The 121,896-nt window shown below is 41.2% G+C and overlaps 1 protein-coding gene across 1 annotated transcript; it reads right to left on the reverse strand.

Moving 5' to 3' along the window:
- Window positions 1-52,345: 52,345 nt before the first annotated feature.
- On the reverse strand, window positions 52,346-121,196 carry LOC126426931 (uncharacterized). The gene is made up of 2 exons (XM_050089039.1): window positions 120,927-121,196; window positions 52,346-52,599 (listed from the first exon to the last, which is right to left on the reverse strand). The coding sequence occupies exons 1-2, from the start codon at window positions 121,194-121,196 to the stop codon at window positions 52,471-52,473; spliced, it is 399 nt and encodes a 132-aa protein (XP_049944996.1). The 3' UTR covers window positions 52,346-52,470.
- Between the last annotated feature and the right edge of the window lie 700 nt (window positions 121,197-121,896).

A 121,896-nucleotide genomic window follows, 5' to 3' on the forward strand; every position in this document is an offset into this window, starting at 1 on the left:
CTTTTACCAGCATCATTCAGAGATGGACTTTTGATTTTTATCCAAATCTCTTCACATGTACTGCTGATATACACCTGTGGTCCCCCAGATTTTAAATTAAAATGGAAAGTTTTCAAATAAAATTGATAATCAACTTGAATATCCATTTTAATAGTTTTGAACATGTGCCACATAATCTGCACATGTTTGGGATCAAGATAATTAGATTCTTCATTGGCATAATGTGCTTCCCGGATGGGAAATGAGTCGATGTGCTTTTTATTTCCACTTCTTAAGCCACTGGTTCTGCACAGCCAGGGTTACATTTTCCCCTCTTACAACACACCAGTGCCTGTGTTATTCTGAATTACAATGCAATGTCCCATGGGACAAGGAACCTCTTGATAAGTGGGTTATCTGGATTCGAGTGCCACTCTGGCAAAAATTTTCATTGTCATCACTCCATTATACAGCTGTTGGTTGTCCATTTTCGCAACTGTGAATTCATTCCAGGTTTCCTCCTTTATCTCTTGGAGATTTACCTTCTTTTAACATATTGCTATATTCGCCCATTGCTGACATCACCAACACCTTGGAAGGCAGTTTTACAAACTTGAATCTTTCCTTCAGACCTTGATAGCCAACAAATGCATGACTACAATTTTGGTTTCTTCCCACTAAATTCCTTATCACTTCTAGGCTTCTTTCTTGCCACTTGTTTTACTTCTATGAGGTTTTAATCGATTCCATCCTGATCATTTTTTGTTCTATCTTGCTGCCCTCTGTCATCTCAGTTGTCATGCTTTTCATCTGACAACTGGAAACAGAATGACATATTCAGTTGAACTTAACGTTCTACATTATTATGTTCACTGTGGTAGTTAAACGTTGATTTTGAAGTAATACTAAATTTCAGGTTAAGACACGCATGCTGATATAACCATTACGTTTTGTTTGGTATCTATTCCCTCTCCAATTTATATATGCTTCATTTTCACTCTGCTCGCTATATGGCTATATGTTTTGGAACCTCCACTGCATTCTTTCTTTTTCCATTACTCCCTGATATTTGTCACTAATGTCACGACTGTCTGACATCTTACCACCAACAACAAAATAGATTAATAAAAGAGTAAGAGGAATATTGATTATTCTCCTTGCCTTAAACTGAGATGATAGTATAAAATTTTTAGCGAGCCAAAATCTTTTGTACCTGTGGGCTTTCACTTCGAGAGAATGTGATAACAATGGCTGCATAACAATACAAAATGTTCCAGGACATATGGGATTTCGTTACATCTTGATTGGGCTACATCCTTAAAGCGCAAACACATATGTAACTCATGCTGTCAAAAATGGATGTGTTTGTTTTCGTAATATTCCCATTCATTTACAAAATAAATCAGTATTGTTTCTTCTGTTCTTACCTTACTCCTAAATCTGATCTGATAATTCTTGAGGTCACGTATTACTAATATTTACAATCAAAAACACTCTTGATCACAAATTATTTATTCTGGTGACCGGTTTCGGCCACAACTTTGGTCATTTTCAGACCAATGATTAAGAACCTCCTTCTGGTGGTAAATCACAGTAGTGATTACACTGGCACTGTAGTGATTTACCAGCAGGAGGAGGTTCTTACTCATTGATATTAAGATGAGCACAGTTGTGGTCGAACCCGGTCTCTGGAATAACTAATTTGTGATTAAGACTGTTTTTGATATTAAATATTTGTAATAGCATTGATCACTGCATAATCCCACAATGTATTCAAAAGTAATTTCATGTATTACTGCCTATTCACTCATCTTGTAGATATTTCCTGGTAGTTTTTTACAGCCATACATATGCTGTATTTCATAAGTTATTGGGCAATAAATGGACAGATGGATCATAATCTACAACAGCAGTTGTGAAAAGCAAAGGGCGTGAAAGTAGAGCAGTGGTTGAGAAGGGACTGAGGCAGGGTTGTAGTCTATTCACCGTGTCATTCAGTCTGTGCACTGAACAAGCTGTCAAGGACACTGATAAAAATTTGGACATGTTTTTATAGTTCATGAAGAAGAAATTATAGTTTTAAGGTTTGCCAATGACAGTACAGTTCTGTCACTGTTGGCAAAGGTCTTGCAGGGTAAGTTGAATGGAAGAAATAGTGTCTCGAAAAAAGATTATAAGATGAACATCAAGAAGAGTGGTTCCTTGCACCTATTGTCATAGGCGAGTTGATCGTCATTTGTTTTACATGTCATTTGTTTCATGGATAACATTGCTCCACATTTGGTAACTGAGGGATCAAGTGTTTTAATCCATAATTAATTTTTTTATGTTTGGATGAGAAAGTCAAGATAATTACAATATTGTCCATGGGCGATTTTAAAGTCCTGATTACAGCTAGTTCTCTGCATTAAACACAGCTCTCTCTTCCTGGTATGACATAGATTGAACCAGAGAAAGGAAAGACTTCCTCTTTCTCATCCACTGGGTAAATCTCCGCAGACCCAGTGTTCTGGGTGGCTTTCTCACACACTACACATTTCCCAAACCTCACCAGCCTTATCCTTGACCCCACTTGTTTCCCCTTCAATGCTTCTACAAGAAGAAGGAGCCACTGGCTCCTAAACTGGAGTATTTCTACAATATTTGTATATGTTTTCTCCTACCACCACTTATTGAGTAGTCCTGTATCTAGAAAATTACACTACGACTTCAATGAGAGGAGAACACACGGGCTCAGACCACTATATAGTTGAAATTCACATCAACTTCACACCTTTCAAGAAAATGAGTTACAACCCACCTCAACTGTTAAAAATGACAAGTAGCACCAAATAAAACAAAACATTAAATTAAGAAATGACCTAGGTGAACTGATATCTAGTACAAAAATCAACAAAAAACTATCAGCCTCAAAACAAGAAAACAACTTCCAGGAGTTACTGCAAAATCATTTGGAAACAACTGCAGTAGTACTAACTATTTACGGTAATATTTGAGAATAAAGATAGAAGACACACAGTAACAAAGAAAGTGCTGAAACCATGACAGAAGCATTTAATAAACGTTTGGGCTGTGAAAAAGGCAAATATATCTTACAGACCGGTGTAAATAACACAACAAAAACCAAACCTAACAAATCAGGTTCTTAAAATTTCCTAGATGTTGAAGGAGAACTCACAGATCAAAAACTGGTAAGGTTGTTGCTGAAATGTGAATATATTTAAGTCACACTGTCAATATCTCCTTACACATAACTCTAACACAAAGATGGACGACATAGCCATTCCCTGAACATTATACCACAACCGTCATCCAGATGGGGGATAACAGCAGTCTGAATATCTACAGAGCAATCTCTCTCCTAGACTCCACATGCAAGACTTAGTCCTAGATTCTATGTGGAACAATCAAGGGACAACTAAAACAGGAGTTACGAGGAAATCTGGAAGGATTCAGACCATGGAGAATTTGTGCAGAGGAGATCATTAGACTTTATCCAAAATTAATTAAACTGGTAGAACTTACTCTAAACAACGCTAATTGAAAGTAAGGTTTAGGGAAAAAAATTCTGAAACATTCCTCATAAAAACAGGTGTAAGACAAGGTGAATGCCTATTATCATTACTGTTCGACTGAGCACTGGAATATGTAATGAGAGAATGGTAGAAGGATAATGCAAAGAACATAAGAATTGGAAGTGTGAAAACTGATAAAAATTTAAACTGCTTGGGATTTGTTGCTGATAATATGCTCCTAGCCAAGAACGTTCAAGAAACTACTAAAGTAGTTAAATCATTAAAAAATAGCACAGAAACTCAGCCTCAGAATATCATTTGCAAAAACAAATTATGCCAGCTGGTCCACAAAAATACAGCGGAAGAACAGGAAATAAAAATCGATGATCAATTTAAATATTTAGGTGACATCATAATGGGAAATCTAAATGAGGAACATGGCAAGATAGAATGAAAACCTCACTAAGGAAAATTAAATCAGCAAAAAAAACATACAACAAAAAACGGCTGTCTGCAGTTGCAAATTTAAAACATTATAAAACAATCAAATGACCAGAAATAACATATGCAGCAGCAACCATCCTCAGGACAAGGGTTGTTGTCCGCGTCTTCAGCCCAGGTACTGGCTCGATGCAGCTCTCCATGCATGGTGGCTGGGGAGAAATGGGGAGCTCTCTAGTGCATTCAGCAAATTAAAATAAAACCGTGTACTTACAGACACGTAATTTTGACTCTCATCCCTCGCCACTTTACGCCTAATACCGTGTACTTACAGACACATTTACCGGTTCGCACCCTCCAACCTTCGCCACTACACTCCGTATAATAACATCAATCTATTTGCCGGTTCGCACCTAACAGCACGAACCCTCCAAAAATTAAACATTGGTAAAGAACAAGAGTTTTCCCTTATTTTTTTTTTTTTTTTTTTCCTTTATTGAATTTCAATTCCCCCCGAAGGGGGCGGGCTGGCAGCAGCTTAGGACGCCGCTCTGCAGCCTACAGGTTTTCTGACAAAGAGCAGGAGAATAAATAATAATAAAAAACAGGCGATAAAATCGGGGACTCATTGAGTAACAAGGTGAAAAGAAAATGGGGAAATGAAAACAAACAACAGAGGGATGATGAAGCGAATAAAAATACATACGGAGCAGACAGGGGAAACAAGAGACAATTAAAAAAACACGGCGACAGTCTGGATTCTGTTCGCAAAGTATATAAAACGCACACCAAGCGACAGCATGGTTTCTGTTCGCAACACAACACTGAATAGTCACTAGAACACAGCACGAAAAAGTCGGCAAAGGTGACACCACAGTCGAGAGCAGGTGGGGGGAAACTGAACAGGAGATGGGAAAACAAAAAGGGGGGGAAAGGAGAGTAAAAGCGAAGGGGGGGGGGGGGGGGAACCGGGAAAGGAGCTGATGGAGGTTGAGGACCCATAAGAGGGGTGGGGGGCAGACGCGACAGGGAGGGGGGTAGGCAGAGGTTATTTTTTTTTTTTTTTTTTTACTTTATTGTTATTTTAAAACCTGTACAATTCAGGTAGGCTGGCAGCGGCACACTACGCCGCTCTTCAGCCATAGCATTTTACAAGAGTATAAAACATGGTGAATAACAATGAACAAAGTGACGGGCAAAAGAGAGAGGTCACAGAGACATAAAAAAAACACGGAGTCGTTCACATGTGACGATAACAACACGGAAAACACGTCGGCACGGCGCACAAAACACTGGTGAGTCCGACGGCACAAGTGAACGTAGGAGTGGGATGGCGGACACCAAAAACACTATATGACGTCACACACACGAAGCACAAAAGGCGACGATCTCCGGCGCGCGAATGTTCACTATACGTGTGCGAGTCCGGGGACCTGCCAAGAGAGGAGGAGGAGGAAGGGGAGTGGGAGAGCGAGAGGGGAGAGCAGAGATGCCACGGGCAGGGGAGATAGGGGGGAGGGAGGAAGGGGGAGAGGAAGCCCGGGGGAAGAGGGGGAAGGGAGGGGACAGGGAGATGGAAAAAGAAGGGAAGAGAAGAGAAGGGAGGGAGGGTGCCGAAAGGAAAGGACACGGGAAGTGGGGGGTGGGGCAGGGTCAAAGTTGATAGGAGGGGTAGATGGAGGGGACGAGGACATCATCAGGGAGAGGGAGCTGGCGGAAGCCACCTTGGGAGAGGGTATGGAGGGTGGAGAGATGGAGACCGGGTGGGACGTGCGAATACAGGCGCGGCAGCGGGCGGGGGTGGGAGAGGAGCGAGGAAACGAGCGGGTGAGGAGGATCAAGTTTACGTGAGGTGTACAGGATACGTATCCTTTCAAGGAAAAGGAGGAGGTGGGGGAAGGGGATGAGATCATACAGGATCCGTGTGGGGGAGGGGAGACGGATGCGATAGGCAAGGCGGAGAGCATGGCGTTCAAGGATTTGGAGGGATTTATAGAAGGTAGGGGGGGCGGAGATCCAGGCTGGATGGGCGTAACAAAGGATAGGGCGGATGATGGATTTATAGGTGTGGAGGATTGTGGAGGGGTCCAGACCCCACGTGCGGCCGGAAAGGAGCTTGAGGAGACGGAGTCGGGAACGTGCCTTGGCTTGGATTGTCTGGAGATGGGGAGTCCAGGAGAGGCGACGGTCGAGGGTGACGCCAAGGTACTTAAGGGTGGGAGTGAGGGCGATAGGACGGCCATAGACGGTGAGATAGAAATCAAGGAGGCGGAAGGAAGGGGTGGTTTTGCCTACAATGATCGCCTGGGTTTTGGAGGGATTGACCTTGAGCAACCACTGGTTGCACCAAGCGGTGAACCGGTCAAGATGGGATTGGAGAAGGCGTTGGGAGCGTTGCAGGGTGGGGGCAAGGGCGAGGAAGGCGGTGTCATCGGCAAACTGGAGAAGGTGGACGGGGGGCGACGGCGGCGGCATGTCCGCCGTGTACAAAAGGTACAGAAGGGGGGAGAGGACGGAGCCTTGGGGCACACCGGCGGAGGGGAAAAAGGTGTAGGAATCAGTGTTATGGATGGTGACATAGGAAGGACGGCGGGAGAGAAAGGAACCGATCAGACGGACGTAGTTAATGGGAAGGGCAAAGGTTTGGAGCTTGAAGAGGAGACCGGAATGCCAGACGCGGTCATAAGCGCGTTCGAGGTCAAGTGAGAGGAAGATGGCGGAGCGACGGGAATTAAGCTGTTCGGAAAGGAGATGAGTGAGGTGAAGGAGAAGATCGTCGGAAGAGAAGGATGGCCGAAAGCCACACTGGGTGACGGGAAGGAGGCGGTGCTGGCGGAGATGCTGGTGGATGCGGCGGGTGAGGATAGATTCTAGGACCTTGCTGAAGACCGAGGTAAGGCTGATGGGACGGTAGGAGGAGACGGCGGACGGCGGTTTGCCAGGTTTAAGGAACATGAGGATACGGGAGGTTTTCCACAGGTCGGGGTAGGCAGAGGTTATCTGACCTCTCAGTTTTAAGCAACATGTCATCACAAATACGGCTGAGTATGAAAAATTGTCTTTGCAAATAAAAAACAGACACGGATGAGCTTTCCACCTTTGTTAAAAAACTAAACATATTCAATTGCAGTAGATAAGGAGGTTTTTGTTATTTCCAACCATTTCCTGTTAAGCTTCTTATTTCGACATCGGAATATCGGCCGTCGGTTGAAGGCCCTGTTGCTTGGCGTCGCCGACAGATGTCAGAGCGGTACGCTGCCGGGAAAAACATGGCGAGCCTTTCACCTCCATCTCCTGTCGCTAACCGCTCTGCAGTGGCTGTATAGCGGAGCAAACACAGACTAATTGCAGTGAACACTAGCATTATTCTATGGAGGGGTGAATGCAAATGCTCTGCTGGTAAACGTAATATATTTTCTTGACATTCTGTTAAAATTTATTGAGTGAACATATGGCCTTCTTGAATACAGTGCAATAAAAGTACATAAATCAATACGTAACTAAGTTTATTGTAATATTGGCAAAAATCAAGTAAATTATGGCTAATTCCCATTGTCCTTCGGATTATACTCCACTTTTGGTTCATTTTTTGACATATGACCAATTGTATATGTTAGAATAGAAGTTCTTTATGATGTCTTGTTTTGGGAGGAATGGAAGAAATCGCCTTAGATGGTGCATGTTCCTCTCATTTATCGTTGCATGAGCCCAACTGAGCCTGATTTACAGGGCTTGGTGGAACTACAGTTTGATCAGAAAGTTGGAATGGGTGCTATTCTGCCACATCAATGAATGGCTTAACTTTAACAACACCACGAGGTTCTTGTGAACAACAGAATTGCAAAAATTGTGTTACATAAAAGAGCTGATAGTTTCTGTGTGAAGCCCTTCCTTTCCTTTCAACAGAAATATTAGTATTTCTATGGAATTTTGGCCACCACTCCTTAAAATTTGGAACCTCTTCTGTTTTTGATATTTTCACTACAAAATTCCTCTTTGTGCGGGATTCAGTTATTAATTCTGCATATTCTTTCAGAAATTATATCCTATCAACCTTTCTAATTTTCCTTTTTGTCTGTTGATATTCCTATCATGTGCAAGGTAGGACTACCCTCCAGTTGGAAAGTAATGGGTGATGAACTGAAACCTTCCCTGTGCCACAAGCATTAAACAAACCTCACCATTGAATGGTTTTTATTTTGCCCTCCACAACAGTCAGAGAATGAGTGAAAGTCTTTAACACATTGTCCAACATTTTCATTTATATAATTAAAAAGAAATGAACAAGCTTCATCAGAGCTTTTTCGTGCTATTCCTTCATGATAGAGACAAAAACCTGGCTGTTCAACTCTGTAATTCTGCGCATTTAAGAAATTAATGAAAGCTGCCACAAGTGACATGTAAGTTGTCTTTGTATCTGAGGTAATTGCAAATTCTGCATTATATCAAACGAGAGGCCTGCAATGGTAGAATCAGTGTCAGTTTTTGCTGTAACTGAGTGTAATTTCTTGTGCACTATTAACTCAGCTTTGCTGGCCTTTTAGCAGCAACATTCAGAGAGGGATTTATCATATTTATCTGAGGCTCTCCACATGTACTGCTCGCATACACCTTGTTGTTGTTGTTGTAGTCTTCAGTCCTGAGACTGGTTTGATGCAGCTCTCCATGCTACTCTATCCTGTGCAAGCTTCTTCATCTCCCAGTACCTACTGCAACCTACATCCTTCTGAATCTGCTTAGTGTATTGATCTCTTGGTCTCCCTCTACAATTTTTACCCTCCACGCTGCCCTCCAATGCTAAATTTTTGATCCCTTGATTCCTCAAAACATGTCCTACCAACCGATCCCTTCTTCTAGTTAAGTTGTGCCACAAACTTCTCTTCTCCCCAATCCTATTCAGTACCTCCTCATTATTTATGTGATCTACCTATCTAATCTTCAGCATTCTTCTGTAGCACCCCATTTCGAAAGCTTCTATTCTCTTCTTGTCCAAACTGGTTATCGTGCATGTTTCACTTCCATACATAGCTACACTCCATAGAAATACTTTCAGAAATGACTTCCTGACACTTAAATCTATACTCGATGTTAACAAATTTCTCTTCTTCAGAAACGATTTCCTTGCCATTGCCAGTCTGCATTTTATATCCTCTCTACTTCGACCATCATCAGTTATTTTACTCTTTAAATAGCAAAACTCCTTTACTACTTTAAGTGTCTCATTTCCTAATCTAATCCCCTGAGCATCACCCGATTTAATTTGACTACTTTCCATTATCCTCGTTTTGCTTTTGTTGATGTTCATCTTATATCCTCCTTTCAAGACACTGTCCATTCCGTTCAACTGCTCTTCCAAGTCCTTTGCTGTCTCTGACAGAATTACAATGTCATTGGCGAGCCTCAAAGTTTTTATTTCTTCTCCATGGATTTTAATACCTACTCCGAATTTTTCTTTTGTTTCCTTTACTGCTTGCTCAATATACAGATTGAATAACATCAGGGAGAGGCTACAACACTGTCTCACTCCTTTCCCAACCACTGCTTCCCTTTCATGCACCTCGACTCTTATAACTGCCATCTGGTTTCTGTACTAATTGTAAATAGCCTTTCGCTCCATGTATTTTACCCCTGCCACCTTCAGAATTTGAAAGAGAGTATTCCAGTTAACGATGTCAAAAGCTTTCTCTAAGTCTACAAATGCTAGAAACGTAGGTTTGCCTTTTCTTAATCTTTCTTCTAAGATAAGTCGTAGGGTTAGTATTGCCTCACGTCTTCCAACATTTCTACGGAATCCAAACTGATCTTCCCCGAGGTCCGCTTCTACCAGTTTTTCCATTCGTCTGTAAAGAATTTGCGTTAGTATTTTGCAGCTGTGACTTATTAAACTGACAGTTCGGTAATTTTCACATCTGTCAACACCTGCTTTCTTTGGGATTGGAATTATTATATTCTTCTTGAAGTCTGTGGGTATTTCGCCTGTCTCATACATCTCGCTCACCAGATGGTAGAGTTTTGTCATGACTGGCTCTCCCAAGGCCATCAGTAGTTCTAATGGAATGTTGTCTACTCCCGGGGCCTTGTTTCGACTCAGGTCTTTCAGTGCTCTGTCAAACTCTTCACGCAGTATCTTATCTCCCATTTCATCTTCATCTACATCCTCTTCTATTTCCATAATATTATCCTCAAGTACATCGCCCTTGTATAAACCCTCTATATACTCCTTCCACCTTTCTGCCTTCCCTTCTTTGCTTAGAACTGGGTTGCCATCTGAGCTCTTGATATTCACACAAGTGGTTCTCTTCTCTCCAAAGGTCTCTTTAATTTTCCTGTAGGCAGTATCTATCTTACCCCTAGTGAGACACGCCTCTACATCCTTACATTTGTCCTCTAGCCATCCCTGCTTAGCCATTTTGCACTTCCTGTCGATATCATTTTTGAGACGTTTGTATTCCTTTTTGCCTGCTTCATTTACTGCATTTTTATATTTTCTCCTTTCATCAATTAAATTCGATATTTCTTCTGTTACCCAAGGATTTCTATTAGCCCTCGTCTTTTTACCTACTTGATCCTCTGCTGCCATCACTACTTCATCCCTCAGAGCTACCCATTCTTCTTCTACTGTATTTCTTTCCCCCATTCCTGTCAATTGTTCCCTTATGCTCTCCCTGAAACTCTGTACAACCTCTGGTTCTTTCAGTTTATCCAGGTCCCATCTCCTTAAATTCCCGCATTTTTGCAGTTTCTTCAGTTTCAATCTGCAGTTCATAACCAATAGATTGTGGTCAGAATCCACATCTGCCCCTGGAAATGTCTTACAATTTAAAACCTGGTTCCTAAATCTCTGTCTTACCATTATGTAATCTATCTGATACCTTTTAGTATCTCCAGGATTCTTCCAGGTATACAACCTTCTTTCACGATTCTTGAACCAAGTGTTAGCTATGATTAAGTTATGCTCTGTGCAAAATTCTACAAGGCGGCTTCCTCTTTCATTTCTTCCCCCCAATCCATATTCACCTACTATGTTTCCTTCTCTCCCTTTTCCTACTGACGAATTCCAGTCACCCATGACTATTAAATTTTCGTCTCCCTTCACGACCTGAATAATTTCTTTTATCTCGTCATACATTTCATCAATTTCTTCATCATCTACAGAGCTAGTTGGCATATAAACTTGTACTACTGTAGTAGGCATGGGCTTTGTGTCTATCTTGGCCACAATAATGCGTTCACTATGCTGTTTGTAGTAGCTAACCCGCACACCTATTTTTTATTCATTATTAAACCTACTCCTGCATTACCCCTATTTGATTTTGTATTTATGACCCTGTAATCACCTGACCAAAAGTCTTGTTTCTCCTGCCACCGAACTTCACTAATTCCCACTACATCTAACTTTAACCTATCCATTTCCCTTTTTAAATTTTCTAACCTACGTGCCCGATTAAGGGATCTGACATTCCACGCTCCGATCCGTAGAATGCCAGTTTTCTTTCTCCTGATAACGATGTCCTCTTGAGTAGTCCCCGCCCGGAGATCCGAATGGGGGACTATTTTACCTCCGGAATATTTTACCCAAGAGGACGCCATCATCATTTAATCATACAGTAAAGCTGCATGTCCTCGGGAAAAATTACGGCTGTAGTTTCCCCTTGCTTTCAGCCGTTTGCAGTACCAGCACAGCAAGGCCGTTTTGGTTATTGTTACAAGGCCAGATCAGTCAATCATTCAGACTGTTGCCCCTGCAACTACTAAAAAGGCTACTGCCCCTCTTCAGGAACCACATGTTTTTCTGGCCTCTCAACAGATACCCCTCCGTTGTGGTTGCACCTACGGTATGGCCATCTGTATCGCTGGGGCACGCAAGCCTCCCCACCAACGGCAAGGTCCATGGTTCATGGGGGGCGCATACACCTGTGGTTGCCCAAATTTTAAATTAAAATGTCCATGCTTAATTGTCAAAAAAAACTTATAATCAACTTGAATATGGGGTTCAAAAGTTTTGAACATCTGCCACATAATCTTCACATGTTTATGGTCCAGATAATTCTGTTCTTCATTGGCATAATGTGCTTTCTGGACTGGAGATGAGTTGATGTGATTTTTCATTTCCACTTCCTAAGCCACTAGTTTTGCACCGCCAGGATGACATTTTCCCCTCTTACAATACTCCAGCGCCTGTGTTACTCCGAATTACGATGCAATTAATGAATCTAGTAGAACTTACTCCAAACAACGTCAATTTCAAAGTAAAGCTTAGAGAAAAAATTTCTCAACCATTCTTCATAAAAAGAGGCTTAAGACAAGGTGAATGCCTATCACCATTAGTGTTCGACTGTGCACTGGAATATGTAATGACCGAATGGTACAAGGTAACGCAAAGAATATAAGAACTGGAAGTGTGACAAATGGTAAAAGTTGAAACTGCTTGGGATTTGCTGCTGATCTTACTCTCCTAGCCACGAATGTTCAAGAAACCACTAAACTATTTACATCTCTAAGAAATATCACAGAAAGTCACCCTCAGAATATCATTTGAAAAAACATATTATGCCAGCTGGTCTACAAAATTTCAGTGGAAGAACAGGAAATCAAAAACGTTGATCAATTTAAATATTTAGGTGACATCATAACTGGAAATCTAAATGAGAAACGAACATGACAAAGTAGAATAAAAACCCCATCAAGGAAAATTACATTAGCAAAAACGCATACAACAAAAAAGCCTGTCTATAGTTGCAAATTTAAAACATTGTAGAACAGTTACACAACCAGAAATAACATATGCATCTGCAACCGTCTTCAAAACGACCGTTGTTGTTGTTATCGTCTTCAGTCCATGTACTGGCGTGATGCAGGTCTCCATGCATGGCAGCTGGAGGGAAAGGATGAGTTTTGTAGTGTATTCGAAAATTAAACAAGAATGGGTAATTGCAAACGTGTTACTGTAAATGGCACCCCAACTGTGGGAACGGCGTTGCCGCAGTGGATACACAGGTTCCCGTGAGATCACAGGAGTTAAGCGCTGTCGGACGTGGCTGGCAGTTGGATGGGTGACCATCCAGCCGCTATGCGCTATGCGCTGTTGCCATTTTTCGGGGTGCACTCAGCCTCATGATGCCAACTGAGGAGCTACTCGACTGAATAGTAGCGGTTCCGGTCAAAGAAAACCATCATAACTGGGAGAGCAGTGTGCTGACCGCATGCCCCTCCTATCCCCTATGATACTGCGGTCCGATGGGCCACCTGCGGCCTGAAGACAGAGTGCTTTCTTTATTGTGATTTCATTCCAATGCCCCATATGGGCAGGGAAGGCCTGTCAGCGGCACAATCCATTGCTCTTCTGCCGAGTAACATGACAACTATGACAAGAATAAAATGTTACATACATAAGGCGATAAAAATGGGGAACTTAAAACAGAGCAAGGGGAGATAATGGAGGTAAAAAGACACTGACATGGAGATGTTCATGGGGTGACAATTAAAAAAGTCGACATAAGGTTAAAAAACACAAAGAAGACACTGCAGGCACACGCAAAGATTAAAAGTCGGCCACAGTATTAAAAACCCTCCAGAATAACGCACTTAAAACCCACTTGGAGCACACACCATGAAGAATAAAACTACCACGTGGGACCTGCTGAGGGAGAGGCCAGAGAGGATGGAGAAGGAGGGGAGAGCAAGGGGCAGCAAGGGAGATGGTGGGATGAAGAGAGTAGGGGCGTCAGCAGGTAGGAGACTGGTGGGGCAGGAGATGAAGAGGGAAGACAAGGCAGCAGGGAGCGCAGAGACACTGAAGGGGAGCACAAGAGAGGGAGGGGGAGTGGGATGGGGAAGCCGCTCAGGAGAAGGGAGGGGTAGGAGAGGGAGCCCTGAAGAAAAGGCAGGAAGGTGGGGTTAGAGTTGGTAGGAAGGGTAGATGTGAGGGGAAAGGCCATCATATGGCAGGTGTAGATGGTGGAAGTTGCGTTGGGCAAGGAGGCAGAGGGTGTGGAGATGGAGAGAGGGAGGGACACAACGGTAAAGGTGCGGCAACGGATTGGGGGTGGAGAGCAAGGGAGACACGAGGGGATGAGGGGGATCAACGCGGCGGACAATATACAGTCTACAGATGTGTTCAAGAAAAGGAGGAGGTGGGGGAAGGGGGTGAGGGATGCACGTGGGGGACGGAAAGCGGATGCGGAAGGTGAGGCGGAGCACATGGTGTTCGAGGATTTGGAGGGATTTATAGGGCCTGGAACGAATTTGCTTTTTTCCCCTTTATTGTTAATATCGCACTTTATACAGGTAGGCCAGCAACAGCATTCTACGCCGCTCTTCAGACACAAATAAAACTAATGATAGAAAAGAAGACAATCACAGAACAGAGATGGTGGATATACAAACGTAGACATACAAAATTAAAACGCACGGGGCCGTTCACAAGCGCAGAGTCCAAATTAAAAATGTTCAGACACGTCGACAGGCGCAGGGATGACAGGTGACACATGCAAACTTTGGAGCACAAACGATTAAACACTGGAACACTTGAGTACAAACACGACGGCACACACAAACACTAGGCGGTGATCTCAGGCGCACAAATGTTCACTATACGTGTGCGGGTCCGGGAACCTGCCAAAAGGGGGAAAAGGGGGGAGGAGGGAGAGGGAAGTGTGTAGATGTCAGTGGCAGAGGAGATGGGAGGGGCAGGAAAGAAGGTAAGGGGGGTAGAGGAAGCCTGGGGGAGGAGGGAGGAAGGAAAGGAGGTAGGAGAGAAGGAAGAGAGAGTGCCCTCGGGAAAAAACACACGGTGTTGTCGAGGAGGATCAAAGTTGGCAGGAGGGTAGATGGAGGGGATGAGGGCAACATCATGGAGGGGAAGTTGGTGGAATCCACGTTGGGAGAGGGTATGGTGTGTGGAAAGATGGAGTGCAGGTGGGATGTGGGAATGAAGGTGTGACACAGGACGTGGTTGGGAGAGGATGGGAGAGACAAGCGGGTGAGGGGGATCAAGTTTGCAGGAGATGTAGAGGATCCGTATCCATTCGAGGAAGAGAAGAAGGTGCGGGATCAGAATAAGGTAATATAGGATCCGCGTGGGGGATGGGAGACGGATGCGATAGGCGAGGTGGAGCTCATGGTGTTCTAGAATTTGAAGGGATTTGTAAAAGGTAGGAGGGACAGAGATCCAAATGGGATGAGCGTAGCAGCGGATAGGGCGGATAAGGGATTCATAGGTGTGGAGGATGGTGGAGGGGTCCTGACCCCATGTGCAGCCAGAAAGGAGCTCGAGGAGATGGAGTCGAGAGCGTTCCTTGGCATGGATTGTCCAGAGATGGGGGTCCAGGTGAGGCGATGGTCAAGGGTCATGCGAAGGTACTTCATGGTGGGGGTGAGGACGATAGGACGGCCATAAATGGTGAGTTAGAAGTCGAGGAGACAGAAGGAAGGGGTGGTTTTGCCTACAATAAACGCCTGGGTCAACCAGTCAAGATGGGATTGGAGAAAGTGTTGGTAGCGTTGCAGTGTGGGGGTGAGGGAAAGAGAGGCTATTTCATCGAAGTACTGGAGAAGGTGGATGGGGGGTGAAGGTGGCGGCATATCCGCCGTATACAAAAGGTATAGAAGAGGGGAGAGGATGGAACCTTGGGCACACCGGCGGAGGGGTAGAAGGTGTAGGAATCCGTGTTATGGATGGTGACATAGGAAGGACGTTGGGAAAGAAAGGATCCGATCAGACAGACGTAGTCGATAGGAAGTGCAAAGATTTGGAACATGAAGAGGCGACCAGAATGCTACACACCGTCGTAGGCGCGTTCCAGGTCGAGGGAGAGGAAGATGGCGGAGTGACAGAAAAAGCTGTTCGGAGAGGAGATGAGTGAGGTGAAGGAGAAGGTCATCAGTAGTGAAGGATGGTCGAAAGCCACACTTGGGTAACAGAAAGGAGGCGGCGATGGCGGAGATGCTGGTGGATTCGTCAGGTAAGGATGGATTCCAGGACCTTGCTAAAGACCGAGGTAAGGCTGATGGGATGGTAGGAGGTGACAGCGGATGGCGGTTTGTCGGGTTTGAGGAACATCAGGATAAGAGGAAGTCTGGCTAGGGTGGAGAGAAAGGACGTGGGAGCTTCACGGAGGTGGCGATAGATAACACTATCGTGACCTGGAGTGGTGTTGTGTTTCGTGCAGAGTGTAGTGATGAAATCCTGAGTAGTGATGTGGGCATTGAGTTCGTTGGGTGTAATGTTGTCCAAGTACTGGAAGCGAATGGAGGACATAGGTGTTCTCTGGGAAGAGGGAGTAACAGAACTGGGGATCGTGAGGGAGGGTAAAGATATTGGACAGGTAGGAGGCAAAGTGATTGGCCTTACTAAGATTGTCAGGGAAATGTTGGTCATGATGATGGAGAGGATGGTACGGGGGGGGGGGGGGGGGAGGCAGACCAGTACTTGGACGAGTTGACAGGAAGTGTAACATTACGACAGGCACATGTCTGTCACCAGTCGCGGCGATTCTTAGCAGTGAGCCAGTTTTGGACGTGTCTTTGTAGTTGCCGGTGGCGTCGCAGTGTGTCCGGGTCACACTTGTGAGTGAAGGCATGGTAGAGACGCCGAGATTCATGGAGGGGAAAGACGGCCTATGGGGGTAAAGGGGAATGGGAATAAACATGGACGTACTTTGGGGGAGGGTCATTACGAGGGTTGGGGTGGGGGCGACGACAGTCTGAAACGGTGAGGAGGACAGGGAGATGGTCGCTACCAATGGGTCCCAAGACATCCAACGCTATGCGGCCAAGGAGGTTAGGGGAGGAGAGGGTGACATTGGGAGTGGAGTTGGATTCAGGGCGGTTGTGCTGGGGAATGGGAATGAGGTCACCTTGGAGGGAGGAGAGGAACATATGCGACCGCTGTTACTGGGTAGGGAGTGCGCCTGTTTGCAGTGTGGGCAGATAGGGTCCTTGCAGCACTCTGATGTTAAGTTTGCGTTGTAGTGCAGGCACCTCTGGCAGCAGATGGACTGAGGAGGGGAATAGGAGGGGTCGACTTCGTACCAACGATGGAACAGAAGGGCACTCTCCTTCAGGAGAAGGAGAAGAGAGGGTGAGAAGCTTGGGGGATGGAATGAGGGGGGGCCGATTGGGCACACCACGTAACTGTGGTGGTGGCAGCAAAGGGAGAGCTATATACAATGGCGGTGGTGGTGGTGGTGCTTACAACGAGAAACGAAGGAAAAGAACAGGACAGGACTGGACCCTTTATAAGGCCCGCCGCACACTGCACACAGCAGAGGCAGAGCAGGGGCGTAGCAGAGCAACATAGGTTTTGCCGGTCAGCGCACACTACACGCAGCAGAGGCACGGCAGAGCTCAGTGGTAACCCAGCGCTCGCGAAACACAGAACGTCCAGCAATGTCCACCGCGGGTCTGTGTATGCGGTTAGACTTAGATTCCGATTCTGATTCGGAACTCAGGAGTGTTATTTTATTGTACAGTGCATACAAGAACAGAGAAAGATCTCTACGGAAAAGCAAGTACGTGCAAAAGCGAAGAACACATGGTGAATACGCGTTGTCTACGGAAGTTTCTGATCACGTATTCAGGGAAAGCTTCCGACTGAACAGACGGCAGTTTGAAGAGGTTCATACACTGATAGAGCAAGATATAAGAGGAAAACCAAGTGACATGCGGGAGCCCATACCTACAGAAGAAAAATTAGCTGTATGTTTAAAATATGCAATTGAAATAAAATATTTTTTCTCTCAATATTTATTAAAGTTCAGGGAAACAATTTCCATCTGTAAATTTGTTAAAATAATGAACATGATAACACTGTTTATAGTAAATGTGGTGCTGAAGGTTCAAACTCCATACCAGGAGAGTCAGATGTTGACGTGGTAGACGAACTACTTTCTGTGCTGCATGATGGTATTGATGAATGATGTCGAGCCACTGATCTAGTCAAAATTTCCTCCTCCGTTTCAGATACTAACTGAAACACTTTTTTCTTTACCAACACTTGGTACGCCTTTGGCATATCTTTTGTCGATAGGTACATCGACACGAAAAATCGGTGTAAGGCGCCATTTTCTTGATGCAGTGATCTTTCGCGAAAAATGTCTCTTTTCTTAGCTCTCTCTTCGTAGCTGTTAATACTTTCAAGAATGATTTTAATGACATCTGCTTTCATATTCTTCTTTGACAATGGCGTCCCCAAGTCATCTTGTGTTTCGTTCCTCTGCGTGTCTGTTACGTCATCTCCTCCACCATCATTTGCAACGCTCGTTGTAGCATTTACCTCTTCCATCATATTTGTTACGGTACCTCTGTTGGCCATATATGGAACTAAAAATTCCATATGATTTTGATACAGCCATGGGCGGACTGAGGTCGCTGCCTGCCCACTCTTCTTTTTCTGTCTACAGAGGCCATCTCGATGACAATCCCTAAGTTCTCTCCAATTTTCTTTCGCTGTTTCCCCTGCAACAAGGAATTCCTGAATTTAGTTTTTCATGTATTTCCGTATAAAGTGACGTAAGAAAGGTGAACAGCTACATTTTCGAACAGTTTTGCCCCATTCCCTAGTAGTGACAGAAACAATCTGTGATTTCGTGTACACGTACCACAAATGTCGAGACACTTAGTAACTTTCTGTCCACTCTGCTTATGCGACATAAACGGATTCTTGTCTTTTTTCATTTTAGGTATTTAACGACGGGGAAAATGTTTAAAACCATCGCTCTAAGCTACGGCATGGGTCAAAGGACAGTGTCGAAGATAGTTTATGATGTGTGTGGAGCGATATGGAAGCATCTACAACCCATTTATCTACCTGAGCCAACAACAGTTATGTGGGAAAATATTGCTTCTGACTTTGAGAGGAAATGCCAGTTTTACAATTGTCTTGGAGCTGTTGATGGGAAACTTATCATTCTGCGAAAACCTCAATTATCTGGTTCCTCATTTTTCAATTATAAACAGCATTGCTCTGTAGTATTTATGGCTACTGTCGATGCTCATTACAGATTTACCTCTATAGGCGTCGGTTCAATGGGCAGATTTAGTGATGGAAACATTTTTTCTAATTCAGTATTAGGAAGAAAACTGACTGACAGAACTTTAAAAATCCCAGGAGATAAATCGCTTCCTGGACAACAAAATAGAGCCCCTTACGTTTTCGTAGGTGATGAGGCATTTCCATTATTAAAAAACTTAATGCGACCGTACCCTAAATGCAGAGTTACTGGCAATGACAAAAATAAAGTTTATAATTACAGAGTGTCTCGTGCTCGTCAAACTGTAGAGTGTGCATTTGGTATCTTGAGTTCCTGATTTCGTGTGTTTAAACGGCCTTTTGACTGTAAACTAGAGACTGTAGATAGAATTGTGACAGATAGATGTGTACTTCATAATTACTTGAGGACTGATAACATTACGTCAAATGATCTCGCCGAGGAGGACGACATGGGACCACTGAGTACCAACCAGCTTCTGTCGCCTGCTCCAAGTAGGTGCAGAAACACGAGTGAAGCGTTTCTTACGAGAGAAAAATTTAATGAGTGTTTTAATTCACCAGAAGGTTCTGTTCAATGGCAGTATGCAGCTATCAAAAGAGGCCAATACTAAAGAGAACGACTTATGTCATTAATATTACATGTATATTGTGAAAATGCATATAAAATAAATAAATCAATTAGTAAATAATACTTACAATTGCTGTAATGTAATTCCTCTGCAACCTTCTTCCATATTTCGTCCTTCAATTTACTCCGCATGTAGTCCAGATGACTGGTGTCGTACAGCACTGGATTGTCCTGAACTAACTGAATGAGGTGTTCCATAACTAAAAGACTTTGTACAAGAACGAAAGTGAGGTACTGTCGCAGACGCACACACTGCTGCTGGAAAGTCACTACTGGCCGAGCGCAACGCGGTGCCACAGACCACCTCTGTGGTGGTGCGAACCGCTGACAGAGATGGGATCGGAGATAACAGGCCCCTCGGGCCGCAGGCAGAGGAAAACTGTGCAGCTCGGACAGAGGGACAGAGGGCTGACCCAGCTAATCCTGCCCTGCGCCTCGGCTGCATGCAGTATGCGGTGCCCCATTGGAAAGCGTGCTCTACAAAAGCGGCTCTGCCTCTGCTGCGTGTAATGTGCGCTGGGCCTAAGGAGGGTGGGGCCGGCAGAATTGAAAATCCGGTGCACTGCACGGACGTCTAGGTAGGGATGTGCCTTAAGCTCCAACAGCACCTCCTCCTCCGTAATCGTCAGACTAAGCTAAGTGGTCATGGCGGTAAGGGTTGGTGGGCAATGCAGGCCTTGGGTTTGGTGGGAGTGGGAAGGGAAGGAGCAGGGGAGAGAGAGGCATTGGGGACAAAGCAGATTCGGGAAAGGATGTCTGAGTGAAGGGTGGGGCAAGGGGAGGTAATGAGAACGGAGTCCCAACAGGGAGTGAGGAGGGAGATGGGAGCTCCGGGATAGAGTTGGAGCTCCGGGATAGAGTTGGCAGAGGAGCTTCATGAGGTTGTGGGCCTCGAGGTGTGAGGGATCAGGATGGGATAGGAGGTATTTGTAGGAGGAGCAAAAGGAGGGGGAGGAGGAGGCAGTGGTGGTGGCAGAGGGGACAGGTGAGGAGACATCCATGCCATCCTGAGGGAGGTAAGAGGAGGGGACTGGGACTTTATGGGAGCAGAGGAGACAGGGATGCCACTGGGGCACTTAACAGCGATTGAAGCGTCAGAGGAGGTGTGGGACAGGAGCAACTGGGAGATGGTGGAGGTGGCAGGTCCTGGCATGGCTGCTGGTGCTGCGCCAAAGATGGGGATGGTGACGGGCCTCCACCCTGGCAGGGGCTGCAGAGACGGAGGGAACGGGGTGAGGGAGTGGAGGGAAGGGATCAGAGGAAGAGGTGAGGGAGGAAGGAGCAGGGGATGAGGCTACGAAGAGCGAAGGAGAAGGAGAAGGGAGGGTAAGAAGCTTGGGGGCACACCACGTAATTGTGGTGGTGGCGGCAGAGAGAGAGGTATATACAATGGCGGTGGTGGTGGTAGTGGTGGTTGTCATGATTACAACAAGAAAAGAAGGAAAAGAACAGGATAGGACTGGACAAAACTAAAGAAGAAAACGAGCTCACAAAGACGGACAAAACGCTGACTGGGGCCGAAGCCCCACTCCACTGCTGCTGGAGGGAGGTGACCACAGAGGCTGCTGGGATGGCAGGCTGGCAGGTCCTGGAACACCTAACACTTCGATAAGTGGCTATGCCGTGACTGGTTGTTTTTTTTCTACAGACTTCGTTTTAGAAATATGAAGATAATAAATAATTAAAAAAGGCGATAAAACCAGAGATTTAAATAGTAACATGACGAAAAAATCGTGGAACATAAAACATAGAACGAAGGGATGACGACGCAAATAAAATACATACGAAGCAGACGGGTAAAAAAATACAGACAATTAACAACACATGGCGACAGTCTGGTTTCTGTTCACAAAAGACTTAAAATTCTCACCCAGCGATAGCATGGTTTCTCTTCGCAACACTAGAAAGGCGAACAACACTGAACATTCACTGGAACACTGCACTATAAAGTTGGCAACTGTGACATACCACAGTCGATACAGATGATAGACAGATGATGGGAAAATAAAAAAGGGGGATGGAGAGGAAAAGCGAAGGGGGTGGAGGGGGGAAAGGAGCCAATGGAGGGGCGGGGGGTGCTGGGCAGATGCGACAGGCAGTGGGGAAGGCAGAGGAGGGGAATACAAAAGTACTCGGCAGGGGGGGGGAGAAGTGAGGTAGGGAGAGGTTTGGCTGGGAGAAAACAGGATGGAAGGGGGGAGAGGGAGCCCAGGGAATGGGCTGAGGAAAGGAGGGGGGATGAGGATCAGAGTTGATAAGAGGGATAGATGGAGGGTAAGAAGGATAGATGGAGGGAAAGAGGGTATCATCCAGGAGGGGGAGGTGATGGAAGCCACCTTGGGAAAGGAGATGAAGGGTGTAGAGATGGAGGGTAGGGGGGACACAACAGTGAAGTTGTGGCAGGAGGTGGGGACAGGACAGGAGAGAAGCCACCAGGGGGTGAGGGGAATCAAGGTGGTGGGAGGTGTAGAGTAGGCGGATATGTTCGGGAATAGGAGCAGATGGGGGAAAGGAATGAGGTCATAGAGCATCCACATGGGGGACAGAAGGCGCCACTGGATACACTACGCAGCAAAATGGTCAAGTGGATTCTGGAGAAGGTGTTGGGACCGTTGGAGGGTAGGAGCGAGGGCGAGGAACGAGAATGCAGTGTCATCAGCATATTGCAAGAGGTGTACTGGAGGGGGTGTTGGGGCACATCTGCCATGTACAGGAGGTAGAGGAGAGGGGAGAGGACAGAGCCGTGGGGCACCCCTGTAGAGGGGTAGAAGGTGTGGGAATTGGCATTATGGATGGTAACATACGAGGGGCGATGGGAGAGGAAGGAGGCCATCAGAAGGAGGTAGTTGACAGGAAGTGCGTTGGTTTGGAGTTTAAACAGGAGACCAGGATGTCAGGCATGGTCGTAGGCCTTTTCGAGGTCGAGGGAGACGAAAATGGTGGAGCGACGGGAGTTAAGCTGGAGGAAGAGGAGATGAGTGAGGCGGAGGAGTTGGTCATCGGAAGAGAAGGAAGGTCGAAAGCCACATTGGGTGTCGGGGAGGAGGTGGTTTTGGCGGAGGTGGTGATGGATGAGCCGGGAAAGGATGGATTCCAAGAGCTTGCTTAACACCCATGTGATACAGATAGGACGATAGGAAGAGGCATCAGATGGAGGCTTGTTGGGTATGGAGAACATCAGGATACGGGAGGTTTTCCACTGGTCGGGGTAGAAACCAGTCGCAAGGATGATATTGTAGAGGGTGGCAAGGACTGAAAGGAAGGAGGGAGGGCAGTGTTTAAGGTGGCGGTAGGTAATGCAGTCGTAGCCGGGAGCAGTGTTGCGTTTAGTGTGGAGTGTGAGGCTGAGGTACTGTGTACTGATGGGAGTGTCAAGTTCATATGATGGTGTGTGGCCCAAGTACTGGAATCTAGGGGTAAGGGGAGGAACAGAGGTATTTGTACGGTCCATGAGGTCAGGGAAGAGGGAATAATCAAATTGGGGATCATCTGGTACTGAAAAAACATCGGAGAGTTGAGAGGCAAAGTGTTTGGCCGTACTGAGGTTGTCAAGAAAGGCATGGTCATGAAGGAGGAGAGGGTACTGTGGGGGGGGGGGGCGGTTTCCAGTAAGGCCATGGAAAGCAAATCAGTACTTGGAATAGTTTATTGGGAGCATGGTGTTGAGTTGTGTACATGTCTGGCGGCAGGCACGGAGTTTCTTCGCAGTAAGCAGGTTGCAGATGTGTCGTCATAGTTGCCGGTAGCGGGTAAGTGTGTCCCGGCCATGAGTGCGGAGAAAAGAGCGGTAGAGGTGGCGGGACTCTGGAAGGTGGATGGCCTGTAGAGGCAGGGTGGGTCGGTGAGGGTGGATGGCTTAGATGGAGATATGGGTGGCGATGGCACCAGACAAGGTCTGGTGCAGTAAGTCGGCAATGTGAGAGATGTCATCAGGAGATTGGAGGGCAAGGTCGTGGCCATCACCTTGGGTGGAATGGAGTCCCGGTAGGCATCCCAGTTGGCACAGGAGTAATCATGGACAAGTTTAGGAGGGACGTCATGGTGAGGAGTGGGGCGGGGATTGTGACCACTAGAGATAGTGAGGAGAACAGGAGCATGGTCACTGCCAATGAGATGAAGGACATCTGCGGTGATGCGCCCAAGGAGGTTGGGAGAGGCAAGGACCACATCGGGAGTGGTGTTGGGTTCGGGTCGTGTGTGCTTGGGGAGGGGACCAGGTCTCCCTGGAGGGTGGTGATAAACTGATCCCACCACTGGAGATTGGCAGGATCACGGCTGTGGATAAAGAGGTCAGTGGAAATCATGTAGGTGGAGAAGGTGCGGTCAATGTGGGCCAGGAAATCGTATGGGATGGGGGTGCGAGGGCAGACATAAATGGTGGCACAGGTGACGGTAAGGGTGGGGAAGAAGAGGCTGAGGGTGAGATGCTTGGCAGGAATGTTAAGGAGAGGTTGGTGCTGGACAGGGAGGTGCTTGAGGTGGCCTATAGCAACTATGCCATGCGCCAGAGGGTATGGGTTATCGGTGCGGTGAAGGGTGTAAGGAGGTGTGGAGATGGAGATACAGGGTTGAAGGAAGGTTTCATTTAGGATGAAGGCATCCATGTGGTGCTGATGGATGGTGTGGAGGAAGAGGAGTTTGTGGGTGGGCAGGGGGCAAATATTGTGGTACAGGATATGTTAGGGTTGTTGTACCATGGGAGGGGAGAGCAAGACGAGGGCGGTGAGGGGGGTGAAGGTGAAGTGGGCCTGGTTATGAGAGTAGGTGGCATAGGTGGTAAGATGGAAGATGGAACAGGCATCGAAGGCGATCTGGGGAAGGGTGTGGGGACACTGAGGGGTGGATGTTTTGGAGCACAATGGTGATGAGATGGATTATGTCCTCTGCAGTAGGCAGAGGGCGGAGCGAGTTTTTGGGGTGGATGGGATCATCAACAGGACGGGCATTGACAGTGAGCTCAGGGGTCACTGGAGGATTTTTCGCTTTACACTTCAAGGAGAAGGTAGGATGAGGTTTGTTACAGGTGTTGCAGGAGGGGGGAGAGGTGAGGTTGGGGCAGTTCTTGAGGAAGTGGGAAGCTTAGCAGTGGGGACAAGTAGGGGGGTTCTTGCAGGTAGAGGTAACATGGTCATTGTATGTGAGGCAGCTTTGGCAGTGGTAAGGTTGGACTGGGGAACAGGAGGGGTCCACCTCATGACGGCGATCGTAGATGAGGGCTCCCTCGGTGAGGAGGCGGTCAGTTGAGGAGGAGGATTCAGTGAATATCCGCATTAGATAAGTTGGCCCGCCATCATTAAAGATGCGATGGGCCAAGCAGATTATGATGTTGGGCCGGGAATTGAGTTCCGCCCACACCTCAACCTCCGTGACCACAGGGCTAAGCTTCGTGATCACAGCGGTGAAGGTTGACAGACGTCGGGGAGGTTGAGGCTGACGGGGAGAGGACAGGGTGTGGTAGGGGTGAGAGATGCACGTTAGCCAAATTGGATGCATGGGATGTGGGAGAGGAGATCGATGTGTAAGGAAGCAATGGGGAATTTAATGAAGACCGAGTCCTTGTGAGGACTCAGAAGGGAGATGGGGGCATTGGGGTAGTATTTCCGGATGGCGAGGGTGAGGGTGCAGGTATCAAGGAATTGAGGGTCACGATTGGAGAGGACAAAGGTGCAGGTGGCAGGCGTGGTGGGGGCGGGAGTTGGGGCCGTATCCATGGGGGTGGGTGGGTCACGGGGATTGGGGGTTTTTTTGGAGAAGACTTCGGGGGAAGGGTCAACATTCGGGCGCTTTGAAGGTTTCGTGGTCATGACAGGGTGGAGACGGGGCTGGGGGATGGGTTGCAGGGTGAGATGGTGGGGGGCAGTACCGCCCTGAGGAGCGGATGACGCAGAGGGAGGGGGCGTGGGTGTCACAGAGACTGTGTAATGGCGAGCCGAAAACCAACCGAAATCCGTGCCGCCTTACAGCCTGTCGGAGGTGGTGCAGGGAGCGGCAGAAAGTCTGCAGATGTCGATGGGGTGACAGTGACAAAGGAGGGAGAGTTGGGGGGAGTTACAGCCGAAAATGGCGCAGGAGTGGGGTGGACAGGGAGGGAAGGAAGGACCGGAATAGAGGTGGATGATGAGCACCATATGATGGTGGTAGGAGCAGCAGAGGGAGAGGGGAAAATGATAGTGGTGGTGGGTTGGGACATGGTGATGGCACGTGAAGGGGGGGCGAAGGCGGCGGCGAGGAGGCCCGGACGGCGAGCAGTAGTGACAGCATGCAGAAAACACGACAGGTAAAGTGTGGGATCTTCCAAGTCGAAGGTACACCCTGAGTTTAACCCAGGCAGACTGAGTCCTCATTAAGGAAGTGAGGAATCCAACCGTCGAATGATGGAATTTGTTGCATATCTTTCACTTTTTTAACGAATGCATCATCACTAGTGTTGCTGAGTATGAAGAACTGTCTTTGAAAATAAACAAGAGACATGAACGGGGTTACCCCTTTGTTAACAGACAATCGATACTCAATAGACGCAGATAAGGTGACTTTTCTTACTTCCAACTGTTTCCTGTTAAGCTTATTATTGCGACATCGAATAAACGGCCGTCCGTTGAATGCACTGTTGCCTGGCGTCGCCGACGGATGTCAGCTCGTTACGCTGCCGGGAAAAACCTCCGTCTCCTGGGTCCGATTGCTCTGCAATGCCTGTGCGCTGGAGCGAACAACAGGCGAACGACCAGTCCTCTGAATAATGATAGTGTTCACTACAGTTGGCCTGAACTTACGAACTAGATTTTACGCAGTACGAATGAAAGGCAGTACTGTCGGACGAATAATGAGCGAAAGGAACACAAGTGATTCGGTTTCTTTGGCGCTAACCTCACACAGCTACACACACACACACACACACACACACACACACACACACACAGATATCCAATAGAACGCTACTGTTGCGAAATACTTGCAATGAAAAGCAGTGATATCCCCACAGGATTGTTGTGTATGTCACCTGCGCTGTTGGTGATGCAAAAGGCAAAGCAGCGAAGAAAAGGAAAAATATTTGCGTCTGAATTTTTACAGAAGCTGACAAATACGTGGCGGCAGTTCACGAGTCATTGAATTACAGCTACAGACTTTATGAGGCGTGTGTCAAAATTTTACGTGTATGTCTGTGGACAATTACTGAATTCGATTTGTTCAGTATTCCGTTTGAAACGGATATACATACTATAAGGGGTCGGCCGTGACGTTCAAAGGAACCATTCTGGCATTTGCCTGAAGCGATTTAGGGTAGGAAACATGGAAATCCTAAATCAGGTTGGCGGACACAAGTTTGAACCGCCGTCCTCCCGAATGCGAGTCCAGCGCTCTAACCACTGCGCAACCTCGCTCGGTGTAGTGGGTGTGATGTGGGTGACTGCATGCTCATGAGTTGTGAGATGTGTGATGCTGGTAATTCCCAAACGCAACTCCACATTCCTCTCAAACCAACCCTCAGTTTTCAACAGTTCTCGCAATAAAACGTGAGAGTCGCGAACTGTAGTATTTCCAAACTTTACCCTTCGGAAAGATGTGACGCTTGTGCTTTGTTTACAAGGACTATCGAGTTTACAGAACTGCAGCGCAATAATTTTTTACTCTGCTGTTTATTTATATCCCTACCCATCCAATCATCAACTTCAGTGACCACAAATTTCAAAACTAAGGAGCTTCTATGACTTTCGCGTTATGATGTCAAGTGCTGGATAAATGCTGTGAAATTGCATTTTTCTTCCAATTGGTTTGGGGTCAGTCCTCGATTGCTTCACTATTCAGATGACGATAGAAGGAAGAAATTAATTTTTTTCGTCTATGGAAAGCCGTCCGTGTTGACTTGTGACGGACCAGTGGTGCAGAAGATTGTGGGACGTGCGATAAGGCTGCGCTCACATTGCCACCGACAACGGTCCCCAGACTCCGTCGATAAAGGTTGCCCTCCAACATCGTCTGACAGCTTGGTCACTGTGTGTCCCACCTGATTCGTTAGTTTTTGACGAGATCGAGGAGGTTCGGTTAGGTCAGAACCTATTTTATGTATGAAGTAGGCTAAGTTGTAACCTACAATGATGGGATAGATACCACAGCACCTCTGTGCTTGAAGACGAGTGCTGCAGCTCGGCTTTTGCTGTTATAAGGTGCACGTAAATCAGCTGCATCTGTCTCGAAACGAACGTGGCGAGTACTGCACACTCTGTCCTCAGTTACTGTAATCACCAGACAAGTTTCACAAACATAATGGAAGAAAGATAAACACCGTGCCACAAATATTAAAATCGCTATTATTTTGTGAATCCACTTTCCTACTCTCACCAGCATTTAGAGTCAGAAGGGACCACCACCTTAGAAACGAACAGGCCGTAATTGATTTTTTTCATATTTATACACGCGTCTTACGAAAATATGTAGTTTCAGTGATGCACAGCACCCATGATCTCTCCAAAACACAGGCGCATAATGGGGCCCCTTAGGGATATGGCAGCAAGAGAGGGGAAGAAAACCAATGTACACTCCGTGTGCATACCAGGGGGAGTCATTCCAGATGTGGAAAGGGTCCTTCCGGATGCCATGAAGGGTACAGGGTGCACCCATCTGCAGGTGGTCGCTCATGTCGGCACCAATGATGTGTGTCGCTATGGATCGGAGGAAATCCTACTGGCTTCCGGCGGCTATCTGATTTGGTGAAGACTGCCAGTCTCACTAGCGGGATGAAAGCAGAGCTCACCATCTGCAGCATCGTCGACAGGACTGACTGCAGACCTTTGGTACAGAGCCGAGTGGAGGGTCTGAATCAGAGGCTGAGACTGTTCTGCGACAGTGTGGGCTGCAGATTCCTCGACTTGCGCCATAGGGTGGTGGGGTTTCGGGTTCCGCTGGATAGGTCAGGAGTCCACTACACGCAGCAAGCGGCTGCACGGGTAGCAGGGATTGTGTGGCGTGGACTGGGCGGTTTTTTAGGTTAGATGGCCTCGGGCAAGTACAGAAAGGGCAACAGCCTCAAAGGGTGCGGGGCAAAGTCAGGACATGAGGGGACCAAGCAGCAATCGGTATTGTAATTGTCAACTGTCGAAGCTGCATTGATAAAGTACCGGAACTTCAAGCGCTGATAGAAAGCACCGAAGCTGAAATCGTTATAGGTACAGAAATCTGGCTGAAGCCAGAGATAAATTCAGTCGAAATTTTTACAAAGGTACAGACGGTGTTTAGAAAGGATAGATTGCATGCAAACGGTGGTGGCGTGTTTATCGCTGTTAGTAGTAGTTTATCCTGTAGTGAAGTAGAAGTGGATAGTTCCTGTGAATTAATATGGGTAGAGGTTACACTCAACAACCGAGCTAGGTTAATAATTGGCTCCTTTTACCGACCTCCCGACTCAGCAGCATTAGTGGCAGAACAACTGAGAGAAAATTTGGAATACATTTCACATACATTTTCTCAGCATGTTATAGTCTTAGGTGGAGATTTCAATTTACCAGATATAGAATGAGACACTCAGATGTTTAGGACGGCTGGTAGGGACAGAGCATTGAGTGACATTATACTGAGTGCACTATCCGAAAATTACCTCGAGCAATTAAACAGAAAACCGATTCGTGGAGATAACATCTTGGACCTACTGATAACAAACAGACCCGAACTTTTCGACTCTGTAAGTGCAGATCAGGGAATCAGTGATCATAAGGCCGTTGCAGCATCCCTGAGTATGGAAATTAATACGAATAGAAAAAAATGGAGGAAGGTTTACCTGTTTAGCAAGAGTAATAGATGGCAGATTTCAGTCTACCGAACAGATCAAAACGAAAATTTCAGTTCCGACACTGACAATGTTGAGTGTTTATGGAAAAAGTTTAAGGCAATCGTAATATGCGTTTTAGACAGGTACGTGCCGAGTAAAACTGTGAGGGACGGGAAAAAACCACCGTGGTTCAACAACAAAGTTAGGAAACTACTGCGAAAGCATAGAGAGCTTCACTCCAAGTTTAATCGCTTGACAGAAAATCCTAGGAAGTTGTGGTCTTACGTTAAATTAGTAAGTGGCTCGAAACAGCATATCCAGACACTCCGGGATGATGATGGCATTGAAACAGAGGATGACACGCGTAAAGCTGTAATACTAAACACCTTTTTCCAAAGCTGTTTCACAGAGGAAGGCCTCACTGCAGTTCCTTCTCTAAATCCTCGCACAAACGAAAAAAAATGGCTGGCATCGAAATAAGTGTCCAAGGAATAGAAAAGCAACTGGAATCACTCAACAGAGGAAACTCCACTGGACCTGACGGGATACCAATTCGATTCTACACAGAGTACGCAAAAGAACTTTCCCCCCCTTCTAACAGACGTGTACCGCAAGTCTCTAGAGGAACGGAAGGTTCCAAATGGTTGGAAAAGAGCGCAGGTAGTCCCAGTCATCAAGAAGGGTCGTCGAGCAGATGCGCAAAACTACAGACCTATATCTTTGACGTCGATCTGTTGTAGAATTTTAGAACATGTTTTATGCTCGAGTATCACGTCGTTTTTGGAAACCCAAAATCTACTATGTAGGAATCAACATGGATTCCGGAAACAGCGATCGTGTGAGACCCAACTCGCTTTATTTGTTCATGAGACCCAGAAAATATTAGATACAGGCTCCCAGTAAACGCTATTTTCCTTTACTTCCGGAAGGCGTTCGATATAGTTCCGCACTGTCGCCTGATAAACAAAGTGAGAGCCTACGGAATATCAGACCAGCTGTGTGGCTGTATTGAAGAGTTTTCAGCAAACAGAACACAGCATGTTGTTATCAATGGAGAAACGTCTACAGACGTTAAAGTAACCTCTGGCGTGCCACAGGGGAGTGTTATGGGACCATTGCTTTTCACAATATATATAAATGACCTAGTAGATAGTGTCGGAAGTTCCATGCGGCTTTTCGCGGATGATGCTGTAGTATACAGAGAAGTTGCAGCATTAGAAAATTGTAGCGAAATGCAGGGAGATCTGCAGCGGATAGGCACTTGGTGCAGGGAGTGTCAACTGACCTTTAACGTAGAAAAATGTAATGTATTGCGAATACATAGAAAAAAGGATCCTTTATTGTATGAATATATGATAGCGGAACAAACACTGGTAGCAGTTACTTCAGTAAAATATCTGGGAGTATGCGTGCGGAACGATTTGAAGTGGAATGATCATATAAAATTAATTGTTGGTAAGGCGGGTACCAGGTTGAGATTCATTGGGAGGTCCTTAGAAAATGTAGTCCATCAACAAAGGAAGTGGCTTACAAAACACTCGTTCGACCTATACTTGAGTATTGCTCATCAGTGTGGGATCCGTACCACATCGGGTTGACGGAGGAGTTAGAGAAGATCCAAAGAAGAGCGGCGCGTTTCGTCACAGGGTTATTTGGTAATCGTGATAGCGTTACGGAGATGTTTAGCAAACTCAAGTGGCAGACTCTGCAAGAGAGGCGCTGTGCTTCGCGGTGTAGCTTGCTCGCCAGATTTCGAGAGGGTGCGTTTCTGGATGAGGTATCGAATATATTGCTTCCCCCTACTTATACCTCCCGAGGAGATCACGAATATAAAATTAGAGAGAGTCGAGCGCGCACGGAGGTTTTCAGACAGTCGTTCTTCCCGCAAACCGTACGCATCTGGAACAGAAACGGGAGGTAATGACGGTGGCACGTAAAGTGCCCTCCGCCACACACCGTTGGGTGGCTTGCATAGTATAAATGTAGATGTAGATGTTCAGATTGTGGTTAATTATGCTACAGTGGCAGGATGTCCGACTTCGTTGGACATTTTTTCTATGTGATAATGAGCACAAAGTAGTTAATTTACGTTATGGAAGTATATGTTTCTGTTATAAACTGAAGGGGCAAAGAAACTGGTGTACCTGCCTACTATGGTGCGGGGTCCCTGAGAGCACGTAGAGGTGGCATAACACGATGTGGCATGGACTCAACTAACGTCTGAAGTAGTTCTAATAGGAATTGACACCGTGAACCCTGCCGTGCTGCCCATAAATCCGTAAGAGTACAAGGGCTTTCAGTGAGGTAACCCGAATAATCAGACAGCTCAACAATGAAGGCGCACTATCTGGTATGCAGAAGTTCACAAAACATTGGGAAGCTGTCACTAGCAGATAAGCTTTGGACAAACGAACAACTACAGTGAAATAGTGAGACTGACAGGAAACACATTGCAAATTAATAACGCCACGTGCGTAGTGCACAAGATTGCGAGTGACACGATCCGCAGGAAGGAGAAAGTGAAGTAAAATATGCAAGTGTTACCACCTAAACTTGAATTACAATGACAAAAACCCTGTTTGGCAGTTAAAATTTAAAATGTAAATTTGTAGCTTTAGAAAAATACAAAGATTGCATGTATATATCTACAGGATAAAAAATATAAAGGAATTAACATTTAGAGAAAAGGGGTATCTGAGGGGAGTTCAATTTGAGGGCTCAAATAAACTGATCAAACACATAATATAAACAAAGCGAACTGAAGCATAAAAACTGGCTGGAAATGCATCATGTAAAAATACATAAATTAATACACAGTACAAAAAAGCAATTTGAATGCAGAATAACTAAAGTAAAAAAGCTGGCTAAGCAAATATTTCAAAAATTAACATCGTGGTGTCAAGGTAGTTCTGATCCTTACTAATCAGCTGATCACTAAGCAGGTGATCATTAACTCCATATCCATGTTTGATAATTTACAATTCTTCTAGAAGTCCACAACAAAACCCAGCACAATCGTGTACCTAATGAATAGCCTCATAAACACAGAAGTGCTAACTTCTCCCCCCCCCCTCCCACTATATAAACTGGAGTGTAATGTCTGCCAAAACTTTTATGGCTGGTGGGAGGCTTAAGACTTTGGCCAGATGAAGCAGCATTCTGCCTCTGTTGAGAATTTTAAGTCAACAGGGCATCGACCACCCATGCTGGATGATCTCCAGATTCTGAATTATGCCAGAAAGTGGCAAAAAAAGTGATCTTCTTGTTAAATTGGAAGAATCAGAATTACTTTGACATCCTGATGTGAGTTTTTAAAAAAATTTTGTTTGGGTTATTCTTCTTTTTAGTTGCTTTTTCCTATATATTGTTCAGTGTATTTTTATATTATGCATTACGTGCAATTTTGGTTCCATGGAACCCTTTTCTTATATAAACCATTTATTATTGCATTTTTTTAACTTGTTCTCCCCTTGGGTGTGTCACTCTTCTGATGATGTCTATTATTTCATATGTTCCAATGCACAACGCTTTTTCTTGCTAAGGTCGCAGAACAATATATTTATTGATGGAAGACAAAGCATAGTCTACTGGAACATAGTGCAGGAGCTGACGACATGCTGTTGATGAATACATAAATGTAACTGGAAACGTCAGCCACGTGAAGATGGGCACAGATTCCCAAGGCCACTTATGGCATTGAAATAAGGCACTTCGAAATTATTTGTACAGTACCTGTGTCTTCACAATACTATGCCCTTCAGAACGGCATGCAAATCTGAAGGAACAGGCACTGTCATTGACAATTATAGCAGTAGTGAACATTGGGGGTTTAAGTCCCAGACAGGAACAAATTTTCACGTGTCACAAACATCTGACATCAATGTATAGCCGCAGTATGCAAAGCTATTTTGTAATGTTTACCACTGCTGCAATGGCCAGTGAGATTTCTGCTCTGTCGGATGTGTATGGATGTTTGAAGGAATATACTGTAAAGATACGGTCACTGTATAAACACAATATAGGAACAATCAATGATGTATCTATTCCTCTACCACAAAAAAATCACGATATAACACACACAAAATAATACTTTGCATGAAATGGCGAAATGAGACGGAAATCAATAGATGAAAATCCTGAGCGGGTTTGATGGCTCTACCCTGGCCATAATGCTCCAAACATTCTCAGTTGTGGAGAGAACAAGTGGCTATGGTGTCCAAGATAGGGTTTGACAACCACAAAGACAAGCACTTGAAACACTCACAGTGTACAGGCATATAATGTTGCTGAAATGTAAGCCCAGGGTGGCTTGTTATGAAGGGAAACAAAATGGTGCATAGAATCTCCTCGACTTATCTCTGTACTGTATGGGTGCCACAGATGGCAACCAGTGGGGCTCTGCTATGAAAAGACATGGCACTCCAGACCATATGGTTGTCAGGCCACATGGTGGGCAACATTCAGGTTGGTATACCAGTGCTGACCAGGGCGTCTTGAAACACATATTCGACCTGGAATTTCGTTGGCTGGAGTAGAATTGTCTTCAGTGACGAATCCCACTTGTAACTGAGCCTGGATGAGGATCAAAGTAGTGTCGGGAGACGCTACACACAGCCATGGGATACCAATATGACTGTCGCCCACCACACTGACCGTCAATGTGGAGCCGTGATCCAGGGTGCCCTTTCATTTTGTAGTAGGACCCCTTTAGTTGTCATCCACAGTACTGTTAGAGCACAGTCTTATGTCGGTGATATTCTATGCACCCATTTGTAGCACTCTACGGAAAGGCATCCTTGGCTTACATTTCAGCAAGATAATGCACATCTGCACATAGCGATAGTTTCTACTGCTTGTCTTCATGCTTGAAAACCCTTCCTTGGCCAGTGAGGTCGCAGGTTCGCTCCCATCTGAAAACGTATGTAACATTGTTGGTGAGCTCATCTGACCAGCTCAGGATTTTGATGAGCTAAAGCGCCAACTGGACAGTATATGGCTCGACATCCCTCAAGAGGACATCCAACAAATCTATCAATCAATGCCAAGCCAAATAACTGCTAATATAAGGACCAGTAGTAGACCAACACTTTACTGACTTGCTCAATTTGTGGAGCTCTTTCTCTTGAATAAGTCGACCAATTTTTCTGCAGTTGTGACCATTTGGAAGGCTGTACATGTACATAATGTCTACGAATTTCAGTCGCAAGTGGACAATTTCTTCGAGGTCAGTATAAGGGCTGTGAATATGTGACACGTGTAAGTTTCGATTGATACTGGAAGTGTGCACCGGTAGTTGTAGTTCTTAAGGCGAGCACTTGTGGTAAGCGACAAATCTGTGTTCGAATCCTGGTCTGGCACAAATTTTCTTCTGGTCCAAATGGCTGATGTCAATATAGTGTCTCAGTACGTGAAGTTATTTTGTAACATTTCGGAAGTATTCGTAGCTAGCTGCATTATTCAGCAACAAGAAATGCTTTTATTTTATTTTTATTTTATTTTATTTTTTTGCCATAATACTGCTCATTCCATTCAACTGTTCTTCATAGACTTTTGCTGTCTCTGAGAGAAGTACAATATCATTAGAAAACCTCAAAGCCTTTGTTGTTTGTCCCAGAACTTTAATTTCGCTCACAAATTACTCCTTGATTTCCTTTTCTCCTTACTCAGTGTACAGACTGAATAACACCAGTCGTACACGACAACCCACTTTTCCCCCTTAGCCACCGCTTTCCTCTCACATTCTATGACTTTTGCAACTGCAGTCTGGTTTCTGTACATGTCTGGAATAATCGTTCACTCCATTTTCTAAAAATCTGTGATACCTTCAAACTTCAAAGTTTGGTATATAAGTAAAAATTGTTACAATCTCTTTCTAAATCGGCCAATGTTACGAGAAGAAGAGTATAATATATTATTTCTCAAGACAACAAATATTTTGTGAACATGTACTAGTTGTAAACAGCCGAATGTTTTATCACTAGAAATAGTTTTATTTGGCACTGCATACCAATTTAGTGCTATGACTTACTATTTTTTTAAAATTTTAATGCAAAAGATAATTTTAGCTATTGTAGGCAAAAGGGCATCATGGATGCCCAGGTTCATACCTCTATTTTACGAAGCTAACTCATTAATCACGAATTAGAGACGGTTTTTCTATACAATCTTATCACAAATGCCTTTTCATTTGTGTTAAAGTGCTTATTAACTGGATAATTTGTACACAGCATTGTCATAAACAATAACCATGACCACTAAGGTAGTTCAATATCACTGGCCATCGTGCAAGTTGACGTTTCAAAACGAATATACTGTCCGAATTGCTAAATATATTTGTCATTGTTGCCTTGAATTGTAATTTACGTATTGCTCCTACGGCCTAATGTGCTTATTGTAGCTGAAAATGTTTGTCGACTTAAAGTTTTAGGCACAACTAAAACAGGAGTTACGAGGAAATCTAGAAGGTTTCAGACCATGGAGAATTTGTGAAGAGTAGATCATTAGTTCAAAGTTGATTATGGTGTGCTGTAGGAGACAGAACAAATCTATGGCAATAACGTTTGTAAACTTTAAGAAGCCATCCAATGTCTCCATGGAACTCCAGTTTTAAACAATCTAAGAAATCTAAGACTTTATCCAAAATTAATTAAAGTAATAGAACTTACTCTAAACAACGCTAAATTGAAAATAAGGCTTAGAGAAAAAAATTCTGAAACAATCCTCATAAAAACAGGCCTATTACCATTACTGTTCGACTGAGCACTGGAATATGTAATGAGAGAATGGTACAAGGATAACGCAAAGAACATAAGAACTGGAAGTGTGAAAACTGATAAAAGCTTAAACTGCTTGGGATTTGTTGCTGATATTATGCTCCTAGTCAAGAATGTTCAAGAAACTACTAAAGTAGTTAAATCATTAAAATATAGCACAGAAACTCAGCCTCAGAATATCATTTGCAAAAACAAATTATGCCAGCGTGTCCACAAAAATACAGCGGAAGAACAGGAAATCAAAACCGATAAATCAATCTAAATATTTAGGCGTCTTCAGTCCAGCTACAGGCTCGATGCAGCTCACCATACATGGTGACTAGCAACTTAGCAAGCCCCACCACTTCACGCTTTATAATATCTTCAATCTAATTGCCGGTTCGCACCTAACGGCACAAACCCTCCAAAAATTGAGTAACATCTCCTAAATATCATCGACTACGACACCACGGAACCATTGTCTTTCTCTTTTTTAACCAACATGTCACCACAAATATTGCTGAGCATGAAAAATTGTCTTTGTAAATAAAAAAGAGACACGGATGAGTTTACCATCTTTGTTAAGAAACTAAACATATTCAATTGCAGTAGATAAGGAGGTTTTTGTTATTTCCAAACATTTCCTGGTGAGCTTCTTATTTCGACATCGAATAATCGGCCGTAGGTTGAAAGCCCTGTTGCTTGGCGTTACCGACAGATGTCAGCGCGGCGGGCTGCCGGGGAAAACATGGCGAGCCTTTCACCTCCATCTCCTGTCGCCGTTTGCTCTGCAGTGCCTGTATAGCGGAGCAAACACAGACTAACTGCAGTGAACACTAGCATTATGCTATGGAGGGATGAATGCAAATGCTCTGCTGGTAAACCTAATATATTTTCTTGACGTTCTGTTAAAATTTACTAAGTGAACATATGGCCTTCTTGAATACAGTGCAATAATGCACATAAATCAATACGTAACTCAGTTTATTGTAATATGGGCAAAAATCAAGTAAATTATGGCTAATTCCCATTGTCTTTCGCATTATGCTGTACTCGTGGTTCATTCTTTGACATATGGCAAATTGTATATGTTAGAATAGAAGTTCTTTATGATGTCTTCTTTTGGGAGGAATGATGGAAATCGCCTTAGATGGTGCATATTCCTCTCATTTATGGTTACATGAGCCCAATTAAGCCTGATTTACAGGGATTGGTGGAACTGCAGTTTGATCAGAAAGTTGGAATGTGTGCTCTTCTGCCACATCAATGAATGGCTTTACTTTAACAACACCACGAGTGTCTTGTGAACAACAGAACTGCACAAATTGTGTTACATAAAAGAGCTGTTAGTTTCTGTGTGAAGCCCTTCCTTTCCTTTGAACAGAAATATTAGTATTTCTATGGAATTTTGGCCACCACTCCTTAAAATTTGGAACCTCTTCTGTTTTTGATATTTTCACTACAAAATTCCTCTTTGTGCAGGATTCAGTTATTAATTCTGCATATTCTTTCAGAACATATATCCTATCCATCTTGCTAATTTTCCTTTTTGTCTGTTGATATGCCTATCATGTGCAAGGTAGGACTACCCTCCAGTTGGAAAGTAATGGGTGATGAACTGAAACCTTCCCTGTGCCACAAGCATTAAACAAACCTCAGCATTGAATGGTTTTAATTTTGGCCTCCACAACAGTCAAAGAATGAGTGAAAGTCTTTAACACGTTGTCCACCATTTTCATTTATATAATTAAAAAGAAATGAACAGGCTTCATCAGGACTTTTTCGTGCTGTTCCTTCATGATAGAGACAAAAACCTGGCTGTTCCACTGGTAATTTATGCGCATTAAAAGAATTAATGAAAGCTGCCACAAGTGAAATGTAAGTCGTCTTTGTATCTGAGGAATTGCAAATTCTGCATTATATCAAACGAGAGGCCTGCAATGGTAGAATCAGTGTCAGTTTTTGCTGTAACTGGGTGTAATTTCTTGTGCACTATTAACTCAGCTATGCTGGCCTTTTAGCATCATCATTCAGAGATGGACTTTTCACATGTACCCAAGGCTTTTCACATGTACTGCTCGCAGACACTTGTGGTTGCCCAAATTGTAAATTAAAATGTCCATGCTTAATTTTCAGATAAAGTTTATAATCAACTTGAATATCCTGTTTAAAAGTTTTGAACATCTGCCGCATAATCTTCACATTGGCAATAATGTGCTTTCTGGACTGGAAATGATTTGATGTGATTTTTCATTTCCACTTATTAAGCCACTGGTTTTGCACTGCCAGTATGTCATTTTCCCCTCTTGCAATACTCCAGCACCTGTGTTATTCTGAATTACGATACCATGTCCCTTCGGATATGCCTCCTCTTAATAAGTGGGTTATCTGGATTCGAGTCCGAGTATGGCACAAATTGTCATTGTCGTCATTCCATCATACAGCTGACGGTTGTCCATATTCACAACTGTGAATACATTTCATGTTTTCCCCTCTTATCTCTTGGAGATTTACCTTCTTTCAACATATTGCCCTACTCAGCCATTGCTGACACCAGCAACAATTTGGAAGGCTGTTTTCCAAAACTGAATCTTTTTTTCAGACCTTGATAACCGATAAATGTATGACTGCAATTTTGGTTTCTTCCACCTAAATTCCTTATCACTTCTAGGCTTCTTCTTTGCCACTTGTTTTACTTCTCTGAGGCTTTGAATGATTCCATCCTGTTCATTTTTTGTTCTATTGTGCTCCCCTCTGTTATCTTGTCATGCCTTTCATCTGACACGTGGAAACATAATGACATATTCAGCTGAACTTCATGTTCTACATTATAATGTTCACTGTGGTAGTTAAACTTTAATTCTGAAGTAATACTACATTTCAGGTTAGAACTCACATGCTGTTAGAACCATGACGTTTTGGTTGAACTCGGTTCCCTCTCCAATTCATACAAGCTTCATTTATCACTCTGCTCGCTCTATGGCTACATGTTTTGGGAGCTCCACTACATTCTTTCTTTCTTCATCACTCCCTGACATTTGTCACTAACTTTATGACTGTCTGACATTTTATCACCAATGACAATAGAGATTAATCAATGAGAATGAGTCAATAATGATTATTTGCCCTTCTTAAAATTGTGTTGACAATATAAAATTTTGTGTGAACCCCAATCTTTTGTACCTGTGGGCATTCTCTTCAGTGAAAGTGATAATAATGACTGCATAACAATACAAAAAGTACCAGAACAAATTGGATTTTTATACATCTTTATCAGGCTACATCATTATAGCACAAAACCATACCTAACTCAATGTTGTCAAAAAATGGATGTGTGTATTTTCTTAATATTCCCATTCATTTACAAAATAATTCAGTATTGCTTCTTGTGTTCTTACCTTATTCCTAAATCTTATCTGATCTTTCTTGAGGTCATGTTTTACTATCTATTCACTACTTCTGTATACAATTCCTGATAGTATTTTTCAGTCATAAATACTCAGGATTTAGTACGTTGTTATACATAAAATGGACAGATGGATCATAACCTACAACTGCAAGTGTAAGAGGCAAAGGGCATGAAAGTAGAACAGTGGCTGAGAAGGGACTGAGACAGGGTTGTAGCCTATTCACCGTGTCATTCAATCTGTGCACTGAACAATCTGTCAAGGACACCAAGAAAAGTTTAGACATGATTTTACAGTTCATGAATAAGAAATTACAGCTTTAAGGGTTGCCAATGACAGTGTAGTTCTGTCACAGTCGGCAAAGGACTTGGAGGGTAAGTTGAATGGAAGGAATAGTGTCTCTAAAAGAGTGTATAAGATGAACAACAAGAAAAGTGGTATCCTTCAGCTACTGTCATTAGGGAGTTGATCGTCATTTGTTTGACATGTCATTTGTTTCGTGGGTAACAGTGCTCCACATTTCGTAATTGAAGGATCAAGTGCTTTAATCCATTATTAAAAGTTGTTATCTTTTGATAACTGGGTCAAGTTATTTACAATATTGTCCATGGGCAATTTTAAAGTCTTCATTACAGCTAGTTCTCTGCATTAAACACAGCTCTCTCTTCCCAGTACAACATACATTGATCCAGATGAAGGAAAGACTTCTTGCTTTTCATCCATGTGGTAGGTCTCCCCAGACACAGTTTTTGGGTGCCTTTCCCAAAACCTACCCATCTCCTAAACCTAACCAGTCCTTTTCCTTCGCCCCTCTTCTTTCCTCTTCAATCCTTCTACAAGAAGATGGAGCCACTGCCTCCAAAATCTTGCACATTTCTATAATCTTTGTATATCTTTTCTCCTGCCACCAGTTATTGAGTAGATCAGCATCTACAAAATTACATTACGTCCTCAGTGAGAGGAGGAGGCACTGGCTCAGACCACTACATAGCTGAAATTAATATCAAATTTACACCTTTAAAGAAAATTAGATACAACCTACATCAGCTGATTAAAAATGAGAAGTACCACCAAATAAAACAAATCATTAAATTAAAAAGAACCATAAACTTCAAAATCACAAAAATTCCAGGAGATTCTACAAAATCCTTGGGAATTAATTGCAATAGTATGAACTACCTATGGTAATATTTAAGGATAAAGCTAGAAGACACTCACACACTAATAAAGAAAATGCTGAAACCATGACAGAAGTATTTAATAAAGTTTTGGACTATGAAGAAGGCAAAGATCTCTTACTGACCAATGTAAGCAACCCAACAAAAACCAAACCTAACAAATCAGTCCCTTCAGATTTCCCAGATGTAGAAAAAGAAATCAGAGGTCAAAAAACTGTAAGGTGGTTATTAAAATGTGACACAGCCAAGATCTCCTTACACATACACAGCCCTCTCTTCCCAGTATAACGTAGATTGAACCAGAAGAAGGGAAGACTTCTTACTTTTCATCCATCTGATAAGTGTCCCCAGACCCAGTGTTCTGGGTGGCTTTCCCAAACCCTACCCATGTCCTAAGCCTGGTTCACGACATTCTTCCATTTTTCTGGCGTTATTCATATGACATTCTCGTTTACCAGCCTCTCTGTGTCACCCAATGTAAAGGTTTTTTTTTTTTCCGCTCCGCAACATCTACTTTTATTTGAGCCGAGATGAGTTCAGTTGTGTTGTAATGGCAGTGGTACGGTGGAAGACAAATAACTTTGTAGCCGTGGTTATCTGCTAACGTATCAATCATATAATGCGTCTTCTGTGGCTTGTATCATTTGACTACTTCCGGAAGTTCCGCTTTCCACATATTCTGTTCGAAGCCTGTTTATTATCTTTCAACCAGCTGACTACTCCGCCTCTCCTTGCAGCAGCTATTGGTGCCTTATCTAATTGTACAAATGGTATGGCACGTTGTCCATTACAAAAACACTAGCACAACTGACGTTTGGTAGCAAACGAGTAACAAACCAGTCTTTGAATGTATCTGAATTCATCTCCTCATGGTAGATGAGAGATTTTATTGACTGAAACATCATCATAGCACTGGGCACAAAACCGTTCATAGAGCCAGCATGGCATATAATTAGTCGCCCTCCCTTACCAGTTGGTTCACACATAGATCCGTGGCACGTGTCGTCTGTCCTTGTGACAGAATGTGCGTGACGCACATTGACCCGCGTTTCGTCCATCCGTATTACATTTTCCAGATTGACTGCTAGCAACTTGCGCAGGAAACAACATCTCCGTGCTACAGTGTTTCCGCATTCCGTTAATACCTTTCGTACTGAGAACTTTTTCCAATGGAAGCCAATTTTCTTCTTTTTTTTTTCAAAACAATGGAGAGACTTGTCCTTCTGCCTGCAAACAAACCACTGTCCGATAGTGATGCCATCAACTTTTTAAGTTTTGAATTCTCCTTCCTGCTGTAGTACGCGTATATGTGTTGCCTGATAGCAGTTTCGATAAAGTTGTCTGTTTCAGTCACACAACACGATCTCTTCCTGGAGTTTCCAGGCATCACAATAACAGGGCTCGCAGCTGAATTGGCAGGTTCTTCAGCATTTGTAACTCTCTTCACTGTCGCTGCAGAGATGTGCAATGCTTCTGCCTTTCAGTCAACCAATTTTCTCACTGATAACAAAAGGCACACCAATGACCTTTTCCCTTTCAAACTAAACACGCAATCTGTATATAAATTCGTGTGCTTAGGATTTCATCGTAGCTCCTTTCCCAAAAGCCATTTTCCTCTTATACGCACTTTTGAACTTATACGGCAAGACTCACAGATGTAGCAGCACGCACACGTGTACACACAAACCTGTACGTAGCATGAGGCACAACTGAATGAAAGCAGTGGTCCGGTCAGCAGTACGACAACACTGGGGTGTTGCCACGGTGACGTAAACAAAAGCTCACGATCTGATCGGCCGTCGTGGATGCGCGAAGCAAGTGTGCCGAGGCCACGTCAACTGTCGGAGCTCTTCTCTCGCCATATGGAGTATAGCTGTGCACGCTGTGAACACTAAACATTGTTTATCAAATTTGTATCTATTTGGCCCATAAGGCAATTTCATCATGCCAGTTGTGCATGCGCAGAAGCTCCTTAAAATTGCACAAGTGAAGGTGAACTCGTGATCCTGGTGCCAGTTTCCACTGAATCTAGAGGAGTAATCCAGCACAGCGCGGTAGACTTAGTGGCGTGTATTTCAGATTACCGCATATACATTACATTTTAACAGCATTCAGAAATAAAAGAAAACAATAAAACCAGAAGGTGTCAAAAGTTAGGGTGCTCACAGGCTCTTGTGCTCTGACACAGCAGCTTCCACTGGTAACATTGTAATGGCTACTGCAGTGATCTACAAGTTATTATTATTTCTCTCCCCTCTCAGACGCATGGGTCTGGTCAAAGGCGGAAAGTGATGCGAACCTTGATCGAGCGTGACTTCCTTTTAACTGTACAGTATATGTTATATTGCATTTAGGAACTTTCGGGTAATTGAACATGTATCAATAATTACAGATTTCTGTAGTTGTATATATAAGTTTTGATGTAGCTGTATTGCATTGATGTACTGGTGGATATTGTGTGGTAGGACTCCTGTAGTTGATAGTATAATTGGTATAATGTCAACTTTATCCTGATGCCACATGCCCTTGACTTCCTCAGCCAGTTCGATGAATTTTTCAATTTTTTCTCCTGTTTTCTTTTGTATATTTGTTGTATTGGGTATGGATATTTCGATTAGTTGTGTTAATTTCTTCTTTTTATTGGTGAGTATGATGTCAGGTTAGTTATGTGGTGTTGTTTTATCTGTTATAATGGTTCTGTTCTAGTATAATTTGTATTCATCATTCTCCAGTACATTTTGTGGTGCATACTTGTATGTGGGAACGTGTTGTTTTATTAGTTTATGTTTTATGGCAAGTTGTTGATGTATTATTTTTGCTGCATTGTCATGTCTTCTGGGGTATTCTGTATTTGCTAGTATTGTACATCCGCTTGTGATGTGATCTACTGTTTCTATTTGTTGTTTGCAAAGTCTGCATTTATCTGTTTTGGTATTGGGATCTTTAATAATATGCTTGCTGTAATATCTGGTGTTTATTGTTTGATCCTGTATTGCAATCATGAAACCTTCCATCTCACTGTATATATTGCCTTTTCTTACCCACGTGTTGGATGCGTCTTGATCGATGTGTGGCTGTGTTAGATGATACGGGTGCTTGCCATGTAGTGTTTTGTTTTTCCAATTTACTTTCTTCGTATCTGTTGATGTTATGTGATCTTAAGGGTTCTAGAAGTGGTTATGAAATTGCAGTGGTGTAGCCGATGTATTTATATGAGTGATTACTTTGTTTATTTTGCTAGTTTCTGCTCGTTCTATAAAGAATTTTCTTAAATTGTCTACCTGTCCATAAGGTAGGTTTTTTATGTTGATAAATCCCCTTCCTCCTTCCTTTCTGCTTAATGTGAATCTTTCTGTTGCTGAATGTATGTGATGTATTCTTCATTTGTGGCATTGTGATCGTGTAAGTGTATTGAGTGTTTCTAGGTCCATTTCACTACTCCAAATGAGTAGGTCAATACTGGTATAGCATTGTTTCTTGCTGTCAATTCTGTTTTCAGGATTTTTGTTAGTCTTTGTCTATATTTTTCTTTTAGTTCTTCTTTAATATTTGTATTATCTATTCCTATTTTTTGTCTGTATCCTAGATATTTATAGGCATCTGTTTTTTCCATCGCTTCTATGCAGTCGATGTGGTTATCCAACATGTAATCTTCTTGTTTAGTGTGTTTTCCCTTGACTATGCTATTTCTCTTACATTTGTCTGTTCCAAAAGCCATATTTATATCATTGCTGAATACTTCTGTTATCATTAGTAATTGGTTGAGTTGCTGATTTGTTGCTGCCAGTAGTTTTAGATCATCCATGTATAGCAGATGTGTGATTTTATGTGGGTATGTTCCAGTAATATTGTATCCATAATTTGTATTATTTAGCATGTTGGATAGTGGGTTCCGACAAGGCAGAACCAGAAAGGACTTAATGAGTCTCCTTGATATATTCCATGCTTAATCTGTATTGGCTGTGATGTGATATTATTTGAATTTGTTTGGATATTAAGTATGGTTTTCCAATTTTTCATTACTATGTTTAGGAACTGTATCAATTTAGGATCTACTTTGTATATTTCCAATATTTGTAGTAAACATGAGTGGGGTACACTATCAAAAGCTTTTTGGTAATCAATGTATGCATAGTGTAGCAACCTTTGTTTAGTTTTAGCTTGATATGTCACCTCTGCATCTACACTCCTGGAAACTGAAATAAGAACACCGTGAATTCATTGTCCCAGGAAGGGGAAACTTTATTGACACATTCCTGGGGTCAGATACATCACATGATCACACTGACAGAACCACAGGCACATAGACACAGGCAACAGAGCATGCACAATTTCGGCACTAGTACAGTGTATATCCACCTTTCGCAGCAATGCAGGCTGCTATTCTCCCATGGAGACGATCGTAGAGATGCTGGATGTAGTCCTGTGGAACGGCTTGCCATGCCATTTCCACCTGGCGCCTCAGTTGGACCAGCGTTCGTGCTGGACGTGCAGACCGCGTGAGACGACGCTTCATCCAGTCCCAAACATGCTCAATGGGGGACAGATCCGGAGATCTTGCTGGCCAGGGTAGTTGACTTACACCTCCTAGAGCACATTGGGTGGCACGGGATACATGCGGACGTGCATTGTCCTGTTGGAACAGCAAGTTCCCTTGCCGGTCTAGGAATGGTGGAACGATGGGTTCGATGACGGTTTGGATGTACCGTGCACTATTCAGTGTCCCCTCGACGATCACCAGTGGTGTACGGCCAGTGTAGGAGATCGCTCCCCACACCATGATGCCGGGTGTTGGCCCTGTGTGCCTCGGTCGTATGCAGTCCTGATTGTGGCGCTCACCTGGATGGCGCCAAACACGCATACGACCATCATTGGCACCAAGGCAGAAGCGACTCTCATCGCTGAAGACGACACGTCTCCATACGTCCTTCCATTCACGCCTGTCGCGACACCACTGGAGGCGGGCTGCACGATGTTGGGGCGTGAGCGGAAGACGGCCTAACGGTGTGCGGGACCGTAGCCCAGCTTCATGGAGACGATTGCGAATGGTCCTCGCCGATACCCCAGGAGCAACAGTGTCCCTAATTTGCTGGGAAGTGGCAGTGCAGTCCCCTACGGCACTGCGTAGGATCCTACGGTCTTGGCGTGCATCCGTGCATCGCTGCAGTCCGGTCCCAGGTCGACGGGCATGTGCACCTTGCGCCGACCACCGGCGACAACATCGATGTACTGTGGAGACCTCACGCCCCGCGTGTTGAGCAATTCGGCGGTACGTCCACCCGGCCTCCCGCATGTCCACTATACACCCTCGCTCAAAGTCCGTCAACTGCACATACGGTTCACGTCCACGCTGTCGCGGCATGCTACCAGTGTTAAAGACTGCGATGGAGCTCCGTATCCCACGGCAAACTGGCTGACACTGACGGCGGCGGTGCACAAATGCTGCGCAGCTAGCGCGATGCGACGGCCAACACCGCGGTTCCTGGTGTGTCCGCTGTGCCGTGCGTATGATCATTGCTTGTGCAGCCCTCTCGCAGTGTCCGGAGCAAGTATGGTGGGTCTGACACACCGGTGTCAATGTGTTCTTTTTTCCATTTCCAGGAGTGTATTATCAGTTGCTCTTTACATCCTCGTGCTCTTTGCAACAGCCTTTTTGTTCTTCATTTATAATTTTGTTCTGTGTTGTATGTGTCATTAATTTCTGTGTAATGACTGAAGTTAATATTTTGTATATTGTTGGTAGGCATGTTATGGGGCGATATTTAGCTGGGTTTGCTGTGTCTGCTTGATCTTTAGGTTTCAGATAAGTTATTCCAAGTGTAAGTGTATCAGGGAATGTGTATGGGTCTGCAATGTAACTGTTAAATAATTTAGTTAGATGTGAATGTCTTGAGGTGAATTTCTTTAGGCAGAAACTTGCTATTTTATCTTTTCCAGGGGCTTTCCAATTGTGAGTAGAATTAATTTCTTGGGTGACTTCATGTTGCAAAATTATCACTTCAGGCATTTGTGGTATCATCTTGTATGTATCTGTTTCTGCTTGTATCCACCGTGCATGCCTGTTATGTTGTACGGGGTGTGACCACATGTTGCTCCAGAAGTGTTCCATGTCTTCTATGTTTGGTGGATTGTCTATTTTAATGTGTGTGTTATCTATTGTCTGGTAAAATTTCTTTTGGTTTGTGTTGAATGTTTGGTTTTGTTTCCTTCTATTTTCACTTTTTTTGCATCTTCTAAATCGTTTGGCCAATGCTTGTAATTTCTGCTTCTTTTCATCTAATTGCTCTATCACTTCTTGTTGTGAGATTTTACCTAACCTTTTTCGTTTTTTTTCTGACATTTCATTTCTTATAAATTGTGTTAGCTGTCCGATGTCTTTTCTCAGTCTTTCTATTCTGATCTGTAGCCTGTGTTGCCATGCTGGTTTTGTGGGTTTCTTCTGTGTGTTGGTTGGTTCTGATCTCTGCCCAGTGTGTGTATTTAGTGTAGTGAGTGCTCCTATATAAACCAGTAATTGTAACTCTTCCATAGTTGTGTTTTCATTTATTTTGTTGTGTATGATTGTGTTGATAGTTGTTATTGTTGTTTCGAATTGTGGGTTATTTGGCGGTCTATGCAAGAATGGTCTAATGTCTGTATTTGTGTCTTTGTATTCCATATATGTCAGCTGAAATTTTTCTTCTATATCTAACATGTGTGTCACTTCGTGTTCTATTTGTGCTTGTTCTGGTCGCTGTCTTAAGATTTCGTTTTCCTCTGACTGTTTAATTGATGTGTGTTGTTCTTTGTTTGTTTGCTCTGGGATGTTTGAGTTCATTACTGTATTTTCTTCTTCTTCTGATTGCACATTATTTTGTTCCAGTATTTGTTGTACTTGTTGTTTGATGTTTTCTAATTCTGACTGGGGTACCCTGTTATTTTTGATTATTACACGGATCTGATCAGCTAGTCGTTGTTCTGTTAAAAATTTCTGGTAATAAATGTTGTGTATACTTGTGATCTGTATCCACTTGTGTTGGTTCCTAGGTTTGTTGCTTGGTAATAACAGAACATGAGGTGTCAATTAACTTCATCTGACCATCTCATCCTCTGTCTTTGTTTTCCTTCTAGGGTGGTTGCAGGAAGCATATCCTGCAAAACACCTCTATTTGGATTTGAATCATTTTCCAGTTGGCTAGCAGTGTCGTTACCATTGTGGGCGGGCATAGGGATCAAGCGTCGTCCCCGACCATGACGGCCCTTGTCCGAGGCTTCTTTAGTTCTGTCCTGAACCAACTAATCACACTAAAACGGGGGCTAGCCCTATTAGTGGTTTGTTCTTTTCGTCACCTTTTATGACTGGCAGAACATACCAGAGGCCTATTCTTTTCCTGGGCCTTTATTATTATTATTATTATTATTATTATTATTCAGTGGGAGTGCTCGGACATGAAGCATTGGCATGCTGAAGCCTTCTAATTTCTGCTTGTATGAAAGGTTGTCCAGCAATCAAATAATTTCCAAACAGGAAGAACCACAATTTAAGTGTGTTGATTTTATCTGTGGGAAAAGTGTGTGGAAGAAGTAAATGCCAGTAGGTAGGACAGTGCACATTTCTTTTCTGAGGTGGAGTTGTTGATGGCACTTGTGATGCACTGGGAATTACTTTACCGTTCATTTTAGCTCACAGACTGCTGCAACACACACACACTGAAAGAAACACTGCACTGCAGTCACGGACTGCGCGGCTGGTGAAGGCGAAGATTAGAGTCCTCCCTCGGGCATGGGTGTGTGCGTTTGTCCTTAGGATAATTTAGGTTAAGTAGTGTGTAAGCTTAGGGACTGATGACCTTAGCAGTTAAGTCCCATAAGATTTCACACACAATTGAACATTTTTGAGAAACACTGCATTCAAGATATACTGATATGAAAGTAGAATTTTGATTATGATATCAATGAAACAAAAAAAACCTGAATAGACTTTGTGCATGACTTACAATGTGTAGTGCCTGAGAAGAAACCAGATGTAAAAAAAAAAATGAATAAAAATAAGCAGCACCCATATCTCACAGACTCACTAGTATAATAGAAACAAGAACCAAATACTATTTATCTTTAATCATTTTAAAATAAAACTAATAGAATTTTTTTCTAAAATTAAGTTTTGCAATAATGTTTGTCATATAGGGGTAGGGACAATGACCTTATAATTGTTGCCACCACAGGCAAGAAGTAACATATACTTTATCGACCATAGCAGGTCATTTCTATATTTTGAATTTACATTGTTCATATTTACTGAAATTATTTTCCCGACATTTATATAATCCTCGAGTGCTTCACATATGTGCCACTGCAGATTTCAGGAACTCTGTGTGATGCAGCTGTTGTTGAAATTCGAAATAAATGTTTTAGACTTGTGTAAATGTTTCCAGTTGTTGGCACAGAGCGTAAGTGCGAGTCTCTCTTCAGCCGAGGTCTCTAGTCTATAGCCACGGTCTTGATTTTAGTTTTCCTTTCAATACGTGTTACCAACCAGCGAAAGTCATCCACCAACATACATATCGAAGCAGGCCTTATGAAGTTAGTGACTAGTGAACTGCCACCACATATCTGAAGCTTCCACAAAAATTCAGACCGAAATTTTTCTCTTCCTTCGCTGCTTTGTTTCCTGGATCAGCAACAGCGCAGTTGACATACATGACAATCCTGTCTAGATATCACTGTTTTCATCGCAACTATTTGACTGTGGTGTGGTTCTATCGGGTATCTGTGTAAGTAAGTTTAGTGCCAAAGAAACAAAATCGCAGACTTCAGTTTTGTTCACTCTCTCAATACTCGTTTGGCAGTGCTTTCTTTCGCTCGTCTAGTGTAAACGCTTGTTCGTAAGTACCAGCGAATTGTAGTGAACTGTTGTCTGGATTGCTCGTTCGCATGTGTTTGCTGAGGTGCACAGTCACTACACAGCAGATGGCGACAGGAGAGACAAGACTACACCGACAGAGTAAGGGACATAGTTCACATAAGTTACGACATCCAGTTGAAGAGTTAATTGCAGTGTCTGATTCCAACTGTCGGCTTTGAACAGTGATGTCATATCTAAGGCAAAGATGCTACATTGACGTAATCTTTGAAAGTAACTGATCAAAAAAATAACTGATAAAAGAAAAACGAATATAGCATACTATAAAATTATGTACAATCACAGGTCATTAATTACTTAGCCAAGATTTATATCGGGAAGAACTGAAGGTAATGAAAATAAATAACAGAAAAAGAGTAATATCCATGTCTGAAATAAATCAGTGTGCGATTTGCAGTGGGGATGCGGGGGATTCCCCCCCCTCCCCCCCCTCTGCATCAGACCATCCCCTCCTCTGGTTTTAGTTTATGCATCCCAAGCTGGGATGTTTATTTCCCACGCACTGGAGTAAAACTTGACATATAATGTAAATTTGTGGAGCCGAACACCCAGACTGCTTGTGAGATGTCTGCTTGTGTCTGTATATGTGTGGATCGATATGTGTGTGTGTGCTAGTGTATACCCATCCTTTTTTCCCCCTAAGGTAAGTCTTTCCACTCCCGGGATTGGAATGACTCCTTACCCTCTCCCTTAAAACCCACATCCTTTCGTCTTTCCCTCTCCTTCCCTCTTTCCTGATGAGGCAACAGTTATTTGCGAAAGCTTGAATTTTGTGTGTGTGTTTGTGTTTGTTTGTGTGTGTATCGACCTGCCAGCACTCTTGTTTGGTAAGTCACATCATCTCTCTCTCTCTCTCTCTCTCTCTCTCTCTCTCTCTCTCTATATATATATATATATATATATATATATATATATATATATATATATATATAGTGTTGTGTAAAATCTGAATATTTGTAATAGGTACGATGTAACACCCAATATTGTGCCTTATTAGGTCCAATGGTACATTTGTATCATGTATGTGTAATCACATATGTATATATGACTGTACATAACTTGTAAAAAAATGCTATGACGTTTGCAATAGACACCAGTTGGTGTCTACACGCAAAAAAAAAGAAAAAAAATACAATACAATACAATAAAAATACTTTGTGCATTAACAGCCTTTACACAGGAACAGAATTCCTTTGGTTTTTGTGAAATGTCATTTTCACAATATTCTGCTATGGTAGTCATTGAAGGCATCACTAATTGATATCTTGACAGCCAAATGCATTTCATTCAGCATCTATCTATAGCCTACTATTTGTTTTACACCTATTATGCAGTAATCTTTGTTTGTTTAGAAGTTTCTTTGCAGTGACTATATATCATGGAGTTTCCCTAATGGCAGTAAACAGACAACCTTGACATAATTTACTTTTAGATATACACTGTGAAGTGTTGGATGAAAGTTCAGCCTATTCCCCTGGCATGTTTCACTCAGACTTGCATTTCTTCTTAAAATTCAAAGTTGCACTTGTTCATCAGCATTTTTCACCTAACACAGAAGCAACTCCAGCTGTGGAAGAGAATCCTTCCAATTGTACACTACAAAGATAAAATTTCACTGGATGAAATATGTTATTGTTAAAGAAGATTATTTTGAAAAATATTCTGGAAACATAAATGCACGTTTTTCAGTATGAGGCAGAAAACTTTCGAAACCTCCCTCCTATCTTCACTGATTTCATCTCTACTGATTACACTTATTACACATTTCAGTTAATTCTGATGTTCATTATGAAGTGCACAGCAGAAGACACAGCCCACTGTACCACATATTTACATTTCATCCTGCTCCATTACCTCATACAATTCTGTCTGTATTATGTCTGAAACGCAAAGTCATTTTTGTCAGGTAAGGGAGATTGTTACAAACAGAGAAATAATACATTTTAAAAATGACATTCCTACAGCGTGATTATATCAAACCTATGGAAATGCTGGAAAGGCGTTATTTCAGTGGATAAAAAGTGATATTATTGGTTTGTCCAATGCATGATATCTTTATGTAATTACTGACGCAAGGGGATGGGAGATTGTCATCCCCAAGGAAGTTGCATCACAGGAACGCCATTTTTGAAAATGCAGTGAATGGAAAGAGTAATGACTCGAGAAATAAACTCTGGAATTTTGGTGTATGGAGTTATTACTCCTTCTATGAAAGCAGGCAACAAATGTTCATAATATTGAGGTATTAAGTGGTGTGACTGACCGATTACTATTTGGAAAGCAAGTATTCATTTATCTGCATACCATTTATATATATATTTCTTTTCACACATTTTGAATTCTTCCATGAGGTCTTCCATGAGATCCTATAGCTCTGATATTTTGCTTTCATGGACTTTTACATGGTTGTAGTATTGTGATTCTTCTCAGAATAGCTGTCTATTAAAGTTGGAAATCTGCTGCTTGCTTTAGAAAATATGTTGCTCTGACATCCACAAATCCACAAAAATAATTATATAATTTGGCACCAGGTGGTGGTGATGAAAGGACTAATGCACATATAGCTGAGCACGAGCTCACAAATTACGTTCTGGCACAGGTAAACAAGAAAAATTATCAAGTCAGTATACTCTGTGACCTTGCTACAGTCTGTGACATCATGCCTTCTACAAATGGCATCTAACCTCCAGAATAGAAAGTAGAGGGTCACACTGGTCCACTTAGACACAAGAACGAAACAAACTTGACAATTGTATAACATCAAATGTGGGTCCCATAAGTGTCAGTACCAGGTCTGTTGTTTATCTTAGGTCAAATTATGATGATCACTCAAGTACAGGGAACAAAAATTCATGGTCACATGCCATGTGGATTCACCTTTCAGCTCACAGCAGTCCCCACTGTACTCTGTCGACATCACATTGGGGTGACGTGGTGGCCACCTATGCCATTGAGCGGCTCCTCCTGGCTCTTGGTGTCTGCAGCTGGTCCCACACCATTGGACAGGTCACCGGCCACACGTGTCAGCTGCAGCGAGTTGGAGCCCTGCACACAGATGTATACTGGCTGTACCCACTGACTGTACTAGAGCCAAATATGAAAAACTTTAAACTGTCAATATTTTATGGAACTTTTCCAAGGCCTTCAGATGCACAGATCATTTAATTCTACAAGAGAAACTATAAAATGTTGCATTGTGAATAGAGTCTTGTTTCAGTGACAGAAAACAGATCACATTAACAAATTGTAATACAGGAATAAAACCTAATTCACAGTGAGAAAAACACTAAGTATGGGGATCCACAAGGTTCAGTATTTGGCCCACTACTGTTTTGACCTAAATAAAATGTGATATAGAGATTGTTCAGCAATATTTCTGAGCGTTTTGGTATGAGAAATCCATGCTATCCAGTGGCTTGTTACAGAATAACTGCATCTAGTTTGACACTTTACACAAACTTTTTTTATATCTGGATTGGGCTGTGAACTAAGCTTTTATTTGATTCAGCTGCTATATTCCGGACCTAATTGTTAAATACTGTATATTGTATTGTCATGGTAAGCTATTTGGACGTCACTTATAACTCCCTGCAACTGACTTTACAAGAATATAAAGATTTCAAAGCAATCTAATTAACAGGACATTGAACTTACAGAGACACAGAACTACACTGTCCACTGGTTGTAGCTTTTCTGATCTGGTATGAAGATACTATGATATGGTTTGCCATCCATGTGAGAATATTTCATTATAGCATGACTGTATTGATCCTTCCACTGCATTCAGTGAACCTTCACACTAGATGTATTGGCCAACTCGATCCATACTACTCTGCACCACTGTTAACATACAGCTAACACTGCCAGAAAAGAAACCTGAGAAAGTACTGAGCTGTTTGAAAATCCAGCTTGAGGGCAAAGACTAAAATGGACATTATTGACGTTGGCAGCAAGAATTGTGAGCAAATTGAACAAATTTGTTTCCAAACAAGACGCACAGTGCATACTGTAAATGTTGGGTTGCAAATGTCTATGATATGCAGACATTTGCAGCACAACCACATCACAATACCTTCCCAGCAGGCCAGAAAAGCTACACCCAGGCCTATCACTGAAGCCTGTTTGTGTACAGTGTAGTTTTGCCTGTCTTTAAGTTTACAGTCCTGTTACTTTGGTTACTCAGATAACTGCTTCTTCTTCTACTACTACTACATAAGTCAGTTGCTGGAAGTTATAAGTGAACTTTAAGTAACTTTCGACAATAAGTACAATGTAGAGTAGTTAACAGTAACTTTCTGAATATAGTGGGTAAGTTAAATAAAATCTTAGTTTCTCCAGGGAATTATCTAATTCTCTTAGGAAACGGCTTTCAAAGACTGCTATCTGAAATACACCTCTATGGTACTGGAAAGGCGGAGATTCAGTCACTGAGTAAATAAGTGAAGACTAAGAACTCTCAGGTGCACGATGGATTATCTAGCTGAATACTAAAGCACTGTGGTGCCTATGTTGGTCCAGTACTTGGCCAAATTTGTAATTCTTCTTTTAGGAATATTTAGTTTCCTGAATGATTAAAGAACTCAACAGTGAAATCACTTTATAAAAAAATAAATAAAAAAGAAATGGATAATGGAGACAAATTCACATTTCAGTGCCAATGGCTTTTCAGAAGGAGTTTAAAAAATTAATAAGTAGCAATAATATTTTGTCTATTGTAAGTAATTGTGCAACTGGGAATTTGCAGAAGTGACTTTATACTGACTGACCAGCCGGATGACGGTACATGGTTGTGCACAAACTGCCCTCTGCTCTGTAGCAGCAGCTGTTTATAGATGCATATAAATCTGTCTTTACAGAACAATAAATTATGTATAAGATTTTTGAAAACATAGTCAGTGATCTTAAAAGTAGTTAAAATCAAGACTGTTTTAAATTTTAATTTTAATAAATTATGCAGTTGTTGAATTTCAACAGTAACATAAAAGACAGGAAAGTAGAGAAAACATACATACATTAAGCAATTAAGTTATTTTGATTAACAACTATATGAATGCACAAAAAACAGCACATGTAGCTGGTTCTAGTTTTATGAGCAAAATTTTAAGCGTGTACTAGAATTGTGTAGAAGAACACATTGAAATTTGAGGGGATTCACTAAAATCCATCATCCTGGTGCTGTAGGGAACAGAACACCATGTTATAGTAAAAGTAGCTTTTTTTCCACATTTTCAAAGGTCTAAACAAAAAAATTTTACTGTGCAATCAAGTTTTGAAAACAAGCACAACTGTTCAGAAGAGGAAAGTTTACACTTTTATCACAAATGCAATGTAGAATGAAATGAGTCAGTTCTTAATTGCAAAAGCCAGAGAATCTGAAATCTGTTCAATACTGCCCCACCTACCACAAATGCAAAGAAAGTTTCAGGTAAACCCTAGGTATTTTTTGGCATAGACTCCAAATCTGCGATGAAATGAAGATTTCCATTTGAAAATAAAAAATTGACCACTGCGTTGTGGGAATGGAAGTTAGTGGGTAGCACATATATATGTCCCCTTTGAAAACATTAACTTTTTATCTGGAACATTTTTTTCATACAATTCACATTTTTTGGAGCTATTTAGTTGTTCTATGCCAAAACAAACACCCTACCCATTATATACAGGGTGTTTAAACATACTGTCATATATTCCTACATGAGTTAGTATTGGTGAATAATATAAGGAAAGTACTTATTTTAATATGTCCAAAAATCAATACCTGTTATGACATGAGCTGTTGAAAATCCACAGTTCACAGACTGTATTTTATTTACAGATGAAGCAGAATTCACAAGAGATGCCATAGTAAATTATTACACTATGCATGTATGGACCAATGCAATACTTGAGCAATCACAGTGATAAGGCATCAGGATCACTTCAGAATGAATGTACGGATGGGAATTGTCAGTGAAAGGCTCTTAGGACGTTAGACTTTACCAAACAGTTAAACAGGTGCCACGTATCAGAATTTTCTGTACAATAAATTATTAGCGCTAATGGAGAACATTACCATTACAGAATGATGACTGTTTTATGCATGACAGGTCACCACCCAATTTTCTACAGATTGTGTAACAGTATCTCACTGCAATGTTCATGGGTAATGGATTGACTGGGGAGGTTCAGTACCATGGTCCCCGCATTGAACAAATCTGAATCCATTGGATTTCTGGCTCTGGGGATATTTAACAACATTGATGTATGCCCGACCCATCAACAATCTCCAGATGTTGCAGTAGCACGTGACCAATGCACAAAACACAATCCAAATGGTGCTCCGTATATCTGAAAAAATGCCTATTCACTGTGAAGTAGCACTGAAGGATGCATCAGAATGCATGGTAAGTGCTGTAGCATATACTTCTATGTAACACACAGATAGGAATGAGAGGACACATTGAGGCATATCTCAACAGATACTGGTTTCCGAACACATCTTTTATTCCATTTTTGACCAATATTAGCTCCTATAGGTATATGTAACAATTTACTATAATACCCTGTATATGTAACGGGTGACATCACAGTAAGTGGAGGAACTGTACCTCACTACATTCTGCCATGTCTAAATATAATATGTCAGGTTCTTACTTTCTCCCCATTTTATTATCAGTTTCTTGGCCGTTCTCCCTTTACCTTAAGTTGCCTCGTTTGCAGGAATATTGAGCTTTTTGGTCACCCTGACACCGCTATATGCAATCCAACATGACACACGGAATTTCCTGTAAGCTCAATCTCTCTGGTGAGCAAGACGACCATTGACAAATGATCGGCATATATAGTGGAGCCATTCTTCTGACTCTCAGTGTCCATTTAGTCACAGAGCATGTTGTGTAGCTACATCATAGAAGCTGAGTTGTCAGATCGGCCCCAGTGGGGTCACAGCAGAATGGCTCATGTAACGTTTTTTAAAACTAAGTGCCAAGATTATTCTCTTGAGAGCCATTGAAGCCGCTAGACTAAATAGATTCTGCAGTCAAGAAAGACACTTTATAATTTAATAATAAAATTAAATAAATAAAGTTAAGGCCAATAGAGATAAAGCTAGTGTTCTTTATCCCACAGAATCTTGGTCAAACACATGTAAATAAAGAGTATGTGGCCTGTGAAAAGTACGACACTGCTGGTATATATCACATCAGTTGTGACAATTATCCTCCCAGGTATGTGAGGTGAGGCAGACTGGCAGAGGGTCTGCTATTATGTTTCGAGAACACGATAGTCTGAGAAATTCGAGGTCTACTCTAAGTAGCCACTTATGTGATTCTGGCCACTCCATAACAGGTGTAGTCAATAATTTAAAGGTCTTACACAGAGAAGTCAAGGACTAGATCTTTAAAGGAAGAGATTGAAATTATGTGGAGTCTAAAGCTATACCCCAAACACACCCTTAACAATCAGCTGGAGTTAAGACGTTACAATATACTGTCTAACTTTGATTACCTTTCAAAGACGTAGTGTCGTATTTGCTTGGTTATTGATCCTGGGCTTGTTGTTACATGTTCCTACATCTGGTCTATTTGGTTTTACAATTTTTTTGCTGACATATTTTATAATTTATATGATTATGCTGTGTAACAGAGGCCTCAAACATTCCCAGGATATTTGGATTGAATAAAAATATTTGTAGCTTTCCCTGCTATGTGCATGGTGATGGTAGTGCCCTCCATGATACACATGAACACACTGGCACACTGAGCAGGCTGAAGCATTGCTGTCTGCAGCTTCCCAGTATGAAGTGAGGATTCATAACCAGGGGCGTTCAATGTATCTAGCTGGGGCTTTTACTTTTCTTGTTTTGTTATTTTGCTCTTTTCACTGTAGGTAGGTGCACATTTAATATTTCAGTTTTCAACCTGTCAATTTGAATTACGACATCCCGCTTGTTGTGGGTAACAGTACTTTACTTTGAGATGTCGTCCCCCACTCCTTTTTGTATCAGGGGTTAAACATTTCACTGATGTGTATTTCATATTGGTTGTCATCACCATAGGTTATTAGGATAGCTATCTGTTTATCATAATGTTCATTGTACATTTCCTATCTTGTACACCTGAAGATGTGATTTTAAATCACGAAAGTTTTTGTGTTCCCATAATAGTTCATATACAAGTGAAAGAGGTTTATTTCAGAAACACTTCATAATTAACTCCACCACTAAAACAGCTTTTAATTCAACAGTAAATGTGTCTCCAAACAGATTATATCTCAAATTGACTGCCTAATCACTTGTCAGGGCATCGCTCAGCTGGAGACAGTGCTGCCACTGTTACCACTGCCACTCACCCTGCCCCTCTCCTCACGAGCAGCGCCCTCCGGACTGGCGGCACGAAGAGGTCGGGGTCTGGCGGCGGCACGCTGCGGTCCCCCTCGCAGGTGACGCCCGCCACCCACGACGCGATGGTGCCCACGACGAGTGTCAGCAGGAATCCCAGCACGATGACCCACAGGTACGACACGCGGTACAGATAGAAGTACTCGCTGCAATGTGGGGAATAATACACATAATACATACATGTAACATGTGGTTCCCAGGAGTGGGGTGCATGTGACATCATGATATAACTGCCGATGTTGTTGTTGTGGTCTTCAGTCCAGAGACTGGTTTGATGCAGCTCTGCGTGCTATCTATCCCGTGCAAGCTTCTTCATCTTCCGGTACCTACTGCAGACTACATCCTTCTGAATCCGTTAGTGTATTCATCTCTTGGTCTCCCTCTACGATTTTTGCCCTGCACGCTGCCCTCCAATACTAAATTGGTGATCCCTTGATGCCTCAGAACATGTCCTACCAACCGATCCCTTCTTGTAGTCAAGTTGTGCCACAAACTCCTCTTCTCCCCAATTCTGTTCAATACCTCCTCATTAGTTATGTGATCCACCTATTTAATCTTGAACATTCTTCTGTAGCACCACATTTTGAAAACTTCTATTCTCTTCTTGTCTAAACTACTTATCATCCACATTTCACTTCCATACATTTCTACACTCCATACAAATACTTCCAGAAACGACTTCGTGACATTTAAATCTATACTCAATGTTAACAAATTTATCTCCTTCAGAAATGCTTTTTTTGCCATTGCCAGTCTACATTTTATATCCTCTCTACTTTGACCATTGTGAGTTATTTTGCTCCCCAAATAGCAAAACTCATTTACTACTTTAAGCGTCTCATTTCTTAATATAATTCCCTTAGCATCACCCAATTTAATTCGACTACATTCCATTATCCTCGTTTTGCTTTTTTTGATGTTCATCTTATATCATCCTTTCAAGACACTGTCCATTCCATTCAGCTGCTCTTCAAGGTCCTTTGCTGTCTCTGACAGAATTACAATGTCATCAGCAAACATCAAAGTTTTTATTTATCCTCCATGGATTTTAATTCATACTCCAAATTTTGCTCTTGCTTCCTTTACTGCTTGCTCAATATACAGATTGAATAACATTGGGGATAGGCTACAACCCTGTCACAGTCCCTTCCCAACCACTGCTTCCCTTTCATGCCCCTTGAGTCTTATAATTTCAATCTGGTTTCTGTACAAATTGTAAATAGTCTTTCTCTCCCTGTATTTTACTCCTGCCACCTTCAGAATTTGAAAGAGAATATTCCAATCAACTTTGTCAAACACAGGCTTGCCTTTCCTTAATCTATTCTCTAAGATAAGTCATAGGGTCAGTATAGCCTCACGTGTTACAACATTTCTACTGTCAACACGGAATTTTAATTGAACGCTACTCTTTCCGTTTACTAAACTACCCCATACACTGTGCATTTTTTCATACTTCCATCCTTTTATTCTCAGGTGATGCTTCATTCCACTATTATGAGCCATATTTGATTGTTTTCTGTATATTCATTGCTGATTTTATGTTAATCTCATTTTATGAGACATTGCATTTCATTAATAGTTGCTTGTAAGTGGAAGATGCATAGTGTTTCAATAGCTTTTCAATAAATTATTAGGAACAGTAAAAATGTATTGAAGTACTCATATATGCAGAAATGTTAAGACTAATCAAGAAGTTAGTATTGATTAGAATGAAAGCAGTTGCTGACGTGTGTGAATATTACCAGACTATCGGTTTAGTAAGTCATGGTTGTAAAACACTAAAACAAATTCTTTACAGAAGAATGGAAGAACTGGTATAAGCTGACCTGGTGGAAAGTTTGTATAGATTCTGGAGAAACGCAGCAAAATATGAGGCAATAGTGATCCTACAACTTATCTTAGAAGTTAAATTAAGGAAAGGCAACCCTACATTTACAGTATTTGTAGACTTAAGAAAGCTTTTGACAGCCTTGCCTGGAATGCTCTCTTTTAAATCCTGAAGGTAGTAGGGGTAAAATACAGGGAGCTAGAGCCTATTTACACCATATGGAAGTTATAACAGTTGAGGGAACAGAGGAAAGCAGTCGTTGAGTTAGTGAGGCAGGGTTGTAGGCCTATTACTAATGTTATTCAATCTGTACATCGAGCAAGAAGAAAGGAAACCTAAGACATATTAGGAGTAGGCATTAAAGTTCAAGGAGAAGAAATAAAACTTCTGAGGTTTGTCAATGACAGTGTAATTCCCTCAGAGGCAGCAAAGGCCTTGAAAGCACAGTTGAAAATTATGGATAGTGTCTTGAGAGGAGGATATAAGAGAAACATCAACTAAAGCAAAACAAGGGTAATTGGATATAGTTTAATTAAACCAAGTTATGCTATGGGAATTAAATTAGGAAATGACACACTTGAAACAGTAGACGAGTTTTGTTATTTGGGCAGCAAAATAACTTAGGATGACTGAAGTAGAGAGGACATAAAATTTAGACTGGCAATGGCAAGTGAAGTGTTTCTGAAGAAGAGAAATTATGTTAAAATTGAGTATCAATTTAAGCTTTAGGAAGTCATTTCTGAAGCTATTTTTATCAGTGTATATAGCCATGTTCTGAAGATAGAGTTCACACATGAAGAGACTAGAAGCCTCTGAAATGGGGTGCTATGGAAGAATGTTGAAAATTTAATGCCTAGATTGTATAACTAATGAGGAGGTACAAAATACAGTTGGAGGAAGTTGACTAGAAGAAGGAATTGGTTGATAGGAGACATTCTGAGATACCAGGTGATCACCAATTCAGTACTGGAGGGAAGTGGGGGTGGGAGGGAAGGGGGCTGTAAAAATCATAGAAGGAGACCAAGACAAGAACAGAGTAAGCAGATTCAGTAGGATGTACGTTGCAGTAGTTACTCAGAGATGGAGAGTCTTGCACAGGCTAGAGTAGCATGGAGAGCTGCATCAAACCAGTCTCTGGACTGATGGCCACAACAACAGCAATAACAAATAATAATTAACGAAATATATGTTCACATTTTGTGCATGTCCAGGTGTGCAATGGGGACATGTGGTGATAAACACTGGAACCAATCCTTATATCATTCAGTGTAATAGCATTGGTGCTGTTTTTACACACTCGTGATCTACAGCCTTAACTAAGAGAGGTAGTGCAAAGCTGATCTTCACTAATTTTCTCTTTTACTTCCAGGTGAGAACATAGGAAGGCAGGTTGTGGTGTTGACACTGCATTATCTGTAGCTAACATTATCCCAGACTGAAGTTATCGCTGAATTGTTACTCGATACCTTATTAAAAAGATTTATGAATATAGGGTAGTAGGGGGGTGTTTAGATCTGGTAAGGTGGCGGAAGGCAGACCTGTACTTGGACAATTTGATAGGAAGTGTAACATTAAGACGGGTGCATGTCTATCACCAGTCATGGCGGTTCTTTTGGTGTGCAAGGTTTGAACGTGTCTTTGTAGTTGCCAATAGTGTCATAGTGTGTCCAGGCATGTTAGAGACGCTGGGATTCATGGAGGAGAATGACGGTCTGTGGGGGTAAAGTGGGACTTCCGGCATATGAAGTCAGCCTCATTCTGCCAACGGCCTTGTCAAAGAGGGTGGAGGAGCGGATAGAGGTTCAGGGCACTCTCTTGTCCTAGGGGTGGGAAATTGCCCCTAAGGGCGGAAGAATCAGCAATGATCAACGACATGAGGATGCAGAAGGCAATTGAAACCACTGCATTAAAGACACGTAATGTGTATCCACAGGACATGTGGCCTGTAATTGAAGAAGTGTCATGATGATCTCTCCATTGGCAAAAGATTCCGGAATAGTCCCCCATTCGGATCTCCGGGAGGGGACTGCCAAGGGGGAGGTTACCATGGGAAAAAGATTGAATAATCAACGAAAGGATAATGTTCTATGAGGCGGGGCGTGGAATGTCAGAAGCTTGAACGTGGTAGGGAAACTAGAAAATCTGAAAAGGGAAATGCAAAGGCTCAATCTAGATATAGTGGGGGTCAGTGAAGTAAAGTGGAAGGAAGACAAGGACTTCTGGTCAGATGAGTATTGGGTAATATCAACAGCAGCAGAAAATGGTATAACAGGTGTAGGATTCGTTATGAATAGGAAGGTAGGGCAGAGGGTGTGTTACTATGAACAGTTCAGTGACCGGGTTGTTCTAATCAGAATCGACAGCAGACCAAAACCAACAACGATAGTTCAGGTATACATGCTGACATCGCATGCTGAAGATGAACAGATAGAGAAAGTGTATGAGGATATTGAAAGGGTAATGCAATATGTAAAGGGGGACGAAAATCTAATAGTCATGGGCGACTGGAATGCAGTTGTAGGGGAAGGAGTAGAAGAAAAGGTTACAGGAGAATATGGGCTTGGGATAAGGAATGAAAGAGGAAGAATCAATACGCAAAGAAGTGGGATACGGAAGTACTAAGGAATGACGAGATACGTTTGAAGTTCTCTAACGCTACAGATACAGCAATAAGGAATAGCGCAGTAGGCAGTACAGTTGAAGAGGAATGGACATCTCTAAAAAGGGCCATCACAGAAGTTGGGAAGGAAAGCATAGGTACAAAGAAGGTAGCTGCGAAGAAACCATGGGTAACAGAAGAAATACTTCAGTTGATTGATGAAAGGAGGAAGTACAAACATGTTCCGGGAAAATCAGGAATACAGAAATACAAGTCGCTGAGGAATGAAATAAATAGGAAGTGCAGGGAAGCTAAGACGAAATGGCTGCAGGAAAAATGTGAAGACATCGAAAAAGATATGATTGTCGGAAGGACAGACTCAGCATACAGGAAAGTCAAAACAACCTTTGGTGACATTAAAAGCAATGGTGGGAACATTAAGCATGCAACAGGAATTCCACTGTCAAATGCAGAGGAGAGAGCAGATAGGTGGAAAGAATACATTCAAAGCCTCTATGAGGGTGAAGATTTGTCTGATGTGATAGAAGAAGAAACAGGAGTTGATTTAGAAGAGATAGAGGATCCAGTATTAGAATCGGAATTTAAAAGAGCTTTGGAGGACTTATGGTCAAATAAGGCAGAAGGGATAGATAACATTCCATCAGAATTTCTAAAATCATTGGGGGAAGTGGCAACAAAACGACTATTCACATTGGTGTGTAGAATATATGAGTCTGGCGATATACAATCTGACTTTCGGAAAAGCATCATCCACACATTCCGAAGACGGCAAGAGCTGACAAGTGCGAGAATTATCGCACAATCAGCTTAACAGCTCATGCATCGAAGTTGATTACAAGAATAATATACAGAAGAATGGAAAAGAAAATTGAGAATGCGCTAGGTGACGATCAGTTTGGCTTTAGGAAAAGTAAAGGGACGTGAGAGGCAATTCTGATGTTATGGCTAACAATGGAAGCAAGGCTAAAGAAAAATCAAGACACTTTCGTAGGATTTGTCAACCTGGAAAAAGCGTTCGACAATATAAGATGGTGCAAGCTGTTCGAGATTCTGAAAAAAGTAGGGGTAAGCTATAGGGAGAGACGGGTCATATACAATATGTACAACAACCGAGAGGGAATAGTAAGAGTGGACGATCAAGAACGAAGTGCTTGTATTAAGAAGGGTGTAAGACAAGGCTGTAGCCTTTCGCCCCTATTCTTCAATCTGTACATCGAGGAAGCAATGATGGAAATAAAAGAAAGGTTCAGGAGTGGAATTAAAATACAAGGTGAAAGGATATAAATGATATGATTCGCTGATGACATTGCTATCCTGAGTGAAAGTGAAGAAGAATTAAATGATGTGCTGAACGGAATGAACAGTCTAATGAGTACACAGTATGGTTTGAGAGTAAATCGGAGAAAGACGAAGGTAATGAGAAGTAGTAGAAATGAGAACAGTGAGAAACTTAACATCAGGATTGATGGTCACGAAGTCAATGAAGTTGAGGAATTCTGCTACCTAGGCAGTAAAATAACCAATGACGGACAGAGCAAGGAGGACATCAAAAGCAAACTCGCTATGGCAAAAAAGGCATTTCTGGCCAAGAGAAGTCTACTAATATCAAACACCGGCCTTAATTTGAGGAAGAAATTTCTGAGGATGTACGTCTGGAGTACAGCATTGTATGGTAGTGAAACATGGACTGTGGGAAAACCGGAACAGAAGGAATCGAAGCCTTTGAGATGTGGTGCTACAGATGAATGTTGAAAATTAGGTGGACTGATAAGGTAAGGAATGAGGAGGTTCTACGCAGAATCGGAGATGAAAGGAATATGTGGAAAACACTGATAACGAGAAGGGACAGTATGATAGGACATCTGCTAAGACATGAGGGAACGACTTCCATGGTACTAGAGGGAGCTGTAGAGGCCAAAAACTGTAGAGGAAGACAGAGAATGGAATACGTCAAGCAAATAATTGAGGACGTAGGTTGCAAGTGCTACTCTGAGATGAAGAGGTTAGCACAGGAAAGGAATTTGTGGTGGGCCGCATCAAACCAGTCAATAGACTGATGACCAAAAAAAAAGGTGAGGGAGTGGCTATCGACCTGGGTAGAGAGGGTACCCCAGTAGGAATCCCAGTCGACACGGGATTATTCATGGATGTCTTTCAGAGGAGGGGTGATGTGAGGATTGGTATGGGGGCGACTCCACCATGCACGATCGGGAGGGGATTATCGGAGTGGTAGAGGAGGTAGGGAGAAGTGTGGACATTACGCTGGGGCTGTAGAAAGGTTTTGTTTAAGAGGAAGGCATCCACACCATGGGTCGTAAGGGTGTGCATGAAGAGGTTCTTGTTGGTGGGTAGGGAGCGGATGTTGTTAAACAAAATACAGTGCTGTCGCATCATGACAGGAGTTTAGACAAGGGTGCCGAGACGGGTGAAGGTGAAGTGGGCTTGGTTGTGGGAATAGGTGGCATAAGCGTTAAGGCGGAAGGCGGATTGGGTGGCAAGGGATATCTGCTGGTGGGTGAGGGGGCACTGTAACGGGTGGACATTCTGGAGGACGATGGTGACAAACCAGATGATGTCCTCAGAAGTGGGGAGGGGGGGGGGGTACGGACGGAGTTGCCAGGAGGAGTGGGGCATCCAGAGGGCGGGTGGGGACGGTTAGTTCAGGAGTTGTGGGGAGGGGGGGGGGGCCTTGCATTTCTGGGAGTAGGTGGGATGCGGGAGGTTGCAGGTATTGCAGGACACAGCCTGAGGAAGTGCACCTGTTTGCAGTGCAGGCAGATGGGGGCCTCGCAGCACTCTGATGTTGGGTGTGCGTTGTAGCACCGGCACCTCTGGCAGCGGATGGATTGAGGAGGGGAATGGGAGGGGTTGACCTTGTACCAGCGATGGAACAGAAGGGCACCCTCCTTCAGGAGTAGGAGAAGAGAGGGTGAGAAGCTTGGGGGATGAATGAGTGGGGGGCGGCGATTGGGCACACCACATAATTCTGGTGGTGACGGCAGAGGGAGAGCTATGTACAATGGCGGCGGTGGTGGTGGTTGTCATGATTACAACAAGAAAAGAACGTAAAGAACAGGACAGGACTGGACACCCACATAAGGTGGGTGGGGCCGGCAGAATTGGAATTCTGGTGCTCCGCACGGACGTCTAGGTAGGGATGCGCCTGAAGCTCCAACAGTACCTCCTCTTCCGTGATCGTCAGACTAAGCTAAGTGATCATGCCGGTAAGGGTTGGCGGGCAACGTGGGGCTTGAGGTTGGCGGGAGGCGGAAGGGGAAGGAGCAGGGGAGAGAGAGGCACTGGGGGGAAAGAGGGTGATGGGGATTCGGGAGAGGATGTCTGAGTGAAGGGTGGAGCAAGGGGAGGTGATGAGAACAGAGTCCCGATGGGGAGTGAGGAGGCAGATGGGAACTCCGGGGTAGTGTTGGCAGAGGAGCTTCATGAGGTTCTGGGCCTCGAGGAGTGAGGGGTCAGGACAGGATAGGAGGTATTTGTAAGAGGAAGGGAGGAGGAGGAGGAGGAGGATGAGGAGGAGGAGGAGGAAGAAGTGGAGGAGGAGGTAGCAGTGGTGGCAGAAGGGACAGGGGGGGGGGGTAGGAGGAGGAGATTGGGACGTTTTGGGAGTGGAGGAGGCAGGGGTGCCACTGGGGCACTTAACAGCGACTGAAGGGTGAGAGGAGGTGTGTGGGAAAGGAGCCACTGGGAGATGGTGGGGGGTGGCAGGTCCCAGCATGGATGCTGGTGCTGGCTCCGAATACGGGGATGGTGATGGGCCTCCACCATCGCAGGGGTTCCAGAGACAGAAGGAACAGGGTGAGGGAATGGAAGGAAGGGATCAGAGGAGGAGGCGAGGGAGGAAGGACCAGGGGACAGGGTTACGAAGAGTGAAGGAGAAGGAGAAGGAGAAGGGAGGGTGAGAAGCTTGGGGGATGGAATGAGGGGGGGGGGGAGGTGATTACACCCCGTAATTGTGGTAGTGGTGGCAGAGGGAGAGCTATATACAATAGTGGTGGTGGTGGTGGTAGTGGTGGTGGTGCTTGTCATGATTACAACGAGAAAAGAAGGAAAAGAACAGGACAGGACTGGGCAAAACTAAAGAAGAAAACAAGGAGCTCACAAAGACGGACAAAAAGAAGACTGAGGCCGAAGTCCCACTCCACTGCCGCTGGCAGGAGGTGACTGCAGAGGCTGCCGGGCTGGCAGGCTGGCAGGCTGGCAGGTCCTGGAACACCTAACACTTCGATAACTGGCTATGCCGTGACCGCACGGCGGTAGTCTTTCGAAGTATGGGGCATGATGACACGAATAAAATACATACAAAGCAGACAGTTAAAAAAATAGACAGACAATTAAAAACACACGGTGACAGACTGGTTTCTGCTCGCAAAAGACATAAAATTCACACCCAGCAACAGCATGGTTTCTGTTCACAACACTAGAAAGACGAACAGTGCTGAACATTCACTGGAATGCTGCACTAAAAAGTTGGCAAATCTGACATACCACAGGTGGGAGCAGGTGGGGGAAACTGGACAGATGATGCGAAAATAAAAAAGGGGGGGAAGGAGAGGAAAAGCGAATGGGGGAGAAGGGAAAGGAGCCAATGGAGGATGAGGAACTGTAAGAGGGGAGGGGAGTGCTGGGCAGATGCGACAGGGAGTGGGGAAGGCAGAGGAGGGGAATACAAAAGGACTCAGGGGAGAAGGGAGGTATGGAGAGATTTGGTGGGGAGAAAGAGGGCATCATCCAGGAGGGGGAGTTGATGAAAGCCACCTTGCGAAAGGAGATAAAGGGTGTAGAGACGGAGGGTAGGGGGGTCACAACAGTGAAGGTGTGGCAGGGGGAGGGGACAGGAGAGGAGAGGTGTAGAGTATGCGGATATGTTCGAGGAATAGGAGCAGATGGGGGAAAGGAATGAGGTCATAGAGGATCCACATGGGGGACGGGAGGCGTATACGGAAGACGAGGCGGAGTGCATGATGCTCAAGGATCTGGAGGGCCTAATAGAATTTGGGGGGGGGGGGCAGATATCCAGGCAGGACTGGCACAACAGAGGATGGGATGGATTAAGGATTTAAAGGTGTGGAGGAGGGTAGAAGGGTGCAACCCCCATGTCCAGCCCGAGAGGAGTTTGAGGATTAGGAGGTGGTTGTGGGCTTTGGATTGGATGGAGCGGAGATGAGGGATCCAGGGGAGGTGATGGTCAATGGTAAGGCCAAGGTAGGTGAGGGTGGGGGAGAGCTGACATGACGGGCACAGACGGTAAGGGAGAAATCCAGGAGCTGGAAGGAGCGAGTGGTACGACCTACGATGATAGCCTGGGTCTTGGAAGGATTGATTTTCAGGTGTAACTGGGTTTTCTCTTTTGATGCTAGTCAATCGTCAGGATGAGCATTACTGCAAAGGGCATTTGATTCTAAAGCATTATGACAGGGTGAAAAAACACTAAATAAATTACTTTTTCTCTCTTAACAACATGGGGGCAGGGTGATTTCTTCCTTGGCTCGGGTATGAGGTAGAATGAAACAGCATTTTTACATACCTTTTATTGAAAGTTTTGTACCACTCAACATTCCTCCACTCGGAAAAATTCACCCTCGAATTTACCACTCCACATTCCTCCACTCTTCACGCGGTAAAAGCACTAACATAAGCTATGAAAACTCACGACTTAGATGATTACACACGCTTCACATTAAGTATGTTGAAAATACTTTATCACTTTACTAAAGCACTGTACACTCATGAATCACATAGTTGACACATAAATTGTTATAATAAGTGTAACAAATCTTGATGACAATGAATAAACAAAAATAGATTTTTCACTTAGAAAATTACATAGCAACACCTGTTTAATCTACCCTATATTAATGCAAGAATATCTATTCTACAGTATTGTTTATTTTAACATGAGACTGTTTAATAAAGACTGAAGTACAATAAACAAAATTAATACACTAATGCTCAAAAGTAACCACTGAAGTAAACCAGTTAGGGGTGTGTATCCAGTTAACAGGGATTTGATGAAGTGGTATATTATTATTTGGCTTACTTTTTCGTCTTAAATAAAACAAAACGGTACAAAGCAGAAACACCAACATAAAGGTTCCAGATATACCCGTTCTTAGCATTATAATTTTAGTTTTGTGTTCACTTTTTAACTTTAAGGCATGTTGCATCATAACATTCACATCAATTTTGCCTTGCTGTGAGTTTATGAACATATCTAATGATTTCAGAAGGGAACTGTCATGGGAGTAATTGAGGTAGGATAGGTTTTGTGTAGGAAATGCTAGTAAAAACAAAAACAAAGGAAAGAAGGAATATATTGTTAACTACAAGAAATACATGTTTCTACGTTCAACCTTTTTTTCTTAAAAAATAAACCATTATCATTTATTAATTATTTACATTTGTATACTATCCACAGTCTACCATGATTCAACTAGGACATTTGCACCCTTGGTCGAATATGGTATGGTGCCATGTCTGTATGTTGTGCTGGCGTGGCCACTCTTTTTCCTTTTTGGGCACTTCCTCCACTCTTCGGAAAAGCAGACACTATTGTTGAAGGAATTACATCTGGAGTGCCTTTAAAAGGCTTTAAACGACTTGCATGGACAATAGTAGTTCGGGTGGGCAGTTTCAGTTTAACGTTGGCTGGTGATGTGATCTCAATATTTTGATAAGGACCTCTGTAGTTTGTTACAAATTTCTTCGCTTTTCCTTTCGCAATGTATGGGGTTGACAGCATTACCCACTGACTGATGTGGATATTTAGCTTGGGCATTACCTAATCTTTCCTGTCGTTCCAAAGCCTTTGTATTAGCTTTTTGAACCTTTTTCCATACATCCTTCATCATTCGACAGAAATCTTTTACTGTTTCTCCGACTTTTCCGTTTTTCTGCCTGATTATATCAAAAGATGACGGCATTTTTATCCCATAGACCACTTCGTAAGGTGACAGGCCAGTTGCTTCATGCATTTTGGCGTTGTATACCGATACGATTATTGGTAAATATGTATCCCAATTAGAATGTTGTTCTTTAATATAATAACTAAGCATCTTGCCAATTGTCCGATGAACTCTTTCTGTGCGTCCGTTGCACTGAGGGTGTAACGGAGTTGTGCATAATTTACGTATTTTTAGTAAGTGGCATAGCTGTTTCATTTATTCAGACATAAAATTACATCCCTGATCTCTGATAATACCTTCAGGTACGCCAAATTTAAGTATCCAGTTGTTAACTAAAACTTGGGCAACTGTATTTGCTTGCTGATCTGGGAGACTCACCATAGCTAGATAGCGTGAAAAGTGACCTATAATCATAAGAACATACTTATTACCATCAGGAGTTTCACCAAACAGAGTGTAGATATCTACTCCGCAGATTTGAAATGGGCATGAAGCCTCGGGGAGCCTCTGTAAGGTTATTTTTAAACGAGAAAGTTCAGCTCGTTGTGCGGACACAATGCAATTACGAACGTACTGCGCAACATCCTGCTTTCTGATTTGCCACCAAAGTTGCCCAGCTATGCGTCTTTCAGTTGTCCGCTGTCCACCGTGTCCTGCAAGGATATGATCGTGGGCCATTATTTCTTGTTTAAGGTGTTGGGGAACAACAATTCGCGGTCCAAGTTTTGTTTTACGGCATAATACACCATTTTCAAAGCAAAATTGTTTTTTAGTTGCGTATTTTTTGCATTCTGTATCCGTGGTCTGTAATAACCTTGAATTTTCTACCATACAAGTAGCATTTAAAGTATTTGATGTCATAAATAACACTTAACAATTCTTTCTCTGTTGTGGAATAATTTCTTTCTGCCATTGTTAGTTGTCTCGAAGCGTAGGCTATGGGGTGTTCCGCACCATTAATATTCTGACACAAAACAACTCCTACTGAATGACCACTTGCGTCACAGGATAAAATAAATTCTTTATTATAACCTGGGTAGGCTCCATTTGAAATCCAAACTGGAGTGCGACAGGGTGATGGACTTTCACCATTACTCTTTAATATCATTCTTGAAAAAATTATCAGGACATGGGAAAAAGAAGTCAAAGGAATCCAAATTGGCATTAGAAAAGATACTAGATTCAATTTGAAGTGTTTAGCTTTTGCGGATGACCTTGCAATCCTCACAAATAATAGAAAAGAAGCCACTAACGCCATAGAGAAGTTACACGAAATTGCACAAAGAACTGGCCTGCAAATCTCATATGAGAAAACCCAGTACATAGAGAGAGTGCCACAAGACAAATTGCCTATTGTGACAATCCATGGGAAAATCGTACAAGTACCACATTTTAAATACCTGGGAGAAATCACCCAGCCATCAAGGATCAACCTAAAGGCCAATGAGGAAAGAATAAAAAAACTACAGAAATCATATAAACTCACATGGAACTATTATAACAAAAAGTCCATATCCATTAACGCAAAATTGAGGCACTACAACACTGTCGTACTTCCAGAGGCACTGTATGCTTCTGAAACTACACAAATAGGTGGGCAAACTAAAATCAAAGAAATAGAGAAACAAGAAAGAAAAAATTCTCAGGAAAATTTTTGGCCCGATACAAGAGCAAGGAATCTAGATGAAGAGACCAACATCATAATTATACAAATACACAGACAAGATTACGGATACAATAAGGAAAAGAAGAATGCAGTTCTACGGACATATCCACAGGATGAATGAAAACAGAATTTCAAAGCGAATTCTTAAAGTCATCAACTCAGGCAGGGGAAAAACAAAATGGATAAAAGAAGTTGAAGAGGACCTCAGACAAGCACACATAACAGTAAACGATGCAGAAAATAGAACTGAATTCAGGAACATCATCAAAAAACATAAATTTGACCAGGATGCAAATGGACAGCGGAGCGAAAGAAACAATACAGTGAACACATGAAGAAAATTTGGGCTCAGAAAAAAACAAACAATCATCGTAAAGGAATTCAAGTTCAAACGCTCTCTTAAATGGAAATATTCGAAAATAATAATAATAATAATCTGGGTAGGCTAATACTGGACTATGTGTCAACTTATCTTTAAGGGTTTGAAATGCTGATTCACAGTCTTCAGACCAATGAAATTTTGCACCCTTTTTCAATAATTGATTAAGGGTCGGGCAATTTCAGCAAAATTTTGAACGTATTTTCGGTAATATGATGCGAGACCAATGAAACTTTGTACTTCCTTAACACACTGTGGTGTTGAGAAGTCCTTAACTGCTGAATTAATCGAGGATCTGTTTTAATTCCTTTTTCACTAATGACATGCCCTAGGTATCTAACCTCTGTCAACGCAAAACTACATTTTTACATATTTAATGTTAATTTAGCTTTTCTAAGTCTCTGAAAAATTTACGCAGACGCACAGCATGTTCATTAATGTCTTTGGAGAATACAATAATATCGTCTAGATATACACAACATCGCTGAGTTTTGAAAAGTTGCTGGTGCGTTTTTCAAACAAAAGGCATTCTTTTAAATTGCCAGTGGCCTCCAGCGGTAGAAAATGCTGTTTTATGCCTATCTTCAAGTGCAACTTCCAATTGATGATATCCGCTACGTAAATCAATTGTTGAAAACTATTTACTGTTACCCAAACTGTCAATGATATCTGTAATGTTTGGAAGAGGATAAACATCTGAGATAGTTTGTTTGTTAAGGTGTCTGTAGTCACAACAAAATCTATAACGTTTTGTACCATCGGGAGACTTCTTTGGAATAATTACAATATTTGAATTATAAGGCGAATCAGAATATTCTATAATTCCATCTTTTAGATGCTGTTCTAAAAATTCATCCAGTACTGGCTGTAAGTGATACGGAACTCTATATGGCTTCCTATAAACTGGGGGATATTTCCTGTTGGAATCCTATGCTGTGTGATATCTCTTGCTGGCAGTGGACCTTCTGCATTAAACTCAACTAAAACTGCGTCTATCGTGTCTCTAACATTTCCTTTCAAATGCTCAATCCTCTGGCATAATGCGGTTTTATAGGCGTCTGGTTTCTGACCATCAGTAATATTTGACCAAATGAAATCTTCTTCTTCAAAAGTACTGACTGTAGCTACTAATATTCCCTTATGCAACTCTTTGTCCTCCACTCCGAAATTGTCAATATGTACCGGTACTTTTCTTTCTCCTTCAACGTCTTGAACCTGTACAACACTTCTACGTACAAAACAAAGTGATACATCTAATTCCTCATTTTCGTCTAATGGCTCTATTAGATGCACTGTATCTGTAGGTACCTCAGGGTCAACAGTCATCCAAAACAGTTTTCCTGAGCCAAATGGTATCTTATCCCGCGAATCAACCTTCAAGGACGTTGCACGCAGTGTAGTTGATTTGGCCTTCCGGTTGGGAAATCTTGCGGCAGCAGGCCCTTTGCGGTGGTGTCACCTAGCTGAAACACTATTCCCATAAATTTTTAGGAAACTCTGCCCTTACATGTCAGGATGTTTCAGGAGGTAACCCACGTAAAAATGTATCCAGAGCTCCATCTTCTGCCTCTGTTAAAATAAGTTTATTTGCTTCATCACTAGTTGTCAACTGATAGGTGTTAATATTAAATTTTCTAATCCTATATACAAAGCTTTCTAACAACTCGTTTTGCCTCTGAGCGATAGTGTTTAATTTTTCCCTATAAAGTCAACAGCTGTTCTGTTTGTGAAAACGTTTAAGTAATCCTTTCTTCAATCCCTCAAATGTTAGTGCATTCCATAATTCTTCATGGTATAATACGTATGCTTTAGCCTCTCCTATCAGTTTTAACTTTGTCATTTGTAAGAACTATTCATCTGACCATGATCCTAACTTTGCAGCTGTGACTAAATTGTCAAAAAAGGCTGTTATGTCCTCGTCAGGTTTACCTGAAAAAGGAGTTACCAAGGCTGCTGCTGAGGAATCTAGGGTGGGAGGGATTGAACCGGTTTGCCTAACCTCACACAACTGTTTAAATAAGGCATTACTATCATTTTTAAGCTGCACTATTTGATTAACTAAGCTCTGAATAGCTTCCTCAGTAGAAACCGCTTGTGGTGCTGACTCTGACTTTGTACGATTTCGTGTCATCATTTTACAACCTATTAGTTACACCATCTTACTACACTGAATTCAAAAGATGTTTAAATATTTTCTACAAACTCTTAAAATTATGAGAAAAAACGCACTTCTAAACAAAGAAAATATTACGACTGCTATGCAAACCTCTATCCTTTCACACATTAAACAATACTAACTGTGGACCTTTAGTGACTGTCATTCACACCTCATATTGAGCCAAGGGTTTTTTCTCTGACACCAAATGTAACTGGGTTTTCTCTTTTGATGCTAGTCAATCGTCAGGATGAGCATTACTGCAAAGGGCATTTGATTCTAAAGCATTATGGCAGGGTGAAAAAACACTAAATAAATTACTTTTTCTCTCTTAACAACATGTGGGAAGGGTGGGTCCTTCCTTGGCTCAGGCATGAGGTAGAATGAAACAGCATTTTTACATAAGATAACTTTTATTGAAAGATTTGTACAACGGTTTCTGTACTGGACTGTTCTGGTTGGGAGATCGGCAGCTGTGTCGTTTGTGAAGCCTTCTGCTGCGGCAGCGGCAGCGCCTGATTACGCCTGGCGGTGTGTATCTCGTTTCGCCGTCTCGCCCAGTTGACTGGAGACACGCATCATGCTGTGGCCCCTTTAATTATTGAGAATGAAGTCGTGAATCAGATGCTGATACCTTGGATTTGGTGTCCCAGTGTTTCTCTTCTCTATGCAGCCGCGTGTGACAGTGTTGTGCATCGGCCAGCGGAGCGGCGCGGCGAGGGAATGCCAGTGTCCCAGACTCAAACAATGGACTCCATCTTGTCAGTCTTTGGCTGTCAGATCTTCATCCCAGCTCACAGGTGACTGTTGATGTGAGGCCGTCTCCTTCCCGTCCTCAAAAGTCACCTGGGTATGTAAAAATCAGTCTTAGAATACCTTCTAACTGCTGTCTTCTGGTGGCGAGGCTGCTACTTGCTATTCCATTACAGCGGCGGACTTGGTGCTTCTGTGTACGATGTAGTCTCTTCTTGCATGACGGTCTTCAGTTCCTAAACTGAACTGAAAACTACTACTCTCAGGCCCACTGCGTCTCGTGTATTTATTCACTTCAGTTCACTGGAGGTGAACGACTTCATGGTCATTGCCTCTTCTGTCACGTTGAAAAGTTTCTCGAAGAATCTTCTTAATGTCGGCCATTGGCTCTTGGAATGTAGGCGAGGGCCTTTGATCACATGTGACAATTGAGAAACACGTGAGCCAGTCGGGCGATACTCTGACGGCTGAATTGACAGCTCTTGGAATGTAGGTGAGGGCCTTTGACCACATGTGACAACTGAGAAACTCGTGAGCTGGTTGGGTGATATACTAACGGCTGAATTGACAGTGTTCACTTATGTGGGGAGGGCTATGGCTTCTCCTCCGCGTGCTGATTTCATGGTCATTGGCTATTCTATCACCACTGCTCTGCCAGCTGTTTGCCAGTGTGTAATTCTTCCAAACTAAGTTTTTCATTTATTTTCTAATTTCCACTTCACTTCACATTGATTTCACTAATTTATTCACCTATCTTAAGTACCACTCAACACAGGAGCCACTGGATACACCATGCAGTCAGTACTTTTGAAGAAGAAGATTCTGGAGAAGGCGTTGGGACCGTTGGAGGGTGGGAGCGAGGGCGAGGAATGCAGTGTCATCGGCACATTGTAAGAGGTGCACTGGAGAGGGGGTTGGGGCATATCTGCCATGTGCAGGAGGTAGAGGAGAGGGGAGAGGACAGAGCCCTGGGGCACCCCTGCAGAGGGGTAGAAGGTGTGGGAATTGGCATTATGGATGGTAACATAGGAGGGGTGGTGGGAGAGGAAGGAGGCCATCAGATGGATGTAGTTGACAGGAAGGGCATAGGTTTTGAGTTTAAACAGGAGACCGGGATGACAGACACGGTCGTAGGCCTTTTCGGGGTCGAGGGAGACAAAAACGGTGGAGCAACGGGAGTTAAGCTGTAGCCCTGTATGGAAAGCCATTCTGGGCTTACATTTCAGCAAGATAATGCACATCTGCACATAGCGATAGTTTCTACTGCTTGTCTTCACGCTTAAAAACTCTTCCTTGGCGAGTGAGGTCGCAGGTTCGCTCCCATCTGAAAACGTATGTAACATTATTGGTGAGGTCATCTGACCAGCTCAGGATTTTGATGAGCTAAAGCGCCAACTGGACAGTATATGGCTTGACATCCCTCAAGAGGACATCCAACAAATCTATCAATCAATGCCAAGCCAAATAACTGCTAATATAAGGACCAGTGGAGACCAACACTTTACTGACTTGCTCAATTTGTGGAGCTCTTTCTCTTGAATAAGTCGACCAATTTTTCTGCAGTTTGTAACGGAACATATTAAAGGCTTTACTGTACCGAAGTATGTGATACCCTCCAAATTCAACCATTTTAACGAGTATTTATGATTATAGAAACGTTATTGTGTATGTTAACAGTGATTGCATAACATGTCTCCATAAACAGTCAACCCATTAAATTATACTGAATAACTGACCCACACAAAAGTTAATATCACTTGATCACTGATACAGCAAATGTCATCATGTAAAAACACTAAGTCCATCTTAAATAATTAATATGAAGTACGAAAAATAGTGGCCAACTTCGGTATTTTGGATCTCCTTAAATAAAAATCACCCAGTGAAACCTATTTGTTCACTAGGAGCGTTTTCACTCAGTATTCATGAAATCAATCCTATTTTAGACGAAAACCAATGTAATTCTTAATAATTCATGTTATTTACTTATTTATGCAAATTAGAGAAGTCAATTGACAAACTTCTAAAAGACGGCCTTTTTGAAACAAAGAATTATTCTGTCAAGTCAACAAATCTGTCTGTCATTTTAATAACATGTTAAATTATGTCACTTGATGCAAATTAATAATTTTTCTGCACAAATTATGATAACAGATGTACATGTGACTTATAAACTATATCTCTTTTTAGTAGCTCTTTGACAGTGTTATAAATACAAGCAGCAAGAAGGGTCGGGAGGCAGTCGGAATGTCACTTTGGTAAAGTGTGTTTGTGTGTTGTTGTTTGAGGTGGATAAACAATGCAGAGAACATGTAAAGGAAGTACTACTTTGTGTTGTGTCATGGTCTTTGGTGGACTGTGGAATTAAGATGGCCAGCAGAATAATAAATAATTGATGTTTACATATTTGTTGGTCTCGCTCGTTCTTTATCATCAAAAGCACATAAAAAACACGGGACCTCATGTTTTTAACCCTAGACAACCAGATTTAGAGTCAGCATCAGCATCGAGACACAGCAGCGATCCAGCAAGTAGCAGCGATTACCACAACACAATGCATTTTAATGGCGCCAACCTAACATCAAGTGCTAACAAGCTCCGTAAATGGGAGTGAAATAGTGCGATTATAGCAATTAGGAATATCTACGACTAGGCAACCATTACAAGTTGTGACCATTTGGTTGGCTGTACATGTACATAACGTCTACCAATTTCAGTCCCAAGTGGACAATTTCTTGTGGGTGAGTTGCTTTTTTTTTCTGTCTTAAAGGTTTTCCCCGTGCGGGAATCACGAATTGTGCAAGTATAAGGGTTGTGACTATGTGACACGTGTAAGTTTTGATTGATACTGGAAGTGTGCTCAAGTAGTTGTAGTTCTTAAGGCGAGCACTTGTGGTAAGCGACAAAACTGGGTTCGAATCCTGGTCTGGCACAAATTTTCTTCTGGTCCAAATGGCTGATGTCAATATAGTGTCTCAGTACGTGAAGTTATTTTGTAACATTTCGGAAGTATTCGTAGCTAGCTGCACTATTCAGCAACAAGAAATGCTTTTTTTGCCATGATACTGTTCATTCCGTTCAACTGCTCTTCATAGCCTTTTGCTGTCTCTGAGAGAGTTACCATATCATTAGAAAACCTCAATGCCTTTGTTGTTTGTCCCAGAACTTAAATTTCGCTCACAAATTACTCCTTGATTTCCTGTTCTCCTTACTCAGTGGTACACTACAACCCACTTTTCCCCCTTAGCCACTGCTTTCCTTTCACATTCTGTGACTCTTGAACTGCAGTCTGGTTTCTGTACATGTCTGGAATAATCGTTCACTCCATTTTCTAAAAATCTGTGATACCTTCAAACTTCAAAGTTTGGTATATAAGTAAAAATTGTTACAATCTCTTTCTAAATCGGCCAATGTTACGAGAAGAAAAGTATAATATATTATTTCTCAAGACAACAAATATTTTGTGACCATGTAGTAATTGTACACAGCTGAATGTGGTATCACTAGAAATAGTTCTATTTGGCACTGCATACCAATTTAGTGCTATGACTTACTATTTTTTGAAAATTTTAATGCAAAATATACTTTTAGCTATTGTAGGCAAAAGGGCATCATGGGTGCCCAGGTTCATACCTCTATTTTACGAAGCTAACTCATTAATCATGAGTTAGAGACGGTTTTTCTATACAATCGTATCACAAATGCCTTTTCATTTGTTTTAAAGTGCTTATTAACTCGATAATTTGTACACAGCATTGTCATAAACAATAACCATGACCACTAAGGTAGTCCAATATCTCTGGCCATCGTGCAAGTTGACGTTGCAAAACGAATATACTTTCCGAATTGCTAAATATATTTGTCATTGTTGCCTTGAATTGTAATTTACGTATTGCTCCTACGGCCTCATGTGCTTATTGTAACTGAAAATGTTTGTCGTTGTAAAATATTAGGTACAACTAAAACAGGAGTTACGAGGAAATCTGGAAGGTTTCAGACCATGGAGAATTTGTGCAGAGCAGATCATTAGTTTAAAGTTGATTATGGTGTGCTGTAGGAGACAGAACAAATCTACGGCAATAACGTTTGTAAACTTTAAGAAGCCATCCAATGTCTCCATGCAACTCCAGTTTTAAAAATTCTAAGAAATCTAAGACTTTATCCAAAATTAATTAAAGTAGAAGAACTTACTCTAAACAATGCTAAATTGAAAGTAAGGCTTAGAGAAAAAAATTCTGTGACATTTCTCATAAAAACAGGCCTATTACCATTACTGTTCGACTGAGCACTGGAATATGTAATGAGAGAATGAACAAGGATAATGCAAAGAACATAAGAATTGGAAGTGTGAAAACTGATAAAAGCTTAACTGCTTGGGATTTGTTGCTGATATTATGCTCCTAGTCAAGAACGTTCAAGAAACTACTAAAGTAGTTAAATCATTAAAAAATAGCACAGAAACTCATCCTCAGAATATCATTTGCAAAAACAAATTATGCCAGCTGGTCCACAAAAATACAGCGGAAGAACTGGAAATCAAAATCGGTAATCAATTTAAATATTTAGGTGACATCATAATGGGAAATCTAAATGAGGAACATGGCAAAATAGAATAAAAACCTCACTAAGGAAAATTAAATCAGCAAATAAAAACATACAACAAAAAACGGCTGTCTGTAGTTGCAAATTTAAAACATTATAAAACAATCAAGTGACCAGAAATAACATATGCAGCAGCAACCATCTTCAGAGCAAGGGTTGTTGTTGGCGTCTTCAGCCCAGGTACTGTACTTACAGGCATGTACGAGGGCAGTACAATAAGTAATGCAACACATTTTTTTCTGAAACAGGGGTTGTTTTATTCAGCATTGAAATACACCAGGTTATTCCCCAATCTTTTAGCTACACAACACTATTTTTCAATGTAATCTCCATTTAATGCTACGGCCTTACGCCACCTTGAAATGAGGGCCTGTATGCCTGCACGGTACCATTCCACTGGTCGATGTCGGAGCCAACGTCGTACTGCATCAATAAATTCTTCATCATCCGCGTAGTGCCTCCCACGGATTGCATCCTTCATTGTGCCAAACATATGGAAATCCCACGGTGCGAGATCGGGGCTGTAGGGTGCATGAGGAAGAACAGTCCACTGAAGTTTTGTGAGCTCCTCTCGGGTGCGAAGACTTGTGTGAGGTCTTGCGTTGTCATGAAGAAGGAGAAGTTTGTTCAGATTTTTGTGCCTACAAACACGCTGAAGTCGTTTCTTCAATTTCTGAAGAGTAGCACAATACACTTCAGAGTTGATCGTTTGACCATGGGGAAGGGCATCGAACAGAATAACCCCTTCAGCATCTCAGAAGACTGTAACCATGACTTTACCGGCTGAGGGTATGGCTTTAAACTTTTTCTTGGTAGGGGAGTGGGTGTGGCGCCACTCCATTGATTGCCGTTTTGTTTCAGGTTCGAAGTGATGAACCCATGTTTCATCGCTTGTAACAATCTTTGACAAGAAATTGTCACCCTCAGCCACATGACGAGCAAGCAATTCCGCACAGATGGTTCTCCTTTGCTCTCTATGGTGTTCGGTTAGACAACGAGGGACCCAGCGGGAACAAACCTTTGAATATCCCAACTGGTGAACAATTGTGACAGCGCTACCAACAGAGATGTCAAGTTGAGCACTGAGTTGTTTGATGGTGATCCGTCGATCATCTCGAACGAGTGTGTTCGCACGCTCCGCCATTGAAGGATTCACAGCTGTGCACGGCCGGCCCGCACGCGGGAGATCAGACAGTCTTGCTTGACCTTGCGGCGATGATGACACACGCTTCGCCCAACGACTCACCGTGCTTTTGTCCACTGCCAGATCACCATAGACATTCTGCAAGCGCCTATGAATATCTGAGATGCCCTGGTTTTCCGCCAAAACAAACTCGATCACTGCCCATTGTTTGCAGCGCACATCCGTTACAGACGCCATTTTAACAGCTCCGTACAGCGCTGCCACCTGTCGGAAGTCAATGAAACTACACGAGACGAAGCGGGAATGTTTGAAAATATTCCACAAGAAATTTCCGGTTTTTCCAACCAAAATTGGCCGAGAAAAAAAATTTGTTGCATTACTTATTGAACTGCCCTCGTAATTTTGACTAACATCCCTTGCCACTTTACGCCTTATAACATTATCAATCTATTTGCCGGTTCGCACCTAACGGCACGAACCCTCCAAAAATTGTAAATAATACTACGCCTTACAACATTATCAATCTATTTGCCCAGCAGCTCTCTAGTGTATTCAGTAAAATGTAAATTAAGGTAAGACCGTGTACTTACAGACACGTAATTTTGAATAACATCCTTCGCCACTTCACGCCATATAACATTATCAGTGTATTTGCGGGTTCGCACCCTCCAACCTTCACAAATTCATGCCGTATAACATTATCAATGTGTTTACCGGTTCGCACCTAACGGCACGAACTATCTGAGGCTCTCCACATATACTGCTCGCATACACCTGTGGTTGCCCAAATTTTAGATCAAAATGTCCATGCTTAATTTTCAGATAAAATTTATGATCAACTTGAATATCTGGTTTAAAAGTTTTGAACATCTGCCACATAATCTTCACATGTTTATGATCAAGATAATTCCATTCTTCATTGGCATAATGTGCTTTCTGGACTGGAAATGATTTGATGCGATTTTTCATTTCCATTTCTTAAGCCACTGGTTTTGCACTGCCAGTATGTCATTTTCCCCTCTTGCAATACTCCAGCACCTGTGTTATTCTGAATTATGATACAATGTCCCTTCGGATATGCCTCCTCTTAATAAGTGGGTTATCTGGATTCGAGTCCGAGTATGGCACAAATTTTCATTGTCGTCATTCCATCATACAGCTGACGGTTGTCCATATTCACAACTGTGAATACATTTCATGTTTTCCCCTCTTATCTCTTGGAGATTTACCTTCTTTCAACATATTGCCCTACTCAGCCATTGCTGACACCAGCAACAATTTGGAAGGCTGTTTTCCAAAACTGAATCTTTTTTTCAGACCTTGATAACCGATAAATGCATGACTGCAATTTTGGTTTCTTCCACCTAAATTCCTTATCACTTCTAGGCTTCTTCTTTGCCACTTGTTTTACTTCTCTGAGGCTTTGAATGATTCCATCCTGTTCATTTTTTGTTCTATTGTGCTCCCCTCTGTTATCTTGTCATGCCTTTCATCTGACACGTGGAAACATAATGACATATTCAGCTGAACTTCATGTTCTACATTATAATGTTCACTGTGGTAGTTAAACTTTAATTCTGAAGTAATACTACATTTCAGGTTAGAACTCACATGCTGTTAGAACCATGACGTTTTGGTTGAACTCGGTTCCCTCTCCAATTCATACAAGCTTCATTTATCACTCTGCTCGCTCTATGGCTACATGTTTTGGGAGCTCCACTACATTCTTTCTTTCTTCATCACTCCCTGACATTTGTCACTAACTTTATGACTGTCTGACATTTTATCACCAATGACAATAGAGATTAATCAATGAGAATGAGTCAATAATGATTATTTGCCCTTCTTAAAATTGTGTTGACAATATAAAATTTTGTGTGAACCCCAATCTTTTGTACCTGTGGGCATTCTCTTCAGTGAAAGTGATAATAATGACTGCATAACAATACAAAAAGTACCAGAACAAATTGGATTTTTATACATCTTTATCAGGCTGCATCATTATAGCACAAAACCATACCTAACTCAATGTTGTCAAAAAATGGATGTGTGTATTTTCTTAATATTCCCATTCATTTACAAAATAATTCAGTATTGCTTCTTGTGTTCTTACCTAACTCCTAAATCTTATCTGATCTTTCTTGAGGTCATGTTTTACTATCTATTCACTACTTCTGTATACAATTCCTGATAGTATTTTTCAGCCATAAATACTCTGGATTTAGTACGTTGTTAGACATAAAATGGACTGATGGATCATAACCTACAACTGCAAGTGTAAGAGGCAAAGGGCACGAAAGAAGAACAGTGGCTGAGAAGGGACTGAGACAGGGTTGTAGCCTATTCACTGTGTCATTCAATCTGTGCACTGAACAATCTGTCAAGGATACCAAGAAAAGTTTAGACATGATTTTACAGTTCATGAATAAGAAAATACAGCTTTAAGGGTTGCCAATGACAGTGTAGTTCTGTCACTGTTGGCAAAGGACTTGGAGGGTAAGTTGAATGGAAGGAATAGTGTGTCTAAAAGAGTGTATAAGATGAACAACAAGAAAAGTGGTATCCTTCAGCTATTGTCATTAGGGAGTTGATCGTCATTTGTTTTACATGTCATTTGTTTCGTGGGTAACAGTGCTCCACATTTCGTAATTGAAGGATCAAGTGCTTTAATCCATTATTAAAAGTTGTTATCTTTTGATAACTGGGTCAAGTTATTTACAATATGGTCCATGGGCAATTTTAAAGTCTTCATTACAGCTAGTTCTCTGCATTAAACACAGCTCTCTCTTCCCAGTACAACATACATTGATCCAGATGAAGGAAAGACTTCTTGCTTTTCATCCATGTGGTAGGTCTCCCCAGACACAGTTTTTGGGTGCCTTTCCCAAAACCTACCCATCTCCTAAACCTAACCAGTCCTTTTCCTTCGCCCCTCTTCTTTCCTCTTCAATCCTTCCACTGCCTCCAAAATCTTGCACATTTCTATAATCTTTGTATATCTTTTCTCCTGCCACCAGTTATTGAGTAGATCAGCATCTACAAAATTACATTACGTCTTCAATGAGAGGAGGAGGCACTGGCTCAGACCACTACATAGCTGAAATTAATATCAAATTTACACCTTTAAAGAAAATTAGATACAACCTACATCAGCTGATTAAAAATGAGAAGTACCACCAAATAAAACAAATCATTAAATTAAAAAGAACCATAAACCTCAAAATCACAAAAATTCCCGGAGATTCTACAAAATCCTTGGGAATTAATTGCAATAGTATGAACTACCTATGGTAATATTTAAGGATAAAGCTAGAAGACACTCACACACTAATAAAGAAAATGCTGAAACCATGACAGAGGTATTTAATAAAGTTTTGGACTGTGAAGAAGGCAAAGATCTCTTACTGACCAATGTAAGCAACCCAACAAAAACCAAACCTAACAAATCAGTCCCTTCAGATTTCCCAGATGTAGAAAAAGAAATCAGAGGTCAGAAAATTGTGACACAGCCAAGATCTCCTTACACATACACAGCCCTCTCTTCCCAGTATAACGTAGATCGAACCAGAAGGAAAGACTTCTTACTTTTCATCCATCTGGTAAGTCTCCCCAGACCCAGTGTTCTGGGTGGCTTTCCCAAACCCTACCCATCTCCTAAACCTGGTTCACGACATTCTTCCATTTTTCTGGTGTTATTCATATGACAGCCTCGTTTACCAGCCTCTCTGTGTCACCCAATGTAAAGGTTTTTTTTTTCGCTCCGCAACATCTACTTTTATTTGAGCCGAGATGAGTTCAGTTGTGTTGTAATGGCAGTAGTACGGTGGAAGACAAATAACTTTGTAGCCGTGGTTATCTGCTAACTTATCAATCACATAATGCGTCTTCTATGGCTTGTATCATTTGATTACTTCCAGAAGTTCCGCTTTCCACATATTCTGTTCGAAGCCAGTTTTATTATCTTTCAACCAGCTGACTACTCCGCCTCTCCTTGCAGCAGCTGTTGGTGCCTTATCTAATTGTACAAATGGTATGGCGCGTTGTCCTTTACAAAAACACTACCAGAACTGACGTTTGGTAGCAAACGAGTAACAAACCAGTCTTTGAATGTATCTGAATTCATCTCCTCATGGTAGATGAGAGATTTTATTGACTGAAATATCATCATAGCACTGGGCACAAAACTGTTCATAGAGCCAGCATGGCATATAATTAGTCACCCTCCCTTACCAGTTGGTACACACATAGTTCCATGGTGCGTGTCGTCTGTTCTTGTGACAGAATGTGCGTGACGCACATTGACCAATGTTTCGTCCATCCATATTACATTTTCCAGATTGACTGCTAGCAACTCGTGCACGAATCGACATATCCGTGCTACAGTGTCTCCGCATTCCGTTAATACCTTTCGTACTGAGAACTTTTTCCAATGGAAGCCAATTTCCCCCCCCCCCCCCCCTCTCCAGAACAATGGAGAGACTTGTCGTTCTGCCTGCAAACAAACCACTGTCCGACAGTGATGCCATCAACTTTTTAAGTTTTGAATTCTCCTTCCTGCTGTAGTACGCGTATATGTGTTGCCTGATAGCAGTTTCGATAAAGTTGTCTGTTTCAGTCACACAACACGATCTCTTCCTGGAGTTTCCAGGCGTCACAATAACAGGGCTCGCAGCTGAATTGGCAGGTTCTTCAGCATTTGTAACTCTCTTCACTGTTGCTGCAGAGATGTGCAATGCTTCTGCCTTTCAGTCAACCAATTTTCTCACTGATAACAAAAGGCCCACCAATGACCCTTTCCCTTTCAAAGTAAACACGCAATCTGTATATAAATTCATGTGCTTGGGATTTCAGCGTAGCTTCTTTCCCAAAATCCATTTTCCCCTTGTACACACTTTTGCACTTAGACGGCAAGACTCACAGATGTAGCAGCACGCACACGTGTACACACAAACCTGAAAGTAGCACGAGGCACAATTCGCAGTGGTTCGGCGAGCACTACGGCAACACTGAGGCATTGCCACGGTAACGTAAACAAAAGCTCATGATCCGATTGGCCGTTGCGGATGCGCGAAGCAAGTGCGCCGAGGCCGCGTCAACTGTCGGGGCTCTTCTCTCTGCTGTATGGAGTATAGCTGTGCACGCTGTGAACACTACACGTTGTTTATCAAATTTGTATCTATTTGGCCCGTAAGGCAATTACATCATACCAGTTTTGCATGCGCAGAAGCTCCTTAAAATTGCACAAGTGAAGGTGTGCTCGCGATCCTGATGCCAGTTTCCACCGAATCTAGAGGAGTAATCCAGCACAGCGTGGTAGACTTAGTGGCGTGTATTTCAGATTACCGCATATACATTACATTTTAACAGCATTCAGAAATAAAAGAAAACAATAAATCCAGAAGGTGTCAAAAGTTAGGGTGCTCACAGGCTCTTGTGCTCTGACACAGCAGCTTCCACTGGTAACATTGTAATGGCTACTGCTGTGATCTACAAGTTATTATTATTTCTCTCCCCTCTCAGACGCCACGTCTGGTCAAAGATGGAAAGTGACGCAAACCTTGATCGAGCGTGACTTCCTTTTAACTGTACGGTATATGTTATATTGCATTTAGGAACTTTCGGGTAATTGAACACGTATCAATAATTACTGATTTCTGTAGTTGTATATATAAATTTAGATGTAGCTGTATTGCATTGATGTACTGGTGGATATTGTGTGTGGCATGACTCCTGTAGTTGATAGTATAATTGGTATAATGTCAACTTTATCCTGATGCCACATGTCCTTGACCTCCTCAGCCAGTTGGATGTATTTTTCAATTTTTTCTCCTGTTTTCTTCTGTACATTTGTTGTATTGGGTATGGATATTTCGATTAGTTGTGTTAATTTCTTCTTTTCATTGTTGAGTATGATGTCAGGTTTGTTATGTGGTGTTGTTTTATCCATTATAATGGTTCGGTTCCAGTATAATTTGTATTCATCATTCTCCAGTACATTTTGTGGTGCATACTTGTATGTGGGAACGTGTTGTTTTATTAGTTTATGTTGTATGGCAAGTTGTTGATGTATTATTTTTGCTACATTGTCATGTCTTCTGGGGTATTCTATATTTGCTAGTATCGTACATCCGCTTGTGATGTGATCTACTGTTTCTATTTGTTGTTTGCAAAGTCTGCATTTATCTGTTGTCGTATTGGGATCTTTACTAATATGCTTGCTGTAATATCTGGTATTTATTGTTTGATCCTGTATTGCAATCACGAATCCTCCAGTCTCACTGTATATGTTGCCTTTTCTTAGCCACGTGTTGGATGCGTCTTGATCGATGTGTGGCTGTGTTAGATGATACGGGTGCTTGCCATGTAGTGTTCTCTTTTTCCAATTTACTTTCTTCATATCTGTTGATGTTATGTGATCTAAAGAGTTGTAGAAGTGGCTATGAAATTGCAGTGGTGTAGCCAATGTATTTATATGAGTGATTGCTTTGTGTATTTTGCTAGTTTCTGCTCGTTCTATAAAGAATTTTCTTAAATTGTCTACCTGTCCGTAATGTAGGTTTTTTATGTCGATAAATCTCCTTCCTCCTTCCTTTCTGCTTAATGTGAATCTTTCTGTTGCTGAATGTATGTGATGTATTCTATATTTGTGGCATTGTGATCGTGTAAGTGTATTGAGTGCTTCTAGGTCTGTGTTACTCCATTTCACTACTCCAAATGATTAGCTCAATATTGGTATAGGATAGGTATTTATAGCTTTTGTCTTGTTTCTTGCTGTCAATTCTGTTTTCAGTATTTTTGTTAGTCTTTGTCTATATTTTTCTTTTAGTTCTTCTTTGATATTTGTATTATCTATTCCTATTTTTTGTCTGTATCCTAGATATTTATAGGCATCTGTTTATTATATTGCTTCTATGCAGTCGCTGTGGTTATCAAATATGTAATCTAATTGTTTAGCTTGTTTTCCCTTGACTATGCTATTTTTTTTACATTTGTCTATTCCAAAAGCCATATTTCTGTCACTGCTGAGTACTTCTGTTATCTTTAGTAATTGTTTGAGTTGTTGATTTGTTGCTGCCAGTAGTTTTAGATCATCCATGTATAGCAAATGTGTGAATTTGTGTTGGTATGTTCCAGTAATATTGTATCCATAATTTGTATTATTTAGATTGTTGGATAGTGGGTTCAGAGCAAGGCAGAACCAGAAAGTACTTAATGAGTCTCCTTGGTATATTCCACGCTTATTATTATTATTATTATTATTATTATTATTATTATTATTATTATTATTATTATTATTTAGTGGGAGTGCTAAGACATGAAGCATTGGCATGCTGAAGCCTTCTAATTTCTGTTAGTATGGGAGGTTGTCCAGCAATCAAATAATTTCCAAACAGGAAGAACCACATTTTAAGTGTGTTGATTTTATCTGAGGGCAAAGTCTGTGGAAGAAGTAAATGCCAGTAGGTAGAACAGTGCATATTTCTTTTCTGAGGTGGAGTTGTTGATGGCACTTGTGATGCACTGGGAATTACTTTACCGTTCATTTTAGCTCACAGACTGCTGCAACACACACACAATGAAAGAAACACTGCACTGCAGTCATGGACTGTGCGGCTGGTGCCAGCGAAGATTAGAGTCCTCCCTCGGGCATGGGTGTGTGCGTTTGTCCTTAGGATAGTTTAAGTTAAGTAATGTGTAAGCATAGGGACTGATGACCTTAGCAGTTACGTCCCATAAGATTTGACAAACATTTGAACATTTTTGAGAAACACTGCATTCAAGATTTACTCATTTGAAAGTAAATTTTTGATTATGATATCAAAGAAACAAAAAAAACCTGAATAGACTTTGTGCATGACTTACAATGTGTAGTGCCTAACAAGAAACCAGATGTAAAAAAAAAAATGAATAAAAATAAGCAGCACCCATATCTCACAGACTCACTAGTTCTTGGTTCAGTATAATAGAAACAAGAACCAAATATTATTTATCTTTAATCATTTTAAAATAAAACTAATAGAATTTTTTTCTAAAATTAAGTTTGGCAATAATGTTTGTGGTATAGGAGGGAGGGGGAATTAGCTAATACCTTACACACTCAAGGGTAGGGACAATGACTTTATAATTGTTGCCACCACAGGCAAGAAGTAACATATACTTTATCGACTATAGCAGGTCATTTCTATATTTTGAATTTACATTGTTCATATTTACTGAAATTATTTTCCCGACATTGATATAATCCTCGAGTGCTTCGCATATGTGCCACTGCAGATTTCAGGAACTTTGTGTGATGCAGCTGTTGTTGAAATTCGAAATAAATGTTTTAGACTTGTGTAAATGTTTCCAGTTGTTGGCACGGAGCGTAAGTGCAAGTCTCTCTTCAGCCGAGGTCTCTAGTCTATAGCCACGGTCTTGATTTTAGTTTTCCTTTCAATACGTGTTACCAACCAGCGAAAATCATCCACCGACATACATATCGAAGCAGGCCTTATGAAGTTAGTGACTAGTGAACTACCACCACATATCTGACGCTTCCACAAAAATTCAGACCGAAATTTTTCTCTTCCTTCGCTGCTTTGTTTCCTGCATCAGCAACAGCGCAGTTGACATACATGACAATCCTGTCTAGATATCACTGTTTTCATCGCAACTATTTCACTGCAGTGTGGTTCTATCGGGTATCTGTGTAAGTAAGTTTAGTGCCAAAGAAACAAAATCGCAGACTTCACTTTTGTTCGCTCTCTCAATACTCGTTTGGTGGTGCTTTCTTTCACTCGTCTAGTGTAAACACTTGTTCGTAAGTACAAGCGAATTGTAGTGAACTGTTGTCTGGATTGCTCGTTCGCTTGTGTTTGCTGCGGTGCACAGTCACTACACAGCAGACGGCGACAGGAGAGACAAGACTACACCGACAGAGTAAGGGACGTAGTTCACATAAGTTACGACATCCAGTTGAAGAGTTAATTGCAGTGTCTGATTCCAACTGTCGGCTTTGAAAAGTGATGTCATATCTAAGGCAAAGACGCTACATTGAGGTAATCTATGAAAGTAACTGATCAAAAAGTAACTGATAAAAGAAAACCGAATATAGCATACTATAAAATTATGTACAATCACAGGTGATTCATTACTTAGCTAAGATTTATATCGGAAAGAACTGAAGGTAATGAAAATAAAATAACAGAAAAAGAGTAATATCCATGTCTGGAATAAATCAGTGTGCGATTTGCAGGGGGGATGGGAGGGATCCCCCCTTTCTGAATCAGACCATCCCCTCATCTGGTTTTGGTTTATGCATCCCAACCTGGGATGTTTATTTCCCACACACTGGAGTAAAACTTGATATATAATGTAAATTTGTGGAGCCGAACACAAAGTATGTCTATTAACACTATTAATATGTTTCAGTTTTCCATCATCACCATAAGTACAACTTTTCACAAATGTGCCTCTACGTTTTGAATTCCCCTTGTGTATCTGTACCTGTATGTAGATGATTTTGTAAATAAGCTTTACCTATTATGTACTTTTAAAGACATAACAGGGGATGGCATTTCTGATAGTGCATACGCGTCAATAGTGAGTTTCGGCTTTAACATCTATTTATAAATAGCTGTTTAACCATGCGTAATGCCATGGTCCAAGCTAGTAACATATATAATTCTACTAACCCCCTATGACTTCCCCCCCACTGGTAGAAGCACAAATCGCACCCTGGAATAAGTTAATATCGTAATTTATGTGAGTAAGAAAAGGACAGATAACCTTTAAATCTATTACAGTATAGCATGTGCTGAAGTCATTATATTATAAAATAGCGTTAATATATAATAATTATTGAATCTAAAAATTCTACTGTGGGAAAGTGGGAGTTTTTGTGCATGGAGAAACTAAAATGTAACACAATAACAGAAAATGAAATAAATCGAACATATATGAAACATTACAAAAACAGTAGCAAGAAATCTGAAGAAACTGACACACAAATCCTGAAAGAGCTGTCGGTATACAAGTAATGAACAGTCACATAAAGTAACAAATGTTGGCATCAGTAAGTAGCATTAAACGATGCAGGTCAGTTCTATTTACCGATTCCAGTCATTTCATGGTTCATTATTTAGATAGTTTATCCAGCAGGTTTGTGCACTGGGTAATAGGGTTTCACCATTAATAATTACTCTCTGAACTACTACGGGAAAGTAACAAATATTGGAATCAGTAACCCCAATTGACCTAATTGGTTTATTCTATTTACCGATTCCAGTCCTTCCCCAGTTCGTTATTTAGACAGTTTTAATAACACATATATACAGTACAGTGTTATAGGACTTCTACATTTACTATTACTTTTTGCACTACTATGAAAAAGAAAAAAAACTTGGAATCAGTATGGTAGTTTCGTATCCCCTGGATCATTTGCACAACAAGTTGTAATGATGTGGAAAGAATCATTTTACGCTCAAGTAACAAATTTACAATATGCTGCTACATCCAGACTATTTACAGGGTGTTTTTATTAGTTTTTAATTATAAAGAAGTTAATTACTAATTACTACCAACCACATTTTACACATTATCGGTACACAAACAGAAATACAGAACAGTTGTTATCGAGGAGAATCTTTTCAGTTGGTTTTCAAATTTAACTTTGCCGCATGTCACATGTCTCTGATCAAAATTTTGATAGTTGTATTGTGCTTCACTTTTTGTGCAAAAGACAACCTCAAACATGGATAGTGAACGTCATTTTTTTTCTTCTGGTATAGTAATTATGCACATCATTGCTCCTTTTGAATTGTAGTGGATTATATACAGCAAACTTAATGAGGGAGTTAACATATTGTGATGCAGTAGTCAAAATAACAAACTCCTGAAACAGATGTCTACAAGCTGACCATGGGTAAGCACCACATATTATTCTTACAGCACTTTTCCGAGCAAAGAAGACTTTCTCAAAGATAACTTACACCAGAACTTTATTCCACGTGACATTATTGAACGGAAGTATGGAAAATATGCTGCCTCTCCCCAATATCTGCAAGGTTTTCGAGTGCAAATGTGAACTAAGTTGTTTTAGGACTTACAAAAGCTTTTTATTTCCCTAGTAAGTCTAATCAATACAGATACTAAGAAAATTTTGATGTTCCACCCTATGTATCATTTCCCCCCCCCCCCCCCCTCCAACATTTGTTACAGTTATCATGGGTTTAGTACCCCTAAGAAACTGCATAATTTGTGCCTTTTGAAATTGAGAGCGAAACCATGTGAAGAAAACAGTCAATGATACGTTTAAGAAGACTGTTTCTCATTTCTTCTCCTGCTGTATACATGCTTGGATTGATTGCAAAACTAGTGTCATCTACAAAAGGAACTAACTCTGTTTGTTGTGTGTTAGATGAGTGGTAATTTACATGATGGCAAATCTATTATGGGTCCTTGGGGAACCCTATATATGATTTCTCTCATTAGAAGAATCTACCCTGATTACATTGGTTGGTTTACTATGCATAACTTTTCACATTCTATTGGTTATGCATGATATTATCTGTTGGTTGGCTGTGCCATCAATTCCATAAAACCTCAGATCATCTACAAGAATGTTGTGATTTACACACTCAGATGTCTTAGATAGATCACGGAAAATAACAACTGGTGCTATTTTGTTACTTCACGTCACAAGTTTTCATGCTCATCATGGAGCATTATGACTCCAGAAACTGAGTGTCTCCATCCTGTTAGGCCCTGTTGAAGAAGTAGACCAGAGATTATCTTCTCCTCGGTCTCTTGCCTTCGATGTTCCCTTCCGAGATTATTTTCTCGACATCTTCTCACAGTATGGCCAAAGGGTGGAGAATTTTTTGATTGATACAAGAAGAAAGGCGTCTGGAGATATTCAGTTGCTCAACAACAAACATCTGTTCTTCTTTCCATCCATTTTATGTACAGTAATCTGTCAGCACCAAAGCTCAAATGCATCACTATGCTGCACACAGGTGCGTCTCTCGTGTCTTTGGACAAAATGATGGGCACTATTGATGCTCTAAAAATTAGTGAATGACAAATAATAAGAATTAACAGTGAGACATTAGCAAAAGAAGATTAGCCATCATCTAAATTGGTGATGCTTGGGAAGCAGAAGCACCTCAAGAGGACAGTCGCAAATTGTATTCTTTCTCATCATAAAATATACAGTTTGTGTATTATTCGAGAAAGGAACAGCCAATGCATATAAAACTATCTGCTTCTCTTGTGGCAGCAGACCTGTTTCAGGGTAGTTAATCGTTCTTGCCTCAATTTGTAAGAAAGTTAGGATTCCATTACATGCCTGTTTGTGGCTGGATGTTATTAATGCAGCACCAAGATACTACAGCCTGGCACTGCCGTTTTCTGAGTGAATCAGTAGGGACAATTTTTTGCAAAATCATTTGGCTTGATGAAACCTGGGTAAAAGCGGGACGCAGCTTTGGAAAAGGTTGTAAATATGATACCATCAGCAGTAGTGTGGCAGCTCAAACTGACATAGAGAGGTAAAATAATTGTAGAGCACACTGGAACTTCAGAAAGTTTCATTCCTAGTTGTCTGCTGTTATTAAGTTCGCAGAAGACCTACGAAGAAGAGGTGAGGCACAGGACTTTTGTAAAATGGTTTTAGGATACTGTACTTAAAAACGTTACAAAATAAGTCAGTGATTTTTATGGATTACTATTTATATTATTCAGTACACAAGGTAGAACACCCACAAAGACAGTGAGGGGAAAAAAAAGACATTATTTGCTGCCTAGAGAAATGAAACGAACCTGTTGACAGTAACTTGAAATGCTGGCACCTCCAACATAGTAGTTGCCCATTCACTTGCCAGTCCATTCAACTGTGGACTGGCTTTTCTGGGTGATGTCTAACTACTTATAGATGTAGGTAAGGAATTACGAGGGTTATTCCAAAAGTAAGGTCCGATTGATTGCCAAATTGAAACCACAGTGAACATCAGAAATGTTTTACTTGTAACAATTAGCTACACCTTTCAGCTACTTCTCTACGTAGTCGCCGTTCTGACTTAGACTTTTGTCATAGCGTTGTACCAACTTTTCAATAGCCTCATCATAGAAGGCAGCCGCCAGTGCTTTCCGCCAATTCTCCACGCTGACCTACACCTCGTTGTCTGTGTCAAAATGTTGTCTTCAAAGACAGCGGTTCATGTGACCAGAGATGAAACTCAGGGGGAGACAATTGCGGACTGTATTATGGGTAATCTAACATTTCCATTTGAAAACGATGCAGGAGCATCTTCATTGCCCCTGCAGAATGCGGCTGAGAATTGTCGTGAAGACGAAACAGCACGACAGTTATGTAATGTTGGCTGCATAGCTTCAGGCGAAATTTCTCACCAGGCCCTCGTACTTGGCGGCAGACACTATTTTCTAGACATCTTTACGCACTCACTGCGAGCTCAGAAATGAGAAGAGCGATGTGATGCTAACTGGGGTTATACTAGAGACACTACCCAACACATCTGTGCAAAGCTTTATTGGATTTTCATAGTCGTTTCCATTTCGCGACCGATCGGACCTTACTTTTGGAATAACCCTCGTATTATTTAGAAAAGAACATAATGCAAAGAAATATGGCTTGATTGGAATTTAGTTTTTTATGGCCTAAAGAATCAACAGAATTCTGAATTACATACAACTTTGCTGGCTAAAAATTTACAAAAATGAACATTATTTTTCTTCTGCATTGTGAGCCTTGTCTTCTATATGAATGAGAAAAAGTGCAAATTGAAATGGATTACTTGAAATAATCAGTATGTTGATTCATCAATGCTGTACATCTGATGGTACAGAAAATTTAAGGTAAGAAAGTAGTTGAAGTCCAGAGTCTAACAGTGGCTCTGACTAAATCTGCAATGGAAAACACTACTGTATAAAAACTTCATGGGCAGTGCCGTGCAAATGTCAACATGTGGTCAGGATTCTGGTGTGGTAAGCATGAAGGGACCTTAGAAGACAAGTTACACATATCATCCCATGCAAAGATCACTGTCCAAGGAGATTGACGCATTGTCAGAAAGGGAACACATTGCAGGTTTCCAGCACATACAGGTGTGTTACAGTACCGACTGGAAATTTACTGTAAGTTCATATATAAGGTGCAGTGTACTGAATTTCTGTGAATGCCTTTTGGTGTATGGACCAAATGCAATGTCATGTCCATCCGCAGTGAAATTGTGGCAACAATTTGACCAAGGTCGAACAGACCTGGGCAGTGCTGGTTGGTAACTTAACTCCAGGTCCTCCACTGTGCAATTTTCGGCAAGGGGGGGGAGAGCTTTTCCAAAAATGTCAACATTCATACAGCATGGTTCCATGGCCTAGGAGCAGATTTCTATTGTTGAGGAACTGAACAACTGTTCAACGTTCTGACCATTGTTTACAGAGACTTGGCGACTGTGCTGAAAAAAATAGTGCCACATATCTGTGTCACTTGGAAGTGTAATGCAGCATCCAGTAAAAGTTATTCTGCCTGCAATGATAAAGTTTACCATACAAAGAGTGGTTCAACAATTTGAGATTTATCACGTCACGTTGTTCTGGGTCTGGTGAGCTTATAAAAGTATTTTTTAAAAAACTGCCATAATTTGAATTTGTTGCCACATAATTTGCAAATCTCTTCAGTATGTTGCTTCAGAGTTCATTGGTTTCTGGTGTGAATTTACTCCCTTTGTCAGAAAAGTTCCAGGACAGGTATTTTAAAAATTAGAAAATTACACTTACCAAGTAATTATCTTAGCTCCTATCGAAATTAGTCCCCTTGGCTCTCTATACATAGTGGCCAACGTTTCTGGAGGTCTTGGAAGCAAGCAGGAAAATTTTCAACTGCAATTGCTGTAAGGTCATTTCTCACAGCCCGTTGGATGTATGCAACATCCTGATTGAGCTTTCCTTTCAGTCACCCTTTCACTCAAACAAGGAAAAAACAAAAAACTGTGAGGTGAAAGGTCAGGTGAATACGGTTGATGTGGGATGGCAATAACAGAATGTCTGCCCAGCTTTGGGGTATTGCATTGTCATGCAGTGAAAACCAGTACTGAGAATGTCACAAATCAGGGTGGTGATATCAAATGACTTGTTGTAAATGTTTCGAGGCTTCAGTGTAAAGAGTTTGGTTCACTGTTTGAACTGTAGGAGTATACTTATGGTGAATAATCCCTACCAAAGGATGCGGTCAACATTTCCTATATTCTCAAAGGTTGTCATTTGACTTGTATTTTTTAGGCTGGTAATCCAGGTCTCCGCCATTCAGCACTTTGACACTTGGTGTGAGGGCTATACTGGTAGCCCCAACTTTCTTCCTCAGTAATAACCTTTGACAGAAATGAGGGATTGTCCAATTTTCACAAGTGGTTTTCCAGAGCGTAAAGCAGAACATAATGTTAATTCATTGCTCACAATCGGCATTCATTGTGTGACCATAACTAAAACCTAAACAGCATGTTGCTAAGCACAGTCCTGTCACTTAGTGATTTTACATGGCAATGTGGCCAACTTCATTTCAAGGACACACTCGTACCATGTCACATAAAAACAACGTTTTACAGTTTTGCAAACTTTGAAATAAAAAAAAAGAAAAACCTGTCGTGAAACTTTTTTGACAGAGGGAGTATTTTAACATAATTTATATATGTTACAGTGACTGATTATGAAAAAAACATGATAGTTCCACAGCTACATAGTATTCTGCAGTCACTGTGAAGTGCATGGCACAAGGTACTTCCTGTTGTAATTGATACGTCTTCCAATTCCATTAGTTTGTATAAATCTGTTTGTACTGTGTTTAAAACGCAAAGTATTTATAGTAAAGGAAAAGGGTATGTTACATCCAGAGAAATTATGCTGTTTGAGCAATGACATTTCTACAGACTAATAGTATGCTGACTGGGAAAATTCTTTAAAGGAATAAAATACAGGATGTACATAAAGTTTGGGAACACTTTGAATTATTTATTGCACAAGAACTAAATATTGTAGAAATGTCATACATATGGCATTTTGTAGAGCAAATCTGAAAGTGTTTTTTTTCCCCAAACATTCGATGTGTGAACCATGAGTGAGCTGGCAGATGTCAATACGGTAATCAAATTCCTGCGATACCCATCTGAGCATTGCATTGTTGACTGTGGCAGTCGCTTCCTGTATTCTCTCCCGGAGCTCTCCTACATCATGTGGTAGAGGCGGTACATGCACCACATCTTTAATATGTCCCCACAGAAAGAAGTCACACAGAGTGACATCTGGGGATCTGGGAGGTCATTTCGAACTCCAACACACAGAAAGCTTGCTCCGCACCTGAACTTGCCATGTTTGTGACTGGCGCTGACTATAAGCAAATTACCAAACTACACTGTGGCGGTATAAGTGAAGAAAAAAAAAACTTTCAGGGTTTCTCTTCAAAATGACATATCTATGATATCTGTACAGTGTTTGGTTTTTGTGCAATAAATAATTGAAAGTGTTCCCAGTTATTTCAGTGGATTAGCTTCCACTTAACACAAAACATGACACTGCAAATTGCCACCAGTTAAACAAAAAATTAAATAAATGCACTTCCTCCACAACTGACCTGACTACCTACATTCAAGGTTTAAACGTTACTGTCAGATACTGACAAGTAACAGTATTGGCTATAAAGATGCACAACTGGTGATATAACATTACAACAACAACTTTGTTACTGTTGTAGGGAAGCATTTTCTGCAAAACACAGAAATCCTCTCAAGTAAACATTAAGCTACCAATACAAGATGAACAGTGAATATCTGATACAACTGAGTCAGTAGCAGCATTGTTAAAAATGGCAGCATTCCTGCTGATTCACTGTATTTCTTTTAGTGTGCATAATCGCAGAGCATATTAAAAGGTTTACTAACAGTTCATCCCAATGTATTATGTTCCTATAATTTCCTTGTTCCTTATTAAGCACTGTATTCAGCATTGAATAGTAGCTCTAGGAAGCTTTGCTCCTGATGTACCATACTGAACCTTCAGTATATGGGGACTACTTCCTGCCATCTTTTCACTGTTTTCCGATTGCAACTGCTGCTTCCATCTTCTTTGCACATTTCAGTGATGTGAAAATACAGCCCATGTGATGACCATTAAATGCAGTTTAGTGGACACCTTTTGTGTAACAAATTAACAGTTATATTAACCAATAACAATAACAAAAACATGAGGAAGGAAGAATGGAGTAGGAGTCTATTGTTGAAGTGGTCTGCAGATTTACAGCACAGGTTATAAGTTATTATCTCAAAAAGTTTATTATTCTGTCACTAACACATTCTGTATACCACAGTTGTCACTATAATGCTGCTAAATGCTCTCACTTATACACTAATATAAACTTTTTTCACTGAACACACATTCTCTTCATCACTTCTTGTTGCTGGAAGACATTTGGAAAGAGTATAAGCTTTTTGTGCAAATTAGACATTTAACAAGTAATCTACTGCAATGAACTACAAAATTAACAATGACAGACAAAAGGCACTTACCAAAAGCTCAATGGAGATGTGCATTTTCTACATATGATATTGTCTGTCTGTGTGTGTTGGCAATTGCCAAACACGCATTGCAATAACAATAATGGAAACCCATGTGCAGAAGAATTCATCCACACACACACACTCCAGTAAAAACTGATTACAAAATTCCGACCAGGCAACTTATCTTCCCAGTTATTTCGGAAGTGGAAACACTTTTATCTTCCTCAAAACAACAATATTGCTAGCACATTTCTTTTAATTATAAGTACAACAAACACTGCACATACACTCCTGCAGAACCACAAACACACACACACACACACACACACACACACACACACACACACACACACACACACACACACACAGGGTATTAGGAACCTAAGGATGCACCAGCATGTCAAAGTATTTTCCATTACCAGTTGCCATGTGCCACTACAATAAGACAGTCATACACTATCACATTACATTTTTATGTGCGGGTAACTTAACAAGACATAGCCAATAATCACCAAACTACATTAGGAATGATTTAAATCAAGTTTTTCCTAAAGTGGCTCTTACTCTTTTCTGTTTGATACATCTCTATACAGCTCATCAGTGTTCTTTCCCCAACCAATGGATATTCAAAAACCTCAATGGAAAACTCAATGAGTTTTTTTTATTATTTATTATTTATTTTTCATTTTTTATTTATTTATCTGTGATTTTGGTTGCCATGCTATCACAATAAGTAGCAGCCTGCTAGAAATATCATGTGGAATAATCTGATAAAGGAAATCTTTCAAAAAAAAGAAGGGGCTTCACCACAAGTATTTACCTTTGGGAATGATTTACTATAAGTTTTGAGTGTGATGTGTCTTTTTACAGATATGAAAGATGAACAGCTAGTGGAGAAGTAGGAGAGCAAAGGACAGACATGTTAGATATATGGAGCCGTCTTTAGATGGCAAAGGTACCACTGCCTGTTAAGGGCAGCCAGTGTATTCCACCAACAGGATACACCCTTCAAACGCCATTACGACATGCCACTACTCCTGCATTGGTCCTATAATTGATGGAGGTATGTTATGAACCATATTAGAATGTCCTGAAGCCTGTTAGGATGTAAGATCAGTACCAAGAATGTTGTACATTGATCAAGGAACATCTACACTATCAACCAAATACAGAAATGAAACATATGATGCACAGGACATGAGATAATCCAAGAGAACCAATATTTGGTTCAGAGGTTACAGAAGAAGGCTGCCCTCAGTTCTTATGACATGGATCTCCCAGCGTCAGAGGAATACGAGAAGATTAATTGGATACAATAGAAAATTTTCCCCAAATATGCCAATGGAGCAAAGTACAGCTTTCATATAATAATTCGCCACAATTTATGTTACCCAAAATTTTTTTTCTTATTTTGACACTTATCCAAAAGATTACACTTGTATTGGCAAGTTCTTGGCCTCACACAACTTACCTTAATCTGCACAAGTCCTCTTTATGAAATGATATGCTTGTGATTGTTTTACTATTGCAACAAACATTTTCAACAAAGAGTTCAGCATTACACAATACCTCTGAGCTCCTGGCCACATAAGTGTAATCAGTGAGCTTCCAACAAATTGGTCTACAGTAATAATTAGGACTTCGAGTACAAAGTAGTGGATCTTTCTCATGAGTTGTAGCCATTTGTGTCCTCACATTTCAACGGAACTCACATTAACACAAGTATGGCAACACAAGACCGCCCGGTTTGGTAACAGCACTACATAACAGCTAACAGTTCCAGGCAAAGATCCAGCTGAGGTAACTGCATTTCTGTTGAGCCAATGCTCTGTTTTAGACTGAGTGTAGTATAATAGGTTGGTAGATGGAGCTGGAGTGAAACCTGCAGTTTTAATGAGAATTCTGTTCAAATGTTGGGAGGATCCTCAGCAAGCAAACTGGAAATTAGTGGGAGACACATGGAAGCCAATAGCTACACAAATAAGTAGAGGACAGAAAATGACAAGCAGCAGCAGTAGGAATGGATGTGGGTGAAAATTTGTAAGGTGTGGCAAAGTGAAGAGGCAGCTTTTATTTAGTAGTGGGTGTCAAATGGATGGTGATGAAGAATGAAAGTGAGGACTGATGGTCAGGGGCAATAGCAGAGGGTAATGACAATCTTAAATAACTGCTAAAAGCGGGTAAGTTGCCAGTATTTGTGACAGTATTTATGAAACTTAATATTCCATTTTTTAATTTTTTCCTTGAGAATTAATTAATTCGAAACAGACTCATGCACAGTACACTCAAGTAGGGACTCATCTCATTTTCTGCCATTAAAAGAAGGGTTTTCATGTTTAAATGTGTCCCTAAGATCCTTGAAGATGACCCACCTTAAGTACATCTGAGAAAACATGTATGACAGTAGCCACAGCCGAAACGCAAAATTTTCATCACACAGTTACATCTCTAATCCACAGTTAAATGGTTAAAAAAATCCGGTCTGCAAAAAGTTTATGGCAGAAAGAGTTTCTGTCATCTGACACAGGTTATTTTTGTGAGAAAGCTAGCATGAGCTCAAAGTCACTCATTGTTTCACTACCTGACCATCATAGCTTACCTTCAACCCAACAGAGGCCTTTTTCCCCCAAATCAGGATTTCTCATTAATTTCCCTTGTGAAGAATCTAGTTGTCATAGTACCAAATGACTAGGATAGAGTCATTACTTCCTCTATACAATATACGGTACCCTTCAGTATCTGTAATATAGAGTATTCCTACGTGTGGGAGGAAGCTGTTGCTCAGCCTTTCACATGTCCAGTGAAAAAACGTGACAACCACAAAATATTGAGAATGTATGCAGCTACAGTATGTGCCAGAACTGGTAGGCATATCTTCGAGATCTATTGCACTCTGGAACAAAATGAAATCTCTTCAACAGTTTACCAGAAAGAGATCGAAATTAGTAAGTCAGAAGCCCACCTCAAATTCATCTGTCCTTTCTCAACCTAAAACTTCAAAACAGTGATAGCTTTGGGACAGTAATTTTTGAGAACATTTTTCTTGAACAGTAGTTTTCCTTAGTACTTTAAAATGTACATAAACAGTCTCGACCACAAGAACCGTTATTTTTATGGTTGCTAGTTTCCTTCCGTTACTATCTGATGGTAGGTGGTATGGACTCCACAAAACTCTGCAGTTGACATTAATGCAGTTCGTAATGCCTGCTCTGTTCTCTGCCAACACCTGTCAGCATTATATGTGGTCTGAAGGTGGTCAGTAACTGACAGAAACCGGTAACTACAAAAATAAAGTTTTTTGCAGTCAAGACTGTTTATGTTCAATCTTTAAGCTCTGGGACAAGCAGAAAATCGACCAAAGTTGGTAGTGAGTGAGTCTGACAACACTAGTTGGGAGGCGACATAAATGGCAGAGTTTTCTGCATTTCTAATGTAATTTTTGTTTTTCTAGGAACTTGATATGTTCCAAGCGTGATTTTCTGACAAGACATTCATCACTGAGGACTGTATTTTATTAGAATATTTATTTTTGTTAGGACACAAATTACATTACTTGAGATGCCAAAGGCACATTGCTAGAAGGATTAGGAAGTAACATACAAAATGTAATGGAGACGAGACAGCAGACAGTCAGATTGAGAAGATTTTAATTGCTGGCAAATCTTTGGGGTTGTACTTTCATGGTCCACAAATGTTTTTGGCCCTGACATGTCATATAGAGCAGAGTCAGATATCTCCACAGCTGCGTCTGATTCTGCCATGTCTTGCTGAGACTCAGGTCAGTCATGTGGCATGAATACTGTGAAAAGTGGGCATGGTACGTGTTTCAATGTGATTGACAGACATCCAGCAAAGATGAAACTTAACTATTGATTCTTTGGAGCTACTGTTCATCAAGAACTTGATAGTGGACAAAGAACAGCATAATTAGTACAGATCATTGGCCAAAGTGTCCCTGCATAACACTGGTATTTAAAATTGTGACAGTGCATCTATGCCATTGTTTAAAACATGCATCAAAGCCAGTTTGGAATAATTCAGTATTTTGCTTCTTGACCCACCGTTTTAAAGCTGATTTTATGTCATCCATGAACCAAGCGTGTGGTGATGCTGCAGTCGACATCAGCTGTGTGTGCTACTGCGTGAAAGAGTTGGGTTACAGAGAAACAGATACTGCTGTGCCAACATATGTCACAGATGTCAATTGAAGATGTGTTATTGAAGTGATTCACAGTGACAGACATGGTGACAAAAATAGGTTAAGAAGCAAAAGTGTGATTTTTTTTTTTTCCCCCAAATTGGTTTTGATGCCTGGGTTCAATGATGGTGCAAATGTGTATAAATGCATGGCAACTATGTTGAATAGTTGTGTTGTCTAGAGGGCTATGATCTGTAACAATTCCAGTGCCATATGTTCATTATTAAATATTTTTATCAATCTACATACCACTAAGTCTCATGGCTTCTTTTCTGTTAAAATCATCCACGTATTTATGTACTTCGATGGCTTCTCTATATAGCTGTGGACAACATTTCATCACTGTATATGAAATATTTGTATTTATATTTCTTTCCAAGTCCTAACTCTTCATTCGGCAAAACAAAGTGGCACCAGGAGCATCTCTGAAGATGTCAAAACACAGCTCTGGACGTTAACCACACAAGTTGGAAGATTCGTTAGCAACTATGACAACTGCCCATGAAAGCATTAACTGTGTGCTGAGCAGGTTTTACCACTGTCTTGAAAAACTTTATTTTTGACTGGGGATAGTTTTGTAACCCACACCTATTTCAGTGTTGGTGCAATCAGTGTACCCCCTGCAAATCCTATAGCCACTCAGTGGGAACTGAAGACAGTGTTAACTAGTGGACAGATTCCCAGAGACTTAGAGACAGGATGCAACTTTAATGAAAGACAGAGGGGCTATATATTGACAGAGGTCCGGCCAAGGGATAACGACATGCGGAATGTGCTGGCAGTGGTGCCAAATTGTGGAGGATGATGTAATACTTAACATTAAAAAATAAATCAGCCTGACATTTATTTGGATGCTGTTGGTCCCTTTGCCACATTTTCCAAAATATGAAGTGATGACAGTTTTGGATGGATTATATAACTAGTGGAATACAAAAAGAAAACCACATTGGATTCAGAAGAGGTTCTAGGCAGTGGATGCACATACAGGTAAAGTAGTAAACATTGTGGCTAATTTTTGCAGCTCTGTACTTCAGTCTGCAATGCAATGTTGTCACTGTTTTTCATCACAGCCAGAATTCTTTGAACACAATTTGCGTCCAAAACTTACTGTGTTTTGCGGTAAAAAATGAACACAGTCTGTGGAATTTGAGTGGTTGGTAACAGTGTGCCTCGCACATTTTCACTCAGTGTTGGCCTGTGGCATAATCTTCACTCATTCATTAATTCACATACTGTGTACGGTAAATCCCATCATAGTGGAGAGCCTGCAGCAATGCGGGCTGATATGAATCACGGATCACCAGGCAGAAGCAGCCACTCTAGGAAACATCCACAAAGCACACTCACTACCAATTGAAGCTCTATCGCAGACTAGCAGAGGCCAAAAAAGTACTTAGTCTATAGTGAGAATATTGAGTAAAGTGGAAAAACCAACATCAACAGATAAACATATGTTCACTCTTTTGTCTTATCTAAGGTAAATAATAATGAATTTAGGACAAACAGCCAAAATACTAGAAGTAAAAATGCTTTTCATGTAGACTATGATTTGTGACTGGGGTTTGGGACTGAGTTTTATGTTCTGGTGAAAATGTTTTTGGAAGGTTGCCAACAGACATCAGGTAAAGAACTGTAAATCTCCAAATATTCAAAACTAAGGTGCAGTGGTACCATCACACTTACAGGTTATCAGAACAATGGAGTTTTAAATGCCCTAACACTGATAATTAGTCGGGTTTAACTATGGTCTGACACATACAGTCATGACATTCTGACTCATTTTTGTTATATATTGCAACAGCAGTGTTCCAAGCCAACAGAAAGCTACGTTTACAAATATGGTATCAGACTAGTGCAAACAGTATCATTTATGTTGATTTCTAACAGTTTTTACAATAGGGAACTTCATGTACTGCCGTAAAAATAAGCACTAAGAAAGAAAAAGAAGGAAGAGTGGGTGAGACCACATTTGTCTTTCTTTAGTTTCCTAAGGGCCTTGGGAGGTATAAAACAGTCCGTTACAGAATAGTTTGTTTATAGTTCCCTTATAACCTACAGATATTTGCTGAAGCATGTTTTTTTTTTCTTTAACCCTTGACCCAAAACAATAGTCTCTCAGATCCATCATTCATTTTAAACATTCGTTCTAAAACATGTGGCATGTAAAGCCACATTCATCAATGAGCTTGACTTTGTCAGCCTAGCAATAAGACATATCATTTCGAAGTTAGTGCAAAATTGAGTGCCTGTGTGACCACGTTTCACATTATGTGTAATAATTAGGTAGGTCCAACACACTGCATGTGTTATATCCTAGCCAGTAATGCCAACCGAGCCCGCTGCCAAAAGGTTGGCAGCATCAAAGTCCGGACGCCGTCCGCATAAGCAGCGCCAGCGAGACAGGAAATCGCCGCAAGTCTGCGCGCGCCACCGCTGGCTTCTGGCTTCTTAAGCGCTGGAGTCGCGAGCGCTAGGACAGTTCTGTATTCGCCGCTCAGTTGTATTCTCGCCACCGAATTGTGTACCTGCTAGTCAGTTGTGTGTTCATCGCAGCAGAGTTGTTGTTTGTCGTCAGCCGACGCTGACCTAGCCGCTCCGACTCGAACTAGACAGATTTCTGTAGACACGGAGTTCACTATTGTGTTGCTGTATCTTCGTCAATAAAGATAAGTACCGACTTTTATTTAATCAGAGTGTTTGGGTTTTCATCTTCCTGTTCACTGTTCCAGCGGACCGGTCGGCCTGTTATTAAAAGTGTGGCGGTGACTTCGTAAGCCGTTCTACAGCGAATTGCTTGTCGCAACGAACACCGCCAAAAAAGCATGTTTCTAGTCACTACATATTTTGCTTTCAGTTGATATTTTGGATATTCTTATTTTATAGCATTTTATTGTATGTGTGAATTTATGCTATTTTTAGCTTCAGCATGCAGCAACGTTCTAAGAAGACTAAGGGGTCTGCAGTTGAACCAAAGAAGATGAAGTGGAAAATAGGAAAAACAATAACATTTTTGATGATTCTAATGCCGATTCTGACTTTAGTAGCTGATGGTCACCATGAAACAGGAGTGATACTGGTAAAGACAATCAATGCTTTACTGGAAGGAGAGCCCGTTGTGAATTGTACCACAGCTAATTACTCACAGCAAACACAGTAATTTTATGGCAAAGATAATTTCAAGTAGAAACATTCAGTCTGTTACAGCAAGAAAAACAGCTCAGCATAATATTTTGGAAAGAGGAATGGTTCTACTAAAAGCAAAAATCGAATTTTGGTGCAAATGCCTATTAAATCTCAAACACAGGAGAATTTATTTGATGACACCTTAGAGGCATACCAAATGATAGAAGGGAAAAGAAGACGATGTGTATAAAGTAACCAGCATAAAAAAAAGAACTGGTGGTCTCATAAGTGCATCAATCATGCTCAGCCAACATTCATGGAATGCAATAGGAAGATGTGCATTGAGTGTGAAAAAGTTCTCTGAATTGCTTTTATTTGCAATTTCTGCAATCTTTCATTTATACTCATGTACATCGTGACTGATGTCACAATATTAAATCATTTCAAGATTCTTACTAAATGACTGCACATATGCTTTGTATTCATTTTGAATACTGTAAGTTCTCAATAGTATTGCATCTACTCGTAATATGAAACAGTTGACTATTCACTTAATTTTTGTCAGCTAATGTGGGGATATGTGATAACAATATTACAAGCTTTAGGAGACATGTTTCTTGTTACATACTTGAGAGATGTTTTGGGTTAAGGTCTTAAGAACAAAAAGTACTAGTAAACAGGAGAAGAATGATGAGTATCTACTCAACGATGTTAACTTTTTTCATTACAGTTCCAATCAAATCAGAGACTATGTAATGTAGGAAAGCTGTTTGGAACGCAATATCTGCATTATTTAATGTACTACATATGCCTCCACAGATGCAGCTGAAGGTGAAACCACACAGACATTACAATAAAATGCCAAAAGCAATAATCCTCCAGGATTTCTCACTGCAATGTGCACTAGTGTTGTTCCAGCTTGCAGACAGTAACAGTTCCCACAGCAATGAATATCATGACCGTATATGTTAAACTGTGCTTTAACTTTAATGTTCTGTAGGCAGCTGACACTGTTCTGTGTAAATTTACACAAAACTATTAGATAAAAACAGCAGCTAGTAGTATGATAAGAAGATCAGTAATTTCCTTTAAAAAATAATAATATTGCTAATGTCCAACTACATTCTGCCAAACAAAATTCTAGAAACTAAATACAAAACAATTAAGTGTTTCTCGAGTCAAATATTTGGATAAATTGTTCTAGGAACTAGTTTTGAAAACAGTATGGATGTAGCCCACTGACAAAGTATTTAAAATTGGCAAAGAGGCACTGAGGAAATATAGAAGAGAAGAAAGTAATCACAAATTATTTTGTTAAAAAAAGGATGGATGAAGGAGCAAACAAGGAGATTCTAAATTAGATCAATATTTCTTCACATGTAAAAATATGCACTAAACTTCTATGGGATATTAAAAGAATAGAGTCAACTAGATTAACCAGGTAAGTTGTGGAGCTCTACAAAACCAGCAGTAAAGCTAGAATACAGACAATGGAACTTGTCATGACAGTAAAGATGACTTGAAAAAAGCAGGGATAACACAACAGCAAATGTTCGACAAATTTCATGTCTCTACGCACACATTTTAATGAATACTTTAACTCACTCCATACCCCTAATGTGGAGCCAGAACAAAATGGGTGAATGAATGGATGAAAAACATGTTTACCACTAAATTCTTTTTACACTGTACAAGTTGAACCCACATTAGAAATACCATATTTGTTGATTTCTTTGCCATTTATGCAATATGTGTTTGTATAAGTTCAGCCATGACGGAAGTGGTGCAGATAGCAATGCAGTGTGTTGTATTGAGTTCTATTTAAACTGATGCATTATTCAAAAGAGTGAAGTACAGATGCAGCTTGATTTCGAATTACTCAATTTACTACAGGTGCCAAAAATCAGCTGACAGTGGGTGAGTGAATGATGAAATAAAGAAACATTCATATTTTAAAAAAATTTAAAGCTGAAATGGCAAAATAGTTTTAACCTTCAAAAAATTTACTTTGGCTAGGAACCCATACACACAAGACAAGACAGATTCTTCTAAAGTGCAATGTGCTCTAGAAAAATAATTACAGTGCAGCAAATATGATGGAAAACGTACATGTGCAAATTTTGTGATTGGTTTGTATCTGTGACCTTTTATAGGCAACTAGTTTTATTTTGGAGGCATCTTTTCTATGCCATTCAACAACATTATTCAGCCATCTTTACACCATCCAATGCCTCCACCCTCCTGTAGTATTGTTCTTCATCACACGATTATTGATTTCCTGGTCAGAACTTTTTCCAATATTGTAATAATTATTGTCATACTTTTGCTCACAGTTTACCAGGTAAGCAATTGCCCATATTTAATAAGTCCACTGAAATGTTACATTTGTGAAAGTTTCTACACTGCGCAGTATTGCATCACCAGTTAACTTCAGCAACATTTTTCTGCCTCATATAATCTCTCCCACTCTCTTTCGCTGCTTCTGTCGAGACTTCATGCACCTATAAAACTGATTTTGCAGTGCTTCATTATTTGCAGCAAATCAGCTGAACAGAAGTGAACTGAGAATAAAAAGCACAGCTATTACAAACTGAGGAATACTGAGTGTTTATAATTTTTTCCTTTTTTACAAAACTAGAAAATAAATAGACTAAGTTGTTGCAGCCTCTGTAGAGAAGGCTGGAATGTCTCAGGCTGGGAACCTGCAGATCAGCACCTGCAACACAATAACAGGGAAAACAAACAGTCACACACACTGGATTTCAAACATTCAGTTTACGTGGTTGTGGGAAACATACATGCTGTGTAAAGGGAAATTAAAGAAACCTTTGGAAAAGCTCAGAGGGCAAACTCATATTTAGCAAAGAAAGGGAGGCTGAAATGTGGAAGAAATATGCAGAGGCAGTAGATGAACATGATATGGGAGATATGACATTGTGAGAAGAGTCTGACAGAGCATTGAAAGATGTAAGTGAAAACAAGGTACTTGGAAATAGATGAAATTCCCCCAGAAATACTGAGCTCCTTGGAAGAGTCAGCCATGACAAAACTATGCTGCCTGGTGTTCAAGACATGTGTTACAGGTGAAATACCCACAAACATCAAGAAAAATTTTATAACTGCTATTTCAAAAAAGGCAAGTGACAGGTGTGAAGGCAAATGACAGGTGTGATAATACTGAACCATAAGTTTAATAATTCATGACTGCAAACTTCTAGCAAATTATTTATAGAAGAATGGAAAGAATCATACAAGCCAAATCAGAGGAGAATCTCCTCTTTGAAGTTGCTAAGATAGCAGGAATAAAATTCAGGGTGCACAAGCTTACAGTCTGTAAAGAAACAAGAGTACAGGTATAGGAATTAAAAAGCATGAGAAGAAAGAGTCAGGGTTGTAGCAAACCAGACTGCAGTTAGAAGAACTGAAGAACACAAAAGGAATGAGACCAGGTTTTAGCCTATATCCCAAGTTACTCAGTTTGTACATTGAGCAATAGAAAAGGAAACCAGACAATTTTGGACAGGGAATTATAATTTAGGGAGCAGACAAAAAATCTAAGTTTATTGATAACATCATAATTGTATCAGAGACAGCAAAGGACAACGGGAATCAGTTGAATGGAATGGATAATGCCTTCAGAAGAGGTTACAAGGTGAACACCAACAAAAGTAAAGCAAGGCTAGTGGAATGTAGCCTAATTAAATAAGGAGGGGGCAGGACTATTTTATTAGGAAATGAGACACTGAAAGCTACAGATGAGTTTTGCTATATGGACAGCAAAATAAATGACAATGACCAAAGTAGAGAGGATGTAAAATGCAAATAGGAAGGTAATTATTCACAAAAAAGAGAAATTTATTAACATCAAACACAAATTTAAGTGTTAAGGAGTCTCTTCTGAAAGTATCTTTCTTAGGTGCAGCTCTGTATATAAGTCAAATGTCAACAATATGGACTTCTGGGAAGAAACATGGTGCTATGGGAGAATTCTGAAGATTAGATGGGCAGACTAATGTGGAGGTACAGAACCAAATTATGGAAAAAAAAGAAATTTATTGCACAACTTGACAGAAAGAGTAGTTTGATTGAGAGGACTTAATCCCGAGGCAGCAATGAATTGTTGTAGGGGAGTATCTGCAGGGACAGAGGTGGGGGGGGGGGGGGGGGTGGGGTGGGAATTGTAGAGCTTTGCTGCAGAAATAAGGCTGATAACAACGTAATCTCAGTCTCTTTTACAATGAGAAGATATGTTGCATATTTTATACTATTTTCGCTATATTGAGTCATACATAATTGAAATTAATATCTACATCTACATCCATATTCTGCAATCCACTGTGAGGTGCGTGGCAGAGGATACATAACATTGTACCAGTTATTAGGCTTTCTTCCTGTTCCGTTCATGTATGGAGTGCGGGAAGAATGATTGAATGCCTCTGTGCATGCAGTAATTATTCTAATCTTATCCTCACAGTCCCTGTGTGAGTTATACATTTGGGATTGTAGTATATCCCTAGAGTAATCATTTAAAGGTACTTCTTGAAACTCTGTCAGTAGACATTCTGGGGATACTTTGCACATATCTTTGAGAGACTTCCAGTTCAGGTTCTTCAGTATCTCTCTGACAATCTTTCATGGATTAAACAAACCTGTGATTATTTGAGCTGCCCTGCTCTGTATACAGGGTGACAACTATTGAACTATATGAAAAAAAGTTAAATTAGTTACAAAATATGGCATGCATACACTTTATTCAACATGTAAATGTCACTACAGATATTTGGATTTAGGTTATGACACGTTTGATATATCTGCCAACATTGTCAATGATGTGGCACAGATGAATAGTGAAATTGTACACGACTTGTTGAATTGTCTGAACATTGATGCTGTCGATGACCTCCGAAATGGTGTTTTCCAGCTCGGCAATGGTTTTGGGGTTATTGTGTACACCTTGTCTTTAATATAGCCCCACAAAATGCAGTCACATGTTTTCAGATCCAGAGAATCTGGATGAGGGGAATGTGGCCTGTGCCAGTGTTCTCTGGGTACTCCAGAGCCAGAATGGGGTCCCCAAAGTGCTCCTCCAGGGCATCAAACACACTCCTGCTTTCGTGGGGTTAAGTTCTGTCATGCATGAACCACCTCCTGACAAAATAAGGATCATTTTAGATAATGGGGACAAAATCGTCTTACAAAACATTCACATACTGTTAGGTAGTTACTGTGCCAGCAAGAGATATGGCAACAATTGTTCCACGACTGGACATTGCACACCACACAGACACCCACTGAAGGTGAAGAGACTTCTCGATAATGAAATGCAGATTCTCAGTCTCCCCAAATGCACCAATTTTGCTTATTGACAGACTCATCTAAATGAAAATGCACTTTTCCGTTAAACCGAACAATATTCAGATCGAAGTCCTGTTTGTCAGTTCTGTGTACAATAGTGCTGATGAAACACAACCAATGTTCCATACCCTTGGGGCTAAACGGCTGACGGGTTTGAATTTTGTACGGGAAGAGACGCATGTTTCAACAACAATTTGTCGCAGTATCTCCGGTTGGTTCCCACCTGTTGTACAGCTCATCTCATCAATTTCCTGTGGCCGGTTTGAAACACAGCATGCATATTCTTGAAGTTTTCAGCCTTTTTGGATGGCCAATATTGCTGACACTGTCCTCACGACACTACCCATTCTCTCAAACTTGCAAATCAAATTGTTGATTGTTAGCACACTTGGACCAGTTGTCTTCAGCTTGAACCACAGTTGGAGTGCTATTGCCAGTATGGTAGGCCTTTACAAGTGCTATACACTCAGGCACACTGTGCTGTGACATTTCCGCATGCAAATGGTGAAAGGCATATGTGAATTCACGTACCAATTCCCATCATGCCCTGCAGCCAACTGTGTAGTTTGAAAATCCTAATGCAAGCCATTCAGAATTTGATGATGATTTTATTTCATTTAGTTCAATAGCTGTCAGAATGTACATTCAATATCTCCTGTTAGTCCTGTCTGGTATGGGTCCCACACTTGAGCAATATTCTTGAACGAGCTGCACAAGTGATTTGTAAGCAATCTCCTTTGTAGACTGAATGCACTTCCACAGTATTCTACCAATGAAGCACAGTCTAACAGCAGCAACTACCCACAACTGAGCCTGAGTGAACATCCCGTTTCATATCCCTACAAAGCATTACAACCAGTTATTTGTATGAGCTGGATAATCCAAACTGTGACTCATTGATGTTATAGTCATAGGATACTGCATTTTTTCATTTTGTTGAGTGCAAAATTTTACATTTTTGAACATTTAGAGAAAGTTGCCAATCTCTGCACCACACTGAAATCTTAACAAGATCTAACTGAATATTTATATAATATTTATCCCACTTTCTTTCAGATAGTACTTCATTATAGATAACTGCATCATCCTTGAAAATCCTGATTTTACTATTAATACTACCTGCAAGGTCATTAACATACAACAAGAACACTATTTGCGTCACAACAGCTAAAATGACTTCTGCATCTGACAATGACTCTCCATCCAAGATAGCATGCTGCATCCTTCTTACCAAAAAGTCCTCAATCCAGTCACAAATATCACTTGATACCTCATATGATCATACTTTTGACAATAAGAAAACCTGTGGTTCTAAGTCAAATCCTTTTCAGAAAACAAGATACATAACATCCACCTGGTTGCCTTGATCCAAAGCTTTCAATATGTCATGGGAGAAATGTGAAAGTTTGGTTTGAAAACCATGCTGTCTGGCATTGAGGAGGTCATTCTATTCAATGTACATCATTTTGTTTGAGCTCAGAAAATGTTCTAAGATTCTACAACAAATTGATGTCAAGGATATTAGATGACAGATTGGGGATCACTTCTACTACCTTTCTTGTAGATAGGTGTGACCTATACCTTTTTCGGAGAACTTGACACAGTTTTTTGTTTAAGGGATCTATGATAGATTACAGTTATGAGATGAGCTGACTCAGCCACAAATTCAGTATAGACTCTGACAGGGATTCAATCGGGCCTGCAGCTTTGTTCAGTTTTAACAATCTCAGCTATTTCTTAACACCACTGACACTAATACTTCTTTCATTCATCTTTTCAGTGATACAAGGACTAAAGTTGAGCAATTCTCCTGGGTTTTCCTTTGCAAAGTAAATTTGAAAATGTAGTTAAGCATTTCAGGTTTTGCTCTGCTACCCTCAATTTCAGTTCCTGTCTCATTCACTAGGGCTGGACGCTAACTTTGTGCATTAACAGCCTTTACATAGGAACAGAATTTCTTTGGTTTTTGTGAAATGTCATTTTCACAATATTCTGCTATGGTAGTCATTGAAGGCATCAGTAATTGATCTCTTGACAGCCAAATGCATTTCATTCAGCATCTGTCTATAGCCCTACTATTTGTTTTACACCTGTTATGCAGTAATCTTTGTTTGTTTAGAAGTTTCTTTGCAGTGACAGTGTATCATGGAGTTTCCCTAATGGCAGTAAATAGACAACCTTGACATAATTTACTTTTAGATATGCACTGTGAAGTGTTGGATGAAAGTTCAGCCTATTCCCCTGGCATGTTTCACTCAGACTTGCATTTCTTCTTAAAATTCAAAGTTGCTCTTGTTCATCAGCATTTTTCACCTAACACAGAAACAACTCCAGCTGTGGAAGAGAACCCTTCCAATGGTACACTACAAAGATGAAATTTCACTGGATGAAATATGTTAATGTTAAAGAAGATTATGTTGAAAAACATTCTGGAAACATAAATGCACGTTTTTCAGTATGAGGCAGAGAACTTTCGAGACCTCCCTCCTACCTCCACTGATTTCATCTCTACTGATTACACTTATTACACATTTCATTTAATTCTGAAGTTCATTATGAAGTGCACAGCAGAAGACACAGCCCACTGTACCACATATTTACATTTCATCCTGCTCCATTACCTCGTACAATTCTGTCTGTATTATGTCTGAAATGCATAGTCTTTTTTGTGAGGTAAGGGAGATAGTTACACACAGAGAAATATACCATTTTAAAAATGACATTCCTACAGCGTGATTATATCAAAGCTATGGAAATGCTGGAAAAGCGTTATTTCAGTGGATAAAAAGTGGTATTATTGGTTTGTCCAATGCATGATATCTTTATGTAATTACTGATGCAAGAGGGTGGGAGATTGTCACCCCCAAGGAAGTTGCATCACAGGAATGCCATTTTTGAAAATACTGCAGTGAATGGAAAGAGTAATGACTCGAGGAATAAACTCTGGAATTTTGGTGTATGGAGTTATTGCTCCTTCTATGAAAGCAGGCAACAAATGTTCATAATATTGAGGTATTCGGTGGTGTAACTGATTACTATTTGGAAAGCAAGTATTCATTTATTTGCATACCATTTATATAAGAGTATATATATTTTTTTCACACATTTTGTAATTCTTCCATGAGGTCTTCCATGAGATCCTATAACTCTGATATTTTTCTTGCATGGACTTTTACGTTGTAGTATTGTGATTCTTCACTGGATAACTGTCTATTAAAGTTGGAAATCTGCTGCTTGCTTAAGAAAATGAGTTGCTCTGACATCCACAAATCCACAAAAATATTTATACAGGGTGTTACAAAAAGTTACGGCCAAACTTTCAGGAAACATTCCTCACACACAAAGAAACAAAATATGTTATGTGGACATGTGTCCGGAAATGCTTACTTTCCATGTTAGAGCTCATTTTATTACTTCTCTTCAAATCACATTAATCGTGGAATGGAAACACACAGCAACAGAACGTACCAGCGTGACTTCAAGCACTTTGTTACAGGAAATGTTAAAAATGTCCTCCGTTAGCGAGGATACGTGCATCCACCCTCCGTTGCAATGGAATCGTTAGTGAGGATACATCCATCCACCCTCCGTCGCACGGAATCCCTGATGCGCGATGCAGCCCTGGAGAATGGCGTATTGTATCACAGCCATCCACAATACGAGCACGAAGAGTCTCAACATTTAGTACCGGCGTTGCGTAGACAAGAGCTTTCAAATGCCCCCATAAATGAAAGTCAAGACGGTTGAGGTCAGGAGAGCGTGGAGGCCACGGAATTGGTACGCCTCTACCAATCCGTCGGTCACCAATTCTGTTGTCGAGAAGCGTACGAACACTTCGACTGAAATGTGCAGGAGCTCCATCGTGCATGAACCACTTGTTGTGTCGCACTTGTAAAGGCACATGTTCTAGCAGCATAGGAAGAGTATCCCGTATGAAATCGTCATAGCGTGCTCCATTGAGCGTAGGTGGAAGAACGTGGGGCCCAATCGAGACATCACCAACAATGCCTGACCAAACATTCACAGAAAATCTGTGTTGATGACGTGATTGCACAATTGCAAGCGGATTCTCGTCAGCCCACACATGTCGATTGTGAAAATGTACAATTTGATCACGTCGGAATGAAGCCTCATCCGTAAAGAGAACATTTGCACTGAAATGAGGATCGACACATTGTCAGATGAACCATTTGCAAAAGTGTACCCCTGGAGGCCAATCGGCTGCTGATAGTGCCTGCACATGCTGTACACGGTACGGAAACAACTGGTTCTCCCATACCACTCTCCATACAGTGACGTGGTCAACGTTACCTTGTACAGCAGCAACTTCTCTGACGCTGACATTAGGGTAATCATCAACTGCATGAAGAATTGCCTCGTCCATTGCAGGTGTCCTCGTCGTTCTAGGTCTTCCCAGTCGCGAGTCATAGCCTGGACTGTTCCGTGCTCCCTAAGACGCCAATCAATTGCTTCGAACGTCTTCCTGTCGGGACACCTTCGTTCTGGAAATCTGTGTCGGTACAAATGCACCGCACCACAGCTATTGCCCCGTGCTAATCCGTACATCAAATGGGCGTCTGCCAACTCCGCATTTGTAAACATTCCACTGACTGCAAAACCACGTTCGTGATGAACACTAATCTGTCGATACTACGTACTGATGTGCTTGATGCTAGTACTGTAGAGCAATGAGTCGCTTGTCAACACGAGCACCGAAGTCAAGATTACCTTCCTTCAATTGGGCCAACTAGCAATGAATCGAGGAAGTATAGTACATACTGGCGAAACTAAAATGAGCTCTAACATGGAAATTAAGTGTTTCCGGACACATGTCCACATAACATCTTTTCTTTATTTGTGTGTGAAGAATGTTTCCTGAAAGTTTGGCCATACCTTTTTCTAACACCCTGTATAATTTGGTACCAGGTGGTGGTGATGAAAGGACTAACACACATATAGCTGAGCATGACCTCACAAATTAAGTTCTGGCACAGGTAAACAAGAAAAATTATCCAGTCAGTATACTCTGTGACCTTGCTACAGTCTGTGACATCATGCCTTCTACAAATGGCATCTAACCTTCAGAATAGAAAGTAGAGGGTCGCACCAGTGTGCTTAGACACAAGAACGAAACAAACTTGACAATTGTATAACATCAAATGTGGGTCCCATAAGTAGCAGTACCAGGTCTGTTGTTTATCTTGGGTCAAATTATGATGATCCCTCAAGTACAGGAAACAAACATTCATGGTCGCATGCCATGTGGATTCACCTTTCAGCTCACAGCAGTCCCCACTGTACTCTGTCGACATCACATTGGGGTGACGTGGTGGCCACCTATGCCATTGAGCGGCTCCTCCTGGTGTCTGCAGCTGGTCCCACACCATTGGACAGGTCACCGGCCACACGTGTCAGCTGCACCGGGTTGGAGCCCTGCACACACATACATACTGGCTGCACCCACTGACTGTGCTAGAGCCAAATAGGAAAAACTTTAAACTGTCAATATTTTATGGAACTTTTCCAAGGCCTTCAGATGCACAGATCTTTTAATTCTACAAGAGAAACTATAAAATGTTGCATTGTGAACAGAGTCTTGTCTCAGTTACAGAAAACAGATCACATTAACAAATTATAATACAGGAATAAAACCAAATTCACAGTGAGAAATGCACTAAGTATGGAGATCCACAAGGATCAGTATTTGGCCCACTACTGTTTTGCCCTAAATAAAATGTGATATAGAGATTCTTGAGCAATATTTCTGGGCGTATTGGTATGAGAAATCCATGCTATCCAGTGGTTTTTTACAGAATAATTGCTTCTAGTTTGACTCTTTACACAATTTTTTTTTCATATCTGGATTGGGCTGCAAACTAAGCTTTTATTTGACTCAGCTGCTATATACAGGACCTAATTGTTAAATACTGTATATTGTATTGTCATGGAAAAATTTTTGGACTTCACTTGTAACTGCCTGCAATTGACTTTACAAGGAGATGATGATTACAGAGCAATCTAATTAACAGGACATTGAACTCACAGAGACACAGAATTCCACTGTTCACTGGTTGTAGCTTTTCTGATGTGGTATGAAGATATTATGATATGGTTTGCCATCCATGTGAGAATATTTCATTATAGCATCACTGTATTGTTCCTTCCACTGCATTCAGTGAACCTTCACACTAGATATATTGGCCAACTCGATCCATACTACTCTGCACCACTGTTAACATACAGCTAACACTGCCAGAAAAGAAACCTGAGAAAGTACTGAGCTGTTTGAAAATCCAGCTTGAGGGGAAAGATTAAAATGGACATTACTGATGTTGGCAGCAAGAATCGCGAGCAAATGGAACAAATTTGTTTCCAAACAAGACACACAGTGCATAATGTAAATGTTGGGTTGCAAATGTCTATGATATGCAGACATTTGCAGCACAACCACATCACAATACCTTCACAGCAGGCCAGAATAGCTACACCGAGGCCTATCACTGAAGCCTGTTTGTGTACAGTGTAGTTTTGCCTTTCTTTAAGTTTACAGTCGCGTTAGTTTGGTTACTCTGAATTCATCATCTTCTTCTTCTTCTTCTTCTTCTTCTTCTTCTTCTTCTTCTACTTCATAAGTCAGTTGCTGGAAAGTTATAAGTGAACTTTAAGTAACTTTCAACAATAAGTACAATGTAGAGTAGTTAACAGTAACTTTCTGAAATAGTGGGTGAGTTAAATAAAAACTTAGTTTCTCCAGGGAATTATCTAATTCTCTTACGAAATGGCTTTCAAAGACTGTTATCTGAAATACACCTCTATGATACTGGAAAGGTGGAGATTCAGTCACTGAGTAAATAAGTGAAGACTAAGAACTCTCAGGTAAATGATGGATTATCTAGCGGAATACTAAAGCACTGTGCTGCCTATGTTGGTCCAGTACTTGGCCAAATTTGTAATTCTTCTTTTAGGAATGTTTAGTTTCCTGAATGATTAAAGAACTCAACAGTGAAACCGCTTTATAAAAAAAAGAGACAAATTCACATTTCAGTGCCAATGGCTTTTCAGAAGGAGTTTAAAAAAATTAATAAGTAGCAATAATATTTTGTCTATTGTAAGTAATTGTACAACTGGGAATTTGGAGAAGTGACTTTATACTGACTGACCAGCCCGGTGACTGTATACGGTTGTGCACGAACTGCCCTCTGCTCTGTAGCAGCAGCTATTTACAGATGCATATAAATCTGTCTTTACAGAACAATAAATTATGTATAAGATTTTTGAAAACATAGTCAGTGATCTTAAAAGTAGTTAAAATCAAGACTGTTTTAAATTTTAATTTTAATAAATTATGCAGTTGTTGAATTTCAATAGTAACATAAAAGACAGGAAAGTAGAGAAAACATACATACATTAAGCAATTAAGTTATTTTGATTAACAACTATCTGAATGCACAAAAAACAGCACATGTAGCTGGTTCTAGTTTTATGATAAAAATTTTAAGTGTGTACTAGAATTGTGTGGAAGAACACATTGAGATTTGAGGGGACTCACTAAAATCCATCATCCTGGTGCTGTAGGGAACAGAACACCATGTTGTAGTGAAAGTAGCTTCTTTTCCACATTTTCAAAGGTCTAAACAAAAAAATTTTACTGTGCAATCAAGTTTTGAACACAAGCACAACTGTTCAGAAGAGGAAAGTTTACACTTTTATCACAAATGCAATGTAGAATGAAATGAGTCAGTTCTTAATTGCAAAAGCCAGAGAATCTGAAATCTGTTCATTACTGCCCCACCTACCACAAATGAAAAGAAAGTTTCAGGTAAACCCTAGGTACTTTTTGGCATCGACTCCAAATCTGCGATAAAATGAAGATTTCCCTTTGAAAATAAAAAATTGACCACTGCATTGTGGGGAGACAAGTTAGTGGGCAGCACAGATATATGTCCCCTTTGAAAATATTAACTTTTTATCTGGAACATTTTTTCATTCAATTCACATTTTTTGGAGCTATTCAGTTGTTCTATACCAAAACAAACAACCTATACATTAAATACAGGGTGTTTAAATATAGTGTCATATATTCCTATATGAGTTAGTATTGGTGAATAATAGAAGGAAAGTACTTATTTTGATATGTCCAAAAATCAATACCTGTTATGACATGAGCTGTTGAAAATCCGCAGTTCTCAGACTATTTTATTTACAGATGAGGCAGAATTCACAAGAGATGCCATAGTAAATTACTACAGTATGCATGTATGGACCAATGCAATACTTGAGCAATCACAGTGATAAGGCATCAGGATCACTTCAGAATGAATATATGGCTGGGAATTGTCAGTGAAAGGCTCTTAGGGCCGTAGACTTTACGATACAGTTAAACAGGTGCCGCATATCAGTTTTCTGTACAATAAATTATTAGCACTAATGGAGAACATTACCATTACAGAATGATTACTGTTTTATGCATGACAGGTCACCACCAAATTTTCTACAGATTGTGTAACAGTATCTCATTGCAATGTTCATGGGTAATGGATTGACTGGGGAGGTCCAGTACCATGGTCCCCTCATTGACCAAATCTGAATCCGTTGGATTTCTGGCTCTGGGGATATTTAACAACATTGATGTGTGCCCGACCCATCAACAATGTCAAGATGTTGCAGTAGCTTGTGACCAATGCACAAAACACAATCCAAATGGTGCTCCGTATATCTGAAAGAATGCTTATTCACTGTGAAATAGCACTGAAGAATGCATCAGAATGCATGGTAAGTGCATGCCTGTAGCATATATTTCTATGTAACACACAGATGGGAATGAGAGAACACATTGAGCCATTTCTCAACAGATATTGGTTTCCGGACACATCTTTTATTCCATTTTTGACCAATATTAGCTCCTATAGGTATATGTGACAATATGCTATAATACCCTGTATATGTAATGGGTGACATCACAATAAGTGGAGGAACAGTACCTTACTACATTCTGCCATGTCTAAATATAATATGTGAGGCTCTTACTTTCTCCCCATTTTATTATCAGTTTCTTGGTGGTTCTCCTTGTACCTTAAGTTGCCTTGTTTGCACAAATATTGAGCTTTTCGGTCACCCCAACACCGCTATATGTGATCCAGCATGACACACAGCATTTCCTGTAAGCTCAATCTCTCTGATGAGCGAGACGACCTTTGACAAATGATCGGCATATATAGTGGAGCCATTCTTCTGACTCTCAGCGCCCATTAAGTCATAGAGCATATTGTGTAGCTACATCATAGAAGCTGAGTTGTCAGATCGGCCCCAGTGGGGTCATACCAGAATGGCTCATGTGACTTTTTTAAAAACTAAGTACCAAGATTGGTCTCTTGAGAGCCATTTAAGCCACTAGACTAAATAAGTCTGCAGTCAGGAAGGACACTCTATAATTTAATAATAAAATTAAATAAATTAAGTTTAATAATAAAGTAAAGGACAAAAGAGATAAAGCTAGTATTCTTTACCCCACAGAATCTTGGTCAAACACTTGTAAATAAATAGTATGTGGCCTGTGTAAAGTACGACACTGCTGGTATGTATTGCATCAGTTGTGACAATTGTCCTGCCAGGTATGTGTGGCAGACTGGCAGAGGGTCTGCTATTATGTTTCGAGAACACGACAGTCTGAGAAATTCAAAGTCCACTTTAAGTAGCAGCTTACGTGATTCAGGCCACTCCATAACAGGTGTAGTCAATAATTCAAAAGTCTTACACAGAGAAGTGAAGGACCAGATCTTAAACGTTGTGGAAGAGTCTAAAGCTATACCCCAAACATACCCTTAACAATCAGCTGGAGTTAAGACGTTACAATATACTGTCTATCTTTGATCACCTTTCAAAGATGTAGTGTGATATTTGCTAGGTTATTGATCCTGGGCTTGTTGTTTCTGGTCTATTTGGTTTTACAATTTTTTTGCTGACATATTTTATAATTTATATGATTATGCTGTGTAACAGAGGCCTCAAACATTCCCAAAATATTTGGATTGCGTAAAAATGTTTGTAGCTTTCCCTGCTATGTGCACGGTGATGCTAGTGCCCTCCATGATACACATGAACACACTGGCACACTGAGCAGGCTGAAGCATTGCTGTCTGCAGCTTCTCAGTATGAAGTGAGAATTCATAACCAGGGGCATTCAATGTATCTAGCTGGGGCTTTTACCTTTTCTTGTTTTGTTATTTTGCTCTTTTCACTGTAGGTAGATGCACTTTTAACATTTCAGTTTTCAACCTGTCAATTTGAATTACGACATCCCGCTTGTTGTGGGTAACAGTACTTTACTTTGAGATGTCGACTCCCCCTCCTTTTTGTATCTGGGTTTAAACATGTCACCGATGTATGAGTACTTCATATTGGTTGTCGTCAGCATAGGTTATTAGGATAGCTATCTGTTTATCGTTATGTTCATTGTACATTCCCTATCTTGTACACCTGAAGATGTGATTTGAAATCACAAAAGTTTTTGTGTTCCCATAATAGTTCATATACAAGTGAAAGAGGTTTATTTCAGAAACACTTTATAATTAACTCCACCACTAAAACAGCTTTTAATTCAACAGTAAATGTGTCTCCAAACAGATTATATCTGAAATTGACTGCCTAATCACTTGTCAGGGCATCGCTCAGGTGGAGACAGTGCTGCCACTGTTACCACTGCCACTCACCCTGCGCCCTCTCCTCGCGAGCAGCGCCCTCCGGACTGGCGGCACGAAGAGGTCGGGGTCTGGCGGCGGCACGCTGCGGTCCCCCTTGCAGGTGACGCCCGCCACCCACGACGCGACGGCGCCCACGACGAGTGTCAGCAGGAATCCCAGCACGACAACCCACAGGTACGACACGCGGTACAGGTAGAAGTACTCGCTGCAATGTGGGGGATAATACGTATTGTACATACGTGTAACATGTGGATCCCAGGTGTGGTGTGCGTGTGACATCACGATATAACTGCCAATGTTGTTGTTGTGGTCTTCAGTCCAGAGACTGGTTTGATGCAGCACTCCATGCTACTCTAACCTGTGCAAGCTTCTTCATCTCCCAGTACCTACTGCAACCTACATCCTTCTGAATCTGTTTAGTGTATTCATCTCTTGGTCTCCCTCTATGATTTTTACCCTCCGCACTGCCCTCCAATACTAAATTGGTGATCCCTTGATGCCTCAGAACATGTCCTACCAACCGATCTCTTCTTCTAGTCAAGTTGTGCCACAAACTCCTTTTCTCCCCAATTCTGTTCAATACCTCCTCATTAGTTATGTTATCTACCCATTTAATCTTGAGCATTCTTCTGTAGCACCACATTTTGAAAACGTCTATTCTCTTCTTGTCTAAATTACTTATCATCCACATTTCACTTCCATACATTTCTACACTCCATACAAATACTTTCGGAAACGGCTTCCTGACACTTAAATCTATACCCAATGTTAACAAATTTGTCTTCTTCAGAAACGCTTTTCTTGCCATTGACAGTCTAGATTTGATATCCTCTCTACTTCGACCATCATAAGTTATTTTGCTACCCAAATAGCACAACCCCTTTACTAATTTAAGTGTCTCATTTCTTAATATAATTCCCTCAGCATCACCTGATTTAATTCGACTACATTCCATTATCTTCGTTTTGCTTTTGTTGAT

This window comes from Schistocerca serialis, chromosome 11 (genome assembly GCF_023864345.2).
Source record: "Schistocerca serialis cubense isolate TAMUIC-IGC-003099 chromosome 11, iqSchSeri2.2, whole genome shotgun sequence".
NCBI lineage: Eukaryota > Metazoa > Arthropoda > Insecta > Orthoptera > Acrididae > Schistocerca > Schistocerca serialis.

What these genes read in the sequence shown, in the direction of transcription:
- LOC126426931 (XM_050089039.1), bottom strand. Translation starts at nt 121,196, where the DNA reads ATGTCACACGCACACCACACCTGGGATCCACATGTTACACGTATGTAC. An exon ending in TCGCGAGGAGAGGGCGCAGG is followed by an intron (nt 52,600 to 120,926) that starts GTGAGTGGCAGT and finishes ATCTGTGTGCAG; the next exon opens with GGCTCCAACTCGCTGCAGCT.